Genomic DNA, 127,062 nt, shown 5'->3' with positions numbered 1-127,062 from the left:
CAATAGACAAGGTTTTGATTTATGGCCTAAAATTTAAAATGAATTTTGAAAAGTAACAAGCGAGTCAATTATATTCGATAAGAAAAAGGAAAATTTTAAGAATTACGAATTTATGATTTGATCAACGGTTATAATGGTCATACTTAAATTACAAATTATTTACAATTAGATAAAATTAAGTATATAGTATTTAATAATCGATTAATTCTGAAAAGTTACGTTTATTATTTTCTTTAGTAGACAATTTAATTAATAATTAATTAATTACTGCATCAATTAAATATTATAAACTAGCAACATGTGGCAGTGGAAAACATCTCGGGGCATTTTACTGAACATAAAACTTATATGAATTATTCTCAAAAGACTATTTTAAATAAATTTTATATTAAAATATATAATATAATAATAATATATTTATTTATTTTAGCTAAAATATGACACATATTTTGATATAGTAATAATAATTAAATAAAAAAATAATTATCGAAAGATGTAAAATAAATTATGATATTTAATATAATTTAATAAAATATGTAATCTCATATAAAAATAATTGACAATAGATAAGTAAAAAAAAAAATAATTAAAATCTCTATTATCTTTTTTGTACAAACAAAACAATGGAATTACGATATTTCACTGCAGTAGGAGTATACAAATTCGATTTACAATAGAAAAAGTAAATCGAATTTGTAAAAATCGTAAAATTGACGATTTTATTTAACGGCTAAGCTTTAATGATTAATTTTGCTTGTAATAAAGATGTAACACACACAAGTCTACAGAAGAAATAAGATTTTATGCTAAACTTGCAAGAGAGCGTTTATGTACACGAGTATGCATAAAAACAAGTCACAATTTTTATTAACAACACCTTCAGGTTACCCAAAATTAGTCAATTACAATAACACGTCATTAACTATATAAAATTAAAGTTTAAAAATTCAAAACTTAGTTCGTTATCCTAACAAACCAAATGTTGCCCAAATTTCCACAATATCGCTATCTATATCCTGAATTCGCTATAATAAAATATTCATCAACCTGCAATTAAGCAGGCAGCTTAATTGCAGGTCCGCCGAAGTGTCAAATCTTACATTTTCACGGCAAACCTTTCGGTTTTGTTTTTTAATTCCACTTACGACACCGCGCAAGTAAGGAGGACAGTCTAAATAACATCTCGCAAAACTAATTACCATACTACATTGTCGTCATGGTCGTTACATTGTCTTCTAAGATAGGGAATTAAACAAGACAAAATGTATCAACGCGTCATTCTCTCTTGTAGGAAATGATGTACTCAATAATTCTGTAGGAAAGCGTATGTTGGTATCAAAGTTGGAAAAAAAAGAATAATTATGGATAATGGAAAGATAATGAAAGATAGTAAAAAAATTTATCTATGCGACATAAATTTTGTAATATGTTGCATAAGGATTACTAAAAAAAGATGAAAGGTCGTTTTGAGTCAGGCTTATCTAAGAATCAAAAATAATTTTTTAATTTAAAAGTTTGTACTAGGGCTAGTAGAGATTATTAAGTATGAAAATTATCGTGCGTAAATTTTTGAAACAACTGAAAATTGCTAATCATTATGAAATAAAAATAGGATAATCCAGGAAAAATTGAGAAAACGTGTAAACAACTGTGACAAATGTAAACAACTGTAAACAACTGTGACAAATAGGAATTTTTCTATCTGTATAAAAAATTATTATATCAAATAGTTCATCATTCTATTTAGAAAAATTATAATCTCTGTATTTTCCAATAATAGCTGTATTTTTTTCCTGAATTATCAGTCAATAAATTATAACCGTCCATTTGCAATTTATATTTATTTCAATTTTTGAAGATTCGTGCTTGACGAAATTTCATTTCAATTTTTAGTTGTTTTGAAACTTTGTGTCAGATAAATTTAATATATGTTTATAAATAATAATTTTCAATCTAGGACGATTCCTTATTAGCTGAAAAAACAACAACGATGGTTCTATTTAGAGAAAGCTGTGAAAGTAGCTCTTAAAAAAGTAGCTTTTATGAAAGTTTTTCTTTTGAAGTCGGTTTTTCTTTGATAAAAGTTTTTTTTTTCTAGAAAGTAAAAATAAAGTTGTTAATAAAATGTACAATTGAGGGAAGTGAAAGCTACGTAAATGCTACTTTTTGTTTTTCTGAATGGAACCGTATTTCTAACATATAGGTTACTAATGAATCGGACTAATATTATGATGCTATTTATTAAATAAATAGTATAACAGCTATACTTCATGTATATAATTTTGTTCTTTTTTTACAAAGATAATAATAACATTAAAATATAAATAAATTGTTACAGAAAACTTAATTAATATAAATATCGAGATATAAAAATAGATATTGAATTTAGACCTAGAATTGAATTATTTTGTAATTTTAAAATTTTATTAAGTCATATGCATACTAATCCTTAATTAAAGCAATACAATCCTCAATCTATGAATACTTAAAAGAAGTGATAATAACATTAGCAATAGTTATGGCGGACGAGTCAAGGCAATATGTGTGTCAGGTCCATATTGGTTGGTGATACCCACAATACTTCTGGTGGATAGCCCTTTTAATACTGTTTTATTACTTATGGTAACATTGATACTATATGTATCTGTCTCCATACCATACCAGCATTGTAGTAAACGCCATTTATTTCTTAACGTATATTAAAAAAATTCTAAGAAAGTGAAATTTTTCCAACAATTGTCACATACTTTTCGTTTCAGGCTTATCTGAAACAAGCGAAATCACTTCCATCGATAAAAGTTCGTTCCCAAATATGGGTTTCCAGATATCAGCTTCAGAACTGCCCAAATTAAACAATTTAAGTAGCTGGTAACGTCATGTCTTGAAATAAACCCAAAATATTGATCCAATAAATTCGAAATTAAAGGGTACACCTTGCAAAAATCGTAAAAAAATAGATTAAAAAATTTTTCCAGTACGTACACTTTGTTTTTGGCTAACTGGAAGCTGACGAAAACGATATCATTGAATGGTTCATGATTTTTTTTTCATTTTGATAAAATTTTCCAAATATATTTTTTGTTATCCTGGGATTCTGTAGTGCAAAACTGTTTTAAGTAGTAAGGATATATTGCTGAGTAAATGATTTTGGATTACTATTCATATGAAGTCACATTATTGACGCAAATATTGAAAATTTCCATTAGCTATCAATGACTTAATACCCAGTGTAAAACACAAAATTCATATATTTGAATGTATTTCTAATAATCATTCATATTAAAATTTAACCAATTTGTGGAATTTTTCAATACAATTAATAATAATATTTTATTTAATAATTGTTATTTATTCTTACCAAAAGGTGATGATATACAAAACAATATAAATTTTTGTTAAATTGTTTTTTGATTGTATAGTTTTTGAAAAATTTTTTCAACAGTATTATTATGTGTCTTATGATAAATAAAAAGAATTATAAATTAAACTGTGTGTGTTCATTCATGTGTCGCTAACACCATTTGTGGATCGTGAATTTGCGTGAGCCTTGGGAGTAATACTTAGAAGCCTGCTTCATTATCCCACTGATTGCCATTTTATCAAAAAACTCTTTTCCATGGTTGTGTATACGTTGTAGAAAAAAATAGGACAACTTACTTAATGTACGGCATTATTGCAGAATTTTTATCTACGTTCTTAAGTATAAAACAAAGAGGGAATGTACTGTGTGTGATGCGCGCTGTATCGTATGTGTGAAACTTCAAGTGATGAAACTGACCGGTTGTGTTCATTTATAAACATATACAACTACAGATCAAATGATATGATTACACGGCCATCAACCACAATACATTGTCGAAAGACTCTTTCTTTGTCTTATAAATAAGAATGTCCATAAAAACTCTTCTTACTTCATATATTTTAAATGGCTAACGAGATGGTTGCCAAACTGTAACTGCCAAATTTTTGTGGAGGTGAGGACCCTTTGTGTCCACGGACTGCAGCCCAAAAAACTCATAAGTAGATCCGCCCCTGGCTTACACGGATTTATGTTTTAGAATTCCGTAAGTCCTGGCAGGGGCGCCTTAGCTTGCAAGTGCAATCATACGTTGAACTGCCTGAGTTTTATAGGTTTAGAAAAAAAAGCAAAATATTTACCTATTCAATATTAACGAAATGATGACTAAACAATTAAAGCTCCTAATTAAACTATTTTGACTTATTTTCATTGTAAATAAAATTCCTCATGCGCTTAGCAGAAGCGCAGGCGAATGTTCATACAACTAATATGAAATACGAGTAAAAACGCCTTGCTTATCAAATAAAAATATACTAGGAATAAAAATTTGAGCTAATTAAACTGTCCTCGTGCACCGTACGAGAGAACCACAGATTACCGAGAGCACCTGGGGCCCGACCACAGTCGTGTATATATAGTCTAGTTGACGAGTTCGAATTGGTGAAATAATAGTCTTAAAAATACGTGGATAGCTCGTTGGATTCGGAATGATGTCTAGGAAAATGTATCGGAAGCGTTTTTCAGCACATATAAAATTGCAAAAGTTATAAACGCTTAAAGATGCATTGAGATACCAGTAGATATTCTAACAAAGATTGAATATCAAAATTTTTAGTTCGATTAAATGAAAGATATGTACTATCCCCTGAAATAGGGCTGAGGGAAGAAAATATGACATCATACACGAATAATACAACAGATCCAGTTCTTCATATTTTTCATACTCGATTCTTTCCAGAACCCGCTCAACTATCATTTATCATAGGTAAGGTTTTAGAGATATGTAAAAATTGTAGTATGGTATTGAACGTTATAGATTGATAAAGGTGAATAAAACGTGAATAATATAGAAAACATTTAAAGGTATTTCCGTGACACAATTCAAAATAGTTATAATTTCATTAAAATTATTACAAATACAATAACTTGGATAGTATTTTCAAAAGAATTTTTTTGTTTTTAATACTAGTCAAAAGTTTTTTAGTTGTATACTTCTCGATTTTTATTTGTTTTGAAATCATCAGTAAATGCAATCTATACAAAATCACGTTGTTATCGAAATAGCGATAAAACCTGTACTTACTATTTTTAAAAGAAATTAAATCGTTTAATGCGATTTTGTTATGAACTATAAAATATCTGTACGATAAAAGTTTATTTTTTCCTATTTTCTCATTGCCAAGCATATAATAAATACAATTTTTTTTCAATTCAACATTACAAAATGCCTCAAAAATATTTTATTTTTCATTGCATTGTATTTTCATCAGGAAAATTGACAGAAACATAGCGCATAAAATACTATGTAGAGAAGAAAATTATCGTTTTAAAAGCTCAAATAGCTTCTTATCTATTATCTCTATCTTATTAGTTATTGCTCCTACTTTTTTCTCGAAACACAATTTTCGAACGTATTAGATAAGTATTGGTTAAATTATAAATTACGTGTAAACTTTAAAAATCATAATTAATTTTTTATTATTTTATTAAAAAGATTTTTAATGCGATAAATTAAAAACTCTTCGCGAGTCGGTCTAAATTTGAGACCGATTGGCGTTGGTTCACCCATCAACAATTTGTATTAATTAATATACCTGATACTGTAATGGAACTCGAAAATATGCAGTTAAGTAAAACTTTGATGGAAGCGATGGGAAAAAAATAATAGTTATTTACTTATACAATTGGGGAAATTTTACAATATTTATCCCACAGACAATGAGTGGATAAGTATTTCTTACCTCGCGGGTATTTCTAAAATATATTAAGGTGAAATGTTAATCAATTAAGTTTTATATTTTCGTATTATTTACATTACACAAAATGTTAATAATACTGGTCAAGTGATCGGGTGATAAACCTGGCCATACTGGTCAGATGATAAACTGGAGTAAATTTTATTTTCTAAATTTTATTTTTCAACTGTTCATCATAAAACTTTCAAATTTACGAATACTAATCGAATAATTCTCTACAATAAATTAAAAAACCATAGTTAACGAGGTTCATATTTTTTGGCTCCTCTATCCACAGTTTTTTAGGTGCTTTCGGATGTCTCTGATTACTTCAAAGAAGTGCTTTAACAATTATTTTTTGTTTAATTTTTATTTGTATAAATATGTCATCTCAATTTAAAAATTCAGCATCTGTAGCCGCGGGTACAGCAGCTAATTTTATAAATGAACAAATGAAATTAAAATATAGGGAACTTTTTTTTGTCTAAAACATTTTTTGCAACTGAATATCAAATTCTTATCTCTTATTTATTATTATAATTTTTTTAAATAATTATTTTTAATTATATAAACAATAATCACATAAAGTATTTTGTCTAAATGCACTGGCCTTACTATTTTATTTTAATATTTCCGAATCATGTTTTGTACTAAAAAGATGTTTTATAACAATACATCTTTTTTAACAATATATGATTAAATTTGTTTAAATTTTAAAAAAAGACAATAATAGTTGCTTACAAAATTTTATTATCAAAATCAAAAATGTTTTAAAATTTGGTATAATCAAAAATTTTCGAAGTGTTATTATATTGTTTGAATTTTAATAAAATTTATTTAATTATTAAATAAAGTTTTAAATGGTTTTCTTATGTGTGTTATGTAAAATTTATTAATAGAAAATATTATATTAATCTTGCTGACATGGCCGAATATCGAAATTTACATGTTATACCATTAAGTTTATTTATTTTAATGCCTGTGACGTTTGTCATCACGTAAGTATTGTTATTATTAATATTTTATAATAATAATAAATAATTATAGCAAATTGTTTTGAATTTATTTGATGTAAACTTTGAATAACTTTTTACCTACGACCATTGTTGAAAGCTCAAAGCTCAAATTTTAAAAAGTAATCAAGTTTATGCGATGTTACTATACGAAATCAAATTTTAGGAAGAAAATATTTTAAATAATTATATAAAGGAATGCTTTAAAGGCTAATATTTTCTCAAATAAAGAGTTATTATTAATTTAGTTTGCGGAAAAAATAATTAAGGCAACTTTATGTTTTTACTTTCTATACAAAATAAATTTTTCAAAACCCAATAAATTCATCAAAAATCGATTAAGAAAAAGGAAAAATGGTCATGTTTGTCGCAAATATTAATCATAACCTTCGATTAACATGTCGAGTTACATAAACAATAGAAATTTGTAGAAAGTTCGATAGAAAAACATGAAAGGTAAATCTTCCTTAACTCGAATTTCATTATAATTTAACCGATAGATTTATTTTACTATTCAAGAATAAAATTTCAAAGATAAAATATTTTGTCTATAAATCTCAATTTTACGATAATCATCAAGTTTTTCATATTTACTTTTGGTAACTTTTTATCTATGATCATTGTTGAGGATTCAACATTTTTAAGCTATTCTACACGATGGTATAACTTAGTTCGGAAAAGTAGATGAGTACTAAATAGAAATACTATACTACGCCGTTCGCTTAAATAATTTTTTTTATAAATATATCATATTTTTAGTTTAAAATACGCTTGCCTAACTTTTAGATTAAAAATAATATATGTATCATGGAAAAATTCTGAGCAAAATGTATTCAAAAAACTGGAATACGATTTTTTTTATAAATTTATACATCTCTTGAGCAAAAAACATTTTCTCAATAAATTTCAATTCTATCTTTTATGTTAAAATTTAATTTCTTTCATTTACTTAAGAATTTTTATTAATTATTTTACGCCAAGGTACTATTTTCAATTGAGTAAGAAGACCTAATTCTTCATTTCTAAATAAATGATCGAGTTCATAGAATTTAAATATCGTTAATTCTTTTTAAAAGACTTAAGCTCAAAAGTTTTTTATTTAATTTTTGACCTCCGCTCATGGAATAAAGGATTTACTAAGTTTAATAACCGCGATTTTTTCTCTTTATACCTCGCCTTTGTAACTTCCAAAAGAAATTATTCTATAGACCAGATTCTATACTTAAAATTGAAACACGATCTTAGCGGCGATAAAAAATGCAATCAGCTTCTTGAAGTTGAGAATGAGATTTTTTCTTATAGTAAACAGTAAATAATCGGATTATGGTGGAAGCGCGTCGGGAAGCTGATTGCATTTTTATCGCCACTAAGTATAAGCCGGGAATAATATGTATGCATATATATATATATATATATATATATATATATATATATATATATATATATATATATATATATATATATATATATATATATATATATATATATGTATACATATTATTCTATTATATATACCTATATATAAGTATATATATATATACAAATAAATTTGGAAATTCCTACAAATTTACAAGATTTTTCTCTTAACTTGATACTTGCAGTGATCTGCTAATTTCATATTGATATCTGATACCGTTTTGCTTAGATATCAAATTAAAAATGTATAAACCGCAACCCTTTTTTTGCTCCATAATGAGACGATGGAAATTTTGTCGAATAATTTTTTAGAGATTTTTGGTCAATTTTTTGTTTTGTTTTCTGTATATTTCTCAAACTTAACCCAAGAGATATTCCTCATTAATGGATGGCTAAGGTACTGCCTTATAATATATAAAATTATTTGATATATCTATTTTTAACTCTGCTTGTGGCTTTTGAACTAACTACGTTAAGAAAAATATGTATTTACTTTAAAATGACCTTCATAAAAAATATCAAGTGCGTTCTGATACGCAAAAATTAGGATTCCGTAGACGATTTCAAAAAAAGTTGTAAATTGAAAAAAGTTGAAATTTTTAATAGAAGTTCAACGACCCACAAACTTTTTTTGGCCGACAAAATTTTTTATCAATGTAAGAAAAGTTATTCAGTTTTCAAGTAATTTTATTTCAAAATGAGTATTTATTATGTATTCGGATATGCTTCTATACTCAGCAATTGCCATTTTATCCTTTAACTTGAACAGTGAGTAGGATTCAAATTGATTATAAGTTTCAGAAAAAAAATCAAGGAAATTTACCAAAATAAAATAAGTTGTTGACATTAAATAATTTTTATCAATAAAATAAAAACTATAATATAACAATTTTTGAAATTATCAATTTGTAATTTTATTTTTATATAACTTTATTTATCTTTAGTATTTTTGCTTCTATTTCAAAATATGATAATTTTTAATGATTAATTTCTCTGGTTGGTAAATTTTCATCGAAAATATGACCTTTATACAGTTTATTAGGAGATTTTAAAACAAAAGGAAGTCGGGTTTTTAAATTGGTCTGGAGTTTTGGAAGTTTTATTAATTCCTTTGACAATTCGTTTATTAATAAAAAGCCTGTTTTTAGATACTTTATTGCTGTGTTTTGGGATCATGTTCATCCAACATTACCATATATAAGTGAAACAGGAGCATTTTCACCAGAAAGTTGTATATTTGCACAATTTTTAAATATTGCTGCTTTATTATGTGAGTTAATTATTTTTTAATATCGGTTATTTGTCTGCTTCCCATAATAATTATAAGTTTATTAACAATAACCATCCCACATACTCTTAAGCTCTTTGCCCTCTTGTCCCCATAAAGTCCCTTTCACCTTTCTTCTCCTAGACACCAAACTTCTGTCATAATTCTTCGGCAACAGCATAAATGAAGACGGCTCAGAAGGAGGGGTTAAAAGGGCGTGTATTCGATTTGAAAACTCATTGAACGACAAGAGGGCTTCTGTAGCCCGGGGACCCCGTATCATTGATACGACTGATACGGCGGTAGCTGTACCTCTGCCTCTACCATAATTTTATTATTCAGCGTGAATAAAAAATTAAAAATATTTTACTGCAGATGTCATATTAATTATTTTATATTACACCATATGTTCATAAATATTATATTAATTAGGTTGATTATTAATTATTTTATTGTAATATAAAGTACTATTATAAATTAGAAGGTTAAAAGATCAATTATTATCAAATAAAAATTGTTTAACACTTATCAAAGGTCAAAAGCAATATTATACTTAATATGATGTTGACTGCTAAATTAATTTTCAATTTAAACAAAAATTGAAAAGAATTGGAAACATTTGCAATCAATCGTTAAATATTATTATAACCCACTAAAATAATTTGACCCGAACACCCTTAAGAAATATTTTTAAATAATGTCATCAAAATCTGTTGAATTGATTTTAAATTAAATCGATTCATAATTAGACTAACATGCAGGGGAGGGCAAAGATCAAATAAAAGTGCAATTTCATTAACGCTATAAAAAGATGTTCAATAAGATGTTCCCAAACTTGTTTCGTCTACCGCCCACTTCGAAAATGAATTATTTTTCAGCGCCCCCTATATATATTTTTTATCCGATATTTTATATTTTGATGTATGCAAATATATTAATATTAAATTACAAATTAGCCTTACCAGCCAACTGTAGGCCTCCAGCCCCCCAAGGGGGCGATATCGTCAACTTGGGAAAATACTGGTCTAGGTGTAGACATTTTTTCAGGTGAGCCTCGAAGTTATTCACCTTATATTCACTTCATGCCGTTACATTGCCAGTGGGATTAAAACCACTTCTTGTCGGGTTTTTCAGTGGTCCTAAATTGTATTGATAAAACATTTTTAAACCATGAATGCAATATGGGTATTCACAGCTCCACTGTGATTGTATGAATGACAGGAAGAACCCGTATATTGGCGGAAGGGAAACATGATATACAGATTTCCAATACAATTTACTTATTTAACAATATTGATTTAAAAGCACGTGAGAATTTCCTTAAAAATACAATCAATTTTCTTCAGTGCTTAATTTTTGCATAGGAAAAATTGCAAATTAAAATCACCTATCAGGCTATTTTAGCCCCCACCAAATCATGCCAGGCGATGATATTTCGTATGATTGCATTTTGTGCATAGGAAAAATTGAAAATTAAAAATTTCATAGGTCACTAACGCCCCCCAACCACCCAGCAAGGGTGTCGATTTACTATCCACACTGTTATCAACTTTAATATTTTCAATGTGTCTCAAATATGTACTCAAAAAAGCCACTCATAGCTCTCCAGCTAAAACACACATAAATAAATGTAAAAATCAAAGTGAAATTTATTTTTTTAGTATTATGCTGGGTTTACATTCGACATCGACAAATATCAAAATTTTCAGAATTACAACCAGAAAATAGAGTATCAAACACAGCAAATAATTTGGCAACAATATTTGGTATAATTGGATGTATTGGATTAGATGTTGTTGCTAATTTTCAAGAATCTAGATCAGTTGGTATTCATATGATCGGGGCAATGACGTGCTTTGCTGCAACGAATATATATTTTTGTATGCAAGTAGGATTAAAAAGTTTATTATACATTTCTTTGTTACTAATGTTAGTTTTTGCTATCTGAAATAAGACTTTTTTCTTCAAATCACTTTTTTTACTTTTACAAATTCAGGCTAATATTGTCAAGAAATATCAAATCAAAATCAGTATAAAGAGCTAATTTTTCGTTCCCTGTCAACTCCATGGGGTTGTGACTACAGAAAATTCACTATAATATCCTAAAGTTTTTTTTCATTTACAGACAGTATTTTCATGTAATTTGCGTCCATACATAAACAGTTTACGCATGATTTACATTCGAGCAGTCATCAATTTTTTAAGTGTTGCATTTACTGTTAGTACCGTTTTACCTGGCTCCATATCGATGCAACAATTTAATGGTTTGTTTATTTTAAAGAAATTTTATTCCAAAATATTAAGATACAGTGAAAATTTATTTATATGATTTTTCCAAATAATAATTCTAAAATTTATTGCACTTAAATTTATTGTAGTGCGCATGAATCATTCGGGGAGGGGGGAGGGTTTAGTTCAAACTTTTGTTCATTATGTTCAAAATATGATATTCAGTCACTATTTTTCAACACATTGATTTTGCGAAAAGAACAGAGAAAAACTATTCCAAAACTCTGTGCGCATCGGCCTCTATATACCGATGTAGGTATACTGAGCGAGGCTAAGCCGTTTAGTCGATCTTAAGTATGTTTTGAGTTGACACAAAGTTGCAAAGAAGCGTTTATTCGTCGCTGCCAGAACGCGAAGTATTTGGTAATTGCTTCGAGTAAATTTTTGACAACCTGTCCGGCAAAGCGTTTTCGCCAATTCAGAACTTTTTCGACACAGATGTCACGGAAATTATCGTGCAAAGTTTTATAATGGCTGGATTTACAGAAATATATTGCTAGTTCAAATTAATTTGGAGAGGTTCTCAATGAGAGGGGGGTGCATGAAAAATCATAAAAAATTTATTTATCTGTCACTGCGAGATTCATTTGATTTTTATAAAAAATAATATTTATTTGAAAAATATTTCTGATGCAGGTACAGATTATAAGAAATGGTTACCTTCAGACGGAGGATGGCATTGGCACATGACTAGCGTTATCTCAGAGTATTTTCTAACATTATCATTTTGTGCTTATTTATTAACATTTGTACATGAATTTCGAAGAATACATTTCTATTCACCAGAAATCGAATTAAATGTAAGTATTATGCAAATGATGCTATTACAAGCATATAAAAAGCTGGGGAAGATCGAAACAAGAAGCTGTACCCTCGGTGATATCTTCCACTGACATAAAAATAAATAAATTTTCATTTTCAGTTAGAGATGAAATCAAAAGATACTGTTTCGAAGAAAAATCTGGAAGTAAATTTATCAACAGATTCTAATGGGTATAAATCATAGCCACAAGTATTACACGTATGATGGAAGATACTTACAAACAGATGGAACTTTTTTTGTAACGCAAATTACCTACGTCGCCAAAGAAAAACCATTTTAAGCAACATCATTGTAATAAACGCATTTATTTTAATACATATTTTCTTTTTGTTCTTTAATCCATTGATACATATATTTAATATATTAAATCGATTAATAACTAAGTAATGCACTTGCATTTCGCTTTACAATTTTAAAATATTTCTTCTCTCCTCGCGTTATTTTATCTTTAAATACAGCTTAAAGCGATCGGTACACTACTACAAATTATAAAGACGTATTCGTAAACACGAAGCGAAAAGATGTTTAAAAAAATGTAATAGTTACATGTTGCCTTCTGTCTAAGAGATTACAATTTCGGATTAGAATGTCTCTCTGTGATCATATTGCCATTAGAGCTAAAAGCAAATCCATTTCGGTTGGGCCATTATAACGAGCTATTTATATACAGTATAAAACCATAAAAGGTAGGTAGAGTTCAGTTCACAATAAGGCCATTTCCCTAGTCATATACTAAAACTGTAATATATTCGTAACTTTGATTGCCCATAGCTCGAAAACTATTCGTTAAAAATTATTGTGGCCGTGAGAGCTTTTGCTCAGAATGATTAAAAGAACATATTAGGGTGGTGTCCTTTCCACTTCTATTGAAATGCAGAGTGTCCCAAAATAAGCTAGCTGATGAAATTAAAAACTTTTTTAATCGATGAAATTGATATTCGGGTTCATTTGATTTCATTGCTAATCTTGTGCTATTAAACATTGTGTTTGACGTGTACTCACGGAAAAAAGTGACTTGTCGAGCAAATTTTCTAAGAGATTCTTTTTCTTGTAAAGACAGAAGATGATCGTTTTTTTATCTTCTGGAATAGTTCTCATAAACGATTCTGAATTACGTTGGTACATCTCGTTGAAACTTCATCATTATATATTTTTTTGGCAATTCGTATTAATTTTTGACTTTCTTTGAGTAATATTTGAAAACACGATTTATCATTGGGAAAAACTGAAAGCTTGGTAAGAATTCAAAATACAATTAATAATACGAAATCGAGACTTTTATTCACTATCAGTCTACAAAGGACACTTAAATTAATCAAATTATGATCAAAAAAAAAATTAACTCACAGATTAACATTTTTTATACAATTTTTAAGAGATCACATTAATATTTTTTAACAAATTAAACTTTTAGCATTTTGTTTCTTTTTAGTTTTATTGCTTCAATATCAATTATTTAAAAATTTATCTAAAATAAAATATTTCCACAACTAATTCTTAATTTTTTTGATCTAGAAAAAGAGCGTCGTTATTTATTAAATTTTCTATGCATTGTTAATAATACGAGCGTTATTTATCGCCTCTATAAAGTTAATTAACTTGCTCTATTTGGTAATTGTTGTTTTATTAGTAAAATTTGAAAATTTGTGATAAAAATAAATACTTAAACTTATATTGAGTATCTCAGGCTAAATTATTGATGTGCAATAATATCGGTGGGTGTAATAACTGGCATACGACAATTTGGACATTCAGATTTTCGTCTTAGCCATAATTGAATGCAATTATCATGAAAAACATGTCCGCATTTTAATTTTTTCGAACCATTGGCTCCTTCTGCAACGATTTGCAAACATATCGAACAATTTCCATCATGGATACGTCGTCTCCTAAAACATAATAATAGGGGACGATAAATAAAATGAAAATACGTGCTGGTCACAAGAATCAACATTCAAAATTCCGTTATAACTTTCGACTTTCAAAGTAATTTACTGTACATTTCCGGAATTTCTATTAAGTTTAGACGCAAGTTTGTAACGCTTAAAAATATTGATGCCATGAACAAAATTTTGGTACAGGTGTTCATAAAATCACCTAATAAGTCCATTTCCGGTTCTCTGTCTGTCTGTCCGTCTGTCATCACGATTACTCAAAAACGAAAAGAGATATGAAGCTGAAATTTTTATAGCGTGCTGAGGACATAAAAAGTGAGATCAAGTTCGTAAATGAGCAACATAGGTCACGTGGGTCTTGATTTCATCTTATACAAATTTTAAAACTTTATACAAAAGTTTAAATGTAAAAAATGTTCCTTATCAAAAAATAAACAACTTAACATTTTTTCGTAAACATCACTGTTTACCCGTGAGAACGTACATTATGCGCAAATTGCAGTATTATATGAGTATATCAGTTATACGTGTGTGACATGTATAGGTATATGTGTAATGTGACAGGGTAATCAATACTGTCTATACATGGTATTTCAACAATTAACTCAGTCAATTGTTTGTTTTCACTTGTTTTGAAATTCATTCAGTTTAAAGCCTTGTTAAAATTTAACTTTCTTTACCATAAAAAATACAAAAATCAAGTTTATTTGACGATTAGTCGACAATTTAAAATGGAATCACCCGAAACCATAAATTTTGCACAGATTTTTAGCAATATCTCGAGAACTTCTCATCTAGCTGAACTGGATTATTTAATGAACTGAATTTTTGTGGTATTTTGGGTCTTCTTTGCCTTAAATATTACAAAAATAAAGACAATCAAATTTTTGAATTTCCTGTTTATATAATAAATGAGGTGCCATTCATTCTAACCTCTAAAAAAATTGTACACAAATCGAAATGAGTTTGACATCGACTAATTCAATAAAAATTTTGAGATATGAACGTAGTAAAAAAATTGAAGTATATAATTCAATTTGTTCACTAAAAACCTTCCAAGACAATTTTGACCAGTAGGTGGATTTGAGCAGGTTAATCGAACTATCTAAATTCATGCAATTCCGGGAAATTGATTGACATACAATTTCACTTTTCTAATTAAATAGCAAGAGTTTTAGAGCTGATGTTGTTTGCTTAAAATTTAAACATTAATACTTTCTTTGTTTAAAGATAGGTAATTGGATGCCTTACACCTTTATATAATATGACAGTTCAATTGATAGATTTTAGAAACTAATTCATAATTTAAAAAAATACCTTATATTAGAATTTTGTTCATTATTAGTCAAATCCCATGAATTAACTGGTGGTTGCGATGGTCCACTGCCATCATGTGGTCGTTCCCAATTTGGAAGTAAATAATATATTATAGCACCTAGAGCTACACCCACAGCCAAAGCAAATGTAAGACCAGGATGTGGCATGTTTAATGAAAAAACTCAATTCTATTTAATGCTTTCAAATTATAATTTCTTCAAATATGTTAAGACATATTATAGAAACTTGAGTGCTGAAATATGTATATGTTTAATGTAAATAACAAAATACGTAGATTAAAAAAAAATAGTCAAATCTATTTACCATTGTTTGATTTATTATAAATATGAAATTAAATTGATTTTATTATTTTTTTAATAAAATTATTTTACAGGAAAGTACTTTTTTTTATTGTTTTGAAATTGCTTATTTGCTGTCAATAGAATAAATAATGACCCTTGAATGCATGATAAATGTAGTTCATTATTTTTATTTTTATACACAATTTTGTTCACACTTTAACCAATAGATGTCTAAAAATAACCACAAAATTACGGAAGCCTGAATGATTCATGATCAATTCATGAAAAAGTGGCGCTACACTAGCTTTTTTTTTTTAAATGTGTACTACCCACTAAAACCAACTTTCAAAAAGTGCACTTGTGACTTGTGGTTATGGATACAAATCTTGAAAATGTCAGTCCAGAAACTGTCTGGAATTATTAATAATTGTATTTCCGGATTTAATGATGATATGATAATGTTTATAATTTGTATTATGTAGTTAGCTAAAAATTTTTATTAGTATTATTTAAAAAATATAATGCTTTTATTAACCTTTTCCCTAAGAAGATTAAAAAAAGATTCGCTAGATGGCAGAACTAGGGAGATACAAATATTTTTATTTCCTATATTTTGATTTACTGCCATCTAGCGGATCTTTTTTTAATTTTCTGAGGAAAAAGACTAATTAAAGCATTATATTTTTTAAATACATAATACCAATACAAATTTTTAGCTAACTACATAATACAAATTATTAACATCATATTATTATTAAATCTGGATATACAATAATAATTCCATACAGTTTCGGCAATTCTTTGGTTTCGGTAATGGCTAATTAAATAATAGTTATCACTGACTGACATTTTCAAAAAGGTTTCTTTCCATAACCACAAGTCAAAAGTGAACTTTTCGAAAGTTGGTTTTATACTTGTGGGTAGTACACATTTAAAAAATAAACTAGTGTAGCGCCACTTTTTCATAAATTGATCATGAACCATTCAGGCTTCCGTACAAAATACGATTTTTGAAGTTTATTATGACAGCAAATAAAAAAGGTTTAAAACGTGTTTTAAATTGTTGAAGTTGGTTGAAGTTTTCTTGTATTTCGTTCGTTGTTTTGATATGTGAATTTAAAAAAAATTGCTTTTTTTCAATGAAACTGTGCAATCAACCATATTATAAAAATACTAGTTTAATTCAAAAATTAAAATATTAATAAATTAGCTAAAATTAAGACAATAAATATTATTAGGTAGCGTATTCAATTTTTTATGCCGGCTTTTCTTAAGCAATGTTTTTGGTAATCGCATTCTGTTTGTAAATTATAAATTTTGTTTATTTTTTAGAAATTCGCGATTAGTTCCAATTGTTATAATTTGATTTAATATACGCTGCAAAAAGCTTATTAGCCATGTGTTTCTATGTTGTCAAATATTTATATCCTTCAAGTTATTATTTTATTAGAATGGTGAGAGAAATAACCCCAGCTCAGCAAAATGGTAATGTAAATAATTAAATGCATAAAATTTTAATATAAAATTTACAACTCTACAACAATATTTATTCACTGATGTGATTTTAGCGTCTTTGCAATCTAATATGTTATACAGGGTGTAACATTTAAATGTGCTTTTAGAGTCAGTTGTTTTTATTTTTGTTTGTAAAATAATATAGTGAAAAAAGTTTATAGCGACATAAGCGGAATTATTGGTATGTAGTGTAGTGAATTTTATTTTTATTTTATAGCAAATTGTTATGTTATGATACGTTCGTAATGGTGTCGAAAGTGTTCAGATACCATCGGTCGAATACGTTTTTTATATAGATGCTATTCTCGTAATATAGTGCGAAATTTTTTTTATAAATTCTGCATGTAAGGTGTCGGGTAATGATCGAAGTAAATCGATAAAGAAATTAATAAATAAGACCTAAAATGTTTTCTATCCAAATACTACGTACAAGTAACGAAATGGGATTTCGTTAATTTTAATTAACTGTGCTAATTACTTCAGTAGTAGGTGAGAACATTGTATGTTTAAATTTCCGTTTCCATAGTAAATTTCTATAGGCGATAGAAAAAGAGCGTGGATCAACCATCTTAAAATATATTATTTTACCTCTAAAGGGGCACCAAAATATAAATAATGACGTCTCACAGGCCTAATTGTGAGCTGTAAATAAGCTTTGTCGCTATATACTATTTCCACTGTATAAAATAGCTGATGAATTAAGAAAATTAAAAATAAAGATTTTGTTTGTTGTTTCAACAATGTTAAATGAATTTATTTTCCCTCAATTTCCCTTCTTCTTTTATCCTTTTTTTTCCTTTCCCTACTAAATGACTTCATTTTTAGGGATGATTTCATAAACAGAGGTCATCAAGAATTGCTAGCTATCCTTCACCTTTATTTGCAATAAAAAAGAATCGCTTATTATACGCAGTTTTAGTCATTTGACCTCCAATTTTCAATTTTTTACCTGTACTACATACAGACAGACTACAGCATACTTAAGAACTTGTCATTAGTCGCATTTTGACTATCCTTGAATGTATTTTGACTAGTTTAATTTCTTGAACAGTTTCCCTTATTATCTGTTCAAAATGGTCTATATTTCAAACCGACCATTAACGTTCCTATCGAACTTTCTCAATTTGTGGCACCCTGTATATTCGAAGTCAAAAGTGAATGTTAATATTTTCAAAAGCATATATTTTTATAAAGAATAAATTTTTTTCGTAAACCTTATAATAAAAAAGTTTTCCATATGTATCCAACTTAGCTAGACACCCTATTATATATGCTAAATTTTTTCGAAATTTCAAACAGGTATGTATCATCCGATAGCTATGCTTTTTAAATTCATATCATTTTCACCGAGATGCTTAGACCATTAAGTACATTGACTGAGGGTGAAACGATTTAAAGTGTGTCAACATCTGAGGTAATTGCTTAGGTCAAATCCATCCAAATACTCCAAATACTGAATGGTCTAAGCCGACATGTATGTACCTGTTTGAAATTTCAAGAAAGTTTAATATTTTTATAAGTATGCCACTTTTTTTGCAGGGTAGTATATATAGATTGTATTTGAACGAAATTCTGGGTCGGTAGGTGTATATGAAATAAATTTTGAAACATGCAAAAAATAAGGTGACAAAATGTTTAATATTGTCACCTTGCCCACTTCCCTAGTCTAAAGTCATTAAAATAAATTAATTAAAAGGAACCTTCTTCAAAGTCAAGAACATTTTTTGTAAAATTTTTGTTTAAGTTTGTTTATTCCGGTATTTTTGAATATTCAAATTAGACCTTGCGGCTGTATGTATGACATATGTAGAAATGGGAAATGATTTTTGTTTTTAAGATTGTTGTCTCGCCATAGGCAGATTGTCAGAAAATTCCAAATTTTTTTTGTAATTATTAAGGATATTATAATACAACCATAAAAATTTGAAGCCGTTTGACCGTCTCTAACTCGAGATAAACTAAATTAAAGTTTAGATTATTAACACGGACAGAATAGGAGAGGTTGTATTTATAACAAGTTTTTAGTTCTAAATAAAAACTAACTGAACATTGATGTAAAATATAATTGGTTATAACAACGCACGTTTTAGTATAAATACTCTATGTAAATCCGTGCGTTTTTTTTTTTACACAAAGATATTTCTTCTGATTTAAAAAAATAATATTGACCGTTTCATTATTGAGATAAAATAACGCAAAGATAATCAATTTTATTGTTGAACAGAAATAAAGTTAGAACATCGGTGGTTGAAGAGAGATATCTATATTAACAAAATTGTAAACAGAATTTGATACACAATATATTCTATGATAAATTGTTGGGTGGTATTGTAAAGTTAAAAAAAAAACACTTATTTTGTTTATATGCATGTACCGTGCATATAAATCAAAACTTAGGGATACTGTAGGGAGACAAACACCTTAATTCTGTAAGAACAAGGCCTCCCCATTTTAACAAGAGTGCCGTATATGAATATTGTTTGTTATTCTTTGGTTTTTCTCCTTTTTAAGAATTCTTCAGATTCGCGCCTCTCCCCCATTACTTATTTTTTCGTTCCTACACTAGAACGTAGTTACGTTCGTTCCTATACTAGAAAAAATGAAGACTCATTTCCCTGTGCGGAGAAGTAATATGTTAAGTTTATTACAATTGTGTTTATGTATGTTGCGTTCAAAAAAAACGAGACAATCTGCTAAAAATTCGATTTCGATAGCATTAGAAAGAATTTTAACATGAGTTAGCTAATAATTATTTCAATACAAATAGCTTTGGTTAAATACACCTAACTATGTTAAAATTTCTTCAAACAGGTTTCGGAATCGAGCTTTTTTTAGACTCCTGCGTTTTTTTAAGAACGAAAGGGACTGTGCATTTATATTTTATAAAATATTTACATATGTTAAAAATATGGCTATTTTAGTTTTTTTAATATTTATAATTTATGATTTTATAAAATAAACATTGTAGTTTAAATAATTTATTATTTAATATGGAACAAAATGGTGATTTTGTGAGAAAACAGAGGTGTTTACCCGTTAGAGCGCAAATTATGCGCAAAATGTATAGTATGTATTATATGGGAATATCAGTTATATATGTGTGACATATGTGTATGTGTAATGTGGCAGAGCAATCAACACTGTATATACATGGTATTTCAACAATTAACACAGTCAATTGTTTGTTTTCACTTGTTAAATCGTATGAATAGGTATTTGCACTTGAATACTATGTACCTAAGCATTCCATGTTTAATAATAACAGATATTATTGAACATGAAATGTCTTTTAAAATGATAAAGAAGTATTTCTTAGCTGAATGCATAAAAAGCTAAATATTTCATGGTCAAAAGCAATTTATGTTCAAGTTCACAAAGTTCAGTCGCGAGGATATAATGTGGCCATAATATTAAGTATAAATCTAAAGGAAATAGTGGATTTAGGTTTTATGTATCTGATAGCCTCGATAATCAAGAATCAATGAAATAATAATCATATTTTTATATACAACGTGCAATAATCAAGATGAAGACACTTCCATATATTCGTTATTTATAAGAATATCGGTTTGAAATTTTGCACATGTTGATGGGTCACATTTCGTAAGATATTTAACCGAAATCTGAACTATAAATTCAGCCTACTACAAATTGACAAATAGGGCCGATTCTCAATATTTTTAATAGCATCAGGGTGGTTAGAGATATCAGAAAAAAAAAATTGCTTTTTAATGACAAAATTCGCATTTTTAATTTTTTCATTACTTTGGCCTACACTCAAAGTTATTACAAGTTTTATAAAATGCTTGCAGGCTTACTAAATTTTATAAATGTTCAGAAAATAAATCATTGATGAAAACTTCTCTTTTATAAATTCCATAGTTTTTTCGCGTTGTGTCTCTTTCCTGTCTCAATTGACTGACGATGAAATATTTTGCGCTGGGGGAGAATTTTGTACAGAATATTTAGAAGGCGGTTTAGAGCAATTGCCTCACCAACTATTATCGTTCAGAACTAACTTCAAAGATGATTTAATAAATATGAAAGCAACTGTAAACGAAATAGTAGGTTTACAGAAATAATAACTGTTTATTTATTTGGCACCTGCCTTCCTGTAACAGTAACAAGCATAGGAACAAATTTTTCGAAATTGAAATTGACCAAAATTATTTTTATTTCTATCTTAGATATTAGAAGTTTAGATATGTCTAATCTTATCAATATATTTGTGATCATGAAAGTTCGCAAGAAGGATTTTAGCAATCAATCACGCATTTTCAATGTACAAAAATTGGAAAAAATATGCAGTGTATAAATAAATTTCAACGCAAAAAAATTCGTCATTTTTCTATGTTGCAAAATCAATCTATAGAAAATGGAAGGGGGCCATTTTTCTGCTCAATGAGAAACATCTTAGTCGACATTAGTAACGCCATTGCTTACGTTAAACGGAATCCTGCAAAAATTTTCCGTGCAAAAATTTTTCATGCTCAATGCACCTCTTTGTAAAAAGAAGCTGTTAGTTTATTGCACCCTTTCGATTCCCACAGTCGATTCACACAAAATCTCAACATTTATTACATTAAATCAACTACTGTGTTGTCTGGTTTAAATCGTATATAATTATGTGATGCTTATTTTAATGTTATATGCCGATAATATTTTAATCGCTATTATCATAACATTTAAAAGTTTTAAATGATGTCATACATAATTCAACAATTTTTTTCAAATATATAAACACTTATAATTATTAAAACAATGTTTATTGCGAGTAAATGATTGCCATTAGAAACATGTCTTAGTGCGTTTTTTTCTTTTTTTTTTTTGTAGATGCACTACAGTGATACTTTGTGTGATTAATTAATCGTAATTTTGTATAAAAAATGACGCTAGCATGGGTGACATGGATTCCGATAGGCCTGTTTGTATTAATAGCGGCTACTTTTATTACATCGTAAGTATTATTTAAGTATATTTTATCAAAATGTAAAATCATACCTAGAGAGTCAGACTTGCCAAATTTTCTTCAAACGCCGGCCTTCTGCTCTATACGAAATTGCAGATCGCAAAGTTGGCCAGATCTAGAACTTTATTTTATTTTCAAAATATCAATTATTTTTATCTTCTAAATATCGATTAGTTTTCTAATTTGAAGCATTCATCTATCTAATGTCTGCGTAAGGTGTGCGCCTATAGACTCAACATTTTACGCTAAAATAGAAATTGCATCCAAGCCTGGACTAGAAATGGTATTTTGAAGAGAAAAGTTCTTGAAACAATCGAAAGTCTGAAAACATAAAGATAGCGTAATTTTTTAAGGATACTTTTCGCGACCCGTTTTAGGTAGTGTAAGTATATATGTATTACATATTGATATAGTTATAATAATGCAAGAACTCCCGTATACGGCGAAAATTAGGACAGTGTGACTCTTGGTATACAAGGTTATTGATTTTTTCTTTATCATTATTGCAAAGGTATTCCTTATCATTTAGACTATATCACATAGTTTGATAGTAATTAGGTAAAATTAAAATTTTTGTTGAGTATTTAATTTATTAATTATACAGGATGCTTTTTTAACTTGCCATATGCGTAAAACTCGAAAAATAAATTTAACCGAGGAAAATGCTTTAAACGAAAAATGTTAATTTTTAAGGCACATATCTTATATGGCTATGGAATTCAACGTAAGTTTTTTGATTCAATTAAAGCCTCCCTCTAATTCATAACTGACAAACATTAGACGAATACTTTAAATTAGAAAGATGTTCTTTATAAAAACGTAAACATTTTGTGTAAACTGAATAGTTTAGACAGTAATTGATAATAAAAATAAGGCCCTATAAGAAACTACATATCATTTAGCGCGTTTTTTCATTCAATTTGAACAAAAATATGATCTTTATAGAAAAACAAGCCAGTTTTATTAGAATTTTTTTCGAAGAGTGCCTAGTTTCCGCAGAAGACATGCGAAAAAGCAATTTTTGGATAAAACGTTTTTTCCTAAACTTTGCGGAAAAATTTTTCGAATAAAAACTTTACCCAATAACAACTTTCCAAGAATACTTTTGAAGTATTCATTTATGTATTACCGTGAGCTTTTTATTGAAACTTGGGCCAATTTTAATGACAGCGTAAGATGTGCGGCTTACACACTTTACATTTTTTGCTTGTAGCATTTTTATCGATAAAACTTATTTTTTGAGTTTCAAACGTACGTCAACTTAAAAAAGATACCCTGTATACTCAAATAACATTTAATTTAACGCACAGGAACGGATTTAGACATTTTGCGCCCGTAGTCAGTTTTTACCGACCCCCGTAGTAAAAAAACTATCAATGAAGACTAGTCGTCTTCATATACCTTTATTTAAGTTAACGGTTTTTTTCACCTCTATTTTTGCACCTTCATTTAGTCGGGAAGCCGGGATGGGAATAGAATTCTATTATGAAAGATTTTACTTTTTCTTAATATACGATAAAAAATTTCAAAAAAAATATTAGTAAAGTATATTTAATTAGTTTGTTTAAATATTCACTATCTTAATTACATTTTCATAATTTGATCATAGTACGTATACCTTGAAAATGAAAATATCTTTGATCATAAAACTTTTTTCTCATTTTTGTGCAAAGAACCTTATCTTAATTTTTTTGCTGTATATTTTCGTGTACATAATCTCAAAAATTAAAACGGGTAACATATAGCGTGTAATTATAAAATATAACGTGTAAAAATAAATCTTTATACGTAATATGGGATAATCCTGATATCAAATTGGCCATATTATCCATAAAAATGTAAAACTAGATTTGATATCATGACCAAATTTGAAAGTGAAATTAAAATTAATAAAAAACGAAGAAGCTATAAGAAATCAAAGGTTGTACATCTCTTATTGGTAAAATAAAGTTTTATCTGTAATATCTATGGCGATACCCACGTATGACATCACTAGCCAGTATCTAGCTCTTTGTTTAATTAGGAATTTTAAACATACTAATTCAATGGAACAGTTAATGTTAAAGTTGACTTACAAAATTAGTAATTAGGCAATTTGTTTGACGTAAATGTAGAGTGGTTGTTAAATAATCGAAAATTATTATACATGTATAACGTATACGTAATTCAAGTTACCTATTTATTAATTTTGTAAGTCAACTTTAACACTAACCAATTTATTGTTTATTAAAAAATAGAAACATTTGTGCCATTAATTCATGCGTTACTAATATGATATTTGACACCTAAGAAACACATTCCATGAGGTTTTAGCAAAATGCGAGCGGTTTTTTTCATTTTCCTTTATTTTTTACATCTTTAACTGTGCTACATGTCATATAATTTTCTATTAATTCAATAAAAACCTTACAAATCATTTTAGCGTAGCTGTAATTTTATTATGATTTAGTTGCATAATTAAAGAATATGATTAAATTTGCCATCCAGCGTTAGATAACGGAATCGCTTCCAGGTTCAAGATGTACTTCATTACTAAGTTTGATAAGGAAAGAATTCAGCCTTCTTAAATTTAACTTTAACCATAACTTATTATATAAAACATCAAGGTGACTTACGTATTATAACGTTTTCTATTATGCATGTTTCTCATTCTTGTGACTTATTTGAAGGCGCGTACTTTGGTCACATTAAGTCATGACTTATGTTCTTTCAAACGAAGGCAAAATGAAAAAATTATCTATCATCAAATCAAAAAATTATCAATCAAAAGAAATTTTTATTTAGTCAATAAATTAGTCCAATATTTGTAATTTTTAGGTCCAGATTTCCTTATAATATGTTATGATATTTATTAAAATTGAAAGAATTTTTTTTTTCCATGTTTTTCATGTCTCCAAATATTTTTGCCATTTACAATTTCATTAAGGCACATGGGAAATAAAATTCGGATAGCTTCTTATTTTCAGACAGGAAAATTTTGGGCCGCATGTGGGTAAAAAATCTGTCAAAACGCTTCTGGAGACGTGGCGATTTAATAACTTCATTAAATCAAATCTATTGCTCACCACAGTTTTAATTTTAAAAAATGTCATAAATATCTTAATTATATTTGATATCGAAACATCTGTGAATAAAAAGTGATAACTATTTTCGGCACGACATCTGAGAATAATTAACAATTACAGGTGTCAAGAGAGCGGAAAGATAATTATTTAAAGTGCTAATATTTTCCACAGTTGAACTTTAAAATTGATTTTTTTAAAACAAACATTAACTAGTCATGGATATTCAGTGTTTATTTATTTACTCATCATTAAACCATGAAAGATTATTGTATATTATTATCTGTAAAATCACTACGAAATTTTTTTAATCAATTTTAGGCATCCGTATCTCAAGGATGTTTAAACATAAACTTTGATTTGTTTCGTTCAGAATGTTTAAAAAAATATTGTAGAAAAAAAAATCAAATATCTTCTGCCTTGGTCAAACTTGTTACTGTTTCGCAAAGATAAAAAATATATGTTTGGTATTTTTTTACCAGATTAGCTTTTTGACACTGCCCGAAAAAAATATATCGTATAACTTAATAAAAGAATCTTTTACGTAAATCTATTGCTGTAATAGAGCGTTAAAGCTTTGGAAATCGAATGCTGAAGGGTAAAATATTTTGAGAATGGAATATGAATTTTACATTAGCCGTTTTTTAAATTAGATTTGATGGTTTTCATCCTATTAAATTTATTTTGTTTCATAAACTAGTGACACTAAAACTTTGGTTTATTTGGAAAAACACGACAATCTGGTTCATTTTTTGTGATTTAACTTTACTGCAATTGCTCCGAGTTTCATATTAATTTAACGACTAGTTTAGTAGTAATAAGTGCAATTTTTGAGATATCGCCTAAAATACTTTCGAGTCGGTGCGATGCTTGAGACGTCTTAATCGTCAAATGAGCTGAATTTTTATGTTTTTTTTTTTTTGTCTTCTTAGCCTAAATAATCCAAAGACATGAAAATATGGTTGATTTTGTGATTGGACGGCTAGTTTTTGAGGTATCAACTGAAGAAATTGCTCCGAAATATCGTCCTTTCACCTAATTTTCGATTTTTTTGGGCCAAAATAGAGACAAGAAACTTATTTGTTAATTTCTTAAAATGTTGGACTTACTTCTTTACTTTTAGGGGTTTGGACTAGAGAAAATTAATATTGTTAAAAATTTTGATTTTTTTTTATAAATTTTTCAAATCGATTACCACAATTTGTTTTTAATCTATGGCGATTGATAGATAATCTATCTAATCTACGTGCATACCAATATTGTGTCAAAAAAATTTATTTTAAAATAATGAAGATTAAAATAATGTCAAACAATTGAAAATGATTATAGATAAGCCTTATGAACAATACGATTAATAAGCAGCAATTAATTAATTAATAGGTATTACAAAGTTTACCTATAATTATTTATTAAAAAACGCATGTAATCTTTTTTAACGTCTATGTACAAATACTTGCATATATAATCGAGGAAATAAAACCGAAATAACAGTCTAATCAAGGAATTGACTACTCTTCAGTTGATTTTTATGGGAGCCAGTGAAAAATGGTTGTCTGATTGTACTCAGTAAAGTCATATACATGCGTACTTTTACTTTTTCGATTTACGTCCATACTATGGGACAGAAATACTTCAATTCCGGACACCACATTCTCTTTATTTAACATTTAAAAAAAACTATTGGATTTTATATTTTAGACAATTCTCAGTATTTTTGGCCCTTGACACTTTTTACATTATCTTACCGTTTTCGAGATATAAACATTTGAAAAATAACAATGCGGATTTTTGCCGAAAGCTCAATATTGACGAAAATAAGGATTATTCTGTGGTTTCGATCAAAAATGTAATTTGAAAGCCATTATTTATTATATTTTGGACGATTCTAAGTAGTTTGGTGAAAATAGTCAGGATTATGTTAAATAAAGAGAATGTGGTGTCCCTAAGTAGGGTACTTCTGTCCCACCATATGGACGTACATCGAAAAAGCACAAGTAACACATGTATATGACTTCGTTGAGTACACTCAAGAAAATATTTTCCACCGGCCCTCATAAAAATCGACTGGCGAGGAGTCGATTCCATGCTTCATTTCCTACAAAACAGTAGCCTGCACGTTATCCAAGGAAAAGTCAGAAATTAGATAACGAAAATTACGAGCTCAGATTTTTATAAATATTTAAAGTTTTTTCTCAGGTAAAAAATAATTTAATAATCATAATCGACCAATCGTGGAGTTTTATTTATTATTTCGATAAAATCAACCATTCTCCAGATGTTTCTCTTTTTTAGTCAAAAAGTTTTCAAATCCCAGCAATTTTTAGTATTCAAATCTCAGTTGGTAGAGCGTTGGACGATAAGCCATATGTTGTGGGTTCGTTCAATCTCCAATTGAGTACTCTTTGTTTTTATTACATCTTGATTTGACGACAAAAAAAATTTTAAATTGTTGGATCATATATGTAAAATGTTAATGTAAACGCGTACGCGTGTGACCTCTGTTGGTAAAGGTATAACCTTGTAAGAACCATTTACTTACAATGAATGTGTAAGTACAAATTCAAGATAAAAAAATTATGCATAACAATTGGAAACAATAATTTAAAATAATAAATCCATCATATATCTAAAGTATGAGTGACTGAATATGTCAAGATTATTCAGGCATATCCGTAAGTGCAAAGTAAGTAAACGCTGGTCATCTTTACTGTAACGGTATGATAACATTTAACCTTATAACCTTGTGGAAAGCATTTATAATAATGGATATACAGTCATCGCCAAGAGGACAGAGAGATAATCGTCGCAAATGATTCAAAGTCTATTCACTTGCTTTAAAAAAGTAAAATTCATTTCATTTTATTTGATCAAACTGTAAATTAATAAATTAATTAAGTAAACTAATGGTAAAATAGGTCTAGTTTTAAAGCGCCCTGGTGGAAAAAAATATTTTAAAATATTGATTATTGATGTCAAAATATTAATTAATTATGTTCTACTCTGTTTGGTAAACGATCCCAGCTATTTTTATTGACTGATTATATCAATTCTTCATATACCACTAGTTCGATTTACATCTAGGCATATAAATATCACGAGTATGACAGAATACATGCGTTAAGCAATGCATCTAAGTGAGAGGTATTGTATACATGTGTTGACCCCACTCTCTGCAGGTATACAACAGAAGAATTGTTGTATAGCTTAAAAGACATCAAAGCCACGATACAAGTCACTTTTGCAATTTCATTTAAAATCTATAATACCTCTTACTCAGATGCATTGCTTAACGCATGTACTCTGTCATACTCGTGATAGTTATATGCCTAGATGTAAATCGAACTAGTGGTATACACAAATGCAACTGTAGTATAAAAAGTAATAATGATATAATTTAAGATATACGATTGTTTTTGCCGTATAAAAACAATTAGTTCGACCGTCACCTTAGGTAATCGGAGTTCTTGACTATTGAAGGACGTTTTACATAAGATAAGAAAAAAATATTTGTAAATAAATCGAATCTTCCTGAAAAAAAATTAATTGGATTGTTTTTTCCAAATTCCAAAGAATCATGAATAATCAATAAAGCAAAATTTATCATCTCTAAATATGTCAAATGAGATCATATGCCAAAGAAAAACTTGAAAATTATTTTTGTAAAATTTAGCTTGATTTTCAGCATTGAGAGGGAATTTTATTTTGTATACAGAGGTCATGTTTCAAGTAGGATTGTCACCAGCTATATATTCTTATGACTAAATATAGCATTTTTTAACACATTTATTTATAATATTTGCCAACTATTATAGAAATATTCCCAGAACCTTGGTTCAGATATTTTATATTATAACTAGGTAAATTGGTAGGTATTATTTTTTATGCATGATAATAAGTATTTATTTAACTTATTGAGGAATTGTTGACATTTGAAGTATTTAATTTATTCATCAACTCTAACTTGCGACATTGTAAACTTTTAAAAGTAACATTAGCATTGTTTTTTTGTATTTCTTAATTATTTATTAACATCGAATAACTTTAAAGATGTATATGCCATTAAGCCTGCATAAGAATGCAGGCTTCCAAGTATCAATACCCCTGGTTTAAAAAAAAAATTAATTCGGAGATTTTTGAATTTTTGATTTTTTTTTTTTTTTTTTATGAAAAAATAAATAAATTCCCTTTAAAAATTAAATTATCCTATTTTTTCCAATCGTTTAAGTATTATTCCTTCGCCAATAATATTTAAACATATAATCAAATCAATACATTGTGAATGTTTACTATTGAAACCGTGAATAGCTCACACTTTCATCCAGAGACAGGTTTCCGGAGTCTTCGAATCAAATTGGCAAATGACCTATTTCTTAATAGAACTGACTCGCCATATTAAGACCCCATACAAATTTTCAAAAGTTTTATATAGTACAGTTAAAGATGTGACAAATAAAGGAAAATGAAAGAAACCGCTTGCAATTTGCTAAAAACTCATGGAATGTGTTTCTTATCGGTGTCAATTATCTTACAAAATTAATAAATAGGCAACTTGAGCTACATATACTTTATACAAGTACATATAATATTTTTCGATTATTTGACAAACACCTAACATTTAGGCCATACAAGTTGCCTAATTACTAATTTTTTAAGTGAACTTTAACATTGAGCATTGAATTAAAAATTTATAACAAATAGAAACATTTGCGCTACTATCTCAAGCGTTAAGCGTTACTAATGATATTTGATACCTTAGAAACCCATTCCATGAGGTGCTAGCATTCCTTTATCAGCCGATTTTTGTATCCTTTGACTGTACTAATAATTTCAATATAACTAATATATTGTATATGGTCTAATATATTTATCTAGGAATTGGGGCAATTACTAATCGATAATCATTATTAATCTTTTCTCTAAATCTTTGATAATCTATTTATCTACTATTTCATAATTACATATGTTAATTTTATACTTGGAAATTCATTCTATTTTTTTACGAAAATGACTGTAGGTTGTCTCTCGCAATTCTGTCTAACTATTAGCGCTGTTCACTCGCCCTCGTGAATAATATTCTCGATTACCTGACAAGTAGAAAATCTCACCAAAATGATCTAGCTTTTTGAAAATATGAATATTTTATGTCAAAAATTGTTGTGTTAAATTTTCAAAGTGCCTCAAATATATTTTTTGGATTTTTGGCAAAATAATTTTCTTCTAAAATATTAAATTTGAGATAAGCAAATTTCAAAACAGCTTTTTTTTAGAATTTTGAGCTTTGAAATTTTGCTACCTTTCAGCTAGCTACTAAAAATTGTCGCTGATCTCTTAGACTAATTAATCATTAAATGGTTCAAAATGAGATTCTTATGTGTCTATAGATTCTTAATTAAGCAAAGAATTTATGAATTGACTTAATTTATAATTCCAAAATCACAATAGAATTGATATTTTGTGATAATATAACATTTTGCTTGCGAACGTACAAAAATCACTTTGATAATTTTAAAAGTATGGCATGATAATTTGATTTTTTGGTTTATGGTACAAAAGTCATCTAAATTTCTTATTAAATGTCTAATCAAAAATACTTATAAGAGGATATTAAAGTACGATTTAAATTGAATGTAATGAGACTATGGTGTATAACAGAAGTCATTTTCAAATGCAAATCTAAACATTCTGGCCCACCTCACACTTTATTAAAGCTATAGAAATACTCAACTGCACGTAGATACCTGCAAAACTGCATCCGAATAGATTTAGTTGAAGCTACGACACATGCAGTTTACCATGCCAACAGCTTTCAGGCATTCGATGTAGATAGCTGCATATAGTCACGTGCGTTCTGTTGCATTTCTAAAATTAACTACATATTTGCAATCCGTGGCATAGTAATCTAATCTGAACTTTTTCAGCAACCTTATTAAGAAATAGAACTTTTCGAATCAGGATACTAACTTAGACAAATTATTTCATAAACAATTATTTAAAGAATATATTTATTTAAATAATAAAAGAGTTAATTTTACTCCTTTTTTCCATTTAACTAAAATCGAAAACGAGAGAGATTCTAATTGCACGAAAAATCATTAATTTTATTACTTGATCTTTTAAACTTTTTAAGGATATATGAGCATGACAGCAATGTTTGATTTAAAAGCCCAAAATTTTGTATAGGTAAACTTTTACGCAAAGAATATGTGGTTAAAATTTCAACTGAGGTGTCCATGCGAATTTTTAAGAAAACAATCATTCAAAATCGATATAAAATACATTGATCTTATGGACAAATCTCAAAAAAAGATATATTTTGAAAGTTTTTGATAATTTTCACTTGAAGCGAACGAAAACAAATTTTTAATTAAACTTGCAAATAAATAGTAAACATATTAGCTTAGCAATGACAAAGAAAGGAAAAAAACCAAGTGTCTGCATCCATATAAGGGATTTTGAGCAGAGTAGATTTAGGGTTAAAATTATTTTTATCTTATTTTCAACTTTGATGATAAATTTTATTGACTTCATGAAAGTAGACGAAAAATAGGAATACAATTTTTCGATATCTGCTTTGGTTTTCGTCTTATATCATCAAGTTATAACATAATTTACTGTCAAAATTGAAAATATATTTTCTTTTATTTGTTTTCCTGAAATTACTTGGCCATACATGCTCATACATTCTTAAAATTCAAAATAAAATTTTGTAGACTGGCTTATTAAGTCTATATAATACCTTTTTTAATTCCAGGTACAGTATAGCAGTTGGGTTAGGTCATGTGAATGCGTTTCTTCCTTATATTAGTGATACGGGTACATTACCACCAGAAAGTTGTATTTTTGGTCAATTCCTTAATATCGCAGGATTCATTAGTAAGTATTTTGAGTTAAATTTGCTCTTAAAGTAATAATTAAAATTATGTTAAAAAAATTTTAAACAGTGGATAAGACAATCAATCAGTCTAATCTATTTTTAGAATTTTCCTTGTTTAAATCAATCGGAAAAACGAAATATTAGATTCAAAACGGAACGCAATCAAAATTATTCATTATCATTTCATATAGGCAACCCAAAATACATAATTGTAAAAAAATGAAAATTACTCAAAAGCGAGACATTATTTTTCGTTGGGTTAATTGTAAATTTTATTTAAATTCACATAAATTATATAAAAAAATATTATCAGATAGTATTTTTCTGATTTTGGTTTTGTGCAGAACCCTTTTCGAACTAGGAAGTTAATTATCTTGAAAAATTTTTCTTGATCCCTTAGCCGAAAGTACGGCTTTTACCAACTGCATTAAACTGGAGGAAGAGCGACTTTATGGCTTCAACTCACGGCTATAAAGTTGGATTTTTTGGCGTATGTGATTAAAATTCCCGACCCGGCCGGTTTATATTACACTCTCCAGTAAATTCAACTTTTTGGCCTAGGAATGTAATATACTATTTGCAATTCTTAAAAAAGTACATTTGATGTTAAAAGTTCTCAATTTATCAATATCTACAAAGTATTTAAACTTTTAACTCTGTTAGTTCATACATTTTGATTTTTCACGTTTTTAATTGGATGTATCATTAACATAATAATTAAATTACTATTGTTTTGTTTCAGCATGCATTTTAGCATATATACGTTATTTACAAATAAGAGAATTAAACAATCGATTTAGATTTACAAAATGTGTCCAAAAGTTAAATCGTTGGGGTATATGGGCTGGTTTTCTAACTGGCTTGGGCATTTCTATGGTTGGTAATTTTCAAGAAACCAATGATATAGCAATGCATTTAGTTGGTGCAAATTTAGCATTTGGTGTTGGCACAATATATTTTTGTATACAATGTGCCATTTCGTATAAGACAGTGCCAATAACTTGTAACAAATTATTATGCCATTTTCGTCTTGTGTTATCTATTTACTGTATTATTGGATACTTTGGCGTGTTTACATTTGCATATCTTTCATTCAATGCAAAACCAGGTAAGATGATTTTAATATTTAATATGGGTTTATTTATCGTTTCCGCTTTAATATAAGAGGTATTTTGAGGTAATACTGTCACAGTTCCATTAACTCCAAATTTTAGTACTGTTGGCACGACATTAAATCCCCCTACCCGAAATTAACTTTTGTTTTAATTCGAATAATATGTAGTTCCAGAGCCATCATATCAAGGAAGTTTAGGAATCATATTTATCCTGGGATTTTATCATAATTTTACGCCGTATATTTATTTATGTATTTACAATTTTAGGTTCGATAGAAGATAATTTAAAGTGGACATCAGATATGCCAGGGTTTGGCTATCACTTAGCCAGTACGATAATGGAGTGGTTACTGGCCCTTGCGTTCATAACGTACATACTAACGGTAACTCCAGAATTTAGATATATTGGCATTCGTGAGCCACAAGTTGAAGTATTGATATCAGATGAAATATTGGCAAGAATTACTCCACCAAATCAAAGTAAATGATCAAGGCCTTTTATAGAGGATGATGACCAGATGATAAGTGTGATTAGTGAAACTAGTGACGATGAACTTTTAAATGACGATACACAAATTCCATCAACGTCTAATCACCATCCTTCTAATAATTATTCAAATAACAAGGATCAAACAACAGTGACTATTTCAACAATTGATGGTAATGATTTAGTACCCAAAAAATTAATTTCACTATCGTTATCATTACTTTTAGCAGCAATTTTACAAGCGGTACGTTGTTTGACTAATATATTAGATGATGCTTTTCATTGAATTTATATGAAATAAATCAAATTCATAGAATTCTGTTAAATATAGACTGATAATACAGTAGAATTGTGACCCCATATATTGCTAATGTAAATAAATTGGTGGGAGTATTGTAAATAAAAATTAATGTATATAATAGTATTGTATATAACCCAACTACTCGGTTTATTTACAATAGACTTAAATAGCATACGTGATCTTTTTTTTGTCATTTTCTTTGATCCAGTGACCTTCTTCTAATTTTGGGTTTATATTGTTGTTTATATGTGTAGAACAAGGATATTAAACCAAAGATAAGGACAAACACACATGATGTATGTGACAGTCGTGACACGATACAGTTCGTGCATCTCACCACCCGACGCCATATTGGAAAAATCGAATCAATTAAGAATAGAGAAATGCGCACTGACAGATGTAAATAACCAACTTCAACCAAAATGGCAGTGGCTGGTGAGAAGAGCGGAGAAAATCAACTTAGAGTGAATCTACAAGAACATACCTTGTTTAATTGTACCATGATTTACTGTATATAAAGAAATGATGACCGCATTGTGATCTGCCGATGTGATTTTTATAATTGAGAAGCCATGTTGCTAGTCTATATTTAATATGTCTATGGTCAAATCTTTATGTTATATGCACTTTATTTTCAAGTATTTTGTACTACTGTGCTGTATAACATTTAATAATAAAAATTTTAGCTCTACTTGTTTATTGGACGTACAAGAAAGTGTAAACAAGTTTTTTGAATAATGTTTCATAAAATATACCACCTATTTGTTTTTTTAAGAACTGGAAGGTTTCCTATTTACATTATTCTATTAAGTTCAGTGTAATAATCCGTTCCGGGGATATTTGACTTCTTGCCTATCAAACTGTTCAAAAAAGAAATAACTCACCTGTGTTATTTATATTCGGGCTAATTTTAAATGCAATAAGACCTACTATACTTAAAAGCTTTTTCTAATATATTACTCAACAATCGTTCCTTCATTATTTATTCGACGGGGCTTGACAAGTGCCGCCATCGATAGTGATAAAAAAAAAGCATTTTGCTATTCCATATTAATAATATATGTAAAAATTTTTTATAACTTTTGAGTGATCAAATTTAAATCGAAAGTGGACAGTTTCATATAATTTTTTAAATACATACATTCGTTTGACGACATGTAAATTTTAAACCCTACGAGGGTAAGCATCGTTTCATCTATTCAGACAGTCTGTGCGAACCCTGCGAATTCGGTATTCTATGTTTGATATCATATGTATAATTATGTTAATTGTTAATATTTAACGCTCTTTTAATTCCTAGGAAACATTTAGTTTTTAATTTAATAACGTTTTTTAAAATGCTTTATCGTCAGTATTGATAATTTTTGTATGTAGTTCATACGTGCTAATATCTGTAATATTAAAGTTTATACCTTTTTATGGTTAAAAATATATAGAAGAATTAACAGAGCGTTAAGAGAGTTAAAAGAAAATATTTTTAAATAGAATAACTTAGGCTAGAGACCTAAAACACAAAATGTACAATGACTTGACGCGTGTAAACTTAAAATTTAATTTTAAAAAAAATTAAGTAGTAGGTATGTGTAATTAAGAAAAAAGTCGTTAGTAGCTAGAAAAATTAATTAAAGGAGCATACAATACTTATTTAAATTTGGAAAATTCGTTAAGGGTTGGGTGTATTCCAATTACTTCTTTGAACTGTGCTATTCTTAATTTGAAACTTTAACCAAAGAAAAATAGTTTTATAAAAAAAAAAAATGTAAAATGATGTTTGTTTGTAATACATAATTTTTTAATTTTCTTGTTATTACGTTTCATTATTCAAGTCTCACAATTTTCCCATTATTTTCATCCATCCAGCCAGTGTGAGTAGATTTTAAAGCGTAGAAAATAAAATCAAACAGGATATTTAAAAAAAAATTCCGTTATTTAAGAATTCGCTATAAAGAGCAAAATTGAGTTAGAATAAAAGAAATGTGACAAGCGCCGTGCTCTAGGTCATATCTGGAACTTTATTTTCCGTTTACAAATGGTCCTGGATTTCCAATTCTTCCAACAATCAAAAATCGATTCTACGGGTCAAAAACGAAAGGGAATTATTTAAATTTGTTGTCAACCCTTTCATACCCATTATTACATTATAAAAATTAATACATTATCAAAAATTTAAATATGTCTATTATTACAATTTTTAACAAGAGGTTTATTAATGTAAGAAAAATGATAATACATAAAATTAAATATAATGCTCATTTTCATTTAAAAGTCGGAGAAAACACATCTTGCTTATCCAACTTATCATCAAATTGCAACAAAACAATTTCATAAGTTGCTACCATTCCCGCAACCTACAATAAATTGTAATTTTAATTAAAAAAATGTATATTAATTTATAGTTTAAGCTAATTTTATCGCTTGTTTTCATTTTTCAATCCTGCTTGTAGTTGAGAACACATGCTATCAAATCTATTCTGCTGCTCTTGAACACCTTCAAATAGCAAATGTAGCGTGGTTAGACATCCTTTTCAAATATCATAACAGAGCTTATTTATCGCTTAAATGGGTTTCGGACGACATTCACTAAAACCTAATTAGGACATACGTACGCTTAATAAAAATCCGCGTGTCACAAACACAAATCCCAGTGCAGTTAAACAAATATAATCAGAATTTAATTGATTAGACAATCGTTCCGTCTGAAAATAGAATTGTTTAACTTTAAATTTATTAAAGATTATATAATTATTAACAAACGTACTTCAATTGTAAACAATTCTGATGGACAAGAGTAAACCGTTGTAAGAGCACTTTTGCTGTAAATTTGTAATTCGCCACACATCAGTGTTACAAACACTGCTCGTAATACCATAAATAAAAAACCGCCGTAATTGTTCAAAAGTAGGAACGTACTAGTTGCTTCAGTTCTATAACAATATACATAATATGGTAAATTATTAATAAGCAATCGTGGGTTGTTTGGAAAAAAACTAATTAGCCCTAGATTGATATTTAGCCTGAAAAATTGTTCGGAATTCTGAACGATAAGCACACTAATTATTATAACCCCACCAAAAAAAATTTCTTGCCTACTTCGATAGGGCCCATGAAAGGTCAAAATTCAGATTGAATATATCTCCAGAATCCAGAAGATCCATTTGAAGATATCTTCAGAATGGCTCCAAATCATAACTTTGCCTAAAGGATTTTAGGTGATAAGTACCTCAAAAGAACCTCTCCGAATAATTAAATGAACATAATTTTAATATTTTTTGGGTAAAAATTACTAAATATACTAAATTTCATCAAATTCCCAAAATTTTTTTTGTGATTCTCCTGATTTTTCAAAGAGTATGTAACCCTTAAGAAAGTTACAAAAAAAATCGATAAAACTATATTCTTTCCTCTCCTTTTGTAATTGGACGTGAATAAGGGCGTTATTAGCATATATACCTACGTTATTTACAAAAAAAAATTGTGAATTAAAGAAGATCGTAAAAGATTTTCCCTCCAAATAATTGTTCTAAATATGAGCTTGCCAAGAAGTGACAACTACTAATAACAACTGTGCTACTATGGTCCCTAATTTTTCATAAGAAACTAAAGGGCATAAAATTTTGGATTAAAACAAAAGAGCAAAATTGTTCTTCACTTACCCAACACCCAATAGTAATCTAAAACATATGAAATATAAATTGTTTAGGAATGATAAAGCAATGAGTACGGACATTTTAATATCAACGTATTTAACCAATGATGAAAATTCTCCATATAACTCACGCTGTTTGCGCCAATCGTCTCTTCGTAGAGTCTGAAAGCATTGTCATTTAAAACGCATATAAAATGTTCAAATTAACTATGTAGATATCGCAAAGAAAGAAAGAAAAAATTGCCGGAAGACGGAAGCAGTAATTTTTAAATACAAAATATATTCAGAATATTATAAAAACGCTTGATACTAACATTTTTTTCATGCGATATTTTTAATCGTTTATTTAACATCTTTAAACGCATTGTTAACGCATAACTAATTAATATGATAAATAAATCTTGAAAATTCCATGCAAAAGTTGCTGTATTACTTATGATCACAATAAAAAATGCCACAAATAAATTATATGATGTAATATTGATGATGAACGGATGTGAATTTATACAATATTCTTTTAAATAATTCCAGAAACTATCATTATAGATTCCTTTTTCATTCATTGTTGGCATATTTATATAAACACTTAACGCATGTTCAACTAAAATTAAATTAATTTCATCGAATATTGTAGAATAATTTTTAAAAAAATGTATCAAAAATTATTATCTTAAATACTACACGCAGGCCCGTGCGCAAGGGAGGGGTTTTGGTGGTCAAAACCCCTCCTATTGAGAATCTGTCCATATAAATTTTGGACCAACAATATAGTCCTGTAAATTAATCCATTCATGAGACGCATTTCCACTGACGAATCAGATATTCATGCATATTTTGAGCTCTATATATTCTTTAACTTTTTTAAGCGTCCTGTAAATGCACCCATTCATGAGACGCATTGTCCCTGTCGAATCAGATATCCATGCATATTTTGAGCTCGATACATCCTTCGACTTTGTCTTTGAGTCGAGTACTTCAAACAGAAAACCTGGATATTGGCGAGGCTATGGAACTGGCTGATGCTGAGGAAACATTTTAAAAAATTAAAAGAGGAGGAAACGTTGGAGAAGAGAAAACTATTGCTTGACTTTTTAAACTAGAATAGTAACATCTCAATCGATGAAGTTCAACTTTAGCGAAAACGCATTGCCAGGCGGGGTGCCAAAAATTCACTCGAAGCAATCGATATTTGCAATAAAGATGCATTTCCGAATGTCTACCAAATGTGTTCTGTCAGTTTTTCCTGTGACAACAGCGACGAATGAACGCTCCTCAGATCGACAATGTCTGAAGATCGACTAAACGGTTTAGTCCTCGCTCAATATACATTGCGGTGTAAAGATCGGCGCACACAGAGTTTTGGAAAAGATTTTTTCTGTATCTCGCAAAATTAAGTTATTGAATAACAGTGACAGAATATTAAATTTTGAGCTAATTAAATGTTCTCTTACTCGAAAAAGAATTTCATGTTTTTATTTACTTAATTCGACCTAACATGGCGAACAAAAGTTTGAACCTCTCCCTTGGATAATTCCTGCGCACGAGCCTGACTACACGAGGTGTTCCACAATTCTTGGACCACCTTTATTTTCACTTTAAACAATGTGTCGCATTTAAGATGAATGACATCCACATATTTTCCTTATTTATAAGAATATCGATTTGAAATATTGTACAGTCATACTGGTTTATGGGTTAGATATTTTAAGATACCTACTTAACCGAAATCACAACTTTAAACTCAGACTAATACAAATTGATAAATAAGTCCGATTCTTAATTTTTTGCCTATTTGTCAATTTGTAGTAGGCTAAGTTTAAAGTTCAGATTTCGATTAAGTATCTTAAAAAATATGACCCATCACTCTGTATGACTGTGAAAAATTTCAAATCGAGATTCCTCTAAATAACGATAATATGCGAGTGTCTTCATCTTCAATGCGAGACATTGTATTAATCATATATCACCTAATTTGAATTGAAAATTGATATTTATTGATGATATACTTCTAAATATTATTTATCATTATAGAATAAGCTTAAAAAAATTTAAAGAACTAAACAAACGAATTTCTAATTAACTTACAAAATGATAATCCTAGAATGACCCCTGACATTATCCTAAAATCTCGAGCTAAATGTGTCTTCTCATATTCCCACATGTTTAACTCAAATTTTGTCCACTTTTGTACTAAATTTGGCCAACTGTGTGCCAATTTTTGAAAAAATATTGCTGATATTGCTGCATTTGAATAAAATATTGCACCAGGAGTAAAATTTTTAAAACTTTCTAAAATATAACGGAAAAGAATTGATTATTCCTATTAATGGGATTAAATCATTAAAAACATACTTTTCAAAAAAGTTAGGGTTCTGCACCAAAAATTCGTTTAAATGAGAAAGTTGATCCTCATAAAAAAACATTTTTCATAAACCATTTTTTCGAAAATCTTCAGCTTTCGAAGGAAACTGCGACTTAAAAATATGTTATTATTGCATTTATAATCGAAAGAAAACACGCTAACTACGAAAAAATGCTTTAGCCAAAAGTTGTCAAGGACAATAGAGAGCATTCACTTGTATCCACGATTTTGACCTACAATTATCGACGTATTTTCTTTCGATTAAATGCAAAGTCGTATTTCCTCCGAAAGCTGACGATTTTAGAAAAATTTATTTAGATGAAAATGTTAGTTTTTCTATGGTCAATTTCCTAATTTAAAGTGTTATTCTATCTGATACCATTTAGGATCTAAATTGACTATTTGAACAACCCGGAAAACAAAGTTCAAACTGATGTCAGAACACGATGTCCCTCATCAAACTCTGCAACTATGGTTTAAGCTAAATTTTGATTGGTTAATTACAAAAAGAGCTATTACAAAGAGAGCCATAATAGATTCACCCGGGTCCACCGTGTATATCTTAAAGGTACGTTTACTTTACCGTTACAGGTCATAGTGCATCTTTAAGAGATACAGGTCATAGTGCATCTTTAAGAGATACAGGTCATAGTGCATCTTTAAGATATACCTATACTTTTAAATTCTTAGAAATTGCTAACACGACTGATCTTACTTCCTTTTTGTAAGAATACTTTTCACAGGAAATTTCAGCAAAGACAATTTTATATAGGCATTTTAACAAAAATATTTTTTTCAAGGATTGTGTAATCAAATGGTTCATTTAATAAAAATGAGTAGCATAAAACGCGCTTTCATAGGAATTTGTGTCCATAGCTTTTACCTGCTTTATCATCTAAAGTACCCATCATTTTAAGCATGTAATATATGCTAATTAAGGCCATTATCGTTGTTGCTACATTAATAATTGTCACATACAGTACTTTGAATGTTCGCCAATCGAACCGTAATGATTTTGAATTTTTCGAAGAAATACCTGATACCGGTAATAAACCAAATATTTGGCCAATAATTAATACTGGACATATTGCTCGATGAAATGAATTTGGATCTAACTACAAATAATTTCTAATATAAGAATAGTTAGAAAATAATACAAATTTGAGAAATAATCAAAAGATTTACCGCTGAATCGTTAGGTGTTCCCGAAGCTTCTCCGATCAATTCTCTAGCAAACCAATTCTGTGAATTAGGCAAAGTCAAATCATTTTCAATTTTGTTCTTAATAAATTTCGTATACGATTTATTTGAATTACTTATCCATGAATTCACAACTTTTTTACTTGATTTTCTAAAACGAAATTTCAAAATCAGTTAAAATTGGGCAAATAAATTTGAAGAAAAAATTAAGGTAGTACGAGCGCCAAGGTAAGTTTATATTTGTGGTTGAAATTATTTGTACCTTATTTTCAAGTTTGATGATGAATTTTGATGTAGAAGATGTATGTAGATAGATGTGTTTTGTATGTAGAAGAAAAATTAGAATAAAATTTTTCGATATCTGCCTTGGTTTTCAAAATATCGAAAGCTAAATAATTAAACAAAATTTTCAATTTTCGATATTTTGAAAATTATTCGAGATATCGAAAAATTGTATTCTAACTTTTCGCCCTATATTGTCAAATTATAACATAATTCACCATCAAAATTGAAAATATATATTTTTCTTTAATTTGTGTCCCCACTACCGTGCTCATACATCCTTAATTATTCGAGCACAACGGTTTTTATTTCAATAATTTATTAACTTTAATTTAAATAGTATTTATAAATATTAGTATATTTAATTTCCATCCAATAGTTTGGGAGAAATCTATGAAAACATTTTCTCATAAGACCAATGTTAAATATACCTACTTTTAAAGTCACCTATTTATTTGAATAATCGGGCAATCTCTCCTAAACTTTTCAGAATTAATTTAACCTTAGTCCAACTTCATATATAAAAAAAAATCAAGCCTTTTATCTAAAATTGCCCTGGCACTCGTACATCCTTAAGTTAGAAATAATACTTTTCAGGGACTATATTAAAGAGACTGTGTGGATATGTTTAATCCCCGACGCAAAAGAGGGGTGTTATAAATTTGATCGTTATGTGTGTGTGTGTGTCTTTGTGTCTGTCTGTGGCATCGTAGTTCTTAAACGGATGAACAATTTTGATTTTTATGTTTTGTTTTAAGTATAATTTAATGGAGAGTGTTTTTTTGCTATGTTTCAAGAAAATTAGTTCAGTTTGGAGAGAACTACAAGAAAAAAACCGCATTCGTCGGGCGTTTTCAAAATTTTGTAAATTTCGCTTGTTAAATTTAGTTTGAGTTTTCGTTTGCAGTGAATAAATTTAAGTTTAATGCATAGCCGTGAATAGCTTCGTATGAATATAAAGACATGTTCCCAATTAAGTATTTTATAGAGCAAAAAGTATTTATAAAAAACATATTTCGATCCCGATCTCCAGAAGTTACAGGCAGGGTCTTGACATTTGCAGTACTTGTCTACTAGCCAGTGGCGTAGCTCGCCTTGGGGGGAGCCCTGTATCAAAATTAGTTTGGGGGCCCAAATGAAGGATAAATATTTCTCATAAAAGAAACAAAAATGCTTGCATTAAATTATTGATTATAATTATAATTAACTTAAGTTATAATGAATATTTATTGATTATAAGTTATCACTTCCTCCCAGAAATTGAGCTAGCCAAACAATTCAAATTAAATATACACTTTTCTTGCCTTTTTTTCGATAAATTGATTTATTAAATCATCTATAGCTGAAGACGATTTCAGTTTTCTAAAATTTCTGCCTCTATAGACAATAGTGATAAGTCTGATAGCCGTTCCTGTCCCATCGTAGTTTTTTATCAGTTTTAATTTTGAAAAACTTCTTTCAGCTGTTGCGGTTGTAACTGGAAAGGGTGACTCAGAGAATATACTTCGCGATGTACATATTACATTAAGTGACATTGTGGACACATATTAGGGGTCTCTGTAGTCCGCGGGGGCCCCCTATCATTGATACGACTGATACGGCGGTAACTACGCCCCTGCTACTAGCAATATTCTGGACTTGTGAGAATAAAAAAAGCACAATTTTTTTGTAAATGTGTAAAAAAACCTCTTAATCTTACTTTGTTGATGTTAAACGTATTGTAAACACATGATTCTTTTGTAACAATCTTACCATAGTCTTTTTTAAATTTATAAGTAAAAATTATTTTAAATAACTATATTTGATAAACAAATATAAAATTACACTTAGAATATATAGAATCGAAATATTTAATTATAACTTGAAAACAATACATGTGATATGTATACAATTAAAAAAATAACAAATAACAAATTAGGAAAATGTTGTTTTTCTAGTTTTCACACGAACAAATAATTACATATTGTCATGAAGTCATGATATATAAACAATTAATTTGTTTTTAACTTTTACCAAGTAGGTATATATTTATTACTACTAGAAACGTAAACACCGTATCTATTACGGTGTTCTATTACGTTCTATTGTCTATTACGTTTCATTGAGAACTATTATTAAGCGTGAGTAGCTAGACAATAACGTATTTAACAGATAAGCTATAACGTTGTGTTTCGTCTTTACAATGATTTTAGGAACTCAGGCAAAGGGCAAATGTATATTATCTTACACTTCCACCAAATACACCATGGGTTTGCCATAAAAGAGCATTATTTTCTCTGCAAGATGTAACAAAAAATTGACTATAATTAAGGAAAATGAAATAAACTGCTCACTTTTTGATAAAATAAAAAATAAATTGTTAAATACAATAAATTGTTAATTAAATGAAAGGGTCCATGTAAAAGTTGACTTAAACAAGTAAAATTAAACCCCGAAAAGTTTACTTAAACCCCGAGGCTTTTTTGGGTACAGAACCTTAAACTCGCACTTGAAACGTATTTAAGAACACTCTCTATAAATTGCCTTTTCCTATAGCCTTCTCCAAACTGAACCGATTTTTAGGATTATTGCCTATTTTATAGTTGTTCCGGGTACGGAACCCCAAAGTCGCACTTGAAACATAGCTAAGAACACTCCCCATTAAATTACCTTTCAAACGAATCAAAAAAATTAAAATCGGTTCATCCGTTTAGCGCTCCGATGCCACAGACAGACACACATAGCGGTCAAACTTGTAACACCCCTTTTCTTGGTTCGGGAGTAATAAAATAATGTATAGACAACTTGTATTACATATATGTTGTACATGAATGAGAGTTTTTCGATTCTTTGACAATTCTTTTTTAGAGTAATTTCGATCCTAAAGCATACAAACTTGATTCATTTCCTGATAATTCTAGGAGATATCGCTCTCATTTATGGATGTAGACGATACTTCAAAAACGTATTCCTTAAACCCTATTTTTGTATGTTTAAATTAATAGGTCCAAATTAACTTTATTGAAATCAAAACGGCATATATTTTTCTGAATTTTTGTCATTTTTTACTGATTACCAAAAAAATTTAATAAAAACTTTAAAATTGGATAAAACTCAATGTGTAAGCTTTTCAAAACTTTTTATAATTTTTAGAGGTATGGAAGGCGTACTCCGACCTTCTTTATAAAATATTCCTACGATTACAACATGCTTCAGTTACAAAATGAATTTCAGTATTTCGATTTATTGCTTTAAATCAAGATAAGTAAATTTATAATATGTAAATTTACCTTTGAAAAATTAAAAAGTCTTGCATTTTTGACATAATTGAAAAAATTTTGTCACGAAATTTAACGCACTGAACAACTAAAGTTCTTAGATATCTAACAATGAAATGCTAAACATTTTATACATTATAAATTGATTTTGAAAAAAAAAATTCATGGCAATTCAAAAGTGTTTTTTGGTAGGTAATTATAATATCTATCTATTCTAAGCTAAATTAATTAGGTTCATATATTATACGCATACACAAAACCAAAAAGTTATAATTTTCTATTTTATAGAAAAATATGACATAAAAATAACTAGGTATTATCGTTAAAATATAAATGATTAATAATTGATATATAAAATATAAACGATTAATAATAATATTAAGTAGGAAATTTATTAACTAATCTACTACTTTAGTATGAGATATTTGCGTGACTATTAACTGAATATGTAGGTAGTTGAATGCAAAGAGAATTCGATTTTTGGTTTAATATATCCCTACTTCCAGAGTTAATAGTAAAAATATTTAAAAAAGTGAAATTAAAAAAATTAAACTACAGTAAAAAGTGCTTATTTATTTTATGATTAATTGACCAAATAAAATTCATTGTTGGTTTTGGTTGTGACATATTACCACGGATATTTTAATATTTGTATAATATCGAGACAAGATTTAAAACCACCTCTATGGCTCAAACTCATTTCGAAAATAAATCGTAGCGAAAATAAATAATACTATTTCTTTTCGTTATGGCCGAGACGGTTAAATCGAATCAAACTTATTTCAGAAAGTAAACTTAATAAAGATTTAGACCTAAACTCATGAACTAATAAAATAAATTATATTTCTCAAATTTTTACAACAAATTTCTCGAAAAAAAATTTATTATAATTATAAATTATTTTTTATTGAGATCATTAAATAAAAAATAAGAATGTAGTTTATAATTGCGCGCTTTCAAGCCTGTTAAATATTCTGCCATCTATAAAACATTTTGATTACTACTTAATGTCACTGTCAAGTGTCAAATTTTTAGTATTATATGCAGAGGGCTAGTCAAATGTGAAATTATAAAAGAAATTCGTGCATTAAAATAAAAAAATTAAATTATAAAATTGTTCTAATCAAATTTAGCAGTTTTTTTTGAAAATGGCTAGTAATGAGGAACCCGTAACTAAAACTAAAAAACCATCTGGTAAGGCACATTCATAAGTAATGATAAATCACATTTCATATTAAAATTAGTACACCTTTATATGTATACAAAGTAGATTTATTGATTATATTTCGTTTATGTATTTTTTCGTAAAATGTATACAAATTTGGTATACATAATTTTTTTAAATATTCTTTCAATATTCATGTCCTACAAGCCAAATCATATAAGAATTCATTTCAAATTATCTCCCTGATAGCATCTTATTATTCTAAGAAAACAGCTTATAAGCGGGATATCTTATCAGCGATAATAATAGAATATTAGTTAATCGTAAGAAACTCATATTGATTGCTCTAAATGTATATTGATGAATGAATTTTGTTTTATGAAAAATAAATATATTGACTAATGTTAAATTTACAGATAGTGCATTTAAACAGCAGAGATTACCAGCTTGGCAACCTATACTAACGGCGGGTACAGTTTTACCTACTTTTTTCGTAATTGGCATAGCATTCATTCCTATTGGAGTTGGTCTATTGTATTTCTCGGATGAGGTAATGTTTTACTTTAAAAGAATATTTTCTTACGTTTATTAAGCTTAGATATTAACAGGAATATCAATTTGTTTTTTCTGAATTTCCTCATATGTTTACCAAATGTTTGCCACTTCAACCCTCCAGGATTTTGGGAGATAAACCAAAAATTTGGAAAATAGTGAAATTAATCTAATTATATCACCGAATGATAATACTCTACTATATTTTTGATGTTCTATATACCCAGTTTTTGTATAATTAAAAATTTAATCAAATATCTTTCAAATAATTTAAAATAACAACTGTCGAATTTACCTGAAAATAAAACAATTTATCAATTAATCTTTTTATTTACTGAACTCTGGAGGATTTATGTTGATATCGGGAGTCGAGAGAAAATACACGGTTTCTGGAGTCTCTCAATCAAATATAGAGTGGTTTCAATCCTATTACAAACTCAACCTCTGTTAAGTTTTCAACGAATCTTATTTTTTAGGTTTCATAGTTTATACTGATGCCCTTTCAGGTCCAAAAGGTCTTATTTTTTGGGTTTTTAGAAATTTTCTTTAAACAGCATAAAAAACTAATAATAATTAATAAATAGACTGTAATTTCAGCCTTACTAACTTAACCCACTTTAGTTGGATTAGGTTGAAATAATTTGAGTTTACAACAAGTTGAGCATTTTCTGATATCTTTTATAACAACGTGATTACGGCAAATTATAAACCCTTAAGTATTTTCTGTAAGAAACTGAAAATTGGAAAAAAAGTTTTTGAATAGGTTTTATTAAATTTTCATCTAAATTTCAATTCAAAATTACATAAAAGCTGTTTGGATTTATAAAAAAAAATATTTCAGATAAGAAATATTTGTTTGTTTTTAAAAAGAAACGCTTTTTAAAAATTTAGGAAGGTAAAATTTAAAAAAGAATCGTGGGTTTGGTTCTATTGCAGTAACAGAATATTTGGAAATCATTTCTTTAGAAAATCATATTTTCATAAATTTTAGGTAAAAGAAATCGTTGTAGATTATACTAATTGTGAACAAAAATTACTTAATAACAATACAAAAGAATATGATATAAGTTCTGGAGAAACCTGTGCCAAAATTATTGAAAAAAATTCAAATGCCGAATGTCATTGTGCTGTGGATTTTGTTCTTCCTGAAGATATACCGGTAATTCTGCTTCAAATAAAAAGAAATCGCATTGAATTTTTTTAGGATTTTGTATAATCTTAACGTAATTTTTCAGGGAAGCGTTTATATGTATTATGGATTAACTAACTATTATCAAAATCATAGACGTTATGTCAAATCTCGAGATGACAATCAATTATTAGGACATTTAGAATTGACACCAAGCAACGATTGTAATCCTTATCAAATCGATAAGAAAACACAAAAACCTTATGCACCGTGTGGAGCAATTGCAAATTCTTTATTTAATGGTAATCATTATTTACATTTAATTTTAGGCTGTTTGTAAATAAATTACAATAAATTATTATAGTAATTGTCCCTGAGAAATTATCTCACTTTACTGAACAAGTGTCTCAATTGATTAAATTTAGGCCTGTAACTTGTATTTCCACCACGAAAAAAGCCTATGAATAATTGTCATGATATTATAAATTTTTGGAAATAAAATTTCCTTTAAAATTTTGCTTTTATTTTTAGATAACATAACACTGTACTCAAAAAGTGATGGATGGGTACCATTATTAAAAACAGGTATTGCTTGGCCGTCTGATAAAAACATTAAATTTCGTAATCCTCCAATCGAACAAGGTGGTAGTTTAGAGGAAGCATTTAAACCATTTGCAAAACCACCAAATTGGAAAAAGAACATTTGGGAATTAGATTTGCAAGATCCTAATAATAATGGTTTTCAAAATGAAGATTTAATTGTATGGATGCGTACGGCTGCGTTACCAACATTTAGAAAATTATACCGTCGAATTGATCATCATAACTCTAAATATCCTGCATTCCAGGATGGCCTCCGTAAAGGAAATTATACTTTGAATGTTGAATATTGTAAGCACTAGAAAATTTAATTACATAATGACAGATTTATGAGAAAAACCCTTTTTTTACAGCTTATTCGGTTTCTGGCTTTGATGGTACCAAACGTATGATTTTATCGAATACATCTATACTTGGTGGTAAAAATCCGTTTTTGGGGATTGGTTACATTGTGGTAGGATGTCTATGCCTTTTCTTGGGTGTATTGCTGTTATTTGTACACGTTAAATGTAGTAAAAGGTATGCAAATAAGTAAAAATTTCCATAGATACTTGTATCTGTATACTGTGCAGAAAAATCTGTCTGAAGTCTTCGCTTAGTTAGGCCAATAAAATTAAAAGATAAAATTAGTAACTGCAAGTAGAGACCAAACTTATAAATTGTATTCAAAGCATGATTATTTGTTATTTCATAATAGAGAGTCGTAAGGCATAAATATCTTAAAACTTCGGAATTCAGGGAAAGTTAATGAATCTTTATAAAAACTGCCTTATAAAGATTCATTGACTGGCCCTGAATTCCGAGGTATAAATCTTACGACTCTCCATTAAAACTAATTACTATTCATTTACACGCGGATCATTTATTACCATAAACTTAACTTAGGTAATGTGGTAAAAACCATTTGAAATATTTATTCTGTGATTGCTAGCCGGAGAGTTAAAGAGCTCCTGGATCACAGACCTTTAGCTAGACCAACTCTGCAGTTAGTATACAGACACTCTAAGTTTATTATTCATTAATTTAATGTACGAATTTTTTTCCAGCACAACTGAAATGATCAATGTTAGTCCACGCACTCCATATTAGATTCCTCGCAATTCAAATAGTAACATAAATCTTTTAAAATGATTAGTGATCTCATTTTGCTTCCTTATTTGAAAATATGTTTATTTCATTCAGTCATGTAAAACGGAATTATATATACATCATCGCAATCGTAATAAAAAATGCATAAAATACAAATTTATTTAGAACTTTAAAATTTCAAATGTTATAAAACTACCTCTGATTTGAGATATTGAATTTTATTTTAATGCTTTCTAGTATACTTTTGACATTTCCTTATCCGTTATATAAAAATCGGTGTTAAAAAACTTTTTATCAGATTTACAAAAGATGTGCCTTTTTAAGATAAATATACAAAAATTTAAAAAAGTAAAAAATAGCATTTATTCTTAAAACATTTTTTTTTAACTTATTGACTTTTTGTGTTGATACAAAAATGTTATTTGAAAAAATATTAAATATCCAAAGAATTTTTAAATTTTAGAAATATTTTAACTAGAAAAAATACTATTGTTTGACATTCTCTAATTTTTGTTAAATATTATTTAATTTATAAAACTGTAATTAGGAATTTTAAAAAATATAATAAATAGCTTGTTGTTATTTTAAGTGTTTTTACTTTTTTTAATCCCCGACCTGAAAAGAGAGGTGTTATACGTTTGACTGCTGTGTGTTTGTGTCTGTCTGTCTGCCTGCATTGCAGCTTCAAAACGGAAAGTAGTAGTAGGAAAACAGTTAAAATTTTCATTTGGAAAATTTTATCTCCGATTAACAAATAAGTTTAATTATTGGTACAAAAATAAAGCGAATACTACATAAGTTTTCATCCAATTTCATTAATATTATTTTTACGAGTAATGTTGGAAAATAAATGTACAGTAATACCTCAAACTTTTGCGATAGGTGGGACTGACTTCACGCCCTTGTGTAATTTTTTCAAAAAATACGAATTTTTTTTGAAATTATAGCGTTAGTAACGCGAATTGAAACAATTGTTTCAAGTAAACCAAACTTTTTATACAGTGGACAATCTGAATCTGTAATAAGAACTTCGGATTTCCATTAAAAATTTTAAAGTAGACCCTTACTCCAGCCCAGTGGATAAACGTGAATTCATTTTTCTAAACGAAACTATTTTTCTCGGGGTCTCCGACTGTTCCCGTATTTTTTGAAAACACTGTATATTATTATCCTTGAAGTGTGAATAACATCATTTTTTACTTAAATCTGGCCCTGATCTGATGACTTTTAACGCAAGAAATGACCCTTAATATTTTAATCTACAAATTTCATCACAATATTTATATTAAATTCTGTATTTATTCTTTTTTTTTTAATTTACATTTTACAAATTAATATATCCAATACATTATTTTTGACTTAACTGAAAATACTTCAGAGACGATTTACAGAAATAATTAGATGTAAAAAGCTACCTTAAATAAAACTTAACTAAGGTTTATAACAATGAGATTGTTCATCTTTTTTTTTTAATTTTTTTCTTTAAAATAGTTAAATAAAAAATGTACAAATGATTTTTAAAAATCTAATAATTTTATAATTTCTAATTTGGGTGACGTAACAAATTTTAAATTTAAATAATGTTTTATAATTGTGAAAATAGCACTACAAATAATTCGGTAAAGACTATTTTACATTTGTTTCTGTTGACGAAAACCAACATGACTTCATGCAAACCGATGTGTTTTTCTTTTTATTTCTTTTTTTTTTTTTTTATAAGATAAACAGTGTTTAGAAATAATAATTTCACGAAAAACATTCTTTTTTGTTAGTTTATCATTTATTAAAACTATTCAAAATTAAAATTGAGCTGAATCATTTAAGTTGGTTTTTAACCAGGTGATTTTATAGGAACTAAAATGTAGCGAAATGTAAAAAGGGAGATACGTATTCGATTCTGTTAAAGCAAGGATGGTGAACAAATGCCACGCAACACAATATTTTTGGCACGCCACCATTCATAAAGTTCACTATGATCCTACGAATAATTGTGTCTGTTAAAGCAAGGATGGCGAACACGACACCGAAATTGTGCGGATATTTATACTGAATCCGATGCAATGAAGAATAGTCACACGAAATGAATATTCCAAAACCGATCTGAGTTCTAATTTAAAATACTGAATCCCAGATTAGGGCTCTTGTGATTATTTTTAAATAATCTATCTGAAAGTCTGTGGGTTTATTTCGAATCACCTGGTATAATTTTCTTAGTAATAATTAAAATTCTTAATTCTCTTAATTACAAATATTTATTACTATAATATAATTATATCACATAATGTTATTATCGACTAATAACCGCTTGAAGCCATTGCTGATGTTTTGCTAAATCTGTGAATACCACATAATGATGTGCATCGCAGACAAAAGCAGTTTGCAAAGCAACACTGAGAGACACTAATCCTCTTAGTTGCCATATCGGAGGATTTGTATTCGGCCTTGCAAACACCATACCACCACCAGAATCACCATTACAAACTGATGTACCTTTAAAATAAATATTGAAAAATTGATCTTTTTGAATTTGCGAAAATTAATATTTATTCACTAAAAAGACGAAAATGGAATTTATTTATCGATTAGGTAAATAATTTGTGAGATATCCCCTAAAATTTTGAAGAATATCTTTTATTTTGAAGGGATTCTGGAGATATCTAGAAAAATACACTTCTAATTGTTAAGTGAGCTGAAATTTTATGTTTTTTGGTCCCAATTAACCTAAACAACATATAGACACGAAGAAAATCTGGTTAATTTTGCGTTTCTGAAAAATCGACTGAAGAAATATACAATTCAGATTACTTAAAATTTAAAATCTATTGACTTCATCAATCAAAATTTTAAACTGCTCTTGGTTCAAGAAGTAGTAATTGGCGAAAGATCAGTCCCTCTTTAGGTATCACAATGTAAATGTGTTTCTCACAAGTATTCACTAAAACCTAACACAACCAAGCCTAACTTAAAACTTCCTTATGAAGTCGAGGAAATGCTAAAATGCCTGGAGAATAAGCATTCGCATGCTTTTTTGCTGTGGTATCATGTAAAAAAAATATTTTGCTGTAAAATCTTTGTGTAATGCTCACCATTTCTAAATCCGGCACAATATGTGTTATCTGAAGTAAATTTCGCAAAGAAATCAGGATAGGACCAAATACATGTTTGTTGTGAGACAACTGGCATTTGTGCCATAACTAGTTGATCAGTAATTCGTCCATTTTCATCGTAACCCCAACCTACAACCTAAAACAAACACAATTGCGGTTAATAACTAACTATAATCAATTGCAGCCGATCAAGTAAAGTAAAAAATAAACTTACTGTGCCTTCCCGATCAATAATCGAGCTTAAATCATTCGTTTCTTGCCATAAACATACAGGACGAACATAATCCGTATATTTAGCTTGTTTCTTTAATCTCAATAAAGCTACATCATTATGAAAACTGGAATGATTGTATTGTGGATGTACAATAATTTCTTCGACAGGTATATCTTGTATTCCATCACTCGTCCATACACGTAATTGATGTTTACCCAAATAAATCATTAAAAATTGATGATTCACACGTACATTTGAATCTTTCTTTGTGACGCAATGTGCAGCTGTTACTACAAAATTCATTGAAACTAATGATCCACCGCAAATATAGCTTAAATCAATGCCAGCACTACGATATAAAGCTGCATGCCATGGATATTTTCCCTCAGGTGTTTTGGTGCCGTGGGTAATCAATGGTTTTGGAACTGCCGCTATTGTTCCGCATTGTTGAACTAGTAAAAAATAATATTTCTGTTAGTATTTGTTCAGGCCCATTAAATAACGAGTAACACTTTTGGTTATACAATCTTTGTTAGCTTTTTTTTATTACATGTTTTAGTACTTAAGAAGAGGATAGGGAACTAGGGCTTGGTTACATCTTCGTATATGCTACGTCAGTTAATATTAATTACGAATGAGACACTGTCATTGTTAATATTTGGCTCCGCGACCATACGAATTGCCACGTTGAAATCATTGATACAGGCATTATTAAGAAGGCAACGAGACTTCAGGTAAAATTTTTATACCATTTTCGTTGGTTTTAGATTGCTTTTTCCAAAAAGACCAGTATAATTAGCGGAAGGATATGTAATACCTCTCAATTCGTGTATGTGATCATTTTACAGGTTTCTTAAATAGAATTATAATGACAGTCTAAGATTCTAAAAACTTTTTTGCATAATAGTAAATTACCTTGACTATTCTGATTTTGATTGGATGGTGGAATTGTTGGCTTAATTGGTCTACGACCGGGCCGTAAATCACCTTCGAATCCATCTTCATCATAATCCACAACTGGTTTTGCAAGTGTTACCCAGTCATAATTATTTCGATCAGTTGAAGTTGTTGTTCTTCGTGTCGTTTGCTGCTGTTGTATTCCATTGAAGATTGAACCCGAATCTGACCTTAAAATAATACATTTTATTTTTTATAAAATCATGTCTTTAATTTTTTTTTAAATTTGGATAAAATACTGTAAATATATAACAATAAATTTTGCTTTTCAATATGAGAAAGGAAACAATTCGAAATGAAAAGTACTGTAAGTTACAATAAATCTTAAGTCTATTACCTTACCCGCCTTGGGGGTAAATATTTTGAGAACATTGAATCAATGTTGAGGCAAGAAACTCTGATCTTTTCAACTCAGAACTACTAAAGATTATGGGAACGACGTAAGATATTAAGTGCCGAAATAATGTGATAGACGTTTCAGCTTTGTGATGTATTAGTCAAGAGAGATTTTGAGATCTCATCAAATAAGTACGATTAGAATTTCCGAATTTTTCGAACAAACGTCAAGATTGTTTTCCTTTATGGAAGCACAACGTGGAAATCAACCAATAAAGTGTCGTTGGCACGATCATTGACACATGTACAATATGTACATGTTTGGAAAGAATCCTTGGCATATGGTGGCTATTGGTTGCTTTAAACGTGAAGTTAAAACAAATGCAATCGGAACACACATTGTCATAGATATTTTCCGTAGAATATTGAAATTTGGCCTCCAGCAGGGCTCGAAACAAAAGATGATTGACGCAAATTCAGGCATGAACTTTTGTTAATTGATATTGATCTCTCATACTTTACTTAGACTCTACCCCACCATCATACTATTCTGGTTAAAAATCTGATAGAAATACCTAAATTACTATAAAAATACCTTATTTAGTAATTATAATTATAAAATATACTTACACAGAATTTGGATTTGCATTAATAGGCAAACGATTTCCTCCATTGCTAATTGCATTAGTTCCAGCATTTGAATTTAGCCCTCCTTGATTATTTGTTACTGGTCGTCTAGTTGTTTGCCGATTGTTGGTATTCGTATTATAATTATTATTATTGTTATTTGCATTATAATTATTAGTAGTTTGAGCAGTTATGACTGGGCGACGTGTTGTTGCTCGCGTTGTTGTCCTTTGCGTAGCATAATCATTTGGTCTTTGTGTTTGCCTTTGAGTAACATAATCATTTGGTCTTTGAACTGGCCTTTGAGTAACATACTCATTAGCTGGAGCATTAGTGAAAGAACCTCCAGAACCGGTTTGTGTACTTATATCTCTAATAGGTGTTGTTAATGGACAAATTTTTCGGCCATTTAATGATATGCTACGTAAAGTTGGTACACTATCCAGATCTGGATATTCGACATATATACGTATTGGAGTCGCTGGTCCTGGCCCTAATGTCTTTTTTCGTGTGGTTATCGTAAACAGCACGTGATCATTTGTTGACACTTCGCCAAACCAATTCTGTAAAATATAAAATCAATACATTTCAAAAAATTGTGGAAAAACTTGGGAAATCGTTGATTTTTCCGAAATAACGTTTTTTTCTTGCGCATATGCAATTTTTTATTCTGCAGGTAAAAATCTAAAATTTGAGACATAATATGATTGTTGCCTCCAAAATTCAGTAAATTTCACCTGATGATTTGGGTTTTAGGGCATCTTAATATTCTACTAAATTTAAAGAATAAAGTTAATCAATTTTCTATTTATTGTTGTTTAAAATTTCATTAAGTTAAAATTTTGCTAGAAATTTGGCCGATTCATAACAATGCTTTACAACAACAGCAATCTACCTTCTACCGGTAGATACCTTTTACCTGCTATCACAAATTCGAAAATACTGTGTGAGCTAGAAACAGTGTGCCGTGAGCGGATGTAATGATAATGATTGGTGAAAACTTACCCCAAGTAAAGTAACTGTTCGGTCCAATTCTACATCCACCCATATACTATGTAATTCGACGTCGGTACTTAACAAAATTACACCATACCATCGATCTCTCTCTGTGTTACGTTCTTCGTATGAAAATACATCTGGACATGGTGATATTAATTGTTGGGCTCGTACGGTCAACAATGCTGTGGCTATGCATGACAAATATACCATAATTTTTTTATTCGTCATAATTCGTCAAAAGATCCCTGTAAGCAAATATAAAAAACGTTAAAGCCAAATAAAAGATGGCACAGAAGTTTGCTATATCATTCTGTGAATACGGCTTTACTTTTGCATTATATTCAAAACAATCGGGTCTCAAGCTCGATGTAAGAGTCGAAATTTGATTTGATTTAATTTGAGAACTGTTAAAATCCCTCCAAAAGAATTTCTTGACTACTCCGATAATTCTCAATTACGTTTACATCCAAAAATATCGATTTAACGATTTTTTTTTCTTACATTAGATCTTGATAACGTTTATGCTATCGATAAATGAAAACCTATTAGGGGGTGAATTTCCACGTCTCCTTTCTTTGCACACCCTTACATCATTTAAGAAATGTTTGTTCTAAATTTCATGCTTCTAGACCCAGCGGTTTCAATTGTGCGTTGATCGATCAGTCAGTCAGCCAGTCAGTTTCTTCTTTTATATACAGGATTGTTAACGCTCTACGACAACAAGCCGTTTAGGCATAATCTTCCGTGTCGTATAGCGTGAACAACCCTGTATATATATGGATGCACCAAAGTCCATCCTCATCTACAGTTTTATTAAAAACACCTTATAATTTTGTTTATCGAAGATTTATTTCATTTTCTGGGTTATTACTCAAAATACTCAAACTTCCTCTAAATACACTGCCCTTACATTTATTCAAAATAAAATAACTAGCAGATAAATCTTTTAACAGGTTAATATACTCCAAATTATATTCAATTTGTAGGCATTAATATTCACATTTTATACGGTCAGTTCGTTCAATTCAAAAGATATATTTTTAGGGTTCCGTTACATCGAAAAAACTGTAATGAACAATTAAAAGATTAATCATTTTTTCACACATTCCTTTTTCACGGCATTTAAACTCAATATTGAATTGGGATATAGGTATCTAAATTGGATAATATCTATAGTTAAAATATCTTGAACAATAAATTCACAAACTTGTACCTAAAGAAAAAATAATTTTTTTGATTATCCTGTTTTATTTACTTCCATTTTTACAAAGGGAACCTCGTTGTTCACAAATAATTACTTAGGTAATATTTGACCCAAAATTATTACTTAAAAAATTAACGATCAAATGTAATTATTCACAAATTACTCAAAACTTAATTAAGATGTCGGATAAATTGTGGTACCTAGCCCTTCTCTGCCTGAATCGATTTTTGCTTATCCGAATCTTTTACTTAATATTAATTTTGTCATAATCGGCTTTGGTTTTATTATTGTTAATGACGTCTAGGTAAATGTAAATGACCTCAAGATTTGATATAATAAACTAAAATAAATTGTGATTCTTTCCGAATGATTGGCATTTCTAAAAAATTGTCTCTGGTAAGATTTCTATGCGATATAACGCGAGAAACGCTATTATCAATTTTATATTTGGTATAATTAATTGTAATTACGCATAATATTTTAAATATGGTATCACTCAAGCATGAAGTACACACAATTTCATTAATATTCTTTATAGAAGCAAATAGAATTTCAATTATCCGCGAAGACTTATTAAGGATGTACGAGCGCCAAGGAAATTTTAGGGGAGAGGGGTTTCCCGATTGTTTAAATAAATAAATTACTTCAAAAGCAAGCATGTACCTATAACATTGGTTTTATGGTAAAACAGTAGATAAATGATATGTTTTCATAGATTTCTCCAAAACTAGTCGGTGGAAATTAAAAAAAAAATTGTTTAATTAAAGTTAAAGCTTTAATAAATTATTGAAAATAAAATCGGTTGTGTTCGATTAATTAAGGATGTATGAGCATGGTAGTGGGGACACAAATTTAAAAAAATATTTTTTTTAAATTTTGATAGTGAATTATGTTATAACTTGACAATATAAGACGAAAAGTAAGAATTAAATTTTTCGCTATCTGGAGTAATTTTCAAAATATCGAAAATTTCATTCAATTATTTAGGTTTCGATATTTCAACGTAAACTAAGGCAGATACTTATCGAAAAATTTCACTCCATTCATGAAGTTATAACAAAATTCATCTTTAAAGTTAAAAATAAGGTACAAATAATTTTAACCCAAAATCTTAAATTGCCTTGGTGCTCGTACCTACTACCTTAATAATTTACATATTTCCATAAATATTTGGATAAAACTCTTAGTTAAAGAAATAGTATTGGTGCCAAAGGGCATCTATATTATTGCGTCCTGGACAGATAGACTTGTCCAGATTTTTTAAGGAATTTCGATCCCTCAGGTACGATATCATACTCATTCCGGTATCGATGAAATTAAACCAAAAACTTAAAACTTTTTTTTCAAAATTTTTATTAATTATTGTTACGTGACTAAAATATCAGGTATTTTTCTATTTTGTTCTCGATATTAAAATGTTAAAGTGTTTGTTTAAATTTATTAAGAGGGTTTTCCCCTTTTTACAAGTATCACTTTTTATAAGTAGGTATAAATAATATGGCTATACCCAATTTGAAAAAATCGTATTTAAAAAAGTATTTACACAGGTGAATAAAAAAAATCAAAATATTTTCTAAATGGCAAGCTTTTATTGTAGTAAAAGGTAGAAAATAATTATTTCGAGTCGCTCATGCATGACTATTTGTAAAAGGAGAAAGCGGTCTATTTAAAGTATCAAAGTATCAAAGATGAGTCCCTCAAGCTTTTACGAATTAATGATGTATGAGTGCGATAAAAGCTTATATGCGACGCGATGGCCAAATTAGGTCATGCGTATCTTAAAAATTCATTGTCATCTGATTTACGTATGTTATTAATATTCTTCTCAGCAAGATCTTTCATTTATAATTCACTGGATACCCGCCCGCTTCATCGGGCTTAAAAGTAAAAACCAACGCTTTATAGCCAACACCTCACTCTCTTGGCATCACTTATCCTCCTTCCATAACACTCGAAGAGATTGTTTTACACAGCTAAAATTTATGTACAGTTTTCAATTTTTTAAGTGTAAAAAATCATAATTCATTGAGTATATCAGAAAATATGGCCATGAATTGTTTTAAATTTACTGTTCTAAATTTTTGCAGAATTCATATGTTATTCTGATGTATGAGCTATATGGTTGTACAGTTTCATGCAAATCCATTCGGTAATTTTTGCGTAAAAGCGTAACAAACAAACAAACAAAAATTATTACTTTCACATTTATAATATAAAGGGATATCATGAGAAATAGGATATAGAATTCTAATTATTATTTTCAAAACTTGAATGAAACACAAAAATGTTGATTTTTTTAAAATAATAAACTTGAATATTCAAAGAAGTAACTAAATAAATACACCTAATTAATTAATTGACCTTGATTAATAGCTACTGGTTATGTTAAATTTTTAAAGTTTATACATTTTACTTCTTTCTTATTGTTAATTTATTTACCTATGTGTTAAAATTTTTGTTGTTGCTTATTGTTAAATACATTTTATATAATTTCGCAAGTACCATAAAAATTGGAAATTATTAACAAATTTAAAAAATTGATTAAAATATCCATCATCAGTTTTTTATTTTACAATTTCCAGAAATAAGCGGGAAACCTTTATTTAGATTTTAGATACATGCGATACTACGCCCTTTTATAACCGGCCTTAAAAAACGAAGGTTCTGTTTAAACGTTTTATTGAATCCTATGTATTTGTGTATATTATGAAGTATGAAAAATCTTGTTTCATCGAGTGGCCAAAAAATTTTTTACAAACTAAATAAAACCACATTTTTTAATATCAAATTTCAATCACGTCAAACAAGTTAAATTTATAACATTTAAAAAACTACAAACGTAAAAGAGCAAAATCTTTAACAATATCTATAATTTGTTAACATATACGTAATAATTTTTTGGGGCGCAAGAAAGTAATATATTATCAATGTATAAACGTATATCTTATACAATTCCCTGCGTTTCCACCAGATTCTTCATTAGATCCTTCAATGACCCACCAGGAATCATGTTGAAAAAGATGCTTCTATATGTAAAAGTAAGTCTAAGCACTATGGGGTTAGTTTTTTCTCTGTACAAGGGAGAATACGAATATCATACCCCTTAATATATCATCCCTGTACCAGCAAATATGTACGACGTTCGTGGGTACTAACTCTGCATAGGTATTCGAAGCGAATTACATAAATGCCGCACAGTAATAATTCCGGTAACTTAGGTACCAGAAGTTAAAAAAAATGTTGACTTCCGCAATTTCCTAAACCCTACGAATTTATTTCTGTACGGCATTTATGTAATTTGCTTCGAATACTTATGTAAAGTTATAGTATCCATCAACGCCGTACCTACATATTTGCTGGTGCAGGAGTGAGACACCATGGAGTGTTACATTCATATTTTCACCAGTATTGCGCAAAACTGACGCCATGGTGCTTACACTTACTTTTACATATTGGAGCATCTTTTTCAACATGTTGCCTAATGGGTCTATTCATCCGAAAAATTTCCGCATGTGCTTGTGGTCTATAATGGGTCTGTCACTAGATTAGATTAACCCAGTTTGTAGAATATGCTTTAAAATCTCAATAAGTACAGTACTTGTAGCTAGTTAGGTACTGCAATTAAATTATTATAACCGCAAATTATATCAATAACAAATATATTCTGAGAAAATAACATATCACTTTTATTCTGAATGCAAAATGACCTAGAGCAAAGACAAAAAATAGAAGTGTATTTTAAAACTATTCCATCGATTATTGTTTTTATAATGGTAAGTATTGTGCGAAATATTAAAGAATTTTCAAAAATTAAACAATTTAAGGACGTACAATGAATGGCAACGATATTAATTGAAAAATTAAAAAAATTATGATATTATAAAAGTTTAAATGAATTTGAATGATTTAAGAAAGAAAAAAATATACTGTTATCGAATTATTTCGTTGAATTTTAAGTTTAAAAAGTTACGAAAAGCAAGATTATAGATGGGCCTAATCGGATTATATTAATCGATATTTTTCAAAAATAATATCGATAACTATACTTGAAACTTTTACCAGTTAATGATTATTATCTAAATTATTTCAGAATTTCACAAAATTTTTCAATTTTATATTTATTTAAAATTATTTAAATTTTCCTATGAACGCACATAGCAAACCAGGATGGTGATATCGTACGTTCTTTAAATTTTTTAACGCTGTATGTATCATATTAAAAACATCAATTATAAGCGAGAGACTATGCCTATGATGTAAATAAATATCGTATACATGATTAAAAGTAAACAAAAACAAAAAGTAATAATATAATTCTTGATATGAAATCCTTAAAATTTTTCCCGTTAGGAAATCATATACTTTGGTAGAATAGATACCCCTGCCGGTTATTTGATAGGGATTGTTTTGTTTACATAACGGCCCTTGACCAATTGACGCTGCTATTTTTATATATTAATGAAATAATGACGACAATAAAATGTCTGTAAATTTTATTATGAAAACATCTTCATAATATCTTGAAAGTGACTGAACCATGAAGGTTTATTATTAGTTAGAAATAAGGAAATTTATAATAATTTCATTGAGTGTTGATACCTCTAAAATCAATCTAATAAAAGTCCTGGTATAAACTTATTATCAGCTTTTTTTAGACCGTAAGTCTATAATAAAGCAAAATTTCGATCAATCGTTTTGTCTACTATTTGGAGGATTTTAATCCCTACTGTCTCCTTGCCATTATTCATTCCTATTTCCGATTATTGTACACAGGGGCGACCAACTGGAGCGCCTGAATCTCAGGGCGGTATGTCGCCGGGACGAAATAGATTAATATATAAGTTGTCCAAATGTGACCAATAATCTTTGTATATAAAGCTAACTGCACATTAACAAACTTTCGTATAATATTCGTATCTTAGAAAAAGTTATTATAAGAAATATACAATACTAGCTGTGAACTATCCACTTCGCTGGAATACAAAGATAACCTTCATTTCGTATACTGTCACTTACCCTCCTTTTCTTCACGATATCGTAGACATTACATTAATATTTCTAAAATTATCAGTGTTTCTCTACTATATTATACAAGTATTATACATAAAAACCTTCCTCTTGCATCACTCTATCTATTAGAAAAAAACGCATCAAAATCCGTTGCGTAGTATTAAAGATCTAAGCATACATAGGGACAGGCAGCGGAAGGCGACTTTGTTTTATACTATGAATTGATGTTTTACATACACTTATCACAGATCGGTTTTACTGGTACGAATGCCTGATAATATGCGGTCATCCTTAATCGCAAAGGTTTGAATGGAACGCCAACTTGAAGTTTTTCTAATTTATCCTAGACGTAATTGATTCCTATAGTGATACGTCTAGCTCCAAGTACGTACACGTAGGGTGTTCAAAATTTTTTGTTGGAACATTTTCTCAAAGATGAGTCAACATTCGAACTACTGGCATATAGAACAATCGTTTATAATTATAAAGCTGCAAAATGACGAACATTATATTTATCATAGTTTCATAGCTAATTTTATTGGTGTTTTATTCCATAATTTTTAATTATTTCATAATTGATTTCAGAATTGTTCATATAATTATTATGATTATGATTTTTTTCAATAAAATTGGTCTTATAATTAAAACATTGCAGCAGTATTGAATTTATTTTATTCACACTTCAAGTAGACTAGGAGACACTTACATAAATTTTCAAATCATTTTATGCAAGTATGGTGAGCCTAAATAGGTGGAATTATGTCATTATAAAAGAATCCATGGCCACAACGCTGGTTGTCGGAGCGTAATCGTAGAACGATTAATCAAACTTTTTGTAGGCTTCATTTTATTTCACGACTATTTGTTTCTTTCGCGGTTCAAAATTAAAGTTCGAAAATGATTAGTTAAAAAAAATTATTCGGTATATGAAATAATACATAAATAACCTTTCTTCCCGACACCTCCACTAATTTTATTTATATCTTGACATAGTGGATTTTCCGTATTTTATAATGAGATTAGACAAATCGATTCGTAATATTATTTTTAAATGGAAATTAAATTCGTATAAAAATTTTCAGAATAATTCATGATTTGACGGAAATACAGAGTATCTTATAGCTATCATCGTATTCGGAAAGTTATTTAAAATTTTAAGATTTGTTAAAAAAAATATAAATACAGCCAAACTGCAAAGTAAATGGATATGCAAAAATTCACTCTCTTTTTTGCTTATGGAGTTTTTTCACTAGACCAGATTATCGCTAATACAGGTGCAGGAGTGGTTTTTTTCACTTATAGAAGTTTATCTCATAAATTTTTCAAAATAGATCTCAATAGCTCAATAGATTAAAATGGATCATAAATAGCACATGTTAAATCAGACTCAGTTATAGAGGTCCACGAGGGAAAACGATTTTCTCTTATAAGAGTTTCTGTTTCTCACCTATAGATATTTTAAAGGGTTAGATTGACGGGATCTTGAAATTACTCTCACTTGTAGAGTTTCCTTGTTTATCCAGGTATCATTCACCCAAGTTTCACTGTATACAAAATTTTAGTATCAGTATCAATTATCTATTATTGCAATAACGGCTGGCTACTGCCACAGTTTATAAGCAATTTTTATTTATGTAATAAATTATAATCTGTGGCTACTGCTCGACTGGCTGGCTAGGATGTCTAAGAGCTAGACGTGCGTACCTATCCGCGCTAGATGATACTAATAAATGCGTGTAAGAATGTTGTGGGTGAATCTTTTCATTGCATTTTTTTTAGGTTTTCTTTGATTTAAAATATATTGTATGTGCAACTTGTACAAAACAAGAACAAAATTTAATGTACAATAAATGCACATTAATTTATATATGATATAATTTATACTAATGAATTCAATTTCATATTTTTAATAACAGGAAACAATGTTTTGAAAAATTTGGAATTTTTTTTGTAAATAACTAAAAGAAAACACATAGATCAAATAGAAAATGAATTTCAGTAGATAATTAAGCTAATTTTTGAAGATGATGTGCTTCTTATCTTTCTAAAATTCAAAGCTCCGTATGTATTCTTGTCGATATGCCGTTTAGCGAAATTTTAAAAAGAATTTGAAGGTATATTGCTCATTATCAGATGTAAGTAAATATTGATTCCGAATGATAAAACTGAAACGAATTTAAACTCAAGAAAAAGGTTCCGCTCCCCAAACATATTCTTGAAAGAAATTTTTAATTTATGGTTTAGTAACTACGTCTGGTTGAACGTCTCAAAAGGTTCTTTCCAGACAAATATACTGGTCCGTGGAACTGGCGTCATCGCAATTGAACTTCCCCTAAACAAGTGGATGTGAGGTTGGTCTAGATTTCCAATGCAGTCCACTACAAAATGGTTTTTAAGGTTCCACACCAAAAAATCAAAACCCATGCAATAAATGGTGGAAACGCATATAAATGAAAACTTTATATTACACTTACTATATAAAATGTATTTATTTGCGCTCCCACCATATATTTATCTAAAATTACGAACAGTTATTTGAATAAGGTTTGAAAGTTTTAAGTTTTCCTATACTACTAAATTATTGAAGTGATATTATTTCACTTTGAGTTCTTGAAATAAAAATTATAATAATATTAACAAATTTATTTCACATTACCTAAAAGTTATAAAAAGTTCAAGGGTAAATTATTTATAATTTTAAATTAATTAAAAATACAAATAAATATTAACATTTTATTTATTACAGATAGTTTTTTTTTTACCCGAATGAAATGTCAGACAGAACAGAAACCTGAGAAATCTTATAATATAAATAAAAGAATGTAATCTTCTCAATATATACAATTCTATTATTTCTTTTTAAGAAGATATGAAAAGGGTTTAACCAAGCCAAGGATTCAAAAAAAATTATTCTTGCCTAAGACTTATACGATGTATAACTGTACAAATCAGGAAGGGCTAAATTTACAATGGAGGGAAAACTGTTGAATATTTCGAGAGAGCGTGCCAAATTTCATTACATTTGGAAAATATTCGAATGTCAAGTTATTATGCGCTAAAATTGATAAATTTGGATACTTATTTTTCGAGTTATTGATTTTTTTATCATTGTATCCAAAAACCAATAGGGCTTTTTTATGTTTCACAGATGGGCACTAAATTTTTTTGTTAAATCAATGACGATGACTCATTAACATTTCTACTTAGAATTTTATCGTATAAATCTAATATTTTGCAATTCTATTCAATATAAGCAATTAATTTCATCATTAATTATCCATTTCGATTAAGAGTAGAAAAAAAAAATTTATAATAACAATCCATAAATAGATAATGAATACTTAAAAATATGTAACAAAGTAATTTTTTTATTGTTATTATCATTGTTATTAAGGCACCTACCCAGCTATAAGAAATAAACAATAGACTAAACAAATTCTTGGGATTTTACAATACCCTTCATACGTAAGCAAAATAACAACTTTTGATTGTATAAAATAGAAAAAAAAAATTCCATATTATTTCAATATAAAAAATCCGTCAAGCGTGTAATGCGAAGCCTTATTTTATTATCAAAAGATATTGCAAGTTATCCAAAAGTATGATATCTGCCATCTTTCAAATTTCTATTCATATCAAACCTAAATAATTCTAAAAACCTATACCAAGTCCAATTAATGGTTGAAAACCATGTTAGGCGCACCAAACTATTTTTTTTAGCGTCCTAATTTTAACTATTATCAGCCAAACTAGTAAACATTATATAATTGTTTTTTTATTATTATAAATTTTTGAATTAAGCTAAAAAAATGATTTTTGTCAAATTGTCTAAATTTCCTTCAGAAAAAAGAACAACAGATAAATAAATATAAGCCGTTCCAAAATCTTTTTGAAATTTTCTTTTACCATTGTTTTGCTTCTATAAAAAATTTTCATTGAAATTTTGTTTCACATTTTGTTGAAGAACAATTGATCATGTCAAAACATCAAGAAAATAATTCAAAGTTAAAATAAATTTTCAAAATTTACGCCTTGCCTGATAAGGATCTACTTTTTGTGATTCTGTATGGATGTTTAATAACTTGGCAAAAATCCGAAGTAATAACAAGCCATCCTAGTAGCTCAGTTGGTTAAGGCGTAACCAATTCCGTTCGCGGTATGCCAAGGGTAGGGGGTTCGATTTCTTTCGTCACAACAAAAATTAATTTATTTAGTAGCTGTAATGGGCTGGTGTAGTGCATGGTATATACATGAAGGAGGTGCACTCAGCCTCTGAAAATAATTGAGGAGCTGATAAATGAAATTATTGGAGCTGATAAAACACAAATGGTATCACAATGGACTCCTTGGCCTAACATATGCTCAACTGGTGTTACAACATAAATATAATATTAATGGTTTGGACCGCGTGGAAAACCCAAGAAAAACACAAAAACACAGTTTCTCCTCAGGATTAAAGAAATAATATTTTTATATCTAGACAGTAACATAACATTAAGGATAATGATTGAATTAAAGTTTCTTGTAAAACCCTACGGATCTGAAACTTAAAACTTACCTATGTGTATATATCAAAACTTACCTATGTGTATAGTTATTAATAAATTACAATAATTATTTGTATATAAAAACTTGTTTTTTTGACTATTAAAATTTCAATGTTAATTAACTATGGTTTAATATTGTAATTTCACACATAAGACCATGCATTCTATGAAATTCTCTTCTTAAATCTATAAATATATTATTTAACTTTAAAAAGTCAATTTTCTTTAAAATTTTTACATCTATTAAAATTAGCTATTTTTAATTGGAATGATTTATGTATCATTCAGACATTCCAGCTTGAATTGAATGCAATTTTTACGCTAAATATTATAATTACTCATTACCATTGACTCTAGCTGAAACTACAGTCCAATGGTGTGTACATATGCCCAGAGAATATATCGGTAAAAATATGCCTTTATAGAATACATGGAGCTAAAACAAGAGTTGCTAGGTTCTATGGAACACAGAATACTCTTGTCAAAAGTCCATTGACATCTACTAGCCTTATTACGGCCGCGGCGTTTAAGTACTTGGCTCGTAAAAATTGTAGAAACATAGGACAATCGCAAGGTTTTCGGGCTATAAATATCTATATTTTTCTTGCATATAAAACTGTCAGGCATCAACCAGGCATAGACCTGCTTAATTGGGCGTTATAATTTGATCTTTGCAGCTGATCATAAGCAAACCAGCAGAAAACCATGAAAGTTTTCTACATTGTCTCACAGCTATCTTGATTATTTCGACATAAATGCAGTGATTTCGAAATATGTCGACTATGTTTGTGCCATTTTATTTTAGAAAAAATTTTCTTATTATACCTTGCATACATGTAATATATATCAAGGTATACTAAATTTACTCCCAAGTTTGTAACGCCTAAAAATATTGATGCTACGAACAAAATTTTGGTATAGGTATTCATAAAATCACCTAATTAATCCATCTCCAGTAGTCCGTCTGTCCGCCTGTTCGTTTGCAGTCACGATAACTCAAAAACAAAAAGAAATGTCAAGCATTTTTATAGTGTGCTCAGAAAAAGTCAGGCTAAGTTCGTAAATGAGCAACATAGGTCAATTGGGTTTTCTAAACCGTTAAAAATAGAACAAAAATTTAATGTAAAAAATGTTCCTTATAAAAAAATAAACAACTTTTGTTAGAAACATTTTTTCGTATACGTCACTGTTTATTCGTGAGGGTGCAAATTTGAACAAAACTATAATGATGTTAATTTTCTCCAAAACTATAAAAGATAGAAAGAGGAAAATTTGTAGGTAGCTTCAACTAGTAATTTTGTAAAATATTCACGAAAAACGAAAAAAAATTATAGAAAATACTTTCGAAAGTTTTCGAAAACCAAATAAATTGCGGCCGAAAGGCCGCCATGATTGTGTTGGTTTTTGAAACTCTTCTAAATTATAAAAAAAGTAATGCAAGCACTGATGTTCAACACTTTCTGTACATGGTATTTCAACGATTAACTCAGTCAATTGTTTGTTTTCACTTGTTTTTAAATTATATATGAAGAGCTTAAAAATAATACTATAAACATTAGCATTATACCACCTCAACAATTAACAAATTCACTTTATTATTTTTTTTTTTACATCATTAATCAATCATCAGCTGGCTATTCTTAATTTTTATTTTCCTTATTTATTGCGGTTGATTATATTAAAAAATAAAAAACAACTACAAATCATATTATGCAACACGGCCGTTCGAAGTCAGTTACGCAGAAAGGATAAATTGATGACAAGGATAAATTATGAATATGGCGAAACTATTTTAGAATGTATCATTTTTGAAATAAAACGTTCCTATTTCCCTAAAAAGCATATGACAGTAGTTACCTACGCATTGATAATTAGGAAACTTACATTTTATAAATAAAATAGCTATTTAATAGTGGCTCAAACCGAGAAAGTAATTAAACACTCGAGTGTTCATTACACACAGTGTTGGATTTACACTAAGGACACTAACAGCTAATACCCAGGGTGGAGAAATTTCCAAGGGCGGTAATATTTGGGATTGAAAGAAGTCATTTTTTTTCTGCGTTATCGGAAAAGCTTTAAGTGCGGGATCGCATTTAAAATATTAATAAATAAGAATAAGTATACAATACATTTGGATATCTTAAGCGCAAAGCACTGAAATATGTGCATTACTCCCGCATTAAAAGTTTTAGTTTTTACAGTATACAGTACATAAATTTTTATACCATATATATGAAATATACCAAGGTATACTAAGTCTAGTCCCAAGTTTGTAAAGCTTAAAAATATTGATGCTATGAACAAAATTTTGGTATAGGTATGTTCATAAAATCACCTTAATAGTCCAACTCAAAAACGAAAAGAGATATCAAACTGCAATTTTTATAGCGTGCTTAGGACGTAAAAAGTGAGGTCGAGTTCGTAAATGAAACATTAGTCAATTGAGTTATTATATGGGAATATCAGTTATATATGTGTGACATGTATGTAAGTCTAATGTGACAGAGAGTAATCAACACTGACTATACATGGTATTTCAACAATAAACTCAGTCAACTGTTTTTTTTTCACTTGTTTCAATTGATATTTGATGTAATTATTCAAAAATTGAAAATGATATTCTTTCTGTGAATAGTAGCGTAAGCAAGACAATTTTGGATTTTCCAAACTTTTATATAGGTATATATAAAAGGTATATATTTTATATATATATATATATATATATATATATATATATATATATATATATATATATATATATATATATATATAGACATTTTTAAGATAATATTATTTATCTACACGGAATGAAAAAGATTGCTTTATATTTATATGTAAAGCAAATTCCTCTTTTATAAACGATAAACGAAGCGGTTTACTGTTTTCAAACAAGACACCACATGCCCAAGAATATCTTTTGGTTCAAGAAACTATATTAGCTTGTCTCGAAAATGCTATTAAGACTAAAAATTTTCGAACTGATGGTATTTCCTATTCCTACTTTAAAGAAAACCTAAAAATCTCATTTACTTTTCAAAATAAGTAAGTTAAAGTAAAAAATTCGTTTTTTCACCATATTGTTTTAATGATAAAATTTTATTCAGAAATTATGCTTCAGTCCCAACTCAATTTATGTAGGAGATAAGTGCCCCAGGACGGCTTTTAAGGTAAATTGGGCCCTTTTTACACGCACTATCAAAATCTCGTATTTTGTACTTGAAATTTTTAAATTGTTATACATTGCTGCATTTCTTTTCTAGTAATACGTTAGAAAATTCTGGGACCTAGTTCGCCCACAAGCCTGGCGACATTAACGCCCCAATTAAGATATATTCTGTGTCTTCGGATGAAGTTTCGGTAAAGGATAAGAAAAATGTGCTGTTCGATGATTTTTTATAAATTTTAAAATTAGAAAGGTTATAAACAATGGTGTCAATTTCTAACGTAAAAACAAAAATAGATTACCTCAATTTGAAAGAAAATTTATGAAAAAAATCTCAAAACCAGAAAATTGAAATGCACCTGTTAATATTAAATAATGTCAAGAAAAAGGAATAGAAAAATTACGATAGAAAATTTTTAACTTTTAAAAACGGGAAAATCCAAAAAAAAATTTTTAATTTTAATTTTTTTTTTTGTACATAATTTTCCTTCATTATTCTAAATGCGGTTTTAACTTTACATTTTATTCAGGAAAAATTGCAAAAAAAGACAATTTTTACAACAACACCCTTGGAATGGAGTTAACAATGAATGATAGAGAATGGTCGGATTTGTGAGCTCCAGGGGCGGTATGACAAATAAATCCGGCTCAATTACTATATAGATTACTAACCCAAGATTATCATTACTTATTGTAGTAGACTTATAGACGAAGAATTAAAATTAATTATGACGTTGTTAACAAGAATGCATTGTTAAATTTTAAACTTTTATAAATAATTTGTAATTCATAGTCAACAGACAAGATAATATGTAACTGTCGTCTTAACCCAAGGACATTTTTGTCTGACAAGTATTTTGTTACTACCACGGTGTGCGTATATCTACTACAATATAATAAATTCATATCCTTCGGCTAAGAAAATAACTAAAGAATCAAGATAAATATTCGAAATGCATCCGCTTTAAATTATTTGAAAAAAACAAAAAACAAGTTGTGATTGTCTGGACAAATTGCAAAAATAATTCTTTTTAATGAAATAGTTTTTGAACGGAAAAACAATTAAACTGGCTATTCGCTAGATGTACAAGTTTTGTTATTCTAAGCTCTAGATGATTTATAAAGTCAACCATCTTATGAGAAATGGCTTATATTTAATAGTGATGTCGGGAGAGACGAAAAAAACAAGACAGGCGCGATTTAACTTAATAACACATTGTATTCATTGTTTTAAAAAAATTAATCGATCGGTGATTTTCATTTATAAGGAATTATGTGAAAGTTTCCCAGGTTTCACTTTCGATATAACCTACTCGCACAAGATAGTAAAAGAAATGGTTGACTTCAGAGTATTCGCGTTCTGTGGAGAATATCAAAAATCCTCCAACTACAATTTAGAAAAACCCAGAGAATGAGGCTTAAATACGTCCTTTTGCATTAAGCAGTTCTGGCAACTTGAGTGTAGGCAACAGGTTTTGCATGCAAAACAGCAATTTAAAAAAAATTATGGGATTTCTTTTTACAGCGTTTTCATAATCGCACATGTCCCTGCTTCGCCCTGCATACGTAGCGTAAAATTAAAAGATTAATAAGAAGAAAAAATAAAGCTAAAAAACTGCTTTTAAAATTTTAATAATAATATAGACATCAAAACTGAACCTTGAATTGTAGATTGTGTGTTAAGAAAATTCTCTTCCACATGTCATGTTCTAGTCGCATATTTCAAATTAACATTGACATTAGTGTTCATATTATTCTCAACAAAAAATATATATAAATTTTCAATGTTAAACTTTGTTAACATTAAAAATTCTTTTTAGAACCTAAAGCGTTCTATACTTTACCAATTTTATCAATCGAAAACAAGACGCAAGTATAGGCATTTCAACAATAAAATACGCAATATTACATGTGCAATAATATGTCTCTTTAGCGACTGTGTTTCCAAATTAGTGCGAATTTTTATTTCAAAATATTTTTACTCGAAAAGCTTGAATTTTCTAATAAAGCGGTATAGTGGTTTTTATATATTATGGCCGCTAACTAAAGCCATTATATGTAATTCTGTAATATCACATTCGAATGTTAGGCTAATTTTATAAATTAAATTTTTATTACACCTACTTTTTTAAATATTCTTTCTAGATATAAAAGATGTACTTTTTTCTTTAAAAAAAAAAAGCGCCAATGTTTATAATATGTTAATAATATTGAAATAAAACAATGACGTCGTTTTAAAAATATTTCAAAGAATAGGTCAAATATTCAAATAAAAAAGAAGTTTAAAAAATAAAATTTAAATAAATTTAAAAAAAAAAAAATATTTTACAAACCTAAGAATAACTAATAATATTGTTTAAACTATGAACAAAAAATTAAACAATTAAATAACATTACACTATTTTTTAATTACGAAACCCAATCACTTTTATTTTAAAAAGGACACATGAAATTTAAAATAAATAAATAAATTTTAAAAGAACGTCTTCCTTTTCTTGAAAAATCAAAACTGACAATATATACAAAAGTTAATAACAACTTCTTGGACTTGGTATTTCAATATATTTTTACGTCTACAAGTAGTTAATTGACCATTCAACAGATCCGTAATCTATAAATATCAAATATCCACAAACAATTAACATTGAAAAAAATCTTCTTAATACGCCTCTTATATTAAATATGAATAATTAGTAGTATAACTGGTTTTATTATTGAATAATATTAACATTTCTTCAATTGATATTATTTATTGTAACAAACTTTTATTTAAGGCATTTATTTTAATAAAATTTAGAAAATTCGAATAAACTTTAAATTAATAACAATGTACCACTTTATAACATAGCTTGCGACATCTGTACGTTAGTATTTTAAGCTGTATATTAGTTAGCTTAGTTCAATTTAAAACTACTAGATGTCTCTGTTTTTATCAAAATATAAACAGAAGCCATATTACTTTTTCACTTCGTATATGGGAATAATTTTTTTAGTAAAGATGTCAAATTCAAATGATGAAGATATTTTATCTGAAGCTGGAAGTATGGAAGTAATACCAAATAATGATTCAGCATCGTCAGAAGATGAAGATGACGAAGAAAAGGTAAACTATTTTAACTAGGAAAATACTAAGCATACTAAAGAAAAATATGTAAACACATTTAAGGAGCGTGAATTAGAATTACAAGCTGAGGAATTAGAAAAGAGACTTCAGGAGAATTATTATGATTATGCCGCATATGAAAATTTAGTTAAAATTCGCAGGCAATTAACTGACATCGATGGATTACGGAAAACATTTGAAAAATTCAGTGCAGTGTATCCATTAACTGGTGATTTATGGCTTTTGTGGATTAAAAGCGAAATAGCAATTGCAAATTCAGAAACCGAAATTGAAAAAGTTACTCAACTATTTGAAAAAGCTGTTCAAGATTATTTGTGTAAGCAAATTTTAATACAGAAATAATAGATATAAAGTTTAACTTTGGTTTTGAATTTACAGCGGTTAATGTCTGGTTGGAGTATGTCCAATTTGGATTAAAAAACCCTAATATCGAAAAAATACGCGAATTATTTGAACGAGCAATAAGTGCAGCAGGACTGCATGTACCACAAGGTAGTCTTATTTGGGACGCATATCGAGAATTTGAACTTGCTCATTTAAGTTTGATAGCTGATGTTCAATCCGAAGAATGGTTAATACAAGCTCATCGTGTAGCTTCCATATTCAAACGACAACTTTCAGTTCCATTGAGTGACATGGAAGTAACTTACGAAGAATTACAGAATTGGATTAAAGAACTACCACGAAAAGATGAAGTTATCACAAAGTTATCAGATTATGAATATATATACGAAAAATCGCAAAGAGATTTTAAAAAAATCTCACCGTATGAAGAGGATGTAATGAATGCGAAAAATGATATAGAAAAATTGGATTATTATGAAAAGTATATAGATTATGAAGGTTCATATCCAAATCGTGTTAATATTCTGTATGAAAGGGCTGTAAATGATGTTCCATTAAATGCAGAATTTTGGTTAAAATATTGTAAACATACTGTAAACTTAGGTACAGAATCATTAGCATTAAATGTATGTAAACGTTCTGTTCGTAATTGTTCGTGGAATTCTAGTCTTTGGGTTTATTTTTTACAAACATTAGAGTATTTTGAAAAAGACCACGATACGGTAAGTTTAACTAATAATATTTAACATATTACAAATAATATAATTAGTTTTTATTTTAAATACCCTGTATACACTGAAATAAATAGGAAATATTCATGAAATTTAAATTTGGTTCAAATATTTTTCTTCCGTAACTTTAACGACTGGACATTTCAACTAAACCATTATTTTAGTAATTAATATCTTTTTAATTACTTAAAATTAATTAATAAAAGTACAAATTCAGTGAGGGCATTTAAAAATTTCTAAAACGAAAATTCAAATTTTTGTACGGACGTGACTTCATAGTACGAGCTTGTCAAATTTGTTGACATACTGTATGATATTAATTACTTACATTTTTAGCATATTTCATTAGATTATACTATTCTACGGCTTTTTATTAGAAAACTTAATAATAACGTGTGTAAATTCATTTTTTTTTAAGTGTAAATTATACATTGTCACTAATTGACAGATCACGTACTTATACGTCATCAACAGAGAGCGCCAAAAAACTGCGTTTAAATATCTCAAAATTATAATGTATTTTAAATATTTTTTTACACTTAAATACAGCATTTTTAAGCAGTATTTATATTTTTTACTTTGTTATAACGGTGAAAACAATGAATTAAAAATATAAAAAAAAAATACATGAATATTCGGAATTATCACGGAATATGATTTACTGGGAATTATTAAGGTTTATTATTTAAAAAAAAAAATAATATCATTTGACAATTTTATGTACATTTTTCGAGATTATTTATAATTATACTTTTCTTCCATTTTTCATAAATGAAAAGGTTTTTTCACATTTCAAATCATTTTGTAGTTTCAAAAAGAACTTAAAAATTTCATGCTTGCTATTTCTTTTCCTAGATAACAAAAGAATTCGAATTGGGTCTTGTAGCTTGTAGTCATGATGCAAGATCCCAGCTTTTACTATGGTTATGTTATTTGGAACATTGTAAGCGAGCAGTCTCCTCATATTTATCGAAAATTTCTGAATCGGCAGATGGAAATGCAATGGAAACTGATACGAAAAAAGTTGAATTGAATGAAGACTACTTACGTAGTGTATTTACGAAAGCAAATACGCATTTATACGAAACTTGGGGTGCGCAAGGCGATCCAAACTGTTCAATTTCACAGTAAGTATGGGTATTTTTTTTTGTTTAAATTTAAAAATTAAAAAATAATTTTTTCTAGGTTTTGGGCAAGAATTGAAGGCTCTATATTTAAAGACATGGAAGCTGCCAGGAAAATATGGACTGATATTATAAAATATGGTCCTAAAGATACGGCAGATCTATGGTTAGAATTTTTAAATTTAGAAATTCGATTTGGTGATGCTAAACATGTTCGTCGAGCTCATCTTCGGGCATTAAATGCTACTAAGGTCAGTAATAATTATAGTATTTTTTTTGTGTCTTTGCCCCATTTTTTTCTTTCTCGACTTCGTATGTTTATTATACCCCAAATCTCTATCTTCACAGACCTACCAAAACATGAGTAGCCAGTATAGGGAAAAATTTAAAGGATTTTTAGGCATACCTTGCTGTTCCCTATTTCTTTTTAAATTACTTGCGTTGAATGAATTTTAGGATTGGCCGAATAAAATTGCTGATTCGTGGTTAAATTATGAACGTGAATGCGGAACAATACAAACAATAATGGAATGTAATGGTAAATGCTTTGAAGTTATAGAAAAATGGAAGAAAGTTAAACTTGAACGACAAACCTACGATGAAATAAAATCATATGAAAAACAAAAAACTATAAAAAATAATCAAAACTATGAAAAAAAACATGATAAAAATGACAATCGTAACACAGATAGAAAACGTAAATCTGAGTATAAAGAACCCGAAGAACGTGTAACTAAAAAAACTAAATCAATTGAAAGTGAATTAAATGCCATATCGAAATTAAACATGGAGGAAAAAAGTGCGGAAAAACAAAATCAAAGAAATGATAAAGGATATCAACCACCAGTTGAAATGGATCCAGAAACAGAAAGTCGTACAGTATTTGTGAGTAATTTAGATTATGCTGTTGATGAAGATCGATTAACGCAATTTTTCGGTACAGTGAAAAGTTTGCGATTGGTTAAAGATTTCAAAGGACGAAGTAAAGGTTTTGGTTATGTAGAATTGAACTCTGCGGTAAGTTTTTATTAAGTATATAAACTATTTTAATAAATTTGGTGTTCATAAAGATTAAAACAAAAACAGCAATTTTAAAAATATATAGAATTATTCATCCCGCTGAAAATTCAGTTTGTAATACAAAATTAGATTCAATGCTTCATAACGGAAACAATATTTGCATTTTAAAATGATTGTGAGAACCTTTTGGGAGAACCCAATGCTCTGTAATAGCCGCTACTACGTTGCCTACAAGCAGATGATATCAGCAGAATATCTTGGATGTTACTTCTTGTCTTGTAGTCCTTTATAGGTTCCTCTCTGCCTTTTTAGACCGTAAGATGATGATGAAGAACTTGAAAATTATATCAGTCTTGTGCATTTCCGAAGTAGAATATAAGCCGGAAGGCTGTGAAATTAAGGAACAACAAACCAACTCTCAGAATAAATAAAAGTTATAGAACCAACTGAACCAAGCTGTGTCAATAACTTTTAGAAAAAATCATATGTCTTCCTTAAAAGCCTATAAACATTATTTAAATTAAAATGATTTTTTTTTTTAATTCGTGTTTATTATTTGCAGAAAGAAGTTGACGAAGTTTTGAAAAGAGACAGAGAAAGATTAGACGATCGTCCTGTATTTATTTCACGCTGTAAAACTGCAAAAGAGAAACGCGAACAAGCATTTAAATATTCCACAACCAGAGAACAACATAAATTATTTGTTAAAGGTTTACCTTTGAAGATAACACAAGAAGAAATAGAAAAAATTTTCGCACCACATGGTAAAATAAAAGATATTCGAATGGTATGCTATCGAAACGGTCATTTTAAAGGTATAGCGTATGTTGAATTCGAACAAGTAGCAGATGCTTCACGGGCTTTAATTAAAACGGACAATACTGAAATTGATGGACATGTTATTAGTGTGGCTATTAGTGCTCCACCACAAAGAAATTTGAAAGATGCTGGTGATACTGGATATAAAGAACCTGGTATAAGGTAATTTTAATTATTATTTATTCAATGGCTATTATTAAATTAACTTATTAATCCTTTTTTAACAGGAAAAGTCGAATACAAATACCGCTCGTACCCACGATCGTGCAAAAGAAAGTGGTACAAAGTTCAACGAATGATACCGAAAATAAACCAAAGTCAAATGATGATTTTCGTAAAATGTTACTAAAATAATAAAAATTAAATAACTTTTGTTAATTATCCAATATTTATATAATTTCTTTTTTTTTTTTGTGTTTTTATTAAATAAAAGAGTATTTTGTTTATTTAATTATTAATTCGTGAATTTTATTTTTATTTTCATTGTTTAATTTACTCTCGAGATGCGTAGATAATTATGATTAATTAATTTTGTATTGAATAAAGTTCGTATTGTATATTGAAAAAGAATGTATGTGTTTTGTGTTAATTAAAAAATAAGATATAAAAAGAAAATTGAAATTTAATAAAATATAATCGAAATAAATTTAATAAAATAAGATTATAAAATGAAGGATGTGTATTTATTATCCATTTTTTCTCTCAAAAACAGATTTACATTTCAACGAAAAATGGATAGTATGATGTCACATTCTCTTTATCAAAGGTTGGTGTTGATAAAATAAGTTGAGTTTTTGTTGAAAAACAAAACCGAAACAAATCCAAAACTCTCTTTTCCATCAAGCGAGCTACATTTTGTTCGAGTTATGTTTTTGACATGTTTATCACCAACCGACAAAACAAAATATCTTTAATTATCGCAAAAAACAAAACTCGAATCGCTTCCCAAAACAAAACACGTCAGTTTTCAAAAAGTTGCAGTTTGAGTATTGTTTTTGTTTGTCTTTTTAGTGGAAAACCGGCATTAGGTTTATGTTTAGTCCTTATTAAAAGTTCATGCTTCACTCGCCAGACAGCGCCAGATTTTCCATGCTTATTTTTTTGTACCTACTTAAAACGTCAAAACAAGTACCCTAAAAATACATAGCACGGTCCTGTGTATTAAAAATGTTATGTATATTTTCATAAATTGTCATTTATAATTTTAATCGAATAAAAGTATTCAATAAGACATTAGAAAATGGAAACAGAACAATTATTAAATTTTGAAGATCGTTTAAAGGTTATATTTCTATTTAAATAAAGAAAAAAAATTCAAGTAAAAAATATCAAACTTATTTCCAGATTTTTAACAATTTATTACCCGAAAAATCTAATTCTCTCTCCAAAAGGCGCATATTTACAAAAATCCCAAAATTCGATAAGACAGAGCCAGACTTAAATAATTATATTTGTGATTTATGTGGTAAAAGTTTTGAACGTGAAATACAATATTATGGACATTTACAAAAACATAGTGGGGAAAGAAATTGGAAATGTGGTACTAAAAATATGCAAATATTGATTATATTCTACATAACTAATTTTGTCTTGTTTTGTAGAAAAATGTTTGGAAAACAATACCTTTAGAACTCAATCTCAATTAAGAGAACATGAAAAACAATTCCATTTTCAAATCAGGGAATATAAATGTTCAGAAGAAGGATGCAATAAAAGTTATAGTCGGCCTTCGCGTTTAGATTACCATAATCGGCGAGTACATTTAAATGAAAGAAATTTCGATTGTAAAATTTGCGATAAACGATTTTTTACTGGCACCGACCTAAAAGCCCATTTAAATGTACACCTAGGTATGTATCCTGAACGTTCCAGTATGACAATAATACAGTCACATAGAAAATAAAAATCCTTTCTTTTTCTATTACTGTGAGCTGTCTGCATGAGATAATTCTGGGACATCTTATATGTTTTTGTCGGAATAATTCAATATTTATTTAATCTATAGGAACCAACAAGAAAATTTGCGAAAAATGTGGACAATCATTTCATCATATTTCGAATTTTTTACGTCATATACGTAAACACGATGGTATTAAGCCGTATCAATGTGAGAAGTGTGATAAGCGCTTTAGTGAAATAACAATTTTAAGAAAACATATGTTATTTCATGATAAAGTATGTTTTTTTTTATTTTTATTAACTTTCCTCAAATATGATTATGAAAATCTGAACCAGTCGAGGCTCAGATCTCAAAAGAGTTAAGTGCGCAAAATGTGAAAGACAAGATTTGCTAACTGATTCTCTCAGAAAATCAAAAGCTCATGTTGCCAGACTGCAAATTGCCGATTTAGAACAAAATATTAAGTTCCCAGAGAGATTTTTGCAAAAATTAAATCTTATACAAGTTACTTACTGTACCCCAAAAAATTTTTATTCTGCTTGACCATTCAAAGCTGTACATTCGATACGGTTGGAATTTCACTTGGAAGATAGGGAATATTCATGAAATTTAAATTTGGTTCAAATATTTTTCTTCCGTAACTTTATTTACTAGATATTTCAACTAAACCATTATTTTAGTAATTAATATCTTTTTAATTACTTAAAATTATTTAATAAAAGTACAAATTCAGTGAGGGCATTTAAAAATTTCTAAAACGGAAATTCAAATTTTTATACGGACGTGACTTCATAGTACGAGCTTGTCAAATTTGTTGACATACTGTATGATATTAATTACTTACATTTTTAGCATATTTCATTAAATTATACTATTCTACGGCTTTTTATTAGAAAACTTAATAATAACCAGTGTAAATTCTGTGTTGTAAATTTATTTTTTAAAGTGTTTAAATATCTCAAAATTATAATGTATTTTAAATATTTTTTAACACTTAAATACAGCATTTTTAAGTATAGTATTTATATTTTTTACTTTGTTTTAACAGTGTAAACAATGAATTAAAAATATAAAAAAAATACATGAATATTCCCTATTTACACGACAAAATGAAATACTCCAGTAATTTTCGTATATTATATATACTTCTTAAGCTTGACGTATTGATTGTAAAATCTTATAAATTTTTAGTCATATAAGGATACAAAAGAACCCTCAAATAATGGCAACGATCGAAAATTTTATTGTTATGTATGTGGAAAAACTTTTCAATATTTGCAAGATGTTCGCCAACATGAAATTATTCATGAAAAAGATCAAAATATATCCTGTAAATCTTGTTTAAAAGTAAGTATGCTTCAATTGTTCGGAAATCTCCGCAGTTGTTCGTTTTGAAGTTTTTGGTGAATCGAATGGCTAATTTAAATTACGGAGATTGAATAAGGAAGCCCTGACTAAAACATACACTTCAAAATATAATATTTTTAATCGATATAAATATTTTTAACGGTTTTAGTCGTTTTCAACTATCAAAGAAATAAAGTTGCATAATTGTTTTCTTGAAAATAGTAACAATAAAAATAATGAAAGCAGTGATGATCGTGAGGAAAATTCATCATTAAATTTAACAAGTGATTGGACGCAGATTATGAATGGTTTATTATCACAATTAGACATTGATTTGGAAACTAAACATCAGAATGATTTATCGGATAATTTTGAAGATAATACATTAATTTTGAGTCCATTAAAATCTATCAACAGTTCTATGGATTTAACACAGATGAATTTAAACAATCAATTAAATGAATTATCAGATTATCAAACAGAGAGAACAGAATTGGAGATCAATACCGATACTGATTATTCAAGTGAAAATAAATTAAAAAGTCCATTGAAAAATTTAGTTGATATTAAAGATGGTAAATTTTTGCATAGTATATATAATATAATTGTGTTATGTGAAATGCTGGTGGAGCCTAAGAAATTATAGATTAAAAGAAAAAATGTTAAGGTAGTACGAGCTCCAAGGAAATTTTAGACTTAGGGTTGAAATTATTTATACCTTATTTTCAACTTTGATGATGAATTTTGTTATAACTTCATGAATGTAGACGAAAAATAAGAATATAATTTTTCTATATCTACCAAAAATTTTTCAAAATATCGAAAGCTAAATAAATTTTAAAAAAATATCAATATTTTTAAAATTACTCCAGGTATCGAAAAATTTTATTCTTACTGTTCGTCTTATATTGCCAAGTTATATGATAATTCACCATCAAAGTAGTAGTTATTATTAAGTTTATTTTTTTCAATAATTTACTAAGGTTTTAATTTCAAATTAAATAGTTTTTTTTTTTTTTTTAATTTACACCGACTAGTTTTGGAGAAACCTATATAAACATATCATTAATTTACCATTTTCCCATAAAAACAATGTTAAATATGCCTACTTTTGAAAGCATTTATTTATTTAAATACTAAGACAACCCTCCCTGACATTTTTTTAATTTAGACTTGGTTGGACTTTTTTTTCATGTAAAAAAAATGAAGCCTTTTATCCAAAATTGTCTTGGCGCTCGTACATCCTTAATTGCAAATATAAGCGCAATATCACATATTCACAGATTTTATATTTAGTTCTATTTTACTCACCATATTGACGAAAAAGCTAGAGATTCTACCATATTTGTATATTTTCGCATTAATAATTTCTATATTTTATTCAGATCCATTCTTATGAATCAATAAAAAGTTTTGTAAAATTCTCTACTGAGCAAAGTGCAGCTTTAAATTGCAACAGATATGGGTTTGATCTATAAAACAATATTTATGAGCAAAATTTTTTAGATTTTCTTAAACAAAATGTTTGTAAGATTTGTGGTGCAGTATTCGCTCATAACTCCTCGATGTATCGCCATCTACGAAATCATTCATCAAATTTTGTAAACTGTGATTATTGTGATAAAAAATTAACAGCCGATTCCCTTTATACACATATTAGACGTGTACATAAGCAGGAAAAAAATTTCGTTTGTTCGTTTACGAATTGTGGAAAGGTGTTTTTCAAACAAGCGGATTTAGTAATACATAAACGGTAATATTTATTTATTACGTTATATTTATATTAATTGTACTGTAGTGTAATTTAAGTATCGGGTTCTCTAGGAATGAGGAACTCTATTGCCTACTTAAGCCCAACTTTTGCATTATTTCATTTCCGATTTGATTTTATTTCATTTGTTCGTTATTTCATTCCTGTTTTTACCCTAATCAATTAAAGTCCATTGAGGAAATTAAAGTAAAAAATACCAATTATGATTCTAAAGTGAATAACTTAGAAAGCTCGAATGAGGTTGAATAGTAGCGAGCTTTTAAGAGAAATGAACAAGCTTTTGAGAATTTTTATTGGATTTTGTATAACAAAATTTTTAGAAACCCGTACACCTGTTCAAAGTTTATAAATAACTAGGAAATTGTTAACATATTATGAAAAAAAAAAAAACAGGTTTAAGTTTTCGCATAAGTTCAGATTTATTTCTGTAAGGTCATTACTTGAGGAGATTTAATGTGAAAAATGTCTATATTGTTTTGTCGGCGAATAACTCGGTCTTAGAAGCTCGTATAAAAATCAACATAAGCGCATTGGAAAAATAAACAAGCTTTCGATTGCACATATTCAATTTCTGACAGAACTCAAGTTCATTGCTTAAATTACACTAAAAGGTTAAAAAAAAAATTTATTAAATAAATATAATATTTTTCCAGGAGTCATACAAAAGAAAGACCTTATAAATGCAGGCATTGTTCCAAATCTTTTATAAGCTCATCACATCAATTAAGACATGAAAAAACTCATAAAAAGACTGTATAAAAATATATTTTTTTTAATAAAATCAAATTATTTTTCACTACAAGTGTCGTAAATTATTTGGGGCTCGAAATTTTGGCTTGCAGCTCTCGAAAATGATTCAGCATACAAATCCAGACGTTGTGTCATCTAAAATATATACAAATCATTTTAGTCAATGGTTTAATAATTTCTATATTATAGTTTCTTACTCTGAATCCCCAATTATCTTTAGCTTGTCGGCATAAATTCAAATCAATATCTGCAAATAATAATCCATCTTGAACTCGTGACAAACCAGGAGTTCGAGAACCATCAGGGGCACTAATGTAACTAGATCCATAAAAATGTCCGAAATTACGATGTGCAGGTTTACCGTCACCTGATGTAAATTCATTGGGGAACTCTTCTGTACCTACTCGATTAATTGCTACAGTATAATAACTATTAGCTATAGCCGCGTTTCTAGCTTCAATTCCCCATAATGGTTCGCTCAAATTTCCAACCTACAATTGAAAAATATAAAATAAAACTAAATTCACACAAATCGCTACTCATGAACGATAAGTAATCTGTCTTAAATTTACATGCAAATATTCGGTCGTGACAAACGTTTGTAAATAAATTTTGCTCATGAGCTATGTTCATATTTAATTATATCTTGAAATTAAATATTTAATTTCAAATGTTCTGGTAATTTCTGCATGCAATTTCTTACCGTTGCCGAAGGATTGAATACAATTTCAGCACCATTTAATCCAAACATCATCCAATTTTGAGGATGATGGCGACCATAACAAATATTTATTGCAATTTTACCATATTGTGTCTAAAAGAAAATGGACCTTTATTAGTATAATTTTAATTGACTATTATATTAAGTTCGAAATAATTGTATTACTTGAAAAACTGGATGTCCAGTGTTTCCTTCATAATAATAAGTAGATTCATTAAAATCGCCAACTCTAGGTATGTGATTTTTTCGGTGTTTACCAATCACTTTACCGTAGTTATTGATTACAACTGCGGTATTCCATATTGTGTCACCATGTTTTTCGTCACGCTCCAAAATGGAATTTATTATAACCATATTGTATTTAATAGCTAACTGAAACAAGTTTCATAATTTATTTAATGAAATCTGCGACCTTTATTAATTTGTTTAATAAAACCCGGTCTTTATTTGAGATATATTTTCTGCAATTTTTTTATATCTTTCTTTTCTTGCTCTTCAACCCATTGCTCTTTATTATTCTTTATTATACATGTTGTTATAGGGCCAGATATAAATACAGTTGTTACGCTTTCCATTGGAGTAAGCAAATAAATTTTAACTATATTTATTATTTTTTACGGAAAGGAATTAACAGCATAAATTTACCTGTTTCAAAAATTCTGTTGATGGACCATCTTCAGCTGATTCTGCAAACTCACACCATGGTTGTTTTTCTCGGGTACAAAATGCAAAGGGCATTGCTTTAAAAAAAATTATAGTTTATAATAACTCGTTTCATTCTATTCATCGATATATAACATGAGTTGAACGACTATGTACGTTCCGGTCTACACTATACTTACGCCATGCTTCTTGCAAACATAAAACATTAACATTATTAGCACCAGCAATATCAATAATGGCACGAATCCGATCAAAAATTGCTTGTCTTTGTTTAATAATTGGCTCAGTTGTGGGGCAGCAAATTTTATTTTGAATTGCTGCTACTCTTACAATTCTTGGAGATCGTGTTGATTCTAATGGACATTCGAAAGCGTATCCTTGGACGTCTAAATCATCCTCAAGATGTAGGTGTTGAATTGGCAACTGTCTAAAGAAAAAAGATTGAAAAGTTTGAATTTAGAAAAATTTAATATTATAAAGGCCTATATGAATCGAAATAAGCGAGGGTACGAACCAATATAACAAGGAAGTGAAACTCCTGTGCCAAGCTATAAGCGCCCCTGGCTGAATATACGGCGCCTATCTTGGCGGGGTCTAGACGACGGTTCTTTGTACTGTGCATCAGGCTGTCTATCTCTCGAACGAAAAAGAAAGCGATGTTCACACAATTGACATTATTTTCAATTACTTTCAATTGATTGAAAACAAAAGACAAAAAATTGAAAACAAAAGACAGCCTGATGCGCAATACAAAATACGCAGCGACCAAAGACTAGATCTCACCTAAATAGGCGTCTTTATTCCTGTTACCTTCTCCACTAGAGTTTCACTTCCTGGTTATATGGGTTCGTGATTAGCCTAAATGAATCGAAACAAGCAAGAATCAGAACTAAAAATTTAAAATTTTACAATGCTCATAATTAAGATTACAAAATACAGAAACTGTAATATAGGTATTTTAAAGTTTTTGGGCATTATGTATTTGGGCGTATGTACTTACATAGCATAGTTTAGCTTGCGTTAATAATATTTCGTAAAAATTGTCCATAAACGTAAAAAATATGTATCTATGTAGGCGATTTATTATCAATATTTTGATAGCAATAGGTCAATGATGACAGCAGAAAGGTAAAGCAGCAGGAAAATTTTATTAACCAATCAAATTGCACTATTTTGATACCTGTCCTAAAATATTTCAATTTGATTGGCTCATAACACAATTTTAAAACAAATGAACCCAGTTTAACGTATGTAACTATGGATTGAGAAACCGGGCTTTATAAAATATGTTAATAGATAAAACAATAAAATTATTTTTCATAACTTCATAAAAAAGGTAAAATGATTTTGAAACTTACTTCAGTTCTTTTCCATAAAGAATCCTTTTAACTTCCTGTAGTTTATCATTAGGTATGTGTTCATTTAAAATTTGTTCTAAACTTTCGATCTCCGTTTTATTTGACATGTTTTTTTTTTTTGTTGTTTATTAATTGAGTAATTTATATTACACTCTGCACACTCCAGATATGAATTCCTACTTAAAACTGACTAGTCAGTAACAATATTTAAACAACGTTATTATCAGTTTATAAGAAAGAAAGCATTAAAATTTCAAGGACACGTTGTATAAATAGCTATATGAAAATAAAAACGGGATAATTTATGGTTTTAAATAATTCCCTTGTAAAAATAAACAAAATATACAGTGTCGGTATTAAAAATACTGCACTTTTCAAAGTAATACGTTTGTTTTTCTACTAGTTTTTGAAATGTAACATAAATATTATAAGCATCGACTTTAAAATTATCATATTGAGTAGAAAGTTTCGATTTTTCAATTTAACCGAAAGCTTTTTTTACTTAATTTTGAATCGGTTGTCTGTACATAAATAATTTTTCAAGTTTTATGGTGAACTTGATATAAATAGGTGCGAATATATTTTTGAATTGAACTGCATAGAAGAGTCGTTTCAATAATCATTTTGAGGTATGTAAATGAGATGGTGGTTGTCATTTTCGTTAATTTTTTACTACTGCGATGCCGAGAGGAATTTCACTTATTATAAAGATCGTAAAAGGGGGTGAATCGCGAAAACAGGAATCACCTACTCTCTTCTATATACTGGCTAGTATACTAGTTTGGAATTCAAAATAATACAATTTTAGGTGGAAATACACAAGCGTATTGCTGGCTGCCTATCGTGATACTTTTTTTTGGATACATTTGTTCACAATAATTACTAGATTATCGCATTTCTTCGAAAATACAACGCTTTAGTTTTTACTATTTACTTGAGAGAATCGATTTCATGATATAATTAACCACAATTTATAACATTTTTTTCTTCTTTTTATCAGCGTGTCCGTTAAATTGTGGTCACACAATTTGCATACTGCTTAGAATGTTTATTTTAAAAGACATTTTTATTTCATCAGTTGCTGTGTTGAAATGGTTGAATGAATGAAATTGCATACCATTAATTAATTATTTTGTTTAATATTACATTTTTGTTAGTTTAATTCTCATTATTTCAAGTACTCTTGCACCTATCGGTGAATTGCACTTTGCATGTTAAATCACGTTTGACATGCTGATGTAACTTGTGCATAAGAAAAAATTGTCAAATATTTAATACATAATACAATAAGATAATTTTATATTTGAAATACTTTAGATACAAAAATGTATAAAAATATATTCTAGTTATAATACGTCCAAAGGTTTTTGACCAAATGAGAGATTCTCAAATCGACCTGAATGCATGTTTTTAACATTAATTAAAATTTTCCAATTGTAATATTTACACAAGACTATCTCATTGCTTGGAGGTATACATTTTTTTGAAAAAAATTGAGATATAGGTTTTATCTAGTAAAAAAAATACCAACAAATTTGATAAATTTATTAACATTGTCTTAAAAATTTCAGTGTTTACAAAAATTTAATTATCAGTGTTTCAACAATTAACATCACCAAAAAAAGTAAGAATTTTATTTATTATTTTTGGTAGCAGTCTTCTTAAAATGGCAGATCTTTAAAATTTCAAATATCATTATTAAAAAAATAATATTATAAGTGGGGTTATAGTTATTTCTGTTTTCTTGACATAAAATTAAAGACAGTAAAAGCTAGTAAAAACAATTTTTTTCTTAAAAAAAAAAGGAATAACATTTTAAAAGCAGGATAAAAATTCCTACTGCTGCTCTAAAATGATTTTTTGTACTAATATGAGATCTACTTTTAAAAAAAATCAGTTTACTAAATTGACCTAATATTGACTAAAACTGGAATGAATTGGAATTATTCTTTTGAATCAGTAATCTTTCGAAGTGTTATATCTAATATTTTATCACTTAGATGATCGATTGGTTTTAATATGATGGGTATTGCTGCTAATCCTACAAAACTGACTATTGCACTGCGAGTTTTACTCGGTAATTTTGTACGTTTCTTTATAAGTTTATTGGTGACCGCACATAAACGATTTATAGTGTATCCAGGAATTGCTACAGATGCCAATAACTGCCATATTAATGTATCGGTACCAACTAGTGCTGTTTGTCCTATGTCATGCTTTCGCTAAAACAGAAAGTAAAATATAAAAGTTCATGAGAGAATTGGTTTAAAAAGTATTAAAAATGATTTGATTTCCGACGTTTCGATTATTTATTTATACTTTTCAAGTTCTGTAAAATGTTAGTTGATGTAATTACATTTCCCTTGAATATCTTTTGAAATGTAACAAAAATCTGAAAAGTCTAGATTTTGTATATCTATAGACCTCAATGACTTTTCTTCGAAATATTAATATGTATAAAAAAATTGTCTGCGAGATTTTATTAATTACTATATTTCATTAATAAAAGCCATGCAGATAATATTAAAAATAAAACATTTTTTGTAATAAAAAAAACTATATCACGCTATTTTAGATTAGTTTAATTTTAAACAAAACAGGTCAAAGATAAAATTAATTTCCGAAAAATTTATTATGTAGTTAGGTATTTTGAAACTAACTATTTCAATATACTCGGAAAGAAACCTGCACTAAGTCTTATTTCAGAAAAATATTTCAAACTATTATTATCAGATTTTGGGTTTCTTTAAAATATGAAAGCAAGAAGTTTCATCAATTCTCACTTACAAACTTTACCGCTAACCGAGAAAGTTTAGTTTCCACTCAGAGTCCGAACTTAGATAGCATACATATTGAATCTATCTCGAGTAGTTAGTAAAAATTGTTTACTAGATTATAGGTCCCATGGTGATTATAGACCTTCTGGCATTGATTGCAGTGTCTCTATTCATAGTAAAGGTTTTCTATTGGATAGTACAGTAATGTAGAATATTTAGAAGAACCGAGTGAAATTTTCAAACATTTTATTTCTCCAAGTTCTAAGTTTAAGGTCTTTGTTTGTATTTATATTGTATCCTGGCATGCCTACATTTAAGCTCTGAATCAGTCCTATCATACAGTAAAATTTAAAAGAAGTTTGTTATTGAAATTACGTTCTATTTTTCCAATTTTACTGTATAAATCTAAACTTAGTTCAGGGTTTGTTAATGAACGCAAGTAAAAAATAATTACTCGATAAGTTTTAACTGTTTTGTCCAATGCATCGGCTATCACATACGCGACAGCAATTCCATACGTAGCTTTAATCCACAAACCACTTCCGAATTGATTTCGAAAAGCTTCACCAACTTCATTTGCGTATCCTAAAAATTACAAATAATTTAAATTAAAATGAAATCTATTTACGTTTTTGTTCATTATACCTAATAACCTGACTGGTGAATCTTTATAAATGTCATATTCGTGTTGTACTTTCTCTTTATTCGTCATTATAGAATCCTCCTTGGTCATTATTGATATAAAATTTAAATTCTAAAATTTCAAATAACTACTCATTAACTACACATCTACCTCATAGATGGCTGTGAAATTGCTTTTAATAAAAGAAATAAGAATAATAACGATATCAAGAATCAAATATACCTTTATAAATGTGTAAAATGTAAATTATTAAAAAAGTTTCATCACATATTTTATTGATAGAAACGTCAAATAAATGTACGTAGTTAAAAATTTGTTTTAAAAACTACTTTGATCTCAATATTTTTTTTATTTTTTATTAAAAATATAATCACAAGATATCTCTTATGTAAATTAATTAATTCATTGATTTTCAAATAGATGGTTTCTCTCTCACAGGATATTGTATTTATCAGTCATTAGTAGATATCATAGACATATAAAATATAAACTAGAAAAATAAAGAATCAAAAACAACTAAAATGTGTAAACTAAAGAAAGGAATGTTTTATTTGTTTGGTTAGAAGTAGAGTTACAGTGTTTTATCAAATAATATTTCCTTATTGAAATTGATAGAAAAAAAGTTTTTACAATAAATGTTTCTTCTTTCTAATTCCAATTCTAATAATATGAAATGTTATTCGACAGACACATGAATGATCACAAAATATTAATTTTTGTTATTCTTATGCTGAAATGTATATATTTTTCTAAAAGTCATCACCATGTAAAAACTAATCACTTTTTGTTGTTGAAATTTTGATCATGTCTAAAAATAATTGATATGAAAAATATGAACGACTTCACTAATATTTTTCAAGTATTTTGTTGAGAACTGGAACGTTTTGTTTTGGCGTTTTTTTTGTTGAATGCACTTAAGTATCTGTAATGTTTGAATTGGTTGTTTGATTATACAGATTGGAGTCTTCTGGATTTTACTTAAAATTTTGAAGAAACTATGATGGGCATCACCTCGAGCAAATCAAATGCATACATTAGGGATCGGATTCTTTTAGTTTAAAGACAATATAGACGATGGTAATTAGGTGTAGGTATTTTACAAATATTTTTTGATGTTTAATTTTTTTATTTATTGCCTTAAATATCGGTATTCGTAATGTAACCACCTAAAAGAGCCCGAGTCCAGTGTATCTCATGCACATTTCTTTTACTCAAAATGATGTCCTCCATAACAAGAAGCCAAGGAGAATCACGAAAAGAAGGGACCCTAATCTATATAATTACTGTTTATTTCTTCTTCTTTTTATCCTTTTTGTCATCTTCTTCTTCCTTTGGAGGTGGAGAAGGAGGTGGTGGTGGGCTATATATTTTCCTAAGAGAGACGTCTAATATATGATCAGACAACATGTCAATGGGTCTGATAATTAGAGGAATTAATGTAAGTGCACTGAAAGCTACAGCATATGTTCTTAACGGCCTGGGTACTTTTAAGAAACACATAAAACGATCGACTCCATTGCGTACACCCCCTAAAGTATATGATGGTATTAATAATGAAGCTAGCATATGCCATGTATATCGATCAAATGCTGCAGCGATGGGTTTTGGACCGGGAGGCGGTGGTGGTTTTTCTTCCTTTTCATCTTTTTTGTCGTCTTTCCCTTTCTTTTGATCTTTTCCTTTCTTTTTCTTGTCATCTTTATCATCTTTGTCTTCCTTTTTATCGTCTTTTTTATCTTCTTTTCCAGCACCCTGATTGTCCTAATTTTCAAAAGTTTCAAAATTAGTAATCGAGTTTTGGAATTTTAGACAGGTATCTACTTTAATCAGTGATTATGTATCACTAACTTTCAATCATGAAACGTATTTTAATTTATAAGTTTCATGTGAGATTCTTAATATTATGAAATGATGCGTAATAACTATAGTGGCGTAAACCAAGACAAATGTATAAATAATTTCATGTGGAAATTACTGTTTCGAAGCCTTGTCCACTTTTGGGAAAATGATTACCCATTGCGACCCGAAACAATTAGTAGAAGAACAAAATGATAAGAGGATAAAATTCTAAGAATTTGAATCCATTTTAAATCCAATATGTATATAAAAAGAATGAATAGGAATCTGGGACACAATATTTGGAGTCTATCGTAATTTTTCTGCGGAATCGTGTTAATAATCGTATAATCCCATAGTCCATAATCAATATTATATATGTGCAATGCGATTCTACTTTGTGAGAAACGTAGCGAATTCGTTTTTAGTATCGTTAGTGGCTGGACATAGACGGTGATCATTGCAAACTAATTTTTCAATAGCGGTACTGAAGTTTCCGATTTTAAGTTTTCGTTTAGAAGTATTAGCCTATCTATGCTCTATGCCCTATATGAAGCAAAAGGTGTTTAAAAAACTTATGAACTGCTTTATTTGAAGTGTGATTTTCGATTATAGTATTTTTAAGCATTCCTCGGAACGTTGCAGTATCAAAAAGTTATAAATTATATCGAAAATCTGATTTTCAGAAAACTTAAAATTTATTTTACCTTGAATGCCATGTAGCCTGTACGAACGGTATCGGCTAAAATGTAAGTTGATGTAAGGCCCGTAAAAAACGATAAATTTTTGCTAACAGGGCATGAAAATGTACTTAAAGATCTGCCAATTTCACCAACGTATGCTAAAAAATTCAAACATTTGTTAAAAATTTTAGTCAACCTTATAGTTTTTCAGTCGTCATTTATTATCACACTATTGACTGGTCTGATGTTAAAAATAAAAAATTTAATAGGTGTACAGATGAGTAGTGACGGGAGCTCGGGTAATGGGTTCAAAATCCTCCTGGAGTATGCTAAAAGTAATATCTGCTTGACAAGGAACATTAAAAACTTTCAAGTTCTCGGAAATCTATTTTGCTCCTGAAGTGGGTTTTTAGAGGTGCCTTAACTCCATCCCTAAGGTTCTTCCACTCTTTCTCTGTACGACTTTTTGTTTATCTGCCACTTTCGATTATCCACTAGCCTATTTTTGCAAAAAAGTGTATATTATGCCTTAAGCCTCAAGCTTATGTATTCCAACTTACCCCTCTTAATTAATTAAATTATAAAATATATTAAGCCTGGACGCCAACGGACGATGAAATTATTGGAGTATTAGAGAGAAGGTCAAGTCACAAAAAAATTGTTTTCAAGATCGCTGGAATTTGGATATTTATAGAAATTAGCTGGAGATGAAGTACGCCTGGCATCTGAAAGCGATTGCGTTTACTGCGTATACTAGTGCGCATCCCCGAAACCATTTTTGAATTGTTTGTAAAAATTATTTGCTTGCGACAATTGTTTCGAGATCACAGTGTCTTATGCCGGTTTCCCACTAAACGGACAAACAACGGGTGTTTTGCGGCAGTTTGATAATAATAATAATAAAATATGGATTTTTCAACTGTTGCAAATGCATAGAAAAATATCGTACGATTAGATACAAATTCGTAAGTTACGTGACGCAAAAAAATTACATGAACAAATTCTTTTGATGGAATGAAGAACTTAAAAATTTTACATTTAGTTCTTGACATAAAATACCATCAATTTTTAAACATTTCTGGACACCATTTGTTTGTCTACTTATTGTTATACTTTCCATTTTAATCACCAACTCAAATTACATAAGTTATTCTCATTCCTTTTGGAAAAAGTAGTTCTGTATTTTGTATTACTTTTTATTAGCTGAAAAAAGACGCTTTACTTAAGGGTTTACCTATCTAATAGCTTCAGAAGGACACTGAGCACACAGCATCGTATGTTTGTAAACACCAAATGCGATAAAATATCGTACGATATTTTTCCGTAACTATTGAAAAGCGATCTTAAAGCTTGCACTACGATGCGTTTGCTTGAAAGATATACTAATGTATTTACAAGTGTTTGGAAATCCCTGATGTTATAAATATAAACATTTTATTAAAAATAGATTCTATAATAATTCTAATACCTAAATATCGAATAAACGGGTCTCTAAATACATCGTTAGCCTTCGCCCCTCCACCACCAGCATCACCGCCTCCTTTTGATTTGTCGCCCATATTTCGTGTTCTCTTTTACACACTTTAAAAATTTTAAATTTGTTTTAATTTATGTTCAAATTTTGTTTTTATCATAATTTATTTTTTACCTTTGTGTAAACAAAAATATTTGAAAAATTATTGAATACTTGAAAATTTTAAAATCAAAAATTAATTTCTTCTTGTTAACTATAACATAATGTGCATTTTTTTGAATTTAATTCTTGTTTAATTTTGTTTGAATTTTGAAACAAAAGGTAAGATGAATGAACAACTAATTTCTTAGGAAATACACATAATTTTGAAAAAAATATAATTTTTGATTTAAAAAATTGATTTGGTGAACAAAACTAATTTTAGAATTGTCAAATGGACTATTAATTTTTGTTGTTAAGGTGTGTATTTACAAAAAAAAAATTAATGTGAATTTTGTTTTATTTGTTTGTTATTAGGCAGTTTATCAGAATTCACTTGGATATCTTTAACCTATGAGAGCCCAAAGGTCATCTTCGATGTTAAATGTTCTTTCTAAGAAATTATCCCATTCGATGTCAAATGTTCTTTCTAAGAAATTATCTCATTCGATGTCAAATGTTCTTTCTAAGAAATTATCCCATTTTGTGATATACAACAAACTTTTAAATTACAAAAGCAGAATTTACCTTATTTTTAGATATTAAAATTTTGTACATATAAGAAAATAAACTTGTTGAATTTTTAACATTCTGTGCCGAAAAGATTTCACTGTTTCATGCGTAGAATTTTTTTCTAAAAATGAATGTTTTTTAAGCCAAGTGTTTACAAGGAGCAATTGATCCTAGTCGATAGCAATATTTTTGATCATGGCTAGGCGATCTAGTTATATTACCCAATAAGGTATTAGCATTATTTGCTGGCGATATGTTTTTTATGAAGCGCCAATCAGAAATCCTAACTTCTGCCGGAAGTGCTCTGCAAATACAGTTTATATTAGACATGTTTTCTGAATTCACATAATACAGAAGCAATCTTCCCATGTCGGATGTTCAACGAATGTACGTTACCCATTTTATATATCCCCTATTCACATGAGTGAGCAAGTTAAGGTCTAAAAAATTAGAAGTAGAGCGATAATGAATAACAACATTGTAATAGGTACTGGGAAAATCATCATCACGCTTTAAATTAGATCAATTAAAACGAATTATTGACATAGTTAATGCATACAATGAATGAATGAAGTCTAGTTATTTAGTTCATATACTTGTTTGCTTGTTTAGAGGTTTATAAATATGCGTAGTGTATAATTTTTAATCTGAACAAGTGAAAACAAACAATTGACTGAGTTAATTGTTGAAATACCATGTATAGGCAGTGTTGATAACTCTGTCACATTTCACATACATACATATCTGACATATTTAACTGATATTCTCATATAATGCGCAAGTGTTGATGCGCACTCGTTTGTTTTTTTGACGTCACGTAAATAACAAAAGATACTCACTTTGATATTAATACATACTATAAAATTTGTACCTAATAAACGCCCTCGTGGGTAAACAGTGATGTTAACAAAAAAATGTTTCAAACAAAAGTTGTTTATTTTTTTGTAAGGAACATTTTTTACATTTAAACTTTTATTCTATCTCTAACGGTTTACAAGATGGGTACTACGGACCCATGACCCAATTGACCCATGTTGCTAATTTACGAACTTGACCTCACTTTTTACGTCCTAAGCACGCTGTAAAAATTTCAGCTTGATATCTCTATTCGTTTTTGAGTAATCGTGACCACAGACGGACGGACGGACGGCCGGACGGACGGCCGGACGGACGGACGGACAACCGGAAATGGATTAATTAGGTGATTTTATGAACACCTATACCAATTTTTTTTTTGTAGCATCAATATTTTTAGGCGTTACAAACTTGGGACTAAACTTATAATACTATGTATATTTCATATATACATGGTATAAAAATATATGTACCTATTAGGAGTTAGTTTTGAACTTAATGATGGCAGATTTCAATTTAACCAATGTTTTCATGAATATCTACGAGAATGCTAAAATTAGTGAATTTATCAAGAAATCGCAGCTCTTGTTTGATTTGACTGTTAATTAATAGTCAAATTTTAAAATACATACAAGTAGCGGATGGGGAAAAGGCCTAATGGTGGGCAAAGGTAAAAAAATTTTTTATTGTGCCCCTATTTTGCTTTTGTGCAGATCTTGTATCATTTTTTGCTATATTTGAGAAGTCTAATACAAGAAGCTCCACTTTGTGTCTTTTTAAGGATCCTAAAAGCTATTAAGTAAGTAAAAGTGTGCTATTATGTTGACTGTCAGATAGTGACCGAAAAAAAAACCATTTTTACGGTCTGCCAATGATAGGAGACATATTTACAGCCTCAAACAGAAAAATGTATAAAATATCATGCATAAAGCATTTTTTAGTCTGCCATTAATAGTTTGTACATGAGAAAACAGTCTGCTAATTTGAGTATTGAACAGTTTTGTAATTTATTCAAACTAATGGCAGACTGTACAAAGTTGTTCTGTTTTCTTTGCAAACAAAAGTTATTAACTATGTATATGCTTTAATGCGTTATGCATGTTATTTAAACATTTGTCTAATGCTTGTAGCTGTAAGTATGCCCCCTCTATCATTGGCAGACTGTAAAAAATAGTTTATTTTTTTTCGCTGAATTATCTGATATAGTCTATTAACTACGGCCAGATTTTGAACCAATAAGTAAGATTTTTTCTTAAATTTTCACATGATAACAGTGGTTTCCATAATCAGAAATATTAAATAGTTAAAGTGATTAAACATATTGCATAAAAATTAATTTATTAAAAGCTCGGGTATTCCATAAAATTTCAAAATTAAAAAGTTAAAACAAATTTTTCCAATTTATCAATTGTTACAAGTATTTTCAAAATGAAATGAATTGATCTTATTGTTAAATCGTAGTATGAAGGACAAAAAAAACTCAGTCACAGAAAATAGCAACATGATTAAGTTGCTAGTTGCTACTTAAAAAAATATGTTTTAATATATTTCATTTTCTATTCTAAATAATAAGGACAAACAAAAAATTACAATCACATTTAAATGTTTCTAGGATTGGGTAATACTTTTACGATGAAATTACAAGTGATCACCAATGCTGCTTTAAAAAATTTTTGATTTGTAATTTTTTGATTTGAGGTTATTTCAATTTTTTTCAAATTTTTTTTGTTTACATGGCATAGAGATATTAAAACAGTTGTAGCCTTCTGCAGTATACATTTTATTTTTTCTTTTTATCCTTCTTGCTATCCTTATCATCTTTATCTTCGTCCTTTTTATCTTTGTCGTCTGGTTTGTCACCCAGCCCATATATCTTTCTAAATGAATTATCCATAATATGGTCTGTTAGTTCATCAATTGGCTTTATAATTACTGGTATTGATGCTAATGCCAATGCTGTTACAAAATATGTTCGAATGGGTTCTTGACAGATTCTTGCAAAATTGGAAAATTTTATTAAACTTTGGCGTATTCCATAAAGTGAGTATCGTGGTAGAATAACGGAAGCAAACATGTGCCAAACATATCGATCTAAAGCCACCATTATTGGATGCGGCTTTTCGGCTTGTTGTTCGTCTGCTTTATTCTACGTAAAACAAAAAAAAAATCTATTATTTAAATGATGTGTCTTGTAGCTTAAGATAACTAAACTCGGCGTTTATTTTATTTTTGTGGTTTTGCTGGCACACCATTATGGCAATTACATATGTACATTATTACCCAATTCTCTCAGACAATCACTGATATCTATATACCTGGATAGGGGGGGATCTATATGGCGTAAAATAAAATTTATGGAGTAATACTGCGCCTCAGAATGATTGGCTGGGAACTAAATAAAACCATTCAAACCATCATGCGCGATTATAATCGTCATATAGAGACCTCTGTATATTTTTTTTCTAGCCACTCATTTGGTGGCGCTAGTATATATCTATATATCTCAAATTCAGACCAATTTCAATACATGGGATCCTCAATCCAGTTATATAGAGATCAGTGCAGACAATAGACACAGCAAAAATAATCGATTCTACAGCGACCGCAGAAATGTGCATAACAATAATTTAGCTTGGCGTATATGTTCGTCTGTGTCACAAATTCGCACTAAAATGTGCGTTTTATGTGACACAGAGTGTAAAAGTATATGTGTTGGTATAAAAGAACGATCGTTTTGTGTATCAAGCCCGTTGTATTAAAACTCAGACACATTTATTCGCTGTAATGTGAGATTTACTTAAACTAGGCTAGCTAAACGCAAAATGCATAAACTAGGCTAGCAATTTAAATTAAGTTATTGTATTGTTTACCTGTAAATAAGCAGCATTTCCTTTTGAAAGCGAATCCAATAAGATGTAGGTCTGTGTTATTTTGTTAAAATAGCACCAAAATTTACCGAAATGACAAGGTGAAAAAGTTGCTAAAGCATTTCCAAATTCAGGGGCATAGGCTAAAAGTTAAACTTTATTTTAACAATTGTTTTTAAGTATTTAAAAAATGTTAAAGGCTGTTAATCTATATAATTGATAAACCGAGTGCATGAGCCACCCTTCTAATATGAGAGGGCTCATTCGTTTTTCGAAAATATGTTTCCAACAAAAGTTTGTTGATCGACTCGCCATGGCCGATTTACTAATAATAGATTTCAAATTTCACATGTCGCCACATGTTTTGAATTTTAGAAGGGATAAATGGGTGATCTCAGACACTTGATATTATTATCTAAAGTTTATTTGGGTGTGATTACCTAAATATCGAACATATGGATGACGGAAAAAGTCTGGTGCTTTTTCTGATTCTTTTGGCTTTTCTTCTTTTGATTCTTCTTCGCCTTTTCCTTTCTTCTTGTCATCTTTCCCTTTTCCCTTAGCCTGTAATATTCGATGAAATTGAGAAAATTTAGCAAATACATTTTTTTCATTTTTTAAAGCTGGGTGCTGATTTAAGTTCCGAAAAGAATACTTTCTAAATATCGTGGACTTCAATCATTCAGATTTCTTAAAGCAAAAGGTAGCGTAATTCGTAAATTTAAGCTTTTCGTGTAAAGCTGGAAACGCTCATGTGTATATATCTCCTGCCTTTTGGATATAAGGCAAGAAGTTCAGAGCATGATCATTTGGCAGATCTGACCCTTGTTGTCTTAATTTTCGCCATTGACAAGAGCGGTTAAAATGTCCCTTTATTAAAAGTTGCTATTCTGAAAGATTTCTAGGATAAAGAATAAAATTGGATGTTCGTTGATGAAATTGTACCTACTTTAACCCACCTAAAATGGCATCGAGGATAGAAGCTGTTGCCAAGGTCTATTCGACGAAAGTCTTAAATCAATTTATATTATTTTTCAGTTAATTATTTACAAAACATATCTAGTTTTTTTGCAACGAATTGCGCATTTTTATGTTTAAAATTTCCGCTGGGCTACAATTTTACAAGCAAAAAAGAATATTTTCTCTGATACATACCATACTGTTCAATTTTTGTTAGGTTTTTGAATAAATTTTTGTTGTTTTTTTTAATTTCCACACATAATTTTATATATCCAAACTAATAAAATAAAAAAATTTCTGGAATTGTCAGAATGTCTTGTTTACTCATGGTTGCTAAGATGGAAACAATGATAAATATATCGTGGGTTACTGATATTAATTTTCATTGTATTTGTAAATGAGTGGTCGTGTTCTTCGGCCTTATTTTAATTTTATTCGTTTCATAATCAAAATTCTCTAAAACCTTGGACAAATCAAAAGAATACTGTTTTTTCTAGTTAATCTAGTAATTTTTGGGATATGCTGTGGTTACGATTATTTTGAATATCTTCCTGGTCGGACCTACGAAGTAGAAGAAATTATTACTTGTATTCTTTCTTAATTAAACTCAACTTGTTATTTGTCTATTCTATATAAGTTTACGCTATTTGTATCATAATAAAACTACTATTATAATCGAGAGGCTGGCGGTAAAAAATCGTTAACGTTCGCAGACGACTTAAAAATATACCATTATTGCATTTAATCGAAAGAAATCACTCTTCAGAAAAATTATTTCGCCAGACGTTGCCAAAGGTAATAAAGGGCATTTGCCTGTGTTCGTGACTTTGATTTGAAACCATTAAGGTCATATGATCTTGAAAATTTACCTGTACTTTAAAAGTTTATTAACACAGACCAATGACCTTTATTGCCCTTGATAACTTTTGTATAAAAAATGTTTCTAAAGTCAGCGTATTTTCTTTCGATTAAATGAAATAATGATATATTTTTAAGCCGAATTTCCTCCGAAATCTAATTATTTCCTCGAAAATTTAAAAAAAATAAATGTTAGTTTTTTATGAGAACTATCTCCAATCTCCAATGTCAGAATATGATGCCCCCATCAAACTTTGCAACTTTTGAGTTATTTTTTGAATGATTATCTCCAAAACAAGCTATTAGCCATAACAGATTAAAATGGTACACTCTGTATAATTATCTTTAGCGGCTAAATAATGTTAAAATATAAAAAACGCTCATTGAAAAATTAAAATTTGAAATATCTACATGAAGCCCTCGTGCTTGCAAGTAACATTTGCTAGGAAAATGAAACGACGGTTAATATAATAAATAATTTTTATTTTTCAATATTCTTAAAGTAATCAGTACAAGAGGATGATGTTCACAGATGGTCAAAAGATGGAAATGTTTTTCTTTTTTTTGGATGTTATGGTTGTACTATCACAATTTCTGTTTTTATCATTAAGCATGTGTCGAAAAATTAGTGACTCCACTCAACAAAACTAATTTTTTTTTTGTTAAAAAACAAGAGCACCAAGAAAGTTTTTAAAAAATTCTATGTTAAATTTCTCTTTTTTTGCTATTTTTGTTTGAAAAAATTTTGCTAAAAATATAGGGAGAGAAGATATTTAATAAAACAAATGAGTCTTGACGAACTACAAGCTTGGTCATAACCGTAGCCTGAGTTCGATACATAAAGTCATTTTTCCTCGTCTTTTTTCTCGTCTTTATTTTCTTCAGATTTTGGAGTACCAAAAACTGTTCGATAGGACATATCCATAATATGATCACTTATTGCATCAATGGGTCGAATAATGAGCGGTATTGATGCTAAAGCTAATGCAGTTGTGAAGTAAGTTCGAACTGGTCTACATAATCTTAAGAAATCTGCGAATACTTCTAAACCACAATGCACTTGTCTTAAAGTGTATCTTGGTATAACGACTGACGCAAGCATGTGCCAACCATATCGATCTAAAGCTGCAAGTATTGGAGGCGGTGTTGGTTCAGGTGGCTTGTCTTCCTGATCTTGCTCGCCACCTTTATCATCACCCTTTTTCTTATCTTTGCTTTTCTTGTCATCTTTCCCTTTTTTCTTTTTATCATCTTTATTGTCTTCTTTTTCATCTTTTTTCTCTTCCTTTGGAGGATTATTCTAACAAATAAAATATTTATATAATTTCGATTGAATGTTGGTAGTTCATGAAAATTTAAAAATAAAAATTAATTGCTGTTTGAAATATCTTAGAACTTAGAAATTCGGTCGAGATTTAGGTTGTAAGTCAGTTGCTAGAAGTTACTGAAAAATATATGTAATAAACCCAATGGACATCTAAAAAATTTAAGAGATTTGATGACGAAAAAATATATTAAAGGCCTCCCCCCAAAGACTACAATTTAAGCTTCAAAAGACTACAATTCAGGTTGCAACCAGTCAGCTTCTGTAGTTATTTTAAATAGTAAATTAATGATAAATAACTGGTTTACAACAGTTGTAAACTAGTTTGCAACCAGAATTTTCATTTATGTCGGGAGGCACTTAGACCAATTAAGATTAATTCTAATTCTGAAAAACATGTACAAAATTCTCAAAGAAATTAAAATTCATTCTATTGCTAACTCCGCATCGTTTTCATTACCTACTCCAAATAAAAATCCACAAGCTCGACCCATCTATTACTAGCCAGGCTGATTTCAAGTACCTATTACTGACTTACTAGCTCGGTCCGTGCGGATTCCCGCTCCCGGAGTTACCGTAATCCGTGGCTACCCTGTACTCGGGGCTAAAAACAACAAACAACAAATTTCGTTGAAAAGTGGTGAGAAAACGTCTAAAGTCCTTAAATTAATATTAGGAGAACATATATAAAAATAGTAATTATGTATCAAGAGTATTAGGAGAGCGTCTCCAAAGACTAACATGTTTGCCTAATAATGTTTTGAGTATTATATGCTTAGAAAATTAGGAGAGCATCCTTAAAAACTAACATGTTTGCCTAATAATCTCATTATTTAAATTTGTTTAAATTTATGATATTTCATTTGAAATGTTTCTGTGGAAGGAGAGGGATTTATAAAAATTGGACCACCATGGTTTCTGGCACGTCTGGAATAATAAATCTATCAGCTTTTGTGAACAAGAATCAATTGACAAAATGCGGTCCTATATTTTTGCAAAATCAACTCTCTCTAGCATCTGCTCGAATTATTTCTCAAGATTGAATGATAGCTGGCTTCGTTTCGTGGCAACACCGAATGAAGTTATTTTGATCTTAAATTTTTTGTTATAAAATTGTTCAAAGATTATTGGATTTTTAATGTTTAATTAATACTATACCTTTAAATTATAAGCTTTTTTCCCTTTTGAAAGTGTATCCATTATTATGTATGTATGTGTTATGGTAGGAAAATATCTCATGTATTTCGTTAACCCACATGGCCCATATGTCGTAACGGCATTTCCAATTTCATCGGCATAAGCTATAATTTTAATTCAAAGTTTTTTTAAAAATAAATTTTGGTTTAGCTAAAAATCGGTATTAATTTGTTTACCTAAATATCGAGCAAGAGGATGACGAAAAGGGTCTGTTGGTACCTGTTGTGGTGCTGCTTTCTCTCCCATTTTTATTAGTCTAGTTTTTTACAAACAATTTTACACTAAAACAATATCAAAAAAATGGAAAATTAATGATGATTAATGAATATTAATATAATATTTCCATTTTTTTTGTGATGATTTTTTCCGAAAGAATAATTTCAAAAAATTGACAATTTCACATAAAATTTTTTGTTGATAATACTTAGTATTTTTTGTTTTATTATTCAATCTAACAAATGGCTTGTTACTATGATTATTCCAATTCGAATTATTTAAAGAAATAATTATAAAATCCTTTTATTTCGAATACAAACTCTGTTTTTTAATTATTTGCAAAGTTTTATATTTGTATATTTTTTATTTTATTTTAGATTTTCAATGTGCATCTTATTTATTTATTCCAATCCCAACCCACCAGTTGATGGATATCGATTAATAATTGCTACCAATCGAGATGAAATATTCAAAAGACCTGCTGCCGAAGTGGATAAATGGGTGGAAGATCAATACATAATTGGTGGTATGTAAATTAATTTGCACAAAAATATATTAATTATTGATAACTGGGAGTTGCAACTCGCCAACTGGCGATAATAATTCGTACTTATTAAAATCACAAGAAGACCCGAATTCAGCAGTTACAATTTCGGCTACCAGATAGCAGTAATTGCACTTACCATTATTTAGGGAATATTCAAATTCAAATCAAATAAATCCCGCCAACTGGCGATGAAAATTTGTGCTATTAAACAGGAAGTTTTGATTGGTTAACTACAAAACGAGCTATTAGCCCTTATAGATTAAAATGGTCCACCCTGTATAACGAGTGTGGTTCAGAAATTAATTTACCTAAATTTAAAAAAATATCTCGCAAATTTAAATGAAAATTGATCCTCTTCAGAAATTTCGTTAGAAAGGATAGTGGAAGAGCTGATTTGGCGGTTGCTGGTGAATTTTGGGGCATGGGAAATTTTTTGCGAAGTTGCATCACCACCTCTAGCTATTAAAAAAATTCTCAAATTTAGTTTTTAACTTGGGTTTCGAGTTTCGAAGCTTTTAAACTTAAATTATAAATAAAAGTATATGGTACAAAAGAAGAGAACGAAAATTTTTAATTATGGCACGGGGAAAATGTCCTTGAGGCTTATTTTTAGAGCAGTATCTCAATATGGAAAATGTAAGGACCCAAATTTCCCTTGCAATAACAATGTCTGCCTTATTTTTATTTTATGCAAGTGAAAAGGTTTCTTAACTGTTTTATGAGTTACGCGACCACATCACAACTCAGGCTTCACAAACAACACTTGCTTGTTTCTTACTTAGTCTTCACAAACAACTTATTTGAAATAAACATATGTCATTAATATAATATTCCAGGTCGTGATTTGGAAAAAGGGCGAGAAGGAGGCACATGGTTTGCATTATCAACACGTCCAATAAATAAACAAAGTTTTTTAAGAGTAGGTGTATTATTAAATATTACAGGCGAACCTAGATTACTAAAAGGTCGAGGTCGAGGAAACATTATTGTAGATTATGTTAATAGTGATCAAACGGGACAGAAATATATAAATGAATTGCGAAAAAATAGTCACGAATTTAATGCGTTTAATTTTATAGCAATTGAAATTGGGTAAGAAAATAACTGAAATAACGATTATTTCGATATACGCTCTATGTACTGGTCAATAAAGAATTTGCTTATGGTTGTAACATAAAAGCGTAAAATAAGCCTTTTTTAGTTAAGTATATCCGAAAACACATTAGCAAAGATATCCTCTACCATGAGTTTTTCTGAGAAATCTCAAAAGAAACTATTATTTTTCTCTTACTAAAGCAAAAATATATCAAATAAAATTTTTGTTAATCACTGCCATAGCCGAATACAGGGTTAATCTTCTCAAAGCGTATATCTAAATATTCATTTAATTTTTAAATATTTGTACATTTTTAAAAGGGAATCAATGTTAAATAAATAAATAAAATTATTTTATGCAATCACACAGGCCAATACATACAACCATAGAATATCATAGAGAACGCCAGGGCCCAAAATTTGCGATATGATGAATGAGAGAGAAGACTGCCACTTAATTCTTATGTGTTCTTGTCTAATCTATAGGTCATTGACTATGTATCATATGATATTGCATCATATGATTATGATATATGACTATGACATATCGCATACACTTAGGATATAGGCTGTCCACGAGAGACACACTTAGGATATAGAGCCCATTGTGATACCATATATCTGTTTTACCACCTTTTCCGCTGATAATTTCATTTATTAGCTCCTCAATGATTTTCAGATGCTGAGTGCACCTCCTTCATGCATATACCATGCACCACACCAGCTCATTTCAACATATTAATTTTTGTTGCAACGACTGGAATCGAATCCGCTACCCTAGGCATACCACGAAATTGGTTACGCCTTATCCAACTGAGGTACTAGGGTTGACATTCGCGTTATTTATGTATAATATTCTATGCATACAACATACACACTACAGAGTAAACCCCCACTATTTTTATATTTTTACCAAGCATTGTCTAAAGTTATTATTTTAGTAAATAATTTTTAACATTGATTCCCTATTAGCAATATTTTCCAACACAATCCGTATATATAAAATTAAAATTATTTATTTGCAGTGATAATTTAGCGAAAACGTACCATTATTCAAATGTAGATGATAAAGGTGTCCTGGAATTAGACACCACGAAATGTTTAGGATTAGGGAATAGTCTACCAGATGCTCCATTAAAAAAAGTCTTAGCTGGTGAAGAAAGATTTCGTGACATTGTCAATATTTATAATACTAAAAGTGATAAGGATAAATTAGTCGAAGAATTATTTTATTTATTAAAATGGGAAGATCGTCATTTACCTGATCCAGAATTAGAGAGACGAGCACCAGAATGGAAAGAATATTTAAGTTGTATTTTTGTAAATATTCCAGAAGCTGGTTATGGTACTCGGTATGTAATTTTTTTTTACAAATATGCTAAGAATTTACCAAAAGTTCATGAAAATTTTGTTTTTTTAAGCACTCATTCGATTGTCTTGGTAGATGATAAAGGAAGAATTGATTTTTTGGAAGATACGATGCAACAACCCATACAAGTTGAACAGCCAATTTGGCGATTAAAACGGATTAGTTCACATTTATAATAATTCCATTATAAATAATTGTTATATTAGCAATTTATTTTTTATTTGTAAATATACTTATTATTTTATTTGATATGGGAGCAAAATCAAAACGGTGTTCTTATATTTTAACTTCCATCTCAGAAGAGACTTCCAAAAATGTACCTACCGTAATAGAAAAGAATATTATCTTGATTCCATCCCAAAGGAGCTCGCTGCGCTCGCATATAGTTCTAGTAAATACATATTCACAATATACCTGAATAATAATTAATAATACCTCAATACTATTAAAAATATATAGTACATCAAAGTTGTAATAATAATGCCATTTTAATATTAAATAATATCTCAATACTATTAAAAATACATAGTACATAGTGAGTTGTAATAATCATGAAATATATTATTTATATGCGCTTCCACCATTTAATGAAATTTATTTTTTTGGTGCGGAATCCTCAAGAGCAGTTGAGGTGGACCAAATTGTGAATCTATACCATCATCGGATCCACTTGAACACACACAAAAAATTAATCAAAATCGGTTCATCCGTTCAGGAGGAGTTCAGTGACTAACTATATATATAAATAGATAAAAATATATAAATTATTTCAGTGGAACCAGGTTAAATGAGACATGTAGGGACCTGCAACTTTGTCCCACTCATAGAGGTATTCCACTTACTCAGTGTCTCAGATATCCAGGTATAAATAAATATCTGTCTCATTTACAGAGAGTTCCATTAATAGAGGTCAGAATACAGGTTATTTCAGTTATAGAGGTGCGATTATTAAATAAAATAATGAGTTTTAATCTTTATCAATCAAAGGAATCAGAAGATGCCAAGATGTACGATGTCATCTATGCTTTTTTATTATTTTGGTAATTCACAGGCAAAATTTTAACCTTCACCTTTCAAACATCTTGGAGTTTTAGTTAATAATATCAACAGAATAATTTCGCAGAAGAACGCAGGTCTTCAATTCATTGGCCACATTTGTTAGCATTAACATTGTTACTTTCTCCACAAATTGCTTTGGAAATTATACCATTTATTCTTGTATTCCCTTCCAACCAACCATTGCTGCTACAAAAATAATGAAAACCGAGCCTTCGCTCGAAATCTTGTGCCTTTTTTTTAATCATCGATCTACCAGAACGTTTTTGCTTAATACATGTACGAAGTTGCTTGACCCATGTAAGCAAACACTGTCCAAGTTCAGGATATTCTGATAAACGTACACGTTTTAGTTTTCCTTGTCTTTCAAAAGATTGTGATTGAATTTTATCTTTGTTCTGTATTATAAAGACAAAATTTTTCTTCTGTATTACAAAGAGTCGCTTTTGGCATATTAAACTCGACAAAGTCTTCATCGCGTGGCTTCCCACTTTCATAAACAGATATTAATTCCAGTTTTTCACGCACTGTTAACGATTTGATCCTTCATTTCTGCATTTTTCAAATAAACATCCATATGATAGTAAAGCAAAACTATAAAACTTGAGGCTTAAAATTAGTTAAAAAATTCACTCTCTGTAACTATGGCGAAAAAATCGAAAGAACGAATTTCAGATATAGAGGTTTGCTTCATCCTACTAACAGAGGTAATTCAGTGACAAAGTTTTGGGACCTCATGAGTTCCAGTTATGGAGGTTTCTCACTCATCCAGATCCCACTTATAAAGCAATCTTTCCGCATTTTTGTGGTGAAAATTCCTTTATTTGCTCATCACATTGTTACTTCTTTGTTAAATCGCAATTTATGGAAAGAACTGATAAATGATTTAGTCGATAGTTCGACATTGTTGTCCTATATTTGTTTTTTATATACGACATCCTGGAGAAACAACGGTCCGCTTCATACCTATTGATTGTTAAAAAATCTTTAAGATGGTATTCCAATTTGTGAAAACACTACGTCACTTTTACGACGATAACAGAAGCGCAATGGATCTCAGGTTTTCTAACGTTATGATCGGGGTTTATTTTTTTATTTTTTGGTATTTTCTTTCACAATATCGTATTCTATTGCCTTTTGAATTCAAAGAGCCCTGGGCTGGTGCGCAAAAAGGTTTTAAGTAGATCGACGTTTCGATAAGTTATAGTTTCTTTTTCAAGCTGTACACTTAAAAGAATGGAATAATTACAAAAAATAGATTGTTATTTTTTGTAATTGTTCATTGCACAGCTTGAAAAAGATAAAATAAATTTATTTGAAAGTATCCGTTTTCCAGTTAACAAGTTATTAGAATTAGGAAGTACAATATAGTGTTTCTTCATAACTTTTATTATAATATATAAAGATAAAATACATTTAAAAAACATTTTTCATAAAAATTTTTAGTGCAAGACTTTTCATAAATATCTTAAATATATTAACATTTTAATTAATTGTTATTTATCTAATGAGTAAACATGGCACATTCAATGGAAAATACATTCATTTAATTAAAAATGTTAATTGTAAATAATAGATTCATATATTTTTTTTTATAAATATGTGTTATTTATTGATATACTATGGTCCATAAATATTGATACTTGATTTGTTTTTGAATATTTTGAGGGAAGTTATCTTGACAAGGAATAGGTATTCTGTGTTCGTTAGCATCATGACACCATCACATATCGTGATGGTATTATGGTGTTGTTATATATCGAACCAGGCCCGTGCACACGGAATTTCTCTACGTAAATGTGAGGATTAAGAATTTCCCTACATAAATGTGATCTAACAATAAAGTTCCGTAAAAACAGTCATTTATGAAACGCATTTCTATTGACTAGTTAGCTGTTCAATTTGTTTCGACATCTGTTCACCATGAATATTCGTCGCTTTTTGTGTAAAAACGCGAAATCTGCGGTAAAGACGACATGACATTGTCAACGCTTGCTTCAAAACAGACTCAACGCTCGAATGTACAGACTGATTCAGTTGAAAATTCTTTCCCGATCATGATTTACAAACTGTGCATCGACTTTTTTTTCACATTTACAGGGTAGATTTGTGAAATATCATAATATTTTATCAAATTTTACTTATCTCTTTCCCAACAAAATGAAAAATTTTTTTGAAAATTCTTGCGATCATCGTTTTGAACTATACTCGTCAATTTTGCACGATGAAAGACGAAAATGTATTGCCGGCTATAACGTCAAAAATCACTCCAAGCCCTCGATATTTGCAATGTAGATGTGTTTCTAAATGCCTATCAAATGCTTCGTTTTCTGGCAGTTTTGCCTATGAGAACAGTGACGAATGAACGCTTCTTTGGAACTTTGCGTTGTCTCAAACCTTAGATCGACGATACGGTTTAAACTCTTTCAATATACATCACGATGTAGAGGTCGATGCGCACAGAGTTTCTTTTGTATCTCGCAGAAGAGAAAATAGTGACTGAATACCACATTTTGACGTAATAAAATGTCGTCGAAAAAAAGTTTCTTTGACTTTATGATCTAACAAGATTAACAAAAGTTTGAACCCCCCCTCCCTTGAATAATTCCTGCGCACGGGCCTTAAAGCAGCTGTAATAATATTGTTAGATCTAGGATGTCACTTAAAAAAGTTCACTATGTTGGACAAAGGAAACACTCGCATCTTTGGTATCATAAAATGATTGAAAATAAAAGGTAATTATTAAAAGGTTTTATTTAATTATGCAATAGAGGAAAAACTCTCCTAGAAGCATAATTTCTCAGTTTTTGCCTTAAAATAATAAAACACTCCCGCTATAACATAGATTGTCCTATTTAAAGCATTAATTATAGATAAATTTTATAGGAATTTAAGCAAAATTTTTTTGTTACACGAAGGGGCTATAATTTAAAGATTTTTATTTGTTCGATGTAATTTTTTAAAAGTAGTCTATTTTATTGAAACTAATCAATCACTGTTTTTTTTTGTATTTTTAATGCCTAAAAATAAGGGTTTCAATATGGATTAAACTATCTGATGATTCCATGATGGTACTCGCATCAATAAAATTGTTACTTGTTTTGTTACATTATAATACATATTTATGAGAATTTTTGCGGGATCGTCACAACATTTTACAGGCTTGGACAAAGAAAAGCTAGAGCCTGCAAATAGTGGCCAAATTATCCAATAAAAAAAGTTGTGCGTGTACTCAGTTAATCTACAATTCATGCAAGTATGGCCGAAATAGAATTAATCGAATATCAAATTTAAGGAGTGTTTAAAAAATGTATCCATGCAGATGCACTAGTTAAATAGTGACCTTACAACGGAAAGTTTTTACAAAAATGTAAAATATATCTAATATTTTTTATACACGTTTTTAGTTTATAATATATCTTTTTTGGTCTTTGAATAATGTCAGACTATAAATTACTTTTTGTGTAAATTATATTTATTTGTTAAAACCATTTCTATAAACATTGATTAGTCGTTACCAAAGCTAAATAACAATTTGGCATTTTCACATTTATTTAGATAAAAATTTTATAAATTCAATAATTATTTGCTAGATCTGTTTGTAATTTGAGTGCCAGTGTTTTTAAACTAATAATAAACATTGCTTGTTTTTTGTGCTTTAATAATAATGAAACAGATCCAGCATAATGTGCAGTCTATAGAGCTGGCACATCAAATATCTTCTCTGCTTTCTAATGTCACCTTTTTCGAAAGAGAAGATCAGAACGAAACTTTCACTTGAAAAATTATTTCCAAATAATGAAAAATTTTGTTCTGAACATCGACATTTTTAGACACTTCCAAAAAAAATTTTTTCCCGTTTTTTTTGTCTTAAAAGTTAGCTAAAGTCCAAAAAGTGTCAGCTAAGAGATCAAAACCGGTTTTTAATCGTTCATTTAATTAAAAATTTAATGTTAAAGTTCAAATGTTTTCTTAGGTAATATAAACATATTTTATGAATTGTTTTGAATCTCAAGATTTTATATACATAGAGAACGCGAGGGATTTACTAGCCTGTAAGTGGATGCGATATGATGAATCAGAGAGAAGACTACCAGTGAATTCCCCTGTGTCTTTGTCATAATCATATGATGCATAGAGATTTTGTGCGCAATATACTAGGTACACATTTTGATTTTTTAGAAATATTGTAGGTAATTGAAATATTGGTAGATGAAAGTGCACTTAAATTTAAATAATAATTAAACTCAATAAAACTTTTGGTTAATTTTATTAAAAATTAAACTGTTTTATATTGTGTTTGTTATGTAAATAAAGTTTCTTTTGACGTTTCTACTTTTTGAATAACTTTTAATGTATTAAATAATATTCCATAAATCGTTTTTTAACTATTTAGTTAATAGCAATAATGTAAACAATATGCAGCCAATGACATATAGATTAGACAAGGACACAGAGGAACTCACTGGCAGCCTTCTCTCTCATTCATCATATCGCAAGGTTTGGGCCCTGGCGTTCTCTAGTTGTATAAACTCTTTGGTATACTATGAATTGTCATAACAGATGACGTTATGATTCATGGCACACGATTCTGATGTGTTTTAATGTCACAATTTTTTAAGCGAGTATATTTAATGCAAAATGAAAAGATTCGGCGTGTTTTTGGTGCATCGAAAAATTTACTATTGTCTATTTTATACAGTTTTTGTGTAGTTCTGAATGCTATTACCAATCTGACACTTTTTGGAGTCCGACTGCTCTTGTTAGACTAATGTTAAAATTCATAACGCTTTATATTTTACATAATAATTCGTTTTTCATGTAGAAGATAGAAAATAAATATTAGAGACTATGATAAAAAATGACGATATAAAACTTTTTTGGTGTTAAAAATTTTTAGGCAAATATTTAAAAAAATCGTAATTAACTCAGTCTTCTATTTAGATTAGGGTTAAAATTCTTATTGGTGTTTTTATCTAAAAAAAAATTATTAGTCATCGGATTTTTTACTTTTCTTCATAAATGATGATAGTAAATCAATTGGAAGTGGAAAAATAATTGTGGAATTCTTTTCACCAGAAATTGTACTCAATGTTTGTAGATAGCGTAATTGTAATGCACCAGGACTGTCGTTCATTACTTCTGATGCTTCCTTGAGTGCACGTGATGCTTTCATTTCACCTTCAGCAGCAATCACCTTAGCGCGAGCTTCACGTGCAGCTTCAGCTTCGGCGGCCATTGCACGTTGTAATTGATGCGGTAAACTAACATCTTTTCTGTAAATAAATTCAAATATTCTCAGTCGAGATAAATATAAGATAATTGTATGTTAGAACTTACATTTCTACTCGTTCGACTTTAACACCCCAAGGATCAGTGGCTTCATCGAGACAACTTTGCATCACATGGGATATGGCTTCACGATCCGACAGTATTTCACTTAGATTTCGTGTTCCAAGCACATTTCGTAAAGTAGTTGCAGCTAATAAACGCGTGGAGTGACTGCAAAAATAAACTTTGATCGTAACTTGATCATAAAAATTTCTTAAAAATTTTAGGGCAGAACAAACCTGTAATTAGCAACTTTTACAACAGCACTTAGCGGTTCTTTGATGCAGTAATAAACAACAGCGTCCACAGTCACAGTGACAGAATCACGGGTTAAAGCCTGTCAAATAGCGATTATAATTTTTATTAGGAATACGTAATTTGTGTTAATTTTCGAGAAGATTAAATAGGTTACCTCTTGTGGTGGAACATCGAAAGATACAGTTCTTAAATCAACTTTGCAGTATGTGTCAATGCAAGGTAGAATGAAAAATATACCAGGGCCTCGTGCCCCACCCGTTCGCAAACGACCTAAACGGAAAATAACTGCTCTTTCGTATTCTTGAACAACCTACAAAAAAGAAAATTTTCTTTATATTGACAACCTTTTTTCCAATTTTTTAAATGGAACTTTAGACATTGCTTAAACAAATCTTAATTATAGTAAGCATATTCCCTCTCTTTATCAAAATCGAGCTGAATATTTCTTAAAAATGGACAATCAAAGAGTTACTTAAGTATTAGTTTTAAGTAGGAAAAAATAATTAAAAACTGAAAATGTAGGTACCTGAGTAAATTTCCAATAGTCCTTTTCATTTTAAAAAGTGATTACCTTTTTGTTTCGGACAGTTTGTTAAAAAACTAATGTGATAAAATAAATAATAAATATCTTGTATCTTTGCCCAAAAAACAAGGGCACCCCACTATAAACAAAAAAATTGTTTTCCAATATTTACAATAAATTTGTGTTAAACTTATTGGAATCCAGGTAAAATTGAGCCACTTCCAAGATATTAAACTCTAATGGTTAAAAGACTTTTATGATTACTAATTCTAAGCAGAATGTAACAAGCGAAATTTACAAAATTTAAAAATCCACGACAAGAACACTCTCCATAAATTACCTTTGTCCTTAAAGCCTCTTCTAAACTGGGCCGATTTTGAAGTTCATTGCCAATTTGTAATTTTTTTTTGGGTACGGAACCCTGAACTCGCACATGAAACATAGCTAGTGGGTTCGTCCATTTAGGCACTCCGATGCTACAGACAGACAGACAAATTTATAACACCCCTTTTTTAGTTCGGGGATTAAAAACTTTAAAAAATATAAATAAACATGACAAAATAAAAAATTTGCCAACAGAATAAAGTGGGCTGAGGTGGGTAAGTAGTTTCTAGAAATATTTCGAATATTGCTGTATTTTGATTAGACGGTAATATATTGTTTTACCCTCCACAAAATTGATAGAGATAAATGCAGCCTTTTTCAATCCGATATCATCAATTTTTCAGTCCTTGAGAATCACAAACACAAGATCTTGTTCCTCATATTTTGCATAGAGAAGCTCGTGTAAAATCCGATCAAGAAATGCCTACAATATCTACTAATAAAAAGGGACTCCCGCAATATTAAACTTGAAAATTATTTAAGTACCATAAACTTTTTGTATGTAAAATAAGGCGATCTTCTAATGATGTCACTGGCACCCGTTGACATTTTGCTATAAATAATTGTGGTTTCCCCACATAGGGATTATAACTTTCTTTATGCCTTTATGTATTATATTCCTGAAATGTTTTAATACCATGGTATTATGTATATACACGAAAATGTTTACTTCATAATGATATTAAGCTGTAGGGAAAACACGAGTATAGCATACTCTAGCTTTTTACCCGCCCGCTTCGTTGAGTTTAAAAGTAAATACTGGTAAAGCCCACCGCGTTATAGCCTTCAGCTCCCTTGCTCTCACTTATTGCCTTTCCATAACACTCGAAATAACGGTAGGGATTAAAATGTAAAATATATGTACAACAGGTAAATCCATCCTTCCATTACACTGGAAATAGGGATAGAGATTATTTTACTCAGGTAAAATATAAGTACAGTTTACAATTTTTTCTAATAGGAGTGTATCAGAAAAGATGGCCAATAATTGTATTTCGTTTGTAATTTTTACAGAAATCTTTAATTTTTCATTTATGGTTCAAAATGATGCTTATATTCTGATGTATGAGCTATATTATCTATTGTAGAGTTTCATTCAAATCTATTCAGTAGTTTTTACGTGAAAGCGTAACAAAAAACAAACAGACAATCAACCTTACTTTCACATTTATAATATATAGGGATGAAGTATACACCTAATTAATTTTACAAAGTGTTTCAAAGATATTAGTGAAAAAGGAAATTTTTTTCGCAGGTTTATTGGATATACTTTTATTGTTAATTTTTTCCAATTGTTTTAATTTTCTACTAGTTTCGAACAATGGCGTAGCTAGGTGGGCAAGGGCTCCGGTGATAAGGGTAAAAAGCGGACCCTCTACTTGTCTTTCCAAGTTCCAAACAACGATGCCCATGACAATATAAAATATTTATTATACAACTGAGATCAATAGACGAATAAGAAAGAAAGATTTTCAATAAAATTTTCAGTCAAATTCACAATCTCTTGCGCTTTAATTTTTGAAAATTCGTCACTTCACTCAAATTCAAGTTTGTAGTTTCTATAATAAGTCATTTGTCAATTCAAACTTAAGTTTAGAAAGCCATTCTTTACTTTTCGATAAAGTTTAGAGTTGTTACAACCTGTTTCATACATGTTTTATCATCAGAAATAACCGTAAAAAAGCCCCATGCCTATCAAGTCTTAAATAACTAAATCTGTTCTTGTTAATGTTCATTTAATATCATCAAAAAAAATTATTGTGAGTAGCCTCGAGGTTTGCTAGGTTCGGGATTTGTCCGGGAGTTGTCTCTTACGTAGTCCTATGGTAGCCACACCACTGGGTTTCGAATCACGGGTGATTCTTCATCAGGCATTCTATAAAATTTTTTTTTTTTAAATTTAATGAAATTTTTTGCCATTAAAATTGAAGTAAAAAATTATTTATATAAAATAATTGTGAATAACCACTGAATTCAATTTATTTTTACAAACTAACTAAATATTTGTTTATTGTGTTGCCATATAAAAATTTTTTCAATTCGTTATATATAGAAACCAACAATCACCCAATAAATTTAATAAATAATTAAAAGTTAAAAGTTTTTAAACTTTTTTTTTTTTTTTTTGGTGTAAACGGGATATAAGCGAAATGATTTGGATGGAGCAAGAAACCAGTGTATGTTTGTGTATTTTATATACAGTAAAGACACGAAGATGTTACAATTTGAGTTACTCACATAGAACGGGAGTAACGTAGTTGGTTAGGTTCTGGATCGAAAATCTGGAGAGATCAGGCTTGAGTTCCTTTCTATTTGTTTAAATGAAAAAACGCTATGTGCGTTTTTCATTGAAGTGTACAGTCTCACCTCACCTCTCATATGATACATGGTACAATGCGTTGAGATAGAAAAAGCTATTAAAAGTATTACGTTTGAAAGACTTTGACATAAATAAAGTACCTACACAAAAACTTGAAATAAATGTAAAAATTTGGTATCATAATAAAAATAATCCATATATAAATAATTCAAATAATAAATAAATTAAAAATTGCTTACCTTAAAACATACAAACAATGAAAATGGAAATGTGAGTACTAGGAGTATAATTGATCCAACAGTCGCAATAATTTCAATACAACCCATTGGCTCTGGTTCAGCTGTAGTAGCATCATTAATTAATACAGTAGCAGCATCAGTTTCAGGATTCGGAACTGTTTGAGACTTTGATGGTGTCGACATTTGTATAATGTTTTAGATATTTTGTAGATTTAATTATGTACTTATTTAAGTAGGGCGCGTATAGTCTAGATGCACTAGCAGGTTATAATCTTGCGATCCATGCAGAGAGAATAATGCAGAATATTACACATTTAGAATAGTTAATTTGTTTTGATTAATTTACGGACACACGATTCATACAAAATACATTCATACATCAATCATGGTCACTATACAAATATGAATTAAACTTAGTTTGCCACATTTATTTATCAAAATGATAATATTATACAGAGTGATTAACAAAAAGTATCCATCTATTAGAAAAATCAATTTACCATGCAAGAAATGGATACTAAGAAACCATAGTAACTTATATAAAAATACAGTTCAAATGTATGAATGAAATATTTGTTAAAAAAATACCCGACTCTTTTAATGTTATAGTCATTATATAAAATCACTGCTTTTGTTTTTTTTTTTTAATGCTGCTTATAACTGCCTATAATTGATTGATTGACGTCATTAGTAATTTTCCCAATAAACTTACCCCATTGCATAGCGTTTTTTACAGCATAATCGCGTTATTTCGGCTGCCGTTTATAGGAAATTGAGGTTGTAGAACATGTGGCTCTAAAATTAACGTCGATAACTTAGGCTATAGTGAACTATCGATAGCAGATCAGGTACATTACTAGACTAAATTTTATAAACAAAAGGATTTAATACTCTAAGAGTTTTATTCCTGTAAGAGTTTATATATTCTTCTAAAACAATTTTATCTAAGTTTAAGAAGGGTTTTTTCTATAGCAGCTGATGGTAAATTCAATTCTCTTTTTTCGTTTGATGTATAACCTCCATTTTATTTCAATACTGTTGAAACGATGGTACCAGGAGAAATACGATATGCGACGTAAAAATCGTTATTGCGTTTAAATTCAATTACTAGTTCGAAAAAAAAGTCAATCTTTAAACGGACGCCTTTTGATAAACACTTTATTACCGATAACAATGGACGCGTATTCACAATTTACCCCGCAAGGATGGAAAATTGGAATTTCTGGTCTAGAGAGGTGCAAAAATATTTCAAGTTAGTCGTATTTAATTTTATTTGAAAAAAATCCTATATTGAATATATTCTGCTACTATTTCTGATCGACGCCCTTAACTTTTATTTTAGTTATTCGGCACAATTAATTTCTACAATAGAATTTTTAATTAAAATACATCACAGAAAAAACAGTTTCTAGTTTGAAAAAAAAAGCAAAACAAAACTTTTTTTCCGATTATTTTTATCTACGGATTAGTAAAATTTATTAGAACAACTTATATTCATAAAAAAAATTATCCTTCAACTTTTATCAACGAATCACTCAAATGGGTGTAGCTTCATGACGAATGTAAATAATCTTTATAGGAACTATGACTTGTTATGTTACAAATCTTTAGCAATTTTTTTTTGTCTATAATTGTTTGGTTTATACTTGCTTATTTCTACACCCTGTACAAATTCAAACTTTTTTAAAATTAGATTGAGTCATTGAATGAGAGATGTGGTTTTAGTACTGCGCCTATTTTTGATAAGGGGATTTTTCATTTTTTTAGAGTATATTTGGATATCAATTTCTACAATATGGAACCGATTCGAGATATGATTAGATTCGAAATTCGAAAACCAGCAATATTCATTCGGTAATTTTAGGGCAAATATAATTTCAATTAATTGCAAAAGTTATGGACAAAAAAAAAATGAGGATGTGTTTTATTTTTAACTAAAATATATATACGCCAGTAAAATCTTACTGGCCAGTAAAATCTTACTTAAAAAAAAAAACAATTAAAATCGCAAAGCGAGATGTAAAGCTGCTTTTTTGGTATGTTATTTGGACCCTTTAGGGAGGTGTAAAACTACGTTTTGCAAACAAACAAAAAATTGTGCTTTCTGCGTAAAAAGCTGTAAAATTTTCAGACTTATTTCAGTTTTTGCAGTTCAATTAAAAAACTTTCGAGCTTTTGACATTATTGGTTGAAAGTGTTTTAAATTAGAAGCAATTGAAGCCAATCCACAACTCCGTATGTCTAATATTTTTGGAGATATGAATATATAATGCTTGAAAAATGTACATGGTTTTCAGAAATGTTAAAATTTTCTTGTTGACAGACGGGCGGACAAACTGAAATGAACTAATTAAAAGTGATTTTATGAACATCTTTAACCAAAATCTTGTTCGTATCATCAATATTTTTAAGCGTTACAAACTTGGGACTAAAATTAGTATACCTTGATATATTATTCATATATACAGGATATAAAAAGGATATTATTGTGAATATTGTCAAACAATCTGCTTAAAAAACATTTGAAATTTGTAATATAATGGGCCAAGCGTGTGGCATTGCCTAATTTTATTGTATTTACAATAGTCAGAGGTAGATTTATCGAAACGGAATGATGGCTCATCCATATCTCTACTACTTTTTCTCTAAAATTTCAATACTCTGTATCTAAAAAAGAAAAGTAAGCCCTTAGATGGGACTCTTATGATTTTCGGCCCAGGGCCTCTCAAATATTTAATCCGACCCTGTTTGGATAATACCATTGATAAATATATTTTTTCTTTATGAAAATTCTGTGAAAACTTGTCCTTCATGGAGAGAAATTACTGATTGTGAGGACGTTTGACAATCTTAAAATTGATTTTCATTTTAGTACACGAATAGTTGGCATAAAGTTAGTGTAAATTTTTGTTGAATTATTCGTATAAAGTCAAAATAATTATTTGTGGGCATAGTCTTTAGATAATCTAACAACACTGAGCAATTTTATAATTATGTTTCTAATAACAAATAAAAATTCTTTTTCAAAATGAGAATTTTTAGTTTAATATAAAACTTTCTAGCACTTATATTTTAAACATAATCATGGATATACTAAAAAAACTATACGAATAGAATACTAAATTAGATAGTATAATTTTCTTAGCTTTTTATTTTTCCATTTTACTGTTTCTATAAAGTAATAACTGTCATCTAATGTAGAATAATAATAAGTTAAGTTGAAGATATGTGTATCTTGACAAGAAATAACTGAACCACCAAGTAAAGCTATTTTTTTTTTAAACTTTGAATTTTTAATAGTGTTCTGATTCCACTTCTACTTGGCATATGATATAATTTCCAATTTTTGGAGAGCTGTCCTACAGAGCTGGTTTTGATTTCAAATTGTAGCAATTATTTCTATTTAAAAAATTTCTAGAAAATATTTTCTAAAAAAAACGCATAGTTTTGGACTTATATTGAAAAAACTAAAAAAAGGGCAAAAATCTGGCCGCCATCTTGAATATCTCACTTCCGGTCTAGATTTTGGTTGGGCAACCGGCATATTCCAATTCAGGGTCGAAATAGGGGGAAATGACCTTTTGCCCAAAAGTAATAAGAAATGCTTCTAAAAATTCGATTTTCTGAAATTCTTACTAGTCTATGGAATGATTTTAATGACTTCTGATTTTTTGGATTCTTCACCGCCCCGAATAGAATAACTATTATAGAGTCCCCTTACCGACTAAAGGGACGGGACAGAGGCTTTATTGTCAGCAAATAACATGGGCTATATACAAATTTTTTAAATTATGTTTCCGCACCAAAAAATAAAAACCTATGAAATTGTAAACAAAAGGGTAGACAACGGACAGCAGGAAAAGTGAAGGCTGCAGCGCGGTAGTGTTTGTTTTTAAAGTTTAAATTGCCTAGCGAACACGACATTCATTGACTGTTAGGCGGTTAGGCGCCGCGCCGGATGAAACTGGTTTATTATATAACAAATCTCTACTGTACGTACAGATCATATAACGAAGCCACAGATAATCTTTAAACGGAAAAATAGATTTAAATTGTACACAGATCAGAAATAACTATTACAATCAGATAATTGCCAATCCTCAAAAGCGCACGTTTTTCTCAGAATGAATTTGCGTTTTATAGCACAACTTATTTGTTTGATTATGTGAGAAAGAAGAAAATAATTATATGAGAAAGATTAAATTTGTTTGATTATGTGAGAAATTTCTATGTATTTTTATGATGGTTTTATTAGCTATACGTGTTCAAAACTTTTTCTGTGTTATTTCTCTTAAAGTAAAATGTAAACTGGTCTCTTTTGAAAAATATTACACACTAGAGCAGGGAAGGCGAAACAATGGCATATACGTGCCATTGGTCAGAGACAATATTTTAGGCACGCGACCGATCGTAATACATTTGTAATAGAAACACTTAATATTAATTAAAATAGCTTTCACATCATCTATTATATATGAAGAATGTAACTTTTCTTATTTAAGGTAGTACGAGCACCAAGGCAATTTTAGATTTAGGGTTGAAATTATTTCTACCTTATTTTCAACGTTGATGATGAATTTTGTTACAACTTCATGAATGTAAAATAATATAAATATAATAATAAATATTTTCGATATATGCCTTGGTTTTCGAAATATCGAATGCTAAATAATTAAATCAACCCACCAGTCTCGTTTGTGAACCAAAACTTGAATTAATTCGGAAAGAAAGACAAGCAAACTTCTAAATAAAGCAGTAAACACACATCAACTTTAACGTTAGTATTTTAGATTAAATTGGTAAATTCTTTTTAGATAAAATATCCATATCATATTCATAGAACGAATTATTATTTACTTATATATCATGCGCTCCTATAAACTACGCCTTCAAATAATGAATTATATTAATTTATTATCGAAATTGTCTAAATTTTAATTAGCTAACTAATTTAAAAAAAAAAAATTTTTTTTTCTGTAATGTTAGAAAAACATTTTTAATAATATACAATCTTTGACCTGGTTCTTGCCGGTTTCTTCTTTGACATTATTTTAAGGTGATTGTAAACCTACAGTATTGTAAAAAAGCTTTGGTTTACTGCACGGAACATACATATAAACCAACTACATGCTTTGTAGTCAAATAATGTGTCATTTTTAGCTTTACAATACCACGCAACTACAATAATATATAATATATTGTGTGCAAGTGCCGCTTATAAATTTGATAATATAGATATCTCTCTTCAAGTAAAAATTTGTCTTTATATCATCGACAACCATATATTTTTATAGTATTATTATAAACTACAAGTTTGTCTAATTATTTTAGATAGTTTTTTATCACACTCTCTAGATTTTTAGATATAGAAATATCCAATTGAAAAGTATAACCTATATGATTCATCATTTTTTCAGTCAATTTTGAACCATAAAATAATAATAAAAAACTCGGTAACCTAGGAATTTTTTGTGATTTTTGGAAACTTTGTTCATCAAAAAATGTATTTATAAAGTATTATTGAAATCCCTAGTATTATTCAATCCTTGCATATCTCCTTAAAGTATTATATAGTTATTACCAAATGAGTATGATAATAATAATAAACCTCAGTTTTTAAGTGATGAGGGGGGTCAAGGAGGTACAATTTTTTAAATGGCAGAATACCCCCATTTCTCTATCATATGCATATTATTACTCTAGCAAGCTTTTTTCTGTTCTACCCTTATCTTCCTTATTCCTTTATCAAATTCCATGATTCACTCCTCATTTTCAAGCTTCTTATGTCTAGGTTTGACGAAAAATATACCGCTTAGGAAAAAAATACTAGACAAATAATTTGGACGAAAAAAATATCACAAATTTAAATAATAAATTTACTAGGCAAACATGGTAGTTTTTACAGATGCTCCCCTACTACTATAGACATATAATTACTATTTTTAATACATGTTCTCCTAATATTAATTTAAGAACTTTCGAGTTTTTCACCACTTTTCTACGAAATTTGTTGTTTGTTCTTTTTATCCACGGGTACAGGGTAGCCATGGTAGCTACGGGAGCGGAAATCCCCACGGGTCGAGCTAGTAATTCAGTAATACTTAAAATCTGCCTGGCTAATAATAGAAACAATTTGAAAAACACCATTTATTTTAATTCAACATTAATTAAATTTATCTACCAGAATATTTATTTTTTAACCATCAAGATTAAAATTTAATTAGCTAGATTGAAGATAGGTACATAATAATAGTAATTTACACACAACATAACCTCAATATTAACATAAAAACAAGACTAACTGTTGCCATAAAATCTGTTGCATTTTTTAAAATGACAATTAATTAATTTAAATAACATTTATTAAATTAATATTAAAATAAAATTATCTGTTCATATACATGCATTTTTATAACATTAAAATAAATAATAAAAGCATTAAAAATTAATTTTTTTTTATTCACAAATAATAAAAGCTGTAAAACTTAATACAAATACACATTTAAACAAAACATTTAAATAAAACAAAATAAAATGAAAACTTATAAAAATAAATAATAAAATATTTATTTAAGATTTAAATTTTAAAATAAATAAATGTGGACAATAGGTTAATTCATATTGCATTCACGTTGTTTATTATAAATTTTTTTTTTGTGTTTTTATAACTACTTACGATATTCTAAAAATAACTCAAGACCACCAGAATTCGTACGGTGACATCCAAATTCCATGTGATGTGAATTATGATCGCTTAAAAATTATACACGGTAACATGTATTTTTTATGGGAGAGATACCGAATATTTTTTACTACTTATTTTATTACGTTCGAAAAAAAATGTTATTAATAGGTGTGTCGATGTGAACGGTAGTAAACACAAACTGTCAGTAAATATACTAAATATTGAATGCTGTGCGAAGAGAAAATGTTGAATACATAGTGAAAAGTCATAGATAAAAGAAAATTGTTATAGAACAAACAAATAGGTGTTTGTGTGTTTTTGATACATTCAGCTTCATGATCTCCTGATCAAAAGTCTCCGTGGATGTAAGAAAAATTGATTTTAAGAGATGTGTCAACATTGTGTCAATATCATCAAATAATTAGGAATCAAATAAAAAAATGGCGTAAAGAAAAAGCAAAAAACCTGAATATTCAACGATAGACTGAACCAAACGCGTTCCATGTTGTGTATGTGTTGTAAACTAAGAAAAACTTTAAAGACCTTAATTACCTTTGTTAAGGGCAAGAAAAACCTTAAAGAAAATCTTGAAGTTCAAGAACTAGCCTTGAAATTTGAAATTTAAAAGCTGTTCAAGGACTCATTCATTGGAATTAAAAAACAAAACAACGCAAGAGGCGCAAAAGATATGTAGGATTATTCCAGGAATCTATGATGAAACTTGAAAAGCTGATAATTGGCTTTTCAATAGCAGAAATAGCCTTAGCCTGGAACAAGATGGTCTTAGAAATGGAAGACCCTTTTAAATTAGCCCATGGATCTTCATATACTGCAGACCCAAATATATCTATCTGCTTTTATGCCTATATAATTGTTCACAATGTGATGTCGTTCTGGACTTTTTTCCTGGATTTTGGATGATGTAAATCTGGATTTTTTCGAGTTTTTTGCATTTTTGTTTTGCAATGTTTCGGCTTAAAAAAATTTTAAGCCGAGTTTAAAAAAAAATTTTTAAAGAATACGCTGATTTGCTTGAACTGTACGAGTTGTTGAAATGTTTCAGAAAAATTCGTTTTTATCAAAGTTTAGGTTATGTACCGGGCTAAAATCACCCTTTTTTATGATCCTTCTAATTCCTTCATTTTTCGAAAAGTTATCAGAGAAAGTTGAAAACGTGAGATTACAGCGGTTTTTTTGAGATTTTGAGGATAGTTTGCTAATTCAGGATTTGATAGCAGGCAAAGTCGATGCAGAAATTCATAACAACCAATTCTTCAAAGAAAACAATGTAGAGATAAAACCGAGTGCAGAAGGTCGCGCAGACACATGTCATGTCACACATACATAACTGATATTCCCATAAAATCCGTTCTATACAATTTACGCCTTATTTGCGCCCTCACGGGTAAACAGTGATATTTACGAAAAAATATTTCAAACAAAAGTTGATTTTTTTATAAGAAACATTTTTTACCTTTAAACTTTTGTTCTATCTCTAACAGTTTACAAGACCCAATTGACCTATGTTGCTCATTTATGAACTCGACCTCATTTTTTACGTCCCGAGTACGCTGTAGAAAAATTTCAACTTGATATCTTTTTTCGTTTTTGAGTTATCGTGTCCACAGATGGAAGGACGGACGGACAGACAACCGGAAATGGATTAATTAGGTGATTCTATGAACACCTATACCAAAATTTTGTGGGTAGCATCAATATTTTTAAGCGTTACAAACTTCGGACTAAACTTAATATACCTTGGTATATTTCATATATGCATGGTATAAAAAGCATTCGTTATGAAAATTACAATATCTATGGTATATAGTGTTAAAGTTGGTGGTCCACGCAGATGAATGACGCATTCATCTCCCAGGCTTTCCGTCTTTGTATTTTCAATACACATATGATTAACATAAATATTACAACATATACACATTATACACATAATAAATAATAATATCTGTACTATAATTTTCATTGCAATACTGTTTATATTCTCATTTTTATATCATGTAAATATGTAAGGGCATTAATTATAAGCTTAGTTTTTAATTTTGTAACGGTTAGAAATATTGATCGTTCAAAAAATTATTTGTATTCAAGGGTGTGTATATCGTGATCAATTAGCCGAAAAATGGGTTAGTACTCTGATCTTGACCATTCATATCATTTTGAGAGATTCCTTCAATCAAAAATTCGAACCTACTGCGATAATTTTTCGACGGACAAGTTATGCAAATGCAACACAACAAACTTTCAAAAATATTAGATGGATGGTTTTGTACAATTGCTGGGAAAAGAACTTATATACCTAATAGTATTTAAGGTATTTCCAGCACTTGTCGACGGATTTGCTCACATGCTCAGAGTTGTAGCAGAATTTTTGGTCGTTTAGATCGCGAGATAATCAGCTCCAAAGTTCGCTATTTCCCTTTCAAGGCCTACGTAAAACCCACTATCCTCCCAGCTATTTTTTACGATATTAAAAAATTATCTCGACTGAATTGAAAAGTAGGAGAGTTTTGATGCAACATGTTTAATTAATTGTTATTTGAATTTGACATTTCTATACCACTTACATGTAAAAAATTGAAAATAAGTCTTATTTAAAATAAAACGCATGCTATATTGTAAAACTTATAAGATAACAGCGCTGCGGTCGATTTAGCTGTCCCCTCCACCTGCTTACTATGCTCCCTGCCAATACAGGCAGATTAATGTGATTAATATGATGAAATTATGGTAAAGGCGCTCGGATTTTTGTAAGAAGTATCCAATGCTTTGGTATTCGTTCACATTTATATGACCATAACTTCCCGATTAGGGAGAAGTCAATGGTTTTTAAAGATCTTAACAAATTTTAAGTTCGAATTTAAAATTTTCGAATTTTTAGTTCGACTTCAAATTATTTTGAATTTTCAAACGAATTTAAAATTTTCGAATTTTTAGTTCGACTTCAAATTATTTTGAATTTTCAAAACTTTGCTCCATATTAAACGATGGCTAAGAATGAGGTCAAACAATAGTTGCTTGAAATCTTTTTTATACGGTTATAGATAGATTCATCACAAATTAAACTTTAATTACTGATAATACAAACATATAGTTAATATGGTATTTACTTACAAAATAAACTTTAGTTACTTTACGTTTATCGAATACTATACAGTATGTTCCGTTCTGGATTGTTTAAAGGGATTACTTTCAGTGTTCAGGAGAAGAAACGTTAGGAAATTCACTGAATTCATAATTTATGAATGAAGAATTAACTTACGTTATTAAAAAACGTATATATCTCAAAACACGTAAAAATTTTATTTCTTTACATGACGTTTAATCAAATAACCACTTTTTACTGTATTTATTTGAAATTTTTTTCGAAGATTGCAGCCTAGATTTTGCAGAAATGATTATACGAAATAATAATTTTGATACGAAAAATAAATTTTGGGTAAAACTTGGCAGTCCCTCTATTCATAAACTGTACGGTTTGTGGAAAAATGTTTCAAATAAAAAATGTTTCTTTTGTAATCAATAACAAATTTATAATTTAAGGTGTTCATCTATCGATTACCAGTTATGGAGTAGAGTGAGCTTTTCATTGAGCTTGAAAACCTAGATCAAGTTTAATACTTGCGTATAAGATGTGCGCCTACACACCTAACATTTTTTTACTTGAAGCATTTTTATCGATAAAACTTATTTTTCGAGCATATGCCAACTTAAAAAAGACACCCTGTCTAAAATATTATGGTATATTCTATATTGAAAGAAAAATAAATTAATACTCTCCATTACACAAGATATTATACGGTACCTACCTTTTTTTATTCTTTTCTATACTGCCTTATTATACACTCTCTTTATTACGTAAATATTATTTCTTTTTTCGTTTTGTGTGCGCAAAAACATTGGTGTAAGAGTATAGCAAATGTAATTAGTTTTGTTTGTCTTTTGTTGTTTTTTTCCTTTTATTAGAGAATTTCACGTTCAACGAAAATTAGTTATCGGTTTTTTACCGATAGATTAGGTTAGAGTGGCTATCCTTGGGTGGGACACACTTAGACCATAGGATCCGTTGTTGAAAAAGGGTTGGCCTATCCCCGGCCACTACTCCATGAACCATTTGGAGCTGTTTAAGAACAACAGGAGAGCAAATTTTACTACAATTTACCAAGTCCAGACATTCGTGAATTATAAATTCGTAAATTTAAATTTTAAGAAAATCTCGATTATTAGTGAATTAAATTATTCTTAAGTGAGAATTTGCTTAGTTTACGCAGATCCTACACGACGAATTTATATTTAATTCCGTTTCCTTTATTAAATCCATTCAAATCAAATTAATGATGATGGATATAAAATTGTTTTTTTGTTTTTGTATTATTCTCTACTCAAATGAAATTTAATATCATTGGATATATTTTTGTTTAATACTTATGTGTAAAACTCTAGAAGTTTCCATATATCACGCATCAATGCAATTATAACTTTAGGGAGATTCTGTAATCCATAATAACAGATGAAAAGAATTGAAATTTGATTCTTTTTTCTGACAGATTATCCAACCAACTATTCGATAGGTAGATGATATAATGTTCTATAATCATGGTATTTATATGTTCGGTAATATTTACTATATCCATATCTGTGATGGATTGATAAATTGAGTAACTTCAATTCATCCTACAGCGATCTCGCATGTATATTTTAAAGCTGAAAGATGTTTTTCTCCTATTCTAAAGTATGTTTAAAGCCTCTACAATAAATATTCTTTTTTTTATTCCAATCTTAATAGTCATGGTGACGCAGTCGGTAGCTCATCTGGCTGGGAACTATAAGGTCCCTGTTTCGATTCTCAGTATATGCAGAATTTTTAATGTCTTTTTATTCTCTTTATATATTTATTATTTATTATAAAATAAGGGATGTCAAGGGATGACAATAAAATTCCATGGACTAGGTTTTTTTAAACTCAAACCCCACAACCCAACCCTTAGGTGGTATTTTGGTTGGTAAATTTTTCTTGCTAGTTTTAACATTCAGTTCTTACAAAAATGGTTTGAAAGTTACAAATTTTATCATATTTAATGACAAACAACTGCTAAACCCTCCATTAATCGATTCTTTTGAAATAATCGCCCATCCCTAGCAGCGTTCATCTTACGATCAATGTTTGGCAGCTTGGCTCTTGGTATATAGATATATTCATTCTTTGAAAGGGCTAAAGTCACTCAAAATTGTTTAATGTATTTGACGAGATACGGCGTGACTCCACAGGCAGAGAGCTATTCGTATAATATAGTTATGGGGAGAACATTCAAATTTGT

The 127,062-nt window shown here is 29.0% G+C and overlaps 15 protein-coding genes across 20 annotated transcripts; 6 read left to right on the top strand and 9 right to left on the bottom strand.

Annotated features, from left to right (window-relative positions):
* Positions 1-6,611: 6,611 nt before the first annotated feature.
* LOC123300603 (DNA damage-regulated autophagy modulator protein 2-like) lies at positions 6,612-12,875 on the top strand. Its single transcript, XM_044883199.1, has 6 exons — positions 6,612-6,752; positions 9,332-9,453; positions 11,112-11,338; positions 11,576-11,714; positions 12,376-12,539; positions 12,662-12,875. Exons 1-6 carry the CDS (start codon positions 6,679-6,681, stop codon positions 12,743-12,745), a joined length of 810 nt encoding a protein of 269 aa, XP_044739134.1. The 5' UTR covers positions 6,612-6,678; the 3' UTR covers positions 12,746-12,875.
* A 1,197-nt stretch (positions 12,876-14,072) lies between these two features.
* Positions 14,073-16,126, bottom strand: LOC123300762 (RING-H2 finger protein ATL63-like). Its single transcript, XM_044883409.1, has 3 exons — positions 16,099-16,126; positions 15,775-16,027; positions 14,073-14,451 (listed from the first exon to the last, which is right to left on the bottom strand). Exons 2-3 carry the CDS (start codon positions 15,939-15,941, stop codon positions 14,256-14,258), a joined length of 363 nt encoding a protein of 120 aa, XP_044739344.1. The 5' UTR covers positions 15,942-16,027; positions 16,099-16,126; the 3' UTR covers positions 14,073-14,255.
* Positions 16,127-22,370: 6,244 nt separating this feature from the next.
* Positions 22,371-35,160, top strand: LOC123299593 (DNA damage-regulated autophagy modulator protein 2-like). Its single transcript, XM_044881846.1, has 4 exons — positions 22,371-22,548; positions 32,374-32,495; positions 33,239-33,604; positions 33,879-35,160. Exons 1-4 carry the CDS (start codon positions 22,478-22,480, stop codon positions 34,097-34,099), a joined length of 780 nt encoding a protein of 259 aa, XP_044737781.1. The 5' UTR covers positions 22,371-22,477; the 3' UTR covers positions 34,100-35,160.
* A 1,494-nt stretch (positions 35,161-36,654) lies between these two features.
* LOC123301180 (gustatory receptor for sugar taste 64a-like) lies at positions 36,655-43,644 on the bottom strand. Its single transcript, XM_044883914.1, has 9 exons — positions 43,589-43,644; positions 41,593-41,758; positions 41,291-41,522; positions 40,131-40,286; positions 38,360-38,646; positions 38,053-38,207; positions 37,158-37,323; positions 37,006-37,095; positions 36,655-36,747 (listed from the first exon to the last, which is right to left on the bottom strand). Exons 1-9 carry the CDS (start codon positions 43,642-43,644, stop codon positions 36,655-36,657), a joined length of 1,401 nt encoding a protein of 466 aa, XP_044739849.1.
* Positions 43,645-46,294: 2,650 nt separating this feature from the next.
* On the top strand, positions 46,295-50,016 carry LOC123299592 (cell cycle control protein 50A). Its single transcript, XM_044881845.1, has 7 exons — positions 46,295-46,340; positions 46,728-46,861; positions 47,855-48,022; positions 48,099-48,294; positions 48,524-48,883; positions 48,946-49,111; positions 49,639-50,016. Exons 1-7 carry the CDS (start codon positions 46,295-46,297, stop codon positions 49,679-49,681), a joined length of 1,113 nt encoding a protein of 370 aa, XP_044737780.1. The 3' UTR covers positions 49,682-50,016.
* A 1,898-nt stretch (positions 50,017-51,914) lies between these two features.
* Positions 51,915-72,242, bottom strand: LOC123301869 (serine protease Hayan-like). Its single transcript, XM_044884808.1, has 7 exons — positions 72,182-72,242; positions 55,928-56,166; positions 54,926-55,485; positions 53,918-54,129; positions 53,003-53,454; positions 52,768-52,924; positions 51,915-52,171 (listed from the first exon to the last, which is right to left on the bottom strand). The coding sequence occupies exons 2-7, from the start codon at positions 56,147-56,149 to the stop codon at positions 51,969-51,971; spliced, it is 1,806 nt and encodes a 601-aa protein (XP_044740743.1). The 5' UTR covers positions 56,150-56,166; positions 72,182-72,242; the 3' UTR covers positions 51,915-51,968.
* Positions 72,243-72,808: 566 nt separating this feature from the next.
* On the top strand, positions 72,809-77,469 carry LOC123299714 (squamous cell carcinoma antigen recognized by T-cells 3-like). Its single transcript, XM_044882023.1, has 8 exons — positions 72,809-72,951; positions 73,015-73,288; positions 73,351-74,039; positions 74,904-75,175; positions 75,234-75,423; positions 75,629-76,189; positions 76,755-77,173; positions 77,239-77,469. The coding sequence occupies exons 1-8, from the start codon at positions 72,823-72,825 to the stop codon at positions 77,363-77,365; spliced, it is 2,661 nt and encodes an 886-aa protein (XP_044737958.1). The 5' UTR covers positions 72,809-72,822; the 3' UTR covers positions 77,366-77,469.
* A 633-nt stretch (positions 77,470-78,102) lies between these two features.
* On the top strand, positions 78,103-82,788 carry LOC123301179 (zinc finger protein 600-like). The gene is made up of 8 exons (XM_044883913.1): positions 78,103-78,293; positions 78,356-78,551; positions 78,613-78,861; positions 79,017-79,186; positions 80,103-80,258; positions 80,428-80,833; positions 81,765-82,011; positions 82,683-82,788. Exons 1-8 carry the CDS (start codon positions 78,252-78,254, stop codon positions 82,786-82,788), a joined length of 1,572 nt encoding a protein of 523 aa, XP_044739848.1. The 5' UTR covers positions 78,103-78,251.
* LOC123300447 (beta-ureidopropionase) lies at positions 82,711-85,718 on the bottom strand. Its single transcript, XM_044883022.1, has 7 exons — positions 85,522-85,718; positions 84,343-84,590; positions 84,146-84,240; positions 83,666-83,872; positions 83,483-83,593; positions 82,977-83,270; positions 82,711-82,914 (listed from the first exon to the last, which is right to left on the bottom strand). Exons 1-7 carry the CDS (start codon positions 85,626-85,628, stop codon positions 82,816-82,818), a joined length of 1,161 nt encoding a protein of 386 aa, XP_044738957.1. The 5' UTR covers positions 85,629-85,718; the 3' UTR covers positions 82,711-82,815.
* A 1,374-nt stretch (positions 85,719-87,092) lies between these two features.
* LOC123300105 (transport and Golgi organization protein 2) lies at positions 87,093-105,219 on the top strand. Of its 2 annotated transcripts, none has more exons than XM_044882579.1 (5): positions 87,093-87,145; positions 102,300-102,448; positions 103,306-103,561; positions 104,590-104,916; positions 104,986-105,219. In XM_044882579.1, the coding sequence occupies exons 2-5, from the start codon at positions 102,307-102,309 to the stop codon at positions 105,107-105,109; spliced, it is 849 nt and encodes a 282-aa protein (XP_044738514.1). In that variant the 5' UTR covers positions 87,093-87,145; positions 102,300-102,306; the 3' UTR covers positions 105,110-105,219. The 2 variants fall into 2 exon arrangements, with proteins under 2 accessions (XP_044738514.1, XP_044738515.1); XM_044882580.1 differs by lacking the exon at positions 87,093-87,145 and adding an exon at positions 93,197-93,255.
* On the bottom strand, positions 87,204-89,298 carry LOC123300109 (mitochondrial fission process protein 1-like). Of its 2 annotated transcripts, XM_044882585.1 has the most exons (4): positions 89,164-89,298; positions 88,944-89,052; positions 88,753-88,883; positions 87,204-87,743 (listed from the first exon to the last, which is right to left on the bottom strand). In XM_044882585.1, exons 2-4 carry the CDS (start codon positions 89,029-89,031, stop codon positions 87,465-87,467), a joined length of 498 nt encoding a protein of 165 aa, XP_044738520.1. In that variant the 5' UTR covers positions 89,032-89,052; positions 89,164-89,298; the 3' UTR covers positions 87,204-87,464. The 2 variants fall into 2 exon arrangements, with proteins under 2 accessions (XP_044738520.1, XP_044738521.1); XM_044882586.1 differs by lacking the exon at positions 89,164-89,298 and having other exon boundaries at positions 88,944-89,098.
* On the bottom strand, positions 89,676-93,761 carry LOC123300106 (mitochondrial fission process protein 1-like). Of its 2 annotated transcripts, none has more exons than XM_044882581.1 (5): positions 93,661-93,761; positions 92,929-93,041; positions 91,485-91,618; positions 90,226-90,702; positions 89,676-89,863 (listed from the first exon to the last, which is right to left on the bottom strand). In XM_044882581.1, the coding sequence occupies exons 2-4, from the start codon at positions 93,017-93,019 to the stop codon at positions 90,229-90,231; spliced, it is 699 nt and encodes a 232-aa protein (XP_044738516.1). In that variant the 5' UTR covers positions 93,020-93,041; positions 93,661-93,761; the 3' UTR covers positions 89,676-89,863; positions 90,226-90,228. The 2 variants fall into 2 exon arrangements, with proteins under 2 accessions (XP_044738516.1, XP_044738517.1); XM_044882582.1 differs by lacking the exon at positions 93,661-93,761 and adding an exon at positions 93,109-93,171.
* LOC123300108 (mitochondrial fission process protein 1-like) lies at positions 96,061-98,649 on the bottom strand. Its single transcript, XM_044882584.1, has 4 exons — positions 98,523-98,649; positions 97,808-97,931; positions 97,371-97,510; positions 96,061-96,646 (listed from the first exon to the last, which is right to left on the bottom strand). The coding sequence occupies exons 1-4, from the start codon at positions 98,523-98,525 to the stop codon at positions 96,281-96,283; spliced, it is 633 nt and encodes a 210-aa protein (XP_044738519.1). The 5' UTR covers positions 98,526-98,649; the 3' UTR covers positions 96,061-96,280.
* Positions 99,930-102,090, bottom strand: LOC123300107 (mitochondrial fission process protein 1-like). The gene is made up of 3 exons (XM_044882583.1): positions 101,883-102,090; positions 101,668-101,810; positions 99,930-100,485 (listed from the first exon to the last, which is right to left on the bottom strand). Exons 1-3 carry the CDS (start codon positions 101,950-101,952, stop codon positions 100,030-100,032), a joined length of 669 nt encoding a protein of 222 aa, XP_044738518.1. The 5' UTR covers positions 101,953-102,090; the 3' UTR covers positions 99,930-100,029.
* A 5,482-nt stretch (positions 105,220-110,701) lies between the features above and the next one.
* LOC123299675 (band 7 protein AGAP004871-like) lies at positions 110,702-121,919 on the bottom strand. Of its 3 annotated transcripts, none has more exons than XM_044881968.1 (6): positions 121,721-121,919; positions 115,045-115,316; positions 111,733-111,888; positions 111,560-111,657; positions 111,330-111,491; positions 110,702-111,265 (listed from the first exon to the last, which is right to left on the bottom strand). In XM_044881968.1, the coding sequence occupies exons 2-6, from the start codon at positions 115,225-115,227 to the stop codon at positions 110,980-110,982; spliced, it is 885 nt and encodes a 294-aa protein (XP_044737903.1). In that variant the 5' UTR covers positions 115,228-115,316; positions 121,721-121,919; the 3' UTR covers positions 110,702-110,979. The 3 variants fall into 3 exon arrangements, with proteins under 3 accessions (XP_044737903.1, XP_044737906.1, XP_044737904.1); XM_044881971.1 differs by having other exon boundaries at positions 115,045-115,209; XM_044881969.1 differs by lacking the exon at positions 121,721-121,919 and having other exon boundaries at positions 115,045-115,439.
* Positions 121,920-127,062: the final 5,143 nt, after the last annotated feature.

The sequence above is a fragment of the Chrysoperla carnea genome, chromosome 5 (genome assembly GCF_905475395.1).
Source record: "Chrysoperla carnea chromosome 5, inChrCarn1.1, whole genome shotgun sequence".
Lineage (NCBI taxonomy): Eukaryota > Metazoa > Arthropoda > Insecta > Neuroptera > Chrysopidae > Chrysoperla > Chrysoperla carnea.
This window is presented reverse-complemented; position numbering and strand designations above follow the sequence as displayed.

Coding starts and splice junctions, on each gene's coding strand:
- LOC123299593 (XM_044881846.1), top strand. CDS start 22,478: ATGACGCTAGCATGGGTGACATGGATTCCGATAGGCCTGTTTGTATTA. Junction 32,496..33,238: donor TAATATCGCAGGATTCATTA/GTAAGTATTTTG, acceptor GTTTTGTTTCAG/CATGCATTTTAGCATATATA. Junction 33,605..33,878: donor TTCATTCAATGCAAAACCAG/GTAAGATGATTT, acceptor TTACAATTTTAG/GTTCGATAGAAGATAATTTA.
- LOC123300105 (XM_044882579.1), top strand. CDS start 102,307: ATGTGCATCTTATTTATTTATTCCAATCCCAACCCACCAGTTGATGGA. Junction 103,562..104,589: donor TTTATAGCAATTGAAATTGG/GTAAGAAAATAA, acceptor ATTTATTTGCAG/TGATAATTTAGCGAAAACGT. Junction 104,917..104,985: donor GAAGCTGGTTATGGTACTCG/GTATGTAATTTT, acceptor TGTTTTTTTAAG/CACTCATTCGATTGTCTTGG.
- LOC123300107 (XM_044882583.1), bottom strand. CDS start 101,952: ATGGGAGAGAAAGCAGCACCACAACAGGTACCAACAGACCCTTTTCGT. Junction 101,811..101,882: donor TCCTCTTGCTCGATATTTAG/GTAAACAAATTA, acceptor TTAAAATTATAG/CTTATGCCGATGAAATTGGA. Junction 100,486..101,667: donor AAAAAGCTTATAATTTAAAG/GTATAGTATTAA, acceptor TTTATTTGTTAG/AATAATCCTCCAAAGGAAGA.
- LOC123301180 (XM_044883914.1), bottom strand. CDS start 43,644: ATGGTAAGATTGTTACAAAAGAATCATGTGTTTACAATACGTTTAACA. Junction 38,647..40,130: donor CATTCTAGGATTATCATTTT/GTAAGTTAATTA, acceptor ATTTAATTTTAG/TTGAACATGCGTTAAGTGTT. Junction 38,208..38,359: donor AAATATCGCATGAAAAAAAT/GTTAGTATCAAG, acceptor CAATGCTTTCAG/ACTCTACGAAGAGACGATTG.
- LOC123301179 (XM_044883913.1), top strand. CDS start 78,252: ATGGAAACAGAACAATTATTAAATTTTGAAGATCGTTTAAAG. Junction 78,552..78,612: donor GGAAAGAAATTGGAAATGTG/GTACTAAAAATA, acceptor CTTGTTTTGTAG/AAAAATGTTTGGAAAACAAT. Junction 79,187..80,102: donor ATATGTTATTTCATGATAAA/GTATGTTTTTTT, acceptor ATAAATTTTTAG/TCATATAAGGATACAAAAGA.
- LOC123300762 (XM_044883409.1), bottom strand. CDS start 15,941: ATGCCACATCCTGGTCTTACATTTGCTTTGGCTGTGGGTGTAGCTCTA. Junction 14,452..15,774: donor GAACAAAATTCTAATATAAG/GTATTTTTTTAA, acceptor ATTATGTTTTAG/GAGACGACGTATCCATGATG.
- LOC123301869 (XM_044884808.1), bottom strand. CDS start 56,149: ATGACGAATAAAAAAATTATGGTATATTTGTCATGCATAGCCACAGCA. Junction 55,486..55,927: donor GAACAGTTACTTTACTTGGG/GTAAGTTTTCAC, acceptor TATATTTTACAG/AATTGGTTTGGCGAAGTGTC. Junction 54,130..54,925: donor AATGCAAATCCAAATTCTGT/GTAAGTATATTT, acceptor TATTATTTTAAG/GTCAGATTCGGGTTCAATCT.
- LOC123299592 (XM_044881845.1), top strand. CDS start 46,295: ATGGCTAGTAATGAGGAACCCGTAACTAAAACTAAAAAACCATCTG. Junction 48,884..48,945: donor TACTTTGAATGTTGAATATT/GTAAGCACTAGA, acceptor CTTTTTTTACAG/CTTATTCGGTTTCTGGCTTT. Junction 49,112..49,638: donor CACGTTAAATGTAGTAAAAG/GTATGCAAATAA, acceptor ATTTTTTTCCAG/CACAACTGAAATGATCAATG.
- LOC123300109 (XM_044882585.1), bottom strand. CDS start 89,031: ATGACCAAGGAGGATTCTATAATGACGAATAAAGAGAAAGTACAACAC. Junction 88,884..88,943: donor TTCACCAGTCAGGTTATTAG/GTATAATGAACA, acceptor TGTAATTTTTAG/GATACGCAAATGAAGTTGGT. Junction 87,744..88,752: donor AAACAGTTAAAACTTATCGA/GTAATTATTTTT, acceptor TTTCTGTTTTAG/CGAAAGCATGACATAGGACA.
- LOC123300106 (XM_044882581.1), bottom strand. CDS start 93,019: ATGGGCGACAAATCAAAAGGAGGCGGTGATGCTGGTGGTGGAGGGGCG. Junction 91,619..92,928: donor CCCGTTTATTCGATATTTAG/GTATTAGAATTA, acceptor TGAATTTTTTAG/CATACGTTGGTGAAATTGGC. Junction 90,703..91,484: donor CAGGCTACATGGCATTCAAG/GTAAAATAAATT, acceptor TTTGAAAATTAG/GACAATCAGGGTGCTGGAAA.
- LOC123299714 (XM_044882023.1), top strand. CDS start 72,823: ATGGGAATAATTTTTTTAGTAAAGATGTCAAATTCAAATGATGAAGAT. Junction 73,289..73,350: donor AGCTGTTCAAGATTATTTGT/GTAAGCAAATTT, acceptor TTGAATTTACAG/CGGTTAATGTCTGGTTGGAG. Junction 75,424..75,628: donor GGGCATTAAATGCTACTAAG/GTCAGTAATAAT, acceptor AATGAATTTTAG/GATTGGCCGAATAAAATTGC.
- LOC123300108 (XM_044882584.1), bottom strand. Junction 97,511..97,807: donor TCCATATGTTCGATATTTAG/GTAATCACACCC, acceptor TTTAACTTTTAG/CCTATGCCCCTGAATTTGGA. Junction 96,647..97,370: donor GAAATGCTGCTTATTTACAG/GTAAACAATACA, acceptor TGTTTTACGTAG/AATAAAGCAGACGAACAACA.
- LOC123299675 (XM_044881968.1), bottom strand. CDS start 115,227: ATGTCGACACCATCAAAGTCTCAAACAGTTCCGAATCCTGAAACTGAT. Junction 111,889..115,044: donor CATTGTTTGTATGTTTTAAG/GTAAGCAATTTT, acceptor TCTTTTTTGTAG/GTTGTTCAAGAATACGAAAG. Junction 111,658..111,732: donor TCGATGTTCCACCACAAGAG/GTAACCTATTTA, acceptor GCTATTTGACAG/GCTTTAACCCGTGATTCTGT.
- LOC123300603 (XM_044883199.1), top strand. CDS start 6,679: ATGGCCGAATATCGAAATTTACATGTTATACCATTAAGTTTATTTATT. Junction 6,753..9,331: donor CCTGTGACGTTTGTCATCAC/GTAAGTATTGTT, acceptor GCCTGTTTTTAG/ATACTTTATTGCTGTGTTTT. Junction 11,339..11,575: donor ATATATATTTTTGTATGCAA/GTAGGATTAAAA, acceptor TTTCATTTACAG/ACAGTATTTTCATGTAATTT.
- LOC123300447 (XM_044883022.1), bottom strand. CDS start 85,628: ATGTCAAATAAAACGGAGATCGAAAGTTTAGAACAAATTTTAAATGAA. Junction 83,594..83,665: donor CTGGACATCCAGTTTTTCAA/GTAATACAATTA, acceptor ATTTTCTTTTAG/ACACAATATGGTAAAATTGC. Junction 83,271..83,482: donor TATTCAATCCTTCGGCAACG/GTAAGAAATTGC, acceptor TTTCAATTGTAG/GTTGGAAATTTGAGCGAACC.